Here is a 144,179-nt window from a genome sequence, read left to right on the forward strand (position 1 = left end):
AGAATGTCATATTTTAAAAATATTAATCTGGCTATGAAAAAATATTAAAGCTTATTTTTCAAAAGCTCTGCGTACTGATCATGGCCGTATTGTCCAAAGAAAAATTGGTCCGGAGACTGTCAGTTAGTAGTTGCTAAAGGTCAGGTCAGGTGCTAGCCTGCTACTGGTAACCATGTAACCCAGTACTACCTGTGCCACGGGTCGGGTCGCCGGCGACTAAACCGGCAACCCCTCCCTTTCTTTGAAGGGAGGATTTGGAGGGAACTAAAAACAACATCCACCCAACATTCGGGCTTGTACTATCCCGACAGCAAAAACACCAGTTGGAAAGGGCGAAAGAATCTCTTGCAGATCAACGGCCGCGTACTGCAACTTGTCATACTCTTAATTGTCTAGGTCTTCTTGCCATTGGATCAGAGTATGACTAGCCAAGTTAGTGGAACTCTGCAGTGCATCAGAAGAACCACTTAAATCCACTCACAGCTTTCTGCTTGCACCAAACCAACCAACCAAGCCCTGCGGCGATTGGAAGGTGGCAACGGGGACAGGGTAGTGAAACCTGGGAGTCCTCAGCTCCCAACCAGCACGCAGGCGGTGGAAGTTTATCAGTCGCTCGTCTCTTGAATGGAACAGGAGAGATGTTCGGTAGTTGCTTTCACGACTGAGCAGCCCTTTTTAGGGACCGCCCTGCTCACCTCAATTTGAGGAAGGGACTAGAAAAGGTGTCCTATACATGGTCTGTTCCTTTTCTCACCTGGCTGGATTACCACGTTCAGATGGTTCACCTTATTTGCGGTGGAAAACAACAGATTACACTAGCAACATGGAATGTACGCACGCTCATGGACAATCAGCGCAGTGATCGACCTGACCGTCGCACAGCTTTTGTGGCACGTGAGCTCAGAAGACATGATATCGATATTGCTGCAATACAAGAGACAAGACTTGCTGATGAGGGCCAGATGACAGAAGTGGGAGGTGGTTATACATTCTATTGGAAAGGGAGAGATGCTAAAGATCATAGGCTGTATGGGGTAGGTTTCGCTGTTAAAAATGAACTTGTTAAGCACATGGACCATCTTCCTGTCGGCATTTCAGATCGACTGATGACCTTACAACTAAACATCAGTAAGAACAGGAAAGCAACACTGATCAGTGCCTATGCTCCGACCCTGATGGCCGAGCAAGAGGATAAAGAGCTATTCTATTCAGCTCTTGATGACACTGTATCGCATATTCCTAGAGCCGACGAGGTTGTGCTTCTTGGAGACTTTAATGCAAGAGTTGGTACGGACAGCACGACATGAAGGACGTCATCGACAAAGAGGGAATTGACAGTATGAATGACAATGGTCTCATGCTTTTCACCAAATGTGCAGAACTTAACCTTGTGATTACAAACACCCTGCTGGACGGAGCACAGATTGGTGAAAACTCTGCTGAGTTTCACTCTACAGCCTAAACAGAGAAGAGCTAAACAAACAGCAAAGCCAAAGTACAACGTGAATCTATTCAATAAACTGGATGTGAAAAAAGACTTTCAAACAAAAATCAATGAGAGACTATCAGCTGAAACCTATGACCAAATGTCAACTCGACTTGGACAAATCTAAAGAGTGGTATCACTGAGATATGCGAGGAGGTATTAGGCAAAGCGAAAAGGCACCACCAAGACTGGTTTGATGAGAATGACCTAGAAATAGAACAACTTATAAATAAAAAACAATCTAAATTTGCAGCCTGGCAAAATGACCTTAGAAACAAGGAGAAACAGAAGGCATACCACAGCATACGAACAGATGTGCAGCGACGAGTTCGAAGGATGCAGAATGAATGGTGGACACAAAAGGCAGAGGAGCTTCAGAGCTTGGCGGATGAGAATAAGACAAGGGATTTCTTTGCAGAGACACGAAAACTGTACGGTCCTCAGTCACATGGCTCTGTACCTGTTCGAGACAAGAATGGTGTGCTCCATAAAGACAAAGATGCCATCAGAGATTGCTGGAAAGAACACTTTTCAAATCTTTTGAACCAAACATCCACTGTAGCTGATCCAGTCCTGCAGAAAGTCCCACAGCTGCCAACCCATCTGCAGCTAGGCGAAGAGCCAACACTAGTCGAGACGAAATCCGCCATTCGAGCAATGAAGAGTGGGAAGGCTGCTGGTGCTGATGGAATTCCTGCAGAAGTTGTCAAGCATGGTGGAACTAAACTTACCAAGAAACTGCACTGCCTTTTTACACTTGTGTGAACAACTGAGAAAATACCTGATGAATTACGTGATGCACTGATTGTTACCATCTTCAAAAAAGGAGATAGGACGATGTGTGGGAACTACAGGGAGATATCCCTCTTGTCAATAACGGGGAAGATTCTAGCTAGAATTCTGTCCTATAGACTCTCCAGTGTTGCGGAAAAAATTCTTCCAGAGACGCAGTGTGGTTTTAGGCCTGGCAAGGATACAGTAGATATGATATTTGCTGCTAGACAGATCCAGGAAAAATGCCGAGAACAGAACAAGGACCTTTACATGGCCTTCATAGACCTTACCAAGGCTTTCGACACTGTTGACAGACAATCTCTATACAAAGTACTTGAGAAAATCGGCTGCCCTTCCAAATTTGTGGCTATTGTGCAGCTTCTGCATGATGAGATGAACGCATCAGTTTTGGTGGATGGCCAACAAACGGATCCTTTTGGAGTAAAAACTGGGGTGAAACAAGGCTGCGTGATTGCGCCAATGCTGTTTTCTATCTACTTGTGTGCTGTACTGCACCTTGTGAAAAAAAAACTCTAGGAATGTATCACAATGAACTATCGAATAGGCGATCTGTTCAACCTGCAGAGACTTCGGGCTAAAACTCTAACTTCGAAACAAAGTGTTCTTGAGCTCCAATATGCTGATGACAATGCTCTCATGGCTCATACAGAAGAACATCTTCAAGAAGTCATGACAGCTTTTGAAAATGCTTACAGGGCACTTGGACTCAAGCTGAATGCAAAGAAAACTCAAGTATTGTACCAGCCGAAACCTGGAAAAAACATAGTCACTCCACGCATTGTTGCCGGAGGCGAACCACTTTGCCCTGTAAATGACTTTGTATACCTAGGTAGTAATCTCTCCTCCAAGGCCAACCTAGAGAAGGAAATAGAGAGAAGACTGCAAGGAGATAGCATAGCATACAGCAAACTGAGACAAAGAGTGTTTGAAAATCCAGTCTTGCAAGTCGACACCAAGCTAAAAGTGCACAAGGCAGTAATTGTCCCCACACTACTGTATGCCTCAGAAACGTGGGCTACTTACAGCACTGACGTCAAGGTTCTGGAGAACTATCACATGAGAAAAAATGAGAGAACTACTGATGATCAAATGGTCTGACAAACGCACTAACACTAGTGTGTATCAACAAGCTAAGATGTCCAGCCTCGAAAGTATGATCGTTAAGAACAGACTTCGTTGGGCTGGACACTTGGTTAGAATGCCAGACTGCAGACTACCAAACAGATTCTGTATGCCGAACTAGAAAATGGGAAGAGGTCACAGGGGGGACAAAGAAAGCGCTATAAAGACTGTCTCAAAGATAGCTTGAAGCGTTGTCACATCAGATGTGAAACCTGGGAATGGAATGCCACGAGAAGAACTGGATGGAGAACTCTAACTCATAAAAGGGTGAAGATACTTGAAAATGAAAAAATGCGTCACAGAGAAGAGCTCAGGGCAGCACGAAAAGTACGGCTTAGCTCATCTGATACTTTGATGAATGATTACTACCAATGTCCACATTGCAATCGTCAATGCAGAGCAATGATCGGACTACGGAGCCATCTTAAAACACACCAAACACATCAATAAAGCAAGCAGACATCTTACTCTAAAGAGAGGGATTGCATAGAGAGAGAGAGTTAGTAGTTGCTGAAGGCCGACTTGGCCATGCAGGGAGTGTCTGGGAGGAGAGCAGAAACACTTTCCCAAAGAAAGGGGTTCGGGGGCGCCCCCCTGAGAAAGTTTTGAGAATTAATAGCCAAATTAGAGCATTTTAAAGTGTATCTTGTATTATTTAACGGTTGACTTGCGACAAAATTCACGTTCCAGTTGAATGGTATCAAAAGATTCACCATGTCTTACTCACTTGTGTTGTAGGTTCCAAATATGTGAAAAAGTGATTAAAAGCTCTTAAAAGCTCAAAAATGAAAATTCGCCGAAGATTGGAATCTCTTTATTTCTCTGACGTAGTCACGAAAATTGGTTATTGTATTGTCACATGATCTTCTCAAGTGAATTGAAAGGGCAATAAAATTCTCAATATAAAACTTATGGTAGCGCTAGTTTATGACAAACACTTTGGGTTTTACCGAAGACCCTGTATCAAATATAGATGCTGGCTACTTTACACTTTTGTTTTGGTTTAGTCTAATTGGCAAGTCGTAATCTGATCATGTGACCCAATACTTCGCAAATAATTTCTGCAGCACATTTTGATTATCACAAGTGACCAACAGGCTCGTCATGATTATCAGACTATTATATGTACTCCTTCAAGCTTAGGCTTAAAAATTAAACCATTTTTTACGTTAAGTTATAAGATATCAGTGCTAAAAGTGATAGCATTACAATGACGACAAAACAAAGTCATAGTAACAATAGACATGGTTTTATTAATAGTGTGAAGTATAGTCTTGAAAATAATTTGACGAATAAGGTTGCATGAAAGTGTAAACAGAAACCATCTACCGCAAATACGTCACATTTGAGCCATTTTGGAAAAAGAACCCAAACTACGGCGGTCTCGTGTGGCTGCGATTAACTGTTCGTTTTGAGCTTTTATAAGCTTTTAATCACATTTCCACATATTTTGCACCTACAACACAACAGAGTAAGACATGGTGAATCTTTTCATATCAAATAACTGTAATGTGAATTTGGTTGCAAGTCAACCTTTAAGGTGGATATCAGGGTCCTCCCAAGTTGAGTCATTTCAAGTCTTGCAAAGAGAGCTAGCTACAGAATTACATGGTTTTGAGTTGTAACCATATATATATGTATATTTACATCTATATTTCTAAATATACATACATGTACGTGTGTACATAGAAGATTAACTGCTATAGCTTGACACTTGTCTTTTAAAATTTAAATTTAAGAGCACCTGTTTCCGTTACATAAATAAGTTTAAATAATAATTATATTACATACACCAGATAAAGACAAAAAATAAATTACTTGGCCTGCTTTAAACTTACTATGTTTAAATTATGGTCACCTAGGAATACAATTAGCAACAAACTTAGCCTGCAAAAACAAACATACATGTACATTTGTACATAGAAGATTAATTGTTGTAGCTTGACACCTGTCTTTTAAAAAGCTACTCTTCTGTCAATGTGTCCATAGTAGAAATATTTTACAACTGATTCTGTATCTATTTCATCATCTTTACATAAGTGTAACATTAGATGATTATTTTGACAGCCTGCCCCATGGTGTTCCTCATCATTCTTTGGATTCGCTTTAATGCAGAAAAGTATATCTCGCCTACTGCATTGGTGGCCGGCAAAACCAATACTAGATTACTGAGCCTCTCCACTTCATCGCCAGTTGCTAGAGCGCAACGTTGCGCCAGGTAATTAGTTGTTAGAAATTCCAAGTGAATGAGCTTAGACTGAAATTATCTTGGACACCAAGATAATGTGTGTCTTCCACATAGTCTAGAACTTGATCTCCAAGAGAGTATTTTGGTATTGCTCAACTGTTTGTGAAACCAATAACGTGACACTTAGTTGTATTGAATTTCATTTTTCATTTATTTGCCCACTGATGCATTGAATGAATGTCTTTTTAAAACCATTTTTTATCACTTGTGTTGTTGATCACTTTGCTAAGTCAGAGTTTCAGCTGCAAGTAGACTCACTGATCAGGGTCTATTTGCAGATGACATAGATGTACCATGAGCTAAACATGCCTCTGGACATATTTGTCTCTCTAACATTCACTGTGAACATAAAGATCAGATGTAATACCTCGCCATCCAAGGATGAGATTAAGCTGACTGAATCCAACAAACTTTTATGGTTTTAACAGGTCAGAGATGGTGAGAAGTGCTGCAGAATTGAAACACTCAGAAGTAAACTAAAGTTGAAGTAGGCTTTTCCCTCAACGTCAACGGGCCAAAGTCCATACTGGACCAGCTGTTGAGGCTCCCGCCAAGAAGGCCATGAACATGCTTCACAGACCATAACGTCTATTTTTGGCTGACCAACCCTGAAAAATTAGTTCAGTTTTTACAAACACAAAAAAAAACATTAGCCTATTCTAGGACAGCTAACCTAGAATAGCTTATGTTAGTACATGGAACCTAGGGTAGCCGATACTAATACTGGTAACCCAGTGCTAGTAGAGCTAACCTTTGCTAGTATAACTAATCAATTTAGTCGAAAAACACCGTCGAAAAAATAATTCTAACCATCTCATATCTACCAGGTAGACAGAACACGGTTCCATTGCAGTTCGGGCAAACCTGATGAATGGCAGACTGACGATCATCTGTAAAATTATATGAAAAAGGAAAAACATCATCACCTTTTATTATCTTCAGAATTTGTGATCTATTTATTCGACATATTCTTGATCATCTCAGATAACGGAATAACACAGCTATGCTCACCAACTCTCATTTTTTGCATTCTCATTCCATTTGCAAACAATCTTCCATTCTCTTCTCTGTATAGATCCCAATTCTCTTTCTGGGTCTGGATGTAAGTCTTTTTACAGTGTCTCAATGACTGCAGTGTGGTCAAAATAGTTTCATCTACAATAGCACATTAGGTAGTACAACTAGTGTGATAGTTAAACATGAATATTAATAAATTATAAGATGTATGAATAGACAAATATTCATTTTACAATCTCTCAGACTATGTAAAAGGAACAATCAGACTGCAGCAGGCTCATTATAGCGGCATATTCAAACTTGTTCAGTCAAATGACCTTACGTCTAAAATTATTGGCAATACAAACAGCCAGCCATGCACAAATGCCACCAAACCTAGCCAGCTTCATTGGCTATAAACCAAGACTGTACATACCAAGTCTTTTCTAGAGACAACATGTAGGTTTCAAGATATTCAATTTGAGCAGTAGACAGCACTTGATTTGATTGACCTTGACCAGTCTCATCATCATGTGAGTGCAATGATTCATTAGCACAGCCACTTAATGCCCATGGTAGGTGTGCTGGGTATTTATTACCTATGCAGCATGTGTTTGTTATGACATAATCTCCACTGCAATCGCCAATTTCCATATCACAAGCTGACGTATCTATAATATGAAAATCAATATTGGTAATTAAAACATACAAACAAGAATAGAAAGCACAAAACAGCACATAGATTTAATAATAGTATTTCCTTTGCTTCGGCTCTCACCTGTAAAAGTGGTTGCTGCTTTTCTACTGTTGTCAATTGTATTCTTCAATTTATGGAGACTCTCCTGGGTTTTTTTGTTCTTACTCTGCCTCTTCTCTTGAAACATACAATGCATGTTAAGAACTAAGCAAGAATCATGATACCCATAGCGACACTACACATGGCATATTAATGAAACTGCATCACTGTCAGACTTTTCGACAGTGTAATAGTTCATTATAAATGCTCGAAAAATATAAAACCAGCCCTGGGCCTTGCTGAACCAATGCGTAGTGTGTCATTCACCAAAGGTTACCGAATAAAACCCCATCCATTTTTATAAGTCAAGACTGAATAAACCAACTTTAACTACAAGAATATTTATTTATTATTTGGAATATATTAATTTTAGTAAATAATAACAGAAAATAATGGTTTATAGTCAAATATAACAAATGGTGCAGTACAGACCTTTTCTCATTCTGTTTCTCCTGACAGGACCAGACTCCACAAGTTCTTTGAGCGTTTCCATGAGCCAAACTCTATTGGACTTAGCAGATTAGTTGTCTCGCGTAGCGCTGTGTTCAAGTTATTAGTGCTGAAGAATTTTCAAGCAAGGTAATAATATTTATCCCTTTGTAAACGATGCTGTTCAAATATAACAGGGCACCTAACAAAAACAATCTACGGCTCAGCATAGACATAGAGATAAAACACAACTTTCCATAGGCTGCAGAATCATTAGGGACAATTAGACCGTATGCCTCGTAGAACGCCCGTCGACGAGATCAGGCGACCATGAAGCATGACCGATTTTGTGGATAAGCTACATGCGTCTATCGACCATTTTGAGCGTATGAACTGTGGTATGGGTTGAAACTAATGTATATATTATGGTGAGATACAGTGATTTGTGGTTTTCCTGTTCAGTTAGCATCTTTCATCATTTAGGTTGTCTGTGCTTTGTGGCTAAGATGAATAGGTCATGAAACTCCTTTCTGTGTGTATTGTTGTCATCATAGGTCATAGTAGTTTCTAGTTTCCTTAGCAAAATAGGTCTTCCTGTTTTCTTCCAGAACTTATCTGACAGATGCTCCTATCCATATTTAATACTGAGCTGAAAGCCACTAAGGCTATGCAGATAGCAAGATATTCATTATCTTAACATTTATATAATCAAACATTGTAAGAAATACAATGTATTTGTTATATACTTTTTGATTACTAGTTACTAATTGATTAATTAGTAAATAGTAAACTATTTGTGTTAACACCAAACTTGTCTGACAAATATCATTTGCAAATTTTTAAATGTGAATGTGGAACTTTTCTTTCAATCAAAGGCTCATTTACCATTTTTTCAAGTTCACAGAGATGCAGGTACTACTGTGCTTCGCAGTAGTATTTATGTATTTTAACATCTCTTATAAGATGCAACCAAACTTTTTACGTTAAGCCACATGTAGAATTTTTGATCATTATTCATGGTACATAAGTGAGACAAGACACTAAGATACTACCAGCATAGCTCCTTTATCTACTCACTGAAATGATACAAAATTGAGGTCAGCAAAGTGGCTTTTTGGATTTTCTAAAAGGTGACACAATATACATTAAAGATATACTCATGTATGCCTATAAAAATTTATGAATTTTTAAATGAGAACAACAAGCCTGGTTGAGGTAGGTCTATTGATTTTTAGTCTTTCAACGTGAGACCAATGCAAAAATACATAATTTTTATATACAATCATATGTACTGAGTTATTAGTTCTTACTATAGTAGCGCTGTGTCTAACTGCCCTTGTGTAGCCACGAGTGGTTGTTGGGGAAAAAAGTGTACTACATGAGATTCCACCTCAGACAAATTAGCAGAACAGTCAAGCATGCTATCATTTACAGCTCTCACTACTTTGTAGAATAATTAATCATTTATCCGTATCTTTAACCCTGCCTGCTAAAAGCTGATGGACAGACACTGCTCTTATGATAGAAAATGTATTTCTGTTCTACTTTAATGTATACAAATAGGCCTATAAGGTTTTTATTTTTTATCTGCAGCTCGATAAAAATGAAAATTTTAAATTTATTGTGATTTTGAAGCTTTGTGTTTCCCTCAACTCACGTAAACTTACCGTAATCAACAACCCCATTGAATAGAAGTATTCGCAAAAGCAGATAGCGTAATGGAGAAATGACTAGGCAAGATACATGCCCAATATTACAATGAACATGACATCTAATACATTAAAGGACGAGCAATAAAGACAATCAACAGAAACTCATATACAATCAGCTTGGAAACCTCTTGTGGAAGTAGCTCATGAGGGAAAGAACATTAATTGACATGCCAGAAAACCAATAAAAGATGGAGTTAGTCATCATTTCCAATCATTACACACCCATGAACTACGTGAAACAAGTTCACTCAATTCTTAACCCTTCACACCATAAAGAACCAAACCTGAGATCCTAAACACTTTCTCACAAGCTAACAGAGACATCTACAGTATAAAAGAGAACAGCTCCAATGACTCTCTCGATCATCTTCAGTTGATCTACCTATCTCTCTTTCCTGAAGGATCTGATGAGGTTTCTTCCGCCTGCTGAGGCACGTTCCTCTTCATCTCATACTTTTCTCTTTTCTCTGGAGCCTCTATCTCTTTCCCTACCTATGGAGCTTCCTTTTCCATCGCTCTCCATCCTTCTCCATCCTCTATTCATCCTTTTCTAACATAACCACTGAGCTTCTATATCGCAGGACTGCCTTCACTGTCAACTGACTATTGAAACTCACAGCCACATGGACTGAGCAAGCAAACATGGATGACCTTTCAAGTAACGGTGTAACTTTTATTAGCTCTTTTACCTTTAGTCATTAACATTATTGTATAGAATTTTGTTAAATTGTTGATTTTAATTCTTGAACTTACAGAAAAAATAATTAAATTGCACTGGTAAATATCAGTACTGCTTACAACAGCTTAACACCTTCACTAGTAGCTGAACTAGTAATCACCAAATCAGTTCCCACATGACAGAGCAAAAGTACGCAAACTGAAGATAGTCAAAAGTAGAATGCAATGACAAAGCAAATTCAACACTGATGTTGTGTGTGGGTTTGGATTAGCTATGCATATCATAATTTTTCCCTATCCACCCATAACCACCTTTGATTAGGTAAAAATGGTAAGAAATGTTGAAAAGTTGGTAATACCAACCAATAACACTACACTAGAAATTCCCCTGTCATACACTCCACGACCTGATATTGGAATAAATGATAACGGAAAAATAAATGGCAGTGCTGGTTGTTGAAAAAGTAGTTGTCAGCAGGAATTGGCAGAGTTTGGTGTAAATGAAAGTTGTTCGAGATCGCATGAAATAAAATTGAGGGAGCACGACTTTAAAAAGGTGCAAATAACAATTTCAACAAATATAGAAAAGTTAGATACGTTCAACGTTCTGTTAAAGGTCACGAAATCTAGTCTCCTCTCTTTTACGTTGTAGGATTTGGTCATTGATAGCTAATCGAGTGAAGCGCTCCTTAGCAAAGTTGTTAATTAATTAGAGCTGTAAGCCTAACCTACTGTAATGTATGCTATTTAACAACAATCAGGAAATATGTTTAACATAACTTTAAAAAATTTTAAAACTCAAATCTTAAATCTTTAAAATAAAACAAATGTTTTTGTCATAAAGGGGCATTGTAGTTCGGCCCTAGCTTGTACATAGGTTGTAAAGAATTTTGGCTAACGTTTTAAATAATTTAATGAAACCTTCGGTGATTGGACAAAAAAACATAGGCTGACCAACTGTGTACCACAATTTCGTACCTGTAAATTGGTTTACACCTCAAACGGTCTACGTTTCTTTCAGAAACCTTCGGATAAATTTGATTACCAGTAAACAATGCCATAGACTGGTGAAACGAGCGCGGTTTTCTCGTAAATTGCGCACTGCTAAATAGTTCTACTATCTGTCGCACGGCTTTATTGGCATATCATAAGCCGGTCCTAACTTTTATTAAACCAAGCTTTTCAAGCGTTTTGTGGCGATTTTTGGCCAAATTAATCTGTATATTTATGTATAATCCGATTGGATGGGTTCGTTTTAAGACACTGTCAACACTTTTCAAAGACTTGGTAGTATGTTTAAATAGGTTTATATGTCTTTTGTATCGTTATTATACTTAAACGACTTTACAAAACAATAGTTAAATTTGTTGATGAGATTTTGAAACAAGGGTTTGCAACGTTGTTGATGAATAATTTTCGTAAATTGTGTGCACATGCATTTATCATAAAAACTCTCAAACTTCACCCCGCTCATTTGGTCGTGGGATTACTGTGCACTGACTAAAACTTAGGTTTGGTCTTTTTTACTTGAAGGATGAAAAGGGTGAGTTTGAGACTACCTTGGAACAGATGAGACAATTCACCTGCAGTTTATCGTTTGTATAGCATGAAATCTCCATAACATAAACGTCCTTGTAATAGATGGTGCAGAATCATTCCAAATAGTTGCAAACAACATACAAGTCAGTTTGAAATACGGAGTGACTAAATAAAAGTTTTATATTAGCAAAGGTTTTGACGCCAGAAACTGAGTTAGAGATAATAATGCTGAGTAATTTTCCTCTTAACGGAACAAAGGAATTGCCAAGAAACCAAAACAGTTTGTTTTAGAACTCCAAGTCAGCACTGATTGGTTTCTTAAATGATAATTATAGCAAACATGCTACAAAATATGTACAAAACAAACAGTTATTATTCTTAAATAAACAGTTATCAAAAAAATAATAATTATTATTTACCAAAAACAACTTAAAATATATTAAACTTGGCAGGCTTGATATGCTATAATCATTCAAAAATACAAAAGAATAATTTATAGACAGAGTGAATATCAGCAACATGATAAAGACATAATACTTTTGATGGGAGTTGTCCTTTTCATATACATCTCTGCAAGTGCAAGAAGCTGAGCCATGGTATCACTTTTCCAAGTTTAAATGTTCACATTTAAAGGCTCAGACGTTTACAAGCAAAATATGGCTATCAGGCTATTCATTTTAGCCTTTTCATTGTTATGCAGTACATTTATTGCAAAAAAGAGCAGCCTGTTTTTAGCGTGGCTTCACTTTTATAAAATTACTTTTATTATTTCACAAAAAAGACTTGAACTTTTATGCTCCTAATTAAAATACTTCAGCTTTTAAAATTTCATACCATGGTACATAAACCTGAGTTTGTCTGCTAGAAAGACTTGGCAAACATGAGATAATCTAATCCCTCATGCACAAGTGGTGAGAATTAGCTGAATAAAAAATCTCATATAAAGGGAGTTGTCTGCTTTGTTTATCTTCGAGTTATCCTCTCTGCTAAAGATAAAAAAGAAAAATAAGCTCCGCCTTACTGTCGTAACGATCCAAACAATCACACATGCGATAATGTTGAAACTTGTAACCCGCGCTTTGAAACGCGTAATTGAGTTTAGAAGAATTTTTCTCGGTAACTTAAAGTAAGCTATTTCGCATAAATTGGAATATTAACTCATCAGTTCTTGTTTGACTATGTCAGAGAGCCTAACTATATTTTATTAGCATAAAGTACACGGAATTGTTTTTGCAATACTTTTTTGCACCCAGTGACGCTTTGTATATATATTACAAGGTAGTAGAACTTTTTCGTCGGAACCTCCAAAAAGGTTTATCTTTGCATTTTGGAAAACAATTGTTTGTTGGCAGTATAACGCTCTTTCTAATTTATATGCAGATTATGCGTAGGGCCTGTTAGCGTTTCATCCAATACATGACAATCTATGTATCATAAATCTGAAAATGTGGTCTAATGTCACGTTGTATTGCAGCAGTAATATTTCCCGCATGCACTGTTTTTGAATTTTAGGCAAATTTTTCAAGACATTTGTTTTGTGTGATTGTGGATAAGTTATTTTATGCATGGCTAATCCGAATTCACACACATCATTAGTGTTGAAATTTCTTGTGATATTATTTTATTTTGATTGTGTTTAGTTAACAAGTTGGCTTTTGCTTATCTTGTCGGAACTAATTTAATTATCACTGTCAAATTGATGCGTATATAGAAACTCAATGTATTATGTTTGAGTACAGTATATATTGAATGAATACAAGTAGACTGTTCTTGACAACACTGGGATATTAACTGAAGACACGTTTCACACAGGATGATAAAAACAACATGATGAAATAGGATGTGATACACCACAACTAATGACCATAGTTAACCCACCAAATGACCATAGCTAAACAATGTTAGCTGACATCATATTATGACATCTCCTTTTTTTCCAAAATAAGACTTGTGGTTGGTTGCGTTGTGAGAAAATTCAAAGCAATATTCATCCAATCCAAACAATATCTAAGCAGCGGTGTCTGTAAGCTAAAGATAAAATGAAGCTAAAATAAAACATGAACTTATTCATGCTGCTTGCGATTTACTACAGATATAATATATGATAGCAAACTCCATGCATAGTAGCAATAAGCCATATTAGCCATAAAATATGCTAAGCTAAAACATGAAATGATTCATGCTGCATGCATGCTACCACCACAAGTATAATATATATGACAGAAAACTTCATGCATATGTAGCTAGACAAGTAAGATCATATTTTGAAAATGTCACATGAAATTGTGCAGGATTTTTCATGATTCACTGCATTTTTCAGAGCAAGTACCAGCTATTTAAAGTAAACAATTGTATCCTTATATTTGGATGGCAGCCTATGTTCACGCTGCGGTCGCGGAGAACGAGGGGGATCTCGGGCAGCTATATTTTCTGGTGGTACAACTGCTGGCATCTCTTTAGCACTTACCTCCTCACCATCCATATTTACCTCACCTGCATCACTAAACACATCACTCTCACTTACCTTTCCAGCTTTACGAATATCTTTTCGATTCTTCCTATACTCTGTCCCACATGCCTTTCTGACCAGATATGAACGCTCGCTTACCTGACTACCTACTTTTCCTCTAACCCACGGTCCGTCCATTGGCCATTTTAAAATAGCAATCTTGCCCCTTGTTTAACTGCATCTTTTCATTTCCAGCCCGACTGTCAAAGTAAAACTTGTCTCGCTCTTTTTGCTCACCCAACTGCTCTCGTAGCTTCAGTAAGTCATATGGCTGCGCTGCATATTGTTTAGCAGCAACTGGTATTTTATCCCGTAGCACCCTACCTTGCAAATACTGAGCGGGTGATCGCAAGCCATTTGCTATGGGAGTGTTCCTAATAGCCAGCAACCCATCGACCCAATTGTCACCCGCACTCATGCACTTTTTCATCATTGCCTTGATTGTACCTATAGTGCGCTCAACTTGGCCATTACCAGATGCATGTAATGGAGGGCTGGTCCTGTGCATTACACAATATTGTGAGCAAAACTGTTGGAAATCTCAGCACATAAACTGACTGGCGTTATCACTTATCAATTTCTCTGGAGTACCCCAATCAGCGAAAATCTCTCTCAAAGCCTGTATCACACACCTACTAGATGTTGCCTGTCTCAGGGCCTTAACGATAGGCCATTTAGTCAAGTAGTCTACTGTCATAAGGTAACTATTTCCATTTACATGGAACAAATCAACACCAGCGCTTGGAATGGGTATTGTGGTATTTCCATTGGGATCAGTGGTTCTCTCTTACTTTCTCTAGCAGTGCTCAAACATGCATCACACGACATACACTTATCCTCCACATGTTTTCTCAAACCCCGCCAAAAAACACTACCCTGTGCCCTCTGCAACATCTTGGTTATCCCCTGATGAGACGCATACAATTTTTGCAACACTTCAGTTCTAAGGGATGCAGGAATGACAACTCTTGAACCATACATTACTAAGCCATTTACCTCTGACAGCTCATATCTATAATTGTAATACGGAAGCGCCAGACTGGAACAAGATTTACGAGCACTTGGCCACCCTTGTTTAATGTATTTGAGCACTACAGAAAGCTCATTGTCGCACTGAGTAGCCCCAGTGTATTTCCTCATTGCATCATCGCTGCTAATTATCACCTGGCACACTGGTAACAATGGGTCCGCACCTAAATCATCATATGCATCAATGCCTTGTGGGCACGTGAAATATAGCAAATCAGCTACTGTCATGTCTTTGCCTGGTGTGTACTTGAGCTCTAGTGTAACTGGATAGGTCAGTATTTCCAACCGCATTTGAGCTAACCTAGGAGACAGTTCACTGATAGGCTTAGCTAGCAATCTTAATAGAGGTTGATGATCAGTCTCAACAGTAACAGTGTCCCTACCCCATAAATAGTACTTGAATCGCTTGCATGCAAACACAATTGCTAAAAGTTCTTTCTCAATTTGAGAATATCTCTGTTGTGTCTCAGTGAGAGACTTGGCAGCATACTCAATAGGCCTACCCTCTTGCATCAGAACAGCCCCTAAGCTATGTGCGCTACTGTCGGCTGAAACCACAATTGGCTTGTTTGTGTCATAGTAGGATAGCATAGGTGCATGAGAAACAGCATTTTTTATTTGGTCAAATGCACCCTGCTGTGGCTTTTGCCACATGAATTGGACACCCTTTTTGCACAACTTTCTCAGAGGCATGGTCATTTCCGAAAGATTATTTATGAACTTAGCCAAATATCCCACAAAGCCAAGAAAAGATTGAACAGCCTGTTTGTTTTGTGGGACCATCATATTTTGTATAGTGTCTATTTTGTCCTTCTGTCCACAGATACCTTCCCCAGATAGTTCATAGCCCAGAAAAACAACCCTTTTTGACAAAAAACACTTTTTGCTTTGTTCAAAATAATGCCAGCTTCTGCAAGGCGCTCCAGAACAGCTTCCTACCTTGCATCGTGTTCATCTAAAGTTTTAACATGAATCAGCACATCATCAATGTACACTTCTACACCGGCAATACCTTTCAGCAAGTCCACCATCAGTTGGTGAAATATTTCAGGTGCATTAGTGATGCCCATTGGCAATCTCAGGTATTTAAATTTTCTAAATGGTGTTAAAAAACATGTCAGCTTAGATGACTTTTTATCAGGAACGAGCTGGTGAAAACCTCGTTTTCCATCTAGACATGAAAAGTACTTAGACCCATGTATGCGGGAAAATATTTCTGATTGAGTGGATAAGCAGCACTGCATTCTTACCAGTTGTGAGTTCAAGTACTGAGGGTCTAAGCACAGCCGGATGGAGCCATCAGGCTTGTTCACTATTACTGATGGACTAAGCCATTCTGATGCATTGTTGTCTCGAACTATAATTTGTTCTGTTTCCATCCGTTTGAGTTCAGCTTCTAATTTGCTACGTACCTTGTCTGGCACCATTCTCGGTGGTGATGCTTTAGGAACTGCGCCCACTTTGAGTTGAAGCATAATAGGTTAGGGTATCTACCTAGACCATTGAACGCATGCTCATGTTTATCAATCACACTCGCACCTGACTGAGCTTAAGTACCTACCTGGCCTATGTTGGCTATCAGCTGCATAGCATTTATTGCAGGCATTCCTAACAGTGTTTGGGAATTCAGCTCAACCACATAAAACACTTCCTTGCATTTTCTGAGTCTGCCAGCATGCACAACCAAAATGGCAATCTCTGCAGTGCCCAAAAGTGGAATTGATTTTCCAGCATAGCCTGTGACAACTGCAGTTGATTTTTTAACACGTGTTACGCCCAAACCCTTAGCAGTGGTACGAGACATCACCAAAACCTTTGCCCCGGTGTCAACCTTAGCCTCAAATGTCTGGTTATTTGCTCTGAGTTTAATCAACCACTTAGAATTACATTCAACAGCTTTTGTTTCATGTACAAAAATACATAATGTATCTAGATTCAAATATTGAGCATTTGACTCAAGCTCTTCGTGCTCATTAGAAACATCTACAGCATGCATTTTTCTTGGATCTGACTGACAAACAGAATAGAAATGATTGAATCTCTTACAGTTTTTACATCTCTTTCCGTATGCAGGACATCGTCTTATTGCATGAGACCCTCCACAGTATTTACAGTTTTTGATAAAGTCACTTTGCGTCGGCATCCTTGTGCGTTCAGACGCAGCACTGCTTCTGCTCTTGTCAGATTCACCCTTGCTGAGACCCCTACCCAGGGACTTTTGGGTAGTCGGTTTGCTTCGCCATTGGAGAGAAGCCACTGTTTTCTCTCCATTTAACTCCAATTGCTGATTTCGTAAAATAGTCTCTTTTGCTCTCATTTTTGCTTTAATTGTGTCCACAGTTACACCTGCATCAAGTTGTAATTCTCTCGAAAGAGCTTTATCCTCCATTCCAGCCAGTAATCTAATTTTTAGCATAATATTTTGTTGTTCTGGACTGAGTCCGCACTTACTGATTAACTCATACAATTCACGGATGAATTGTTCATTCGTTTGTCCCATAACTTGCACACAGCTGCCAAAAATAATCTGATAATGAAGCGTATTGCTGGTTGGATTGAAGTACTCGTTGAACGCTTCAACTGTATTGTCATACAACTTACTTGGGTTGGCTGTTGCTTGTTCTGTAGATGGTGTTAATAATGTCAGTTGCGCGAAAACCTTTTCTGCTTCGTCTCCCATTACATAGATTAAAGTCTCTACTTGTCTACTGGCACTTTTTTCATTTAGTCCACTGGCTTGTCTGAATCTTTGGAATTGTTTGATCCAATCGCTCCAGCTTTCCTGAGCATTGGTGAAATCCAGCGGGTCAGGATGTCTCACTCCAGTCGTGATACTTGACTTGAATATATCCTTGGTGATATTTTACTATTCTCTGAACAATGTTGTCTGTGGTACCCGTATCCTGCCTACGATGCCATGTCAAATTGATGCGTATATAGAAACTCAATGTATTATGCTTGAGTACGGTATATATTGAATGAATACAAGTAGACTCTTCTTGACAACACTGGGATATTAACTGAGGACACATTTCACACAGGGGGATAAAAACAACATGATGAAATAAGATGTGATACACCACAACTAATGACCATAGTTAACCCACCAAATGACCATAGCTAAACAATGTTAGCTGACATCATATTATGACAATCACTAGTTCGGGTACAAGTGGAGGTGTTGAGCTGTTTTAAGAAATACTGATATTTACCAGTAAAAGTTACTTCTTTATTCCGTGAGTCGAACAATTAAAATATCCAACTAACAAAATTCTAAAAGAATAATATTAATGACAAAATGTTGAAAGAGCTATTAAAAGTTACATCCTTACTCAAACGGTCGTCGGTGTTTTCTTAACACGGTCCATGCGCCTGCGAGTTTCGATAGTCAGATAAGAGTCATGGCAGTCCTTTCATGTAGAGGCTCAGTAGTTGAGATAGTAGTGTAGAAGAGGCTCAGCCGATGAAGTAGAATGAGGCTCCATAGGCAGCGCAGAGAGAGGTTCTTCAGCAGGCAGAGGGGAGAGCCTCCAATGAGGCCCTCAGGAAGGGAGAGGGATGAAGATAGAGATGCGGATATAGATGCTGAGTCATTGGAGCTGTTCTCTTTTATAGACGTCTTGCATGTGCGAAGGCTAGGCTATGGGTGTAGGTTGAATGTTAAGGTTCAATACTTTCTGTCAGGCGTGTGAAGATGTCTTGTTTGCGTAAGTCTTCAGCTGGTGTATGTGATGTGGGCGTGTAGGGTGGAGCTCATGACTTACTCCTGGTATCTAGGTCATATTTGCCAGGGGTTGCAGATCTGTATGTGACTCATTTGACTCGTCTCTAATGTTTTATGGTGGTATTTTGATTGATCTTGACGGTTTCCACAGGCGGTGTAGACAGTTTCCATGACTGATTTCTTCCAATTCTGAAGTTTCTATTTTTTTTTATTTGACGTTTCCAATTATTAGATCCTTTGATGTCTTTTAGGCATTTTACAGTTTGTAGGTATTATACGCTTATCCTGTGGTCTGGCTACATTCCCTGTTGGTATCTTGTTTCCGCAGTATCTCCATACAACAGTTACAAAATCGCATAGTATCTATTGTTTTAGTTTCTAAATGCCACAATAACTCAAAGTCAATGATTGGCAGCCGCTCATCATTGACTTGGTTTTTACAATGAGCATTAAAACTGTAGGTACATTGAGAATATTCACCATGTGTTGGTTGCAAATTAATATCGATGACAAAAGTTGGGCTATTTTTATCGAAATTCGACAAAATCACTAGATATAAAAATTGTGACGATTTACTGATGCTGTGAACAGAGTATCATTTTTCATAGATAGCTCAGCTTATAGTTACTTAAATATTTATATCGCTACATATATACATTTGTGTTTGAGCAGCACTAGTGTTTTTTCATGAGTATGACAAAAATGATTGAACTACATTGAATGAAAACAATTTTTTATGTTAATGTTTGTAAAAGAATTTTGTTGATTGCTATTACACTATATTTTTAGTTGAGTGTACAAGTAGCAGCAGTATAGCTCTTTCATGAGTATAGCAACATGTTAAACATGTTTAACATGTTTCAAAATTGGGGAGAAGATGCAGAGTATATGTGACCAGCCACCACTGAAGTCATTGATGCTAAAATTCAACTGATACCAAATCATGATGGAAAGAGTGGCCTGAACAAAATGGGGCAGATTTATCACACATGGGTGGGTTCAGCACTGGTGTGGGGCAGGTTGATCATATACAGGGCAGGTTGAGCAAAACTTGAGTTTGAGTGTTTTTAAAACACTCGCAACCAAATTTATGTTTTTGATGCATTTTAGTGAATGTTGGTCGCATAACTGCACATTTTCATGCGAATACACAATATCAAAGTAACATGAAAAGTTAGTAGCCGTGTAATCAGGGCTACACACTCAGTAACAAATAAAACTGAATGTAAAATAATGCAATTAAAAAGTCACCAAGAACTCCCTTGCCAGTGGTTTTCTGAACAGTGAAGAATTATCAGAACTATACTCTTCTTTCCATGTAACTAGTAGAATTTCCAACTAACAAAAGCACTTAATGCAACATCCATGTAATTATTGGTAACAGGGAACATAAAACATTGAGGTGTAGCATACAAGAACAAACAATTGGTTTGAGAACGTAAAATTGGTTCTTGGAGAACTCTCATACTTTCAGAGCCACCAGCCCCCATCTTCTTCTTCAGTTGTAGAATTTTTGCTGGGCGTTACTTTCTCTAGGAAAGTTACGAACAAATCTCCGTCACTCTCTATCATAGCCACTACCGATACATACTTCTTATATCGGTTTCGTGTTTTACTGTATACTTTGACGAGCACATAGTCGCCAATTCTTGCATTGAACTTTGGGATAATATATGCCTCCTCATATGAGAAGTTAGGGGACTTTATTTCTGGTTCTGTATTTGATGACTCAGGAGCTTATGATTACTTGCTTCACTTCCCTTTAATTTTTCCAATTTTGTTGCCTCAGCCTCTAGCTGTAGCTTCATTAGGGTGTCAGTCAATCAGAATGTTCGACCTCTTTTATGCTCCCATTTTTACGGGACTAGCTTTGGGCGCTCAAATAGATTTGAGGGAGAAACATTTATTGCTCCGGTATTCACCGGTTGATCTCTAGAGGGATCCGAAATAGGCTTCTGAAATAGATGTTGAGATTAGAATTAGAAAAAAATAGATGTTGAGACAACAGGCCCATCTGTAACAGCTACCTGATGTAATATAGCATTATCCAGCTCAGGTCTGTCTTTGATTTCTGCAGCTACGAAATCACACTCCTCAAAGATGCCAGAATTCATGTGGCTTAAAACTTTGACAGAATATTCTGAGGGGTCAAGGCGTTTGTGACGGCATACTTGTTGAACTCACTAACAGTAAAAATCTGTATGGTTTGGCCATGGTTATTGCGCATCAATCATCAGCTGCTTGGTTATAGTATGCTTTGAATGACCCATATATCAAAACGTCTACGGGTTAGATTCGAAGGCTTGTATGAGATGGTATTGTGAAGATTACTATCCCATTCTCTTTATCCTCTGAGATCGACTGAATGTTAACATGAGATGTGTGATTATTGAGAATTGAAAGCATTGACATATTGACCAAGTACTTAATTAATGATATAAATTGAGAATTATTTTGTAGCTAAGCAAGCTTTATGGTCACCACATAGGTAAAGAAGAGAGAGGCAAAGTGAATTTTCATTACTATAACATGTCAAGAGTCACTAACATATGATTGGCTAACAAGATGGCAAGCAACACTAACAAACAGCTGCATGAAAAAAGAGGTCAAAAGCTGAGCATCAGTAATTAAGAAAGAAGGCTGCTTCTAAATGCTAGACCGCCAAGTATGATTTATAAAATAACAACAAGTACAAACAAGAAACTCCAGTTCTACTGTCAGACATTCTATCCACTATGCACAGCTTACTTACCATACTATAGAATAATTGTTCATGTAATTGTTACACTTAACAATTGGTAGTAGCAGGTAGTTAAAATACTCATGCTTCAGCTAACACTTGATTAAACTTCTACAAGAACGATATGTGGCTATACTTAGCAAAAATGTTATAGGTTTAAGTATATGTCTATAACTAACCCTAATTAAACTTATAAAACACAGAAATTATAAGACCTTTATTTAAAATTAGAATAATAAAGATATGTCTGTTGTATATGAAGGTTGGAAATACACTTTTTTGTAAAAACATGTTTTATTACTGTACAATGCCGGAAATGCAACTAGGTTCATTATATATTGGATTATCCAACAAAATTAGATTACCTGCTTGGATAGCCAACAGTTTGATAAGAACAGAATTATCAATGCCTGTATAATAATAACAACACAAAAATGTAATATTATTAAACCTAAACTAAGAATGTTTTCACTGTGTTTCTATTATGATTACCTATTTGCCTACTTAACTTGAAAGTACTCTATAAGGTATTACTAACATTACTGGATTCATACATGCAAGTGACAGGCATGGAAACAACTATTCTGATGTAAACTGGTTATATGAACTAATGTACAATAGAGATTAGCATCTAAGGTCATCATTGTGATTTCTTGTACTACGTTTAAAGCATGCTTGTTCACAGCATTTAACATTTACACCAAGTTTGCGTTGATCTCGAGTCAGGCCGATCCTTTTGCAGTGACTGTGCTATGCCTGCTTACTATTAGGTCTAAAAGTTGTTCTTTCTGGTTGTGTTCATATTTCAAAACCTACAGTTCTGAATCAATCCGATTGGTTGTTGAGCCGCTTTATAGCTTACAATGAACGACCGGTAACTGTAATAATTTCTGGTAACTGTGATGCTAAAAGTATAAAACACTGAGGCCACCAAGGTATATCAAACATGGACAATTTACTTCGTCACAATGTTTGATAGGGCATTTAATTGGTTGACTTCAACCAATCACCCTCACCGATCCTCAAATCATTATATTGTAAAACCTCGAACTGAAAGCCATGGTGCACTATTTTTCAACCCTTCCTTTTTAGTGGCTGCCAATTAGAGGCGGCATTCAAGTAGAGGCTGGTGCTATATTTTCCAAATGGCTCATCAGAACTTTCGGAAGATATAATTTGCCCAATTACGAGCGAAGCAAATATTGCCCATATTTGCTGACCTTTTCTGGTGGAGCGATATTAAACCACTTGGATGCAATCAAATTACTAACTTACCTCTAACTTGTCAAAGATCTCTTAGAAAATTTGCATCGAGAAACCAATAATATTACTACCAGTTGATTTATATTGCTTGCAATTGACCTGCGATGATATTATAGTCTGCGTTCTTCTTTGGAAATTTGTTTGCATTCTCAATTTTTATTTCATTTTAAATTTGAAGACATTTTCTTATTTTACTTTTATGTTTAACATTGTTGAATAAAAGTTCATTGCACTCATAACTATGTTTGCTACAATGTACAGCCATAACTAGCTTTTTATGCACAATATAAGTGGAATTACTAGCATCGATCCATTGTAAGCCGTGTTAAGATAGCTGCAAGGATGCTATTAGATAACATGCCATAAATCTGCATATTTGTAAGTTTTATGATGATAATTTATCAAATGATACAAATATATATTCATAAACAAGTGACATAGACGAACCACGCTTATATTACATGCAAAAACAAAACCAACGTTTTTAAAGCAAAAATGATTCCATCGTTTGCCCGGATAGCTGCATTCTGATTGTTGCTTTTAATGGAACTAACATCGTGTAGTTGTCCAATGCCTTCCACAATATATTTTTGCGTCAACTTTTTTCCTGCACTGTTTAACTCTTTCGCTACCGCAAGCCGATGTCTCGGCTCAGGCTATCTTATCTTTGTGGCTGGAAGCCGTTACGTCAGCTTTTAGACAATGCGTTAGTTTATTTACAATTACTCAGATCTAACTTCATGTAAACCAATAAATTTTGGTCTCAATGGAAACAAGCTTGTTGCTAATGATATAGACTGATCAGCATTCCTCTCACTAGCAGCTCACTGATTATCTAACAGAAAGTTCACCGCAGAAAAATCACAGATAAAAACTACCTCTGATGGTGGTTTACAGCTGTAGAAGCTTGTATCATTCTTAGCTATTTGGTCTCCAGTAACAATATATCAAGTGATTCTGACTCTTTTGTTGCATGTACTTCATTTAAAATTACTTTAAAGATGTTGTTGCGTCAGATGATTGAGTTGATTTTAAAACAAAGAATTTTATTTTGTCTATTATTTTATATTGTTGTTTGTTGTGTTAGGGGATTTCATTGTCAAGATATTTCAAGATTAAAACCGAAAAAATTGGATTGCGGTTAAAACGCTTGGGCAAAAAACATGCCTAGACTTGCCCAAAATAATGGAACACGTGATATAACCGGTCTCTATATCTCGTATTCAACATTGGCTAATATGATAACAGTATAGTCCTACGCGGCTCTATTGGCATATATTTAATTTTGTATTTGCTGATGCTGGCTAGAATAAAATTTTAAATCCAGCTACTGATACATTATAATGTATGGTTCAAACACCTTGAATAGGGGAAATTTAAGAGTTGTCATATCTACTTCTTTTGAATGCTGTGTGATAATTTGAATACCGACTACCGATTCTACCGGTTTGCTGTAATTAGGTCGTTGAGTTAGCTTAATTCATCACGGCCTTTGTATCAGCTAAGTTCTCAGTTGCTACACACGCACTGGAAACTAGCTACTAAAAAAATAGGCACACAGCCATCTTTGGCAAAAATATGTTCGGCTATATGGCGGAACTAACTGCATCCCAAAAAGTCATGTATAGTCTACGTTATCTGGTCATTGTTAGTATCAATTTGTAGCAAATTTTACTGGTCCGTTCGATTAGTTAATTCCGGTACAAAACAAATTGTTTGATGAGTTGACCCAGTTTGTGAATGCAAAACAACGTCAAGTTTGTCGAAATCCATTAACCCACAGCCTGCTGTTTTCACTTTGTAGGATGGAGCATAAAATCTTTTAAACATAATATTTGGTCGGTTAGAATTGAGTCGAGCTATTCGAACGTACCTGTCAATACAGCTTTTATTACGCTTCATAAATCTATCTATCAGAGAATATTTCAGCAATTCTACTTCTTTTCAATGACCTGTTTTTTTAAAATTAAGTTGATATCTTCATCTTTTCTCAAGTTATCACAAAGTTGGTGACATTATGTCAACATTTGTGTAAATAGAAAAAGAATTCGGCAAAGCTAAAAATAAAGTCTGTAGCGAAAGAGTTAGCTAGTAGAAATTAGCGCCCAACCATTTTTTTAGTAGAGAAAAACTTTTACACCCTGCATTTAGCACAAATGCGATGCGAAAAAGTTTTGCTCAATAAACCTTTGCGCATTGCATTTAGCTTTGCCCCAAAACTTGCCAACTGTTTTTTTTGCATGTTATTCGAAGTATTAAAACTGCGTTAAACAAAAAACTACTATTAGCGTGAGACAGTAATTATTTCTACGGGTTTGCTTTGAATGTTAATCTATCATCATAAATTTATACCATTTTTTATATATGTAGGCTCTTTGTAAGTATAAAGACCACGTTGAACGAAGAACTACTATTAGCCTTAAACCGATAGTAATTATTGCTATGGTGTTGCTTTCAAAGTTTTATTAAGAAAGAAACGAAAAGCATCGGAGTTAGACGTCAAGAAAATGGATTGTTAAAAATGTAAATAATCCATTATACAATTTTTTTAGCTTTTTTTCTCTGATCATTTTATATTGTGGGTTCATAAAGATCCAAGATATGCAAAGTTGCACTCAAATGGAAGTGGCATTCAAATAGAGAATGATGCACTAATTTTCAACCCTTTTTTAGTAGTGGCTGTCAAATAGATGTGACATGCAATTATAGGTTTTACAGTAATTGTCAAGACTACCGACAAACCTTTAATTCAACCCCACCTTTATTTGAAGGTCACCCCTATTTGATCACCACAATAGGAAAAGTTTGAAAAATAGAGTGCCGCCCTTGAATTGAACACCACCTCCATTTGACCATCACTTTGACTCTCTTTGATCTATGTGATTTCATAGTAGCAAGTGATCATTAAAAAGTATCGGCAATGTTGTACTAATAATGACTTGGTTAGATCAATAACAATTAATGATTTCGTTTTATCTGTTCAGATCGAACTCCGTTTTTGGACTTGAAAGCTCTTCAGTTTTTTGTTAAAATTTGTAAGAAGCACCTTAGAAGTATTTAATAATGTTTAAAACTAATAACAGTTCCTTGTTTTATGCAGTCTTAATACTTCAGCTTTCGAGTAAAACGGATTACTTTTATAATGGTATAAAAACAATTAATATTAGGCTAAAAGTTGTCTTTAGCACCCATTCTGTCAAAAGTTTATCGTTATCCACGCGGATTGCAGCGTGTAAAGATTTCGCTTTGCTATTTTATGGCACTAATATCGACTAGTTGAGCAGTGCAGAAGAAGAGTAGAGGTCAAAAAATGTTGTGAAAAGTATTTAACAGCCAATAGCTGTTTGTTTCATCAGATGGAACAATCATAATGCAACTGCCCGAGCAAATAATGCAAATATTGTTGTTTCAACATGGTTAATTTTTGTCTGTGTATGTACTAAAAGTATTGCTTGTTTTTACTTGCTCCTAATACGATACTTATAGCATTTGATGATAATTATTATGTAACTTATTTAATTTGCAGATTTATAAAAGATGATTTGATAGGATGATTTCGCTAGCCTTAACTCGGTTTGCTATGAAATCACCTTTTTCTATTGCTCATAAAAACCAGCTTTGGCTCCAAGCTGTAGCAAACATATCGATGAGTGCAATGATATTTTCTGCACCGTTGTTGACTATAGTTATAAACAGGAAAATAAGCCACGCAAACTTGGTATGAAATCAAAAAAATTCCAGCTTTAACATTATGCAAAGCATCACACAGGCTATATCATTCAGTTCCTCCTGAACAAGAGTGCAAAATGTAGACAACATGTGCTATGCACTTAAAAGGGTTAATCTTACCTTGCATAATGCCAATGAACTTTTTTAAAATTACAAAAGCCAGTCTCTATTTAAATGCAATCTCCATTTGACAGCTTTTATCCGGAGAGAGTTGAAAAATAGAGCGCCATGGCATTAAAATATAGGTTTCACGGAATCTTTTTGTAATAATAAGTTTCTACCTCAATGTTTGCCATTATCTGCCCAACTACTGGGTGAATGTTTTTAGTTTAATTCATGAGTAGACTTCATGAATATAAAACTAATTCTCTGCATTGCTTGCTCGGAAACATGGATTTTACATAATCCAGTCTTACACTCTTTTCTTATTCAGATAAACTGATATATCCATATAATGTCTGCCATGAAAACTGTGCTAGTAAAATCAGACCCAGGAGCAGATGATTTGAGTGACAGTCTCTATCCAACAGGTTAGTCAGAGAGTTCTACTAAACTATGTAAAATATAAAGATTATTGTCCTTAAAGATGTAGTTGCGTCAAAAATGAAATTAGAACCCATAAAAGGCTAAAACATCAGCTACAATTTGATGCCATTTTTGTCTTTGTAGACCAACCCTGTCCAGAGATATATGCGTTTGAATGAGGCCCTCTTTTAAAAAGCTCACGTTCCAGCGGGTGCCAATTTCGTGACGTCACTAGCTTGTTTTCTGAAACGAAACCACAAGCGATAAATATGAGGTCGCTTCGTTAGCCAATCACGATCGCGAAATTTTTATATAGACCGTAATAAATGTTATCACTCGTAAAACGCGTTGTCTGTGATCTCGAAGATTCTCATCGCTAGAGAATTCATGCTCATCGTTACTGATTCAACGCGTTTCAACAATTACTAAGTAATACATAGTTTTAAAATGGCTTCAAGTTCGAGCGACCGCTACTCAGAGTTATCTGAGCAACGTTTAGTAAAAGATTAGAGTAGACAGCCTATGGCCAAAGCTGACAGGCGTCAGCAGCGTTTTGCTGCAGAAGAAGACAGAATGGAGGTAAATTAACTTAGAGTCTTCTATACTTTAGTAAATGTAATATTTTTTATAGTCATAAATACATATACTAATTAATAAAATGATAATTCTTTGCTATCTCCAATCATCGTTTCATAGCTTATCTGCCGTTTTACCTAGCTATAATATTTTTTTCGAATTTTCTTTGGTAAATTAGAGTCATGATTACAAATTATTTTCACACGTAGGAAGTGGGTAAAATCGATTGATCATTGTAAATCTTTAATTTCCAGAACCAAAGCTTCGAATCGTTGGCTTGGCGTACTTGTGCCATTATTAAATGTTTATTCGTTTTTAAAATTACACTCGCAATCTATTTAACTCCCAATTTGGAAGCTGTCAATAGATACGCTTTAGAATGACATATCTATGAATGACATATTTATTGCATCTACTTTGTTTACATTTACTTGTTTTACTGATTACAGAATGTTTATGTCGTCCCACCAGCCGAAGAAGCTTTGTCAGTGTGGAAACTGCTATAAAGGAGAAAGCAAGACTTGAATGCGTGCTGGATGATGTTTTGTTTGAGTTTGTTGCAGTAGATGAATTTGTCTTATTGTATCAGCTAATACTATGTGAGTGGCCACGACTTGATGAATATTTTTAATAAAAGCTTTATGCCGAGATGAAAATATTTTTGCTTGTAAAAATTATATAATAAAATAATATTGTTGAAGATAATGCAAAAAATGATTTGCAGAATATTGTAGTGAATCGGATATGGTATATGGGTGTCCGCAGAACTGGAGAATGTGAGTTCAAATCCAGTTTGCAGCAGACTTCTCATCCTTAAAACTCTATCCCTGTCTATATTCTTTTCAAAGAGGTGGCTTGCTAGTAGTAAGAAACTAGTACGTAGGCAATAGGTAATAGGCGACATAATGTGGGCGGGGCTTATGGGAGGCTGTATATCGTTTATATGGGTAGCTGCAGAACTGTGCTGATACAAAGACCGCGTTCTACATAAAGTGACTAGACAGAATTACCGTAGACCGGTAGAACTGGTAGTCGGTACCCAAATGTTTACACAACATTTGGAGAAAGTGAGTAGAACAAACTTTCAATTTTCGTTATTTGAGGCCTTTTAAACATTCATAATAATGCATCTGTAGCAGGATTTAAAATTTTATTCTAGCCAACACGAGCAAATACAAAATAAGATATATGCCAATAGAGCCGCGTAAGACTAGACTTTTATCGCAAATAGCCGATGTGAATACGAGAGGTAGAGAGAGGTTGCCAAACGCGTGACATCATTTTTGGCGAGGCTGGGCACGTTTTTGTGGCCTGAGCGTTTTTACGGTGATCAGATTTTTTCGGTTTTAATCTTCAAATATCTTGGCAATGCGATCGCGTAACACAACAAACAACATATCAACTGATAGAGAAAAAAAAATGCTTTCTTTTAAGATCAACTTAAATTTTGACGCAACTACATCTTTAAGATTATTTGCAATATCTATTCATGTTTTTCATACTCATTTCTTCTTTACTCATGTCGTCTATAGCCATTTTATCTGTACCCATTTCTATTCCTCCATGTCTTCTGTAGCCAAACTTAGTTTATCATTTTCTCTATTTCAATTTTAGAAATGTTTTCTATAAGCCTGTCTGTTATTTTCATTTCTTTTGTAGTCATTTTTAGTATAGCTGTTTTCCGTAGACATAACCGAACACTTCTAATTGAATGCTAACCTCTATTAGAACGCCGCCTTTATTAGCACAGCAAGTCCATTTGGCCGCCACTATAGAAGAGAAGTTGAAAAATCTAGCAACACCTTTACATTCACCGCCACCCCTATTTGACCACCACTTTGACATTATTTGATTTTAATGATTCCATAATAGCAAGTGATCAGTAGAAAAGTGTTTTCAAGACTGTACAAATAGCGACTCGGTACACCAATAACAATTATTTTGTTGTTTCTGTTCATAACGAAGTCCATTTTTTAATCCTTAAGGTTTCTGATGTTTTTTTTTCATTCAAACTTTAAAAACAACATTATAGAAATAATTACTATCTGATCAAGCTAATAGTGGTTGCTCGTTTAATGTGGTCCTGATACCTCAAATTATGAGAAAACTGGGTTACATTTATGATGGTATATGAATGACTAGTTTGAGGCTAAAAGTTGTGCTTTGTGATGCTGCTAAAAGTTTATCCCTTGTGTAAGATCCAACACGTAAATGTTTTGCTCCGTTCAAAAATTATTTGAACTCTCTTCAATTGTTGATGATTATGTACTATATTACATACCAGGGGCAAATAAAGCCCTGATGGCTCATGATTTGTGTGCAACATTTCATAGCTTTTATAGTTTTAATCTATGGTGGTTATCAGATATCATCACATAATTGCTTTAGTTTACTGGATTATGTATCCGAGAAGGTTTTTGTGTGAAAATAAATGTGATTTCTTCACCTTCTCCTCATTAGCTCCATTGTCAACAATAGTGCATTCAAGCATTATGTACAATTCAACGAGGTAACTTCATGATATTTAAGTCTGAGTAGGCAACCAACTGGAATAGCTATTATTGGCCAATCTAAGTTTATATATCTATGGTTGAAAAATAAAGTGTCATACCATTCAAATAGAGGTTTTGCGATATCTTATGTTCTGATGTCTGCGCAAGCCATAGTGTATTGTAACTACATATTATTGAATTTCTATGCTTTAACCAGCCAGTTTAAAGTTCTGTTTAGGTTTGTCGTTTTGTATAGCATCACTAAATCAATGTTTGTAGGTAGTAAATAATTGATGCATTATATTGTAGATATCGAGATTAAAGTAGAACCAGGTGATTCATCATTCAACGTGGATAGTAATGAAGGTAATTATAGGAAAATAATTTTTTTCATGAAATTTTAGTATATATGCACAAAAAGCTGCTCACTATCATTCTTTATAGATGACCTTTCATGAATATTGCAGTAGTTGCGGAAGTGAAAGCGGAGCCAGAATCTGATGATGGTCCTGATAACCTCTACCCAACTGGTAAGTTAAAGATTAATTAAATAATAGTGATAACTGCTGCTGATAAGGTTTGATATCAGGTGCTTTTGAATTGAACAGTGAAACTGGTTTGATTTAGTAAAGGTCATATACAGTCAACCTTTGACCTTTGTTTGCCGGGACTAACACAGATTAGTCATGACCATACATCGAATATTGAGTACTGTACATTAAACAGACATAGTTGTCTCATACATGCCACTAGGGCACAGTATGCCTACATTATGCAAATACTGTATACATGAGAAAGTACACAATGATTATACCTACAATAGGTTACACTATATTCATAGACATAGACATATTAACAATACTTGTAGTTAACATGATATAATATAGTTATTAAGGTCTATGAGTATGATATTGAACTTTTGAAGGGTGTAGCGTGATCCATGTCACCTATACTTCGCACTCTCCCGCAGCAAGATAGAAGCTGCTGTCGCAGGCTCAGCATTTATTATAATCATTTACCTGCCATATTTGTATTTCCACACAAATGGTTTCATGACCTTAGTGCCAATTTCTGTGAATCGGCAATGGCTCAGAATTGATGAAACTTAATGACTGATGAAGGAGCATAATATGCTTATAATATATATATACACACTGATATATATGTTGTGGAAATATATTTAGACTGTCTATAAATGTGTTTTACACAGTTAGGATGAGTATTTAATTAAAAGCGGTAAAAATGAATCACAGCAAAATAACATTCATTTAATAGCTATGCTGTAAATGCTTTTTAAATATTTATCATCACTTTCAAAACTCCATGGCAACTTCTTTAACTTGAGTACCAACCCACTATAAACTTCTATACATCTATGAAATAATAAAAAGAAATGCTATATTGCATTGAAATTGCTTCTCTCATCATTAGAAGAAATTAGGGCTTACCAAAGTAAATGTTCCAAAACCGTTTGTTTCTATAAACAAGACTATTGGTTTCGTATGGTGTTTTACATCTAACATTCCTACAATGCCTTTTAGGTTAAACTCCAAACTTTTTTTGGGGTAGCAGTCATTGTCTTTAATTTTAGGAATTTTCTGCTATTGATAATCATAATTTTAATGATACAAATTTATTTGTTAGTCAATCTTACGTTTTTCAGAGCTTAACTTTTTGTATACTTTATATTCATATTGTGTTATATAACTCTGCACTAATTATGTTAGATTTTTAAAGTACATCCATATAATCTTAACATCTGTAACACCAAATTAAAATGGCTAGAATTTATGCAATTCGAACTAGAGCCAAGAAAGTTGTATTTTGCATCAGCAAATCAGCTTGTTGTGTTCGACATCATCTGGTCTGCTATGAGGTCACCCAAGAAAGGTACTATTCGTCATATTATGTTGTTGTAAAGGTTTTAATGATACATTGATGAATTGGGTTAGATAGTCTGAGTAGTAACAGAGCAAGAGCTAAAACTAAATGCTGTGTTTTTTGACGGCATTGTCATTCTATTTTGCCATTCAAGCTCACAAAGTAACATAAGTCTGTCTAGCGCCTATGAGCAAAATAAATTGGTACATTATGTACAGTACACTAATATAGTGTACTGTACAGAATGTACCAATTTATTGTAGCTCATAGCTCATATTTGTTTTTTGCTAATAGTGTTCTTGCTTTCTGGACAGACGGTGGTAGCTAACGATGTGTGACAGAGATGTGACGGCAACATATTCAGTACACTACACATTACACTTTTGTGAAGCCACGTCAAATAACATAAGCTTTGAATTTATGTCTTACTGAAATTAACTTGGCTTACTATATACACATTTAGAAAAAGTTTAAATCTTATATGACACAAGGTTTAATTCTACCTTTTGCATTCATTTTCAGTTCTTTTATTTTTCTTTTTCCGACTTGGCGTGTTTTTCCCTCGACCTGTGACTTACATTTACTTTCACTTTTAGCCGGCCTTTTTAAAACTTTTACACACTGAGCTGATGAAAAAAACGAGTGATCCCGTTTTCGAAAGTGACCTAGCTTTTATACTCGGCCACGTAGCTGCTGCATCAGGAGTTATCTCATAGCTCAAAAGTGTATCATATCTCGAAGTAAAAATTTGCTTAAAGTGAGGATGAGAGGACAAGAGAAACTTCCAAAATAAGTTTGTGTTCCGAAGTAATAATAGCAGTAATAATACCAAAAAAGTATTGTAGTACAACACTCACTCCAGGGCATGTGGTTTTTGCCGAGTTTGCGTCGAGAACACATATCGCTCAAGGTTGTTATTCTTAGGACATACACAGACTATCTGGACAGTTGAAAGTTTGGGGAAAGGAAGTTCAAAAAATTGGAGATTTGTTGAGTAGTGATTGTACCTAGTCACAGAGTTAATCATAAGCCCAATGAAGAATTCTGAGCATAACAAGCTCGAGGATACCATGTGCTAAATGCAGATCTATGGGAGCTAAAAATGTATGAGTCATTTTTAATAAACTGTGACCTTGAACTGCAAAAGGCACACTGAGTTCATAGTCACATAGGATTTCTATAAAAAATGTACAAAATATGTTTTGTCCAAATCAGATCATTCAATGTATCTACTTATCTATGTTGTTTTTATTGTAGATATTGAGCTTAATTTAGAACCAGAGAGTCGTTCAGTCAGCACACACTGTAATAAAGGTAAATATGATAGTAGCCTTATGGATTTAATAATAGCCCAAGATTTTGTTTTCAACAGAGCGTCAAACACTCCTTTAGCAGAACACTATTGACCCTGAGACATATTAGGAACTTTGTTATCATCGTGTGGCTCTCAGGTTAGTCCCGGAATAGGTTTACTTTTTTACAGTTTGCGTAATGACAAAGGTCGTAAGATTTTCATCAATCGGCTCAATTATCTAGGTCAGAGTTTACTCACTTATATATTCTTAGATGCCGTGTAATCTTTATTCGAGTGCATTGGCTCAAATAAAGGTTTCAACCCTATTTTCAATAAGGGTTGGAAGGCACTGTATTTTTCAACCTTTTTTTTGTGGTGATGTTTTATTAGACAATGATGTTCAATTTTTTGACTAGTTGATCAGAATTTTGAAGAGATAAATTTAATCATTTTACTTGTGATGCTAATGTCGCCTATACTTTGCATTCTCTGTTCGGCAGACCAACATTAATGTTGTCGGGCTCAGCACTTTTTCTAAATGGTTTCCACATACTTCGAAGTATCAGATGGAGGTAAAGAAGGAACTATTTTTAGCAAAACATTTTGCATGAAAACAGTGGTTACTTATCTCGATGGCATTGATTTATAAGTTTTAAGAAAAAAATGCCAAAATGCTTTCTAGGGACAATGTGTAACTAAATATGCCAAATATTAAATATGCTGTAACAATGGCTGTCATTACATCATACAGTGTTTCTGTGAAAAATTTTCATTGGTCATCAATTATCATTCAGTCAGTCATTTAAAGTCTTCAGATCAGTTTATAAATCACCTCATGGGCGAATCTAAAGGATTGATTTGGACTAAAGACAAAGGATTGGATTTGGACTTTAGTGGCTATAAATCGAAGGGCAGATTTGATGTTTAGGATGATCGATCCTCTCAGGCACATCATCAAGAGCAAAATCTTTATGCGCTGCATTTAGCACAATAAAAATATGCTCCGTAAACGTAAACTTTAGTCCAAAACCTGCCAACCGGTTTTCATATGTGTTTCGTTCAAAGTATTAGGGCCATGTTAAACAATGAACTACTATTAGCTTGAGACTATTAGTGGTTATTACTATGGCTTTGCTTTCAGAGTTCCATTTACCTTTGTAAATTTAGCCGTTTTTCATATATGTGCGCGTACTTCGAAGTATCAGGACCGCCTTAAACAAGGAAACACTATAATTAGCCTGAGACATCAATTTTTATAGTGTTCCTTTGAAGGTTCATTTACCATCATACATTGAAGCCGTCTTTTGTGTTCGTAGGCTACTTTGAATCAGAAAGGGTGCATTAAACAGAAAATTACCATGAAAAAATTATCAAAAACAACAACAAGCTTTGAAGTTGAACGAATAAATTAATTATTATTGATATGAACGATTCATTATTAATACGATTTGATGGAAACTTGTTTACTGGACAGTTGATATTATTGGCTCTTAAGAATCAAGTCATATCAGTAGTGGTCAAATGGAGGTGGCGCTCAATTGGAGAGTGCTGCTGCATTTCTCAACCTTTCGCTCAGAGTGGCATTCATATAGGCGTGGCGTTCAAATAGATGTGCACTCAAATAGAGGTGGTTTTCAATTAGTATAGTAACTATAATTACTAAGGTTATCATATTACTTTGTTACTAATTTTTAATATATTCTGTACATTATGCATATAACATTTTTATGATTTCACCAAGGTTTGTTTGCATTAGATAGTTACTAAGGATTTTTATATTCCTCTTTACAAAGTTTTCGCCTTGCGATGTCAACAGTGGAATGGCTTAAAATTGTCTGGTGAGGGTCTGCTGTAGTAAAATCGTATGTTTAGAACCATATTATATAACAGCTGCTTGTTCAAAATCTTCATTCATGAAAGCACTTCACAAGATGTATGCACAAGCCATTTGGTGTACTCCTACAACCACCGCTCAAAACCTGATGTAGGATGTATAATAACAGCGCAAACCTTTTTTGAGACTTGTAGAATTTGTTTCGTTTTTGCATTATGTTTGTCTACCATGTTGGTAACAATAATGTTGTAGTGTGGCAACTAGATGGTGGAAAACTTTAAGAGTGGCAGCCAACAGACGTGCTGTTGTCTCAAGTTTACACATTGACTATCCGTCGGCATTGGCATCGTAGTTTACAAGTCTGCGTTTTGACGTCAAAATTTATTGCGTCATGTCACACCTATTGGAGTGGTTTTGTCTCAAACTGTGTTTTTGTTTTTCCAAAATCAATAACACTTATGCTCTAGCAGTCTAGTGTGTCTAGTATGTCAAGTGTGCCAGGAGATTTTGTCCAGTGTAATAACTATATGTACAAATATTCTGAAATGCATGAAGATAATTGACTGTACAGGTGTTACAGCGGTAATCTAGCAAGCTGCATGCTTTGAATTCAATTCCATTGCTGTGCAATTTTTTTTCAATATCCGACCATTGATTTAGATGTATGGAGACAATTGTTGTTATCAAAATATTGTAGAAAAATGAATACATTGTTAAATTAGTATAAATAGCTGTAATTTAAAAAAAATCAGTTCATCAATATGTTGTATGATGTTTCCCCAACATACCCATTTTGGGTCATTCACTCAACATGCACGAATAGACAGAAAGGAGATTATGAGCTTTACGTTTTACCAGTGTCAGCCAAAGCTAAACCTGCCATTATTTTTAGATCATGTAAAAACCTTATTTGAACACCCCATTTTATTTAAATGCAACCTCTAATAGAAAGCGATTGCAGGAAAATGGTTGAAAAATACAGTTACACCCTTTAATTGAACACAGCGTCATTTGACCACCACTTTGACATTCATTGTTCTTCATGAACTCATACGTAAAAAAAAAAAAAAAATAGACAGTGATCCGCAAACAAGTTTTCGCACATTGTTACAACAATGACTCAGTTATATCAATCAAAATTAATTTTGTTGTTGTTGCTGTAGTGGTTGCAGGTGCTTTAGAGAGGGTGTACCCGAGGAGAACAATCCTCGCAATCATTGGAACTACACTATGTTTTGAAGTCGCTAAGGTCCAACTCCTACACACTGTTTTCAGATTTATTCATAATGCGGTTTGCAATATTATCCAAAGACTGTAACATTTTGATGAACACTGGGAATACTCTTTAGGAACACAGCTCAACATAGTAGCAACAATTGTTATTGCGTATTTGATGATGTTTTTTATCGCCAAAGCTTTGTCATGTTTTTTTAAAAAGTTCGAAAGTGATACCATGGAAATAATTAATAACTGTATTTGGCTAATGTTGTTCACCCAAAGTATCTTTTTGTATAACTTGTCAGATACAACGAAAAAACGAAAAGGGATCGAGCAAAAATATCGAGGTCGACGGCATTGATGTCGCTCCACCCAAAGAAGATTGCAAAGCATAGGTGACATTTGCCTCACTCGTCACAGGGGTAAATTTGTTTTTTCAAAATTCCGATGAACTAGTCGAAAAATACAGCGCGAGGCTCTATTTAAGTGCCACCTCTCATAAAATGACATTATTGGGAATGGGTTGAAAAATGCATCACCATCACATTCAAATAGAGGTTTTATGGTATTTATACATAGATATATATACCTAGATTGGCCAAGAGAGAACAAGTCTGTCAGACTTAAATAGCATGACATAACGTCATTGTATTGTGCCTCATGCTTGACTGCACTGCTGGTAACAATGAAGCTTATGAGGAGAATTTGACAAAATCACATTTATTTTCGCATAAAAACTTTCTTGGATACATAATCCAGTAAAATAAAGCAATTATGTGATAATATCTGATAACCACCTTAGATTAAAACTATAAAAGTTATGAATTGTTGCGAACAAGTCATGAGCCATCAGGGCTTTATTTGCCACCCTCTCCTATCCCCATTCTCTCTTTTCCCCTTATCCAAAGAAGAAGTGAGAAGGGGAAAAGAGAGAAGGGAGAAAAGAGAGGGGGGGGGCAAATAGCCCACCCACTCAAAGATTCAGACCTTGGCTAGGTGAATAGACTAATATCATGTTGAACTAAACATGACGAAATATGATGAGCCTGTGAAGTTTTGATCTGATCAGGGAAATGGAACCAACGGCTTTCTTAGCTATAGCTGGAACGAGACCAAGGAATGCAGGGTCGGACCAGACTCGGCTATTCATTTAAGGTTAAGAGATAGTTCTATTACAGCCTAATGTTGTTACATCAATAAACTGAGATAGAAGAAACCCTTATCACACCAATCATTATATTTTGTGGCTTGGTTTATAGATGCAATCTACAATTTATGGCTAGACATTGGTGGATCAATGCTATTCAATGGGTGATAGATTAATGGCATGATTTGGCTAGTGTTTTTATTACAAATTTTATCTTCAACCGCTATTATAGTCAACAAAAGATTAGCTAAGAAATACTTTACAAATATAGAAATAGATAACCCAGCATAATGGAAAACAAAAATCCATCACTTCCCTAAAACTTCTGGTATTAGTGAAAGAAACTGAAAATAAAATAAGTTTGCTGGATTGAAGATTCTTAAACGCGCTTTTAAATTCCTCAGGATGCCCTCGTTGTAAATGCCTCAATAGTATTGAGATGGATCGTTCTTTGTAGCTTAAAGGTTGACTTGCAACAAAATTCACATTACAGCTATTTGGTATCAAACTATTCACCATGTTTTACTCTGTTGTGTTGTAGTTGCCAAATACATGGAAAGATGATTACAAGCATTTAAAAGCTCAAAAACCAAATGCCGCAGATGATTGGGATCTCTTTATTTTGATGACGTAGTCATTACAGTTTGGTTATCGTCTTGTCACGTGATGTTCTCACGTGAATTGAAAAGCCAATAGAAAGCTAAATATAAAACTTATCGTAGCACTAGTTTATGATGAACAATTCGGGTTTTACCGAATACCCGTATCAAATATAGATGCTCGCTACTTTACAGTTTTGTTTCGGCATTATTCAATCGTCAAGTCGTCATCTGATCGAGTGACCCAATATTTCGAAAATAATTTTTGCAGCATTTTTCGATTATCACAGGTGACCAACAGGCTCGTCATGATTATCAGACAATGATATGTACTCCTTTGAGCTGAGGTTAAAAAGTTTAACAATTTTTTACGGTAATTTATACGATATTAGTGCTAAAAGTGACAGCATTACAATGACAATAAAACAGACGCGTAAAAACAATACAAATGGTTTTATTGAATGCGTGAAGTATATTTATAAAAATATTTTGACGAATGAGGTTGCATGATAGTGTAAACAGAAACCATCCTGTAACAACTACGTCCTATTTGAACCATTTGGGAAAGCGAATCCAAACTATGGCGGTCTCGTGTGGCTGCGATTAACTGTTGGTTTTTTAACTTTTAAGAGCTTGTAATCACATTTCCACATATTTGGCACCTACAACACAACAGAGTAAGACATGGCGAATCTGTTGATACCAAATAACTGTAATGTAAATTTTATTGCAAGTAAACCTTTAAACAATCGCATGATGTTGAACCTCAGCAACTTCTCCATGGTAGCACTTGGTGCTAGCCTGGGAAGGTTTTTCACTAATCCAGCACTACTAAGCAACACTCTCGTCGCTTTCTCACTGTGGTTGCAACCCTCAATCACCACAGGCGAAGACAAAGTCAAGCTACCACAATTCTTAACTGTGATTAGGGAATTTGTTGCTTGGTTTACAACATAGTTGGTAACATCTACGATGCTAGTGATACAATCATTACATTTCAGCTTCGGTGACCTAGCCAGCTGTAAAATAAAAATGTTGTCTCATTTTTGACTTGAGACATACTTGCATACTCATATTTAGTCATGTTTAGTTCAGCATGATATTAGTCTATTTACCTAGCCAGGGTCTTGCTCTTTCAGTAGGTGGGCTATTTGCCCCCCCCCATTTCCTTTCTCCCTTCTCTCTTTTCCTCTTCTCACTTCTTCTTTGGAGAAGGGGAAAGGAGAGAATAGGGATAGGAGAGGGTGGCAAATAAAGCTCTGATTTGTGTGCAACAATTCATACCTTATATAGTTTTAATCTAAGGTGGCTATCAGATATTATCACATAATTGCTTTAGTTTTCTGGATTATGTATCCAAGAAGGTTTTTATGTGAAAATAAATGTGATTTTGTCAAGTTTTCTTCATAAGCTTCATTGTTACCAACAGTGCAGTCAAGCGTGAGGTACAGTACAATGACGTTGCGTCATGATATTTAAGTCTGACAAGGCAACCGATAGGAATAGCTATTATTGGCCAATCTAGGTTTATATATCTATGTATTTATATGATAAAGATTAACGATCACTTATATAGTATATATAGTACTTTATTGACAATAATTTCATTTCACAAATAGAAATGTTTTTCAAATTAGGCCATACAGCAATAGTAAAACAACAAAAAAGGGGAAAAAAGCAACAGTTAGCCATTAACATTGAATAAATAGTCTGACAAATAGTGTTTAAAATGCCTTGCTCTGCTAAGAGAACGAATATTTGGTGGAAAATTATTTGGTGAAATCACTTGTGGATTTTGTATTATGTTTCTCTATCTTCCGTACCCATGTTTTTTTCTGTACCTATCTCTTGTTTATTAATGTTCTTGGTAGCCATGTTTACTTTTGTCATTTCCTCTAACTCTAGTTCCTCTTTAGTCCATGTATCTATAAATTGGCCAGCTATTGTTGTTTTATAATCATATCAGCTGTTTCATGTAGATACATGTCTTGTATTCCCATTCCTGCTATAAATAGTTCCACTATTAACCATATAGTATCATAACTACACCATATGTTATCATCATGCTTTTACCAGCCAGTTTGGAGCAAACATTTTCTAGGTTGGTCATCATACTTTGTTGAACTATAACCCTGCTTGAAGTTAGTAATTTATTAATATTTTATATTGTAGATTCTGAAGTTACAGGAGAACCTGGCGATTCGTCAATCAACATTGACTGTGATGAAGGTAATTATGTTGCAATTATATTTCCTTGGAATTCGTCTCAACTTAGTAAATATACAAGACAATTATCATTATTATGTTCTCTAGATGACCTCTCATATTTATTGTAGGAGTTGCAGAAATGAGAACAGAGCCAGGATCTGATGGTGGTGCTGATCACCTCTCCCCAACTGGTTAGTTAAAAATTTATTAGATAATAGTAATAACTGCTGTTGATTATCTCAGATGTCCAGCGCCTCTTAGCTGAGTAAATATGATAATTACCTCCCTCTATTGTCTTACCAACTAGTTTTTAGTAAAACTAAATTACTAAATCTGACTATAATATATTGAGTCATTCTCTATTAAGTTACAGATCTTTTCATAGATGTTCTTTTCAGTACTAGTAGTCAGAGGATTTCAGTTTCTTGTTTTTGCTGGTTGCTATATCAACCTATGCAGCGGTCCACGCGAACCGCTGGTCACAACAGTCATATATTGGTACATCGTCTCAAGACTTTGTCGATGCAACATTTGCAATGGTCATAGTCATTTTAAATGTATTTTAATTGGGAAGATAGACAATAACATGTTTTGCTTTGTATTCATATGAAATAGTGTAACATTTTGGGAAATCGTTTGAAAAAGAAAAATGTAGTGACAGGCTTCTAATGATTTATATAAGCTGAGTTTGTGTATTGGATGCATTTAGCTCATGGTCTTCACAAAGGCATGACCAGAGTATAGATGGTTTTACTAAGCTTGTGGGTCAGAAACTATCAATTTATATTATAGGTAAAGATTGTGGACAGAAATCTTTTCAAAGAGATCAGAATGTTGTATCTGGAAGATTGTTATGCCCTAACGCTGTAAAGAGAAAAATAAAAGGTCTCACTGCAAGGAAACCTCTTCAGTGTGAGCTATGCAGTGCTAGCTTTGTTCGCCGCAGTCATCTAGCAACTCACATGAAGACACATACCGGAGAGAAGTCATTCCAATGTAAGATATGTGGGATTCAGTTTGCTCATTGCCATAATTTATCAGGGCATATGAGGATTCATACTGGAAAAAAAAAATTCCAATGCAATATGTGTAATAGAAGATTTTCTGAGACCGGCCATTTAACAAAACACATTAGGACTCACTCTGGAGAAAAACCATTCCAGTGCAAGATATGCAGCAGTAGCTTTGTTCATACTGCAAATCTAACAAGACATATGAGGACTCATACTGGAGAAAAACCATTTCAATGTAAGATATGCAGTAGTCGATTTGCTCGTCGTCATCACCTAACTAGTCATATGAGGACTCATACTGGAGAAAAAACATTCCAGTGCAAGATATGCGGCAGTAGCTTTGTTCATAATTCAAATCTAACAAGACACATGAAGACTCATACTGGAGAAAAACCATTCCAGTGCAAGATATGCACTAGTCAATTTGCTCTTCACCAACACCTAACAAGACACATGATGACTCACACTGGAAAAAAGTCATTCCAGTGTAAGATATGCAGCATTAGCTTTGTTCATAATGCAAATCTAACAAGACACATGAGGACTCATACTGGAGAACAACCATTCCAGTGCAAGATATGCAGCAGTAGCTTTGTTCATAATTCAAATCTAACAAGACACATGAGGACTCATACTGGAGAAAAACCATTCCAATGCAAGATATGCAGTAGTCGATTTGCTCTTCACCATCATCTAACAAGACACATGATGACTCACACTGGAGGAAAACCGTTCCCGTGCAAGATATGCAGCAGTAGCTTTGTTTATAATGCAAATCTAACAAGACACATGAGGACTCACACTGGAGAAAAACCATTCCAGTGCAAGATATGCAGCGGTAACTTTGCTCAACATGCAAATCTAACAAGACACACGAGGATTCACACTGGAGAAAAACCATTCCAGTGCAGTATATGCAGCAGTAGCTTTGTTCAACATGCAAATCTAACAGCTCACATGAAGGTTCATACTGGCGACAAGCCATTTCAGTGTGAGATATGCAGTAGTCGGTTTGCTCATCACCATACTCTAATAGGACACATGAGGACTCACACTGCAGAGAAACCATTCCAATGTAAGATATGCAGTAGTCGATTTGCTCATCGCCATCACCTAACAAGACATATGAGGACTCATACTGGAGAAAAACCATTCCAGTGCAAGATATGCACTAGTCAATTTGCTCTTCACCATCATCTAACAACACACGTGATGACTCATACCGGAGAGAAACCCTTTCAGTGTAAGATATGCAGTCATCGGTTTGCTCATCGCCATAGTCTAACACGTCATGTGAGGACTCACACTAGAGGGAAGCCATTTCAATGTTAGATGTGCAGTAGTAGCTCTACTCAACGTGATGAATTTAAAACTCACCTGAAAAGTCATACTTCATGGGAGACATTTCATTATAACACATACAAGTGTACATGTTCAAATTCATTTGGACACACCCATATATTCTGATTTGGTTTGTTGTGGTTTTTTTTGTGTGTAATCACCTATGTTATACATGAGTTAAAATTTAATTATCTCTTCGTGGTAAAATATACCTAGCTTTGGGGTCAAAAGTTACACATATGTTTTCTATTAATTGACAAGCCTCGGTTCATTTTGGTTGAACTGAATTGAACATGAATAACAACTGCAACATTTTGAACATGAGAACATTGGCTGATCCTCCTGACCAAACCCTCTGACGTTGAAAACATGGAATCAATTACTTTTGTAATTAAATATTTGTAGCAAAGCTTTAATTTTTATAGTGCATGAAATTTCTGACATACCTGCTGAGCAATAGTTCACAAAACGGCTAAGTTTTCTGTTAGATTTATAATTAGATTTTTAGTGAAAATCCAGCCTTATCTTGTAGTATTCTGGCTTGCTTGATGGTTAAAAACACATTTTTTGTGGTATTAACAGCTGCAGATAACATTAAAGATTCTGGCTTCAATGCTTGTTTAATAATGGAAAATATTGTGTATATGCTGCCAACATGTACAGGCTACCCTCTGTGCTTTAAAAGCTGTTTTTACGTTACAGTTATACAGAGTGTATAAGCCGCAACCACTGATTTTCCATTTGTTTAACACACAGTAAAACTTATATTTGAAGGCCACTTTTATTTGAGCGCCACCTCTATTTGACCGTCTATATGATATTCACTGGTCTTTACGAACTCATAATACCAAGTCATCAGTCGAAAAATCTCTACAACATTGTACTAATTAATAATGACTCAGTTATCTTAATAGCAATCAATTTGTTGTATCTGTTCATATGTATGTCTATTTTCCAACTCCAAATGTGTTTGTAATTTGTTAAAATGTTAAAATCAGCAATGTAGACATCCTTAATAACTGTATTAGGTTAATAGTAGTTATTTTTTGACACAAACTTGATACTCCGACATACACCGTACATGTATGTGATAAACAGTTTACATTTACGATGGTATATAAACTACTACTTTTAGGCTAAAAGTTGTGCTTAGCAATGCAGTTAAAATTCATCCTTAGTGCAAAATATTCAATGCGGAAAAGTTTTTGTCTGCCCAAAAAAATTGTTTGAATCCTAATATCAACTAGTTCAGCAGTGCGGAAGAAGATTTGAAGTCCAAAAACATTGTAAAAGGTATTGAAGCAATAGAAGCTATGATAGCCAGAATATGTTCGTTCCATCGGAAGCAACAATCAGAATGCGACTGGCCGAGCAAATGATGCAAAAACTTTTGTTTTCAAAATCTTCTATTGATTACTTTATATTATGAATTCGTAAAGATCAAACAAGATTAATTTCAAAGTTTTGGTCTAATAGAGGTAGCATTTTTCTAAAGGGTGCAACTGTATTTTTCTACTCTTTTCTTGTATTGGTGTTCTAATAGAGCTGGCGTTCAAGTCAAGGTGGCGCTCATATAGAGATTTTATGATGAGTATGCTCTTTTGAGATGCATAAGCAATAATCTTTTCTATGCTATTTAGAATGTTTTGGTCTCACATTATTTAATATAATGGTTACATTGAGCACTAATACTTGAGGTATTGGTTAAGTAACCTCAAGTTGTTTTGAATGGTATGCAAGCATATTACCAAGCTAAGTTCTATGTTGGATGATGAATTAGGACATTTGACAGTTATTTTAAGGGTGGAAGATCAATGTGATCAGTTATCATTGGCCAGTTGAAGTTATACACATAGTAGTAGAGCAAATGTCTGTAGTTCATCAGTTATTCTGAAGTGTGTTGTACTTTTCTACTACAATATGCAGCGCTTAAAATTGTGGCATTCTTGAGAACCCAATTTGCAAGCTGATTTTCAAATTATAGAGATGTCTATTCTGGATAGCTCTCATTATCTCTTTTTTCTCAAAGCACAATCAACAGATTACATTGAACTTTTATGACAACACCTTTTCTGAGTTTAAAACTTAGACATTCTAGCTATAGCATCTAATGTAGAAGTAGCGATTTTGCAGTGGACAGTGCTGATGTAGCATGTGGTGTTTCCCAAGAGCAACTTTTTTAGACAGTCTGGCCATGGTATATGGTGGTCCTTGCCCCTGTGATGGAATCGCTGGATAGTCTACACCAGGAGGAACCTTGTTGGGTGGTCTTGCCTTAGCAGTTGATTGCTTGTTAGCAGTTTTGCGACAGATTGTCCAGCTATAGCATATGCTGGTTCATTGTGTAGAAATAGAATTCCTTGATAGCCGTAATAAATGTTAATCTTGTAATAAGAAGCAATAAGCAAATGCAACATTGCAATTAGACAGCTTTATCAGCAGTTGAACCACAGTTAAAGGTACGAACAATAAAGGCACCATCGCTCTAATCATTGTTTACCTGAGCAATGAACTGCAACGATTAGCTGTTTTCACGGTGTACGCACTGTGAGCGATTAGCTGTGGGTGACCAACAACCAATTAAAAACTACTAAATTGCATTGTGGATATCTGCAGGTCATTTTGTTATCTTTTAATTGTCTGATTATGTAACTCACTTCAATTATGTAATTCAATTCAATTATGTAGTTCTTTGCCATGCTCGCAAAATTGACTTGACACCAATCTTCATAAATGCTGAAATTTAATCTGATTTGGTCAACAAGCAGCCAATCAAGACGCTAACAGTTCTGATCATAGGTGTCAAAGTTCAACATGTTGGAAGACTATCGCTTCATCGCTAGCAATGATTATGTTTGCCACTGATCACAAACTGATGTCATAGCAGTGCTTCGTTATGGTCAATCGCACAGCTAATCGTCGATTTGAGTGACAGCGTGTACGGTAGTGTTTGGCCGGTATTGGGTTATCCGCTCTTACCGATACGGAGGGATTCTCGGTATCCGAGGAAACCAATCATTTTCGGTGACAGCTAGTCATCTGCGGCCGGTTTGATATGATCGGTATTTATCCGTACAAGCCTATCGGTAAATGGTTATACGGATATCCGGATAGATTTTAAAACTCTTCGTTGACGAACATGCTAATTTTAGCACGTGTTAGCGAACAAATTCAACGAAAATTTCCATGCGATGGGAGGGTGTATAAAGACTCTAACGAGACTGGGCTCTAATTGGACTGCGTATAATTATGTGATTACATTACATGATTACAGTATGTGATAGTAAAATTTCTGTAAACAGTCTCAGTATATTTAACAAAGAGAGCCCCTTGCCATTATCTATCTGTTCTCTATTATCGTATACGTAACGTTTGGATCAATAACTATATTTTTAATAAAATAAACAATAAAAACATCTATCTTGAAATTTATATTTCTATCTTTTTCTTTTTGGCTTGCTAAAACAAGGAGTCTCCTTGCCATTACAATGTAGTGCTGACTAAAGAATGTTTTTTGTACAGGCTACTTTTTGCACAACAATAAAATTAGTTCGAGACAGTTATGGTTTAAAGTTTAAACCACTAAACTTTAAACCATTATAAACTTTAAACCATTTAAAGACACACACCGATAACCACATACCGAACAATAGTACCGACAATACCAAACTTTCTTAGTTGGCAATGGATACCGAAGATGGTAAATACCGAGGATACCGATACCGGGAAAACCGATGAAAAAATGCAAGGATTTCCGATCCAGCACTAAATCAGATACCGGCCCAACACTAGCGTACGGGCCTTCACACCAACTAGCTCAACACTGAACAAGGTCAGCTGACCAGCTGATAGGTAATTAAAAGATAGGAGATGACTCATCCTAAGCTATTTATAGAGCATTAGCTGCACATATCTAGGCAATAACAAAACTGAACTTTGGTGATAGTTTATACGTATCATTTTTTTCGCAGTAGTTTTAACTTTCACATACTCTTTGCTAAACATTTTTTACGAGCTTGTATAGAACTCAGGTTTGCGTCTACATGAAACCATGTTGAGGGTATCTACGAACTGTAGGCGATTTAGCAAGCGAGTCTTTCTGTTTTAGTGAATAGAAAAACAAAAAACTCTTTTAAAGTCGTTGCTTCGCTATAAAAGTGGAGGCATATCATTGGTAAATTTATTCTATTTCATGTCGCTATAATGCGTAGCCCGTGAATTTGCCAAGAATACACGCCCAATTTTATGGCAAAACAATCACTTCAAAAGTTGTTTTTTTTAATCACTAAAACAAAAAGACTCGAGGATTATTTTGCATGAAATCTTTGACTCGAGTAACTCAACGGCTCAAAGTGGCTTGTAAATAGAATATTTCATTATTTGAAGTCCGATTGAGTAAAAGTATCAGAAATAACTGCTAAGTTTGAATCACTATAGATAAAGCTACTTGATATTGCTGTTTACAACTATAACTAGTTTCATCATAGTCTACCACTTTTAAGCTTCCTTTTCATTTATAATTTGTATGGGAACAGCTCAAGAATGATACTTAAAGGTTGACTTGCAACAAAATTCACATTACAGTTATTTGATATGAAAAAATTTACCATGTCTTACTTTGTCATGTTGTAGGTGCAAACTATGTGGAAAGGTGATTGCAAGCTCTTAAAAGCTCAAAAATAAACAGAAAATCGCAGCCACGCGAAACCGCCGTAGTTTGGATTCCCTTTCCAAAACGGCTCAAATGTGACGTAGTTGTGTGAGATAGTATATGTTTACACTTTCTTGCAACCTTATTTGTCGAAATATTTTCACAAATATTCTTCACGCATTCAATAAAACTATGTCTATTGTTTTTACGTGTCTGTTTTATCGTCACCGTAATGCTGTCAGTTTTAGCACTGGTATCTCATAACTTACCGTAAAATGTCGTTTAATTTTTTAGCCTTAGCTTGAATGAGTACATATCATTGTCTGACAATCATGACGAGCCTGTTAGTCCCTCGTGATTATCGAAAAGTGCTGCAGAAGTTATTTGCGAAGTATTGGGTCACATGATCAGATTACTACTCGCCGATTAGAGCAGACTGAAACAAAACGCTAAAGTAGCGAGCATCTATATTTGATACGGGGTCTTTGGTAAAACCCAAAGTGTTTGTTTTAAAGAATAAAAAAAGCACAATATTTGTATGCTTTATTATTTATCTTGAGGTGTTGACTGATGTTCTAAAAAAAGAATCAAAGAGATTGACCAACCAGAAGCTGAGATATAGCCAGCCAAACACAGGTCTACCAAAAAACATAAGTGTTTTGGTAGTCATCAATATATGACGTATGAAATCGACTTGTGTGCCATTGGTCAATTAAGCCAACTAATGTGCTCTCCTATAACAATCACGGCGTTTTAATTGGTTTAATCCCTGGAAGTATAGAACAATCAAATTGGGCCTAACAATCATTGCTCTGAGAATTCCGAACCAGTCCCTCTGACGTGTAGATTAGTTTTAGAATAAAATAATTACACGCATCTATTATTTCGCAACATTCTGCTATCACTTTCTACAAATTATATTAGTTACATCATTTATTCTATACGCAGTTATATTATTATTTTGTATAATATGCATTATGATTATAATATTATTCATAAAAAATAATCATAGATAAGATAATAGATCAATAGAAAAATCAAATCAAAAGTTATCGTTTTCTTTTTTTACAGCAAGAGCAGCACGGTCAAGTTATTCTTTTTAAGATTATGGCTGTAGTGAACTTACAGTCTGTTAATAGTGACGATAATCATGAAAATCAACTAAATACTGCAGTAGATACACAATAGAAAAATGATGAATGAACAAAAATTCACATTCTCATTTCTTATTCTAAACGACTTGCAATCGCGGATGACGCATATAGACTATACACGCGCCGTTCGTTGAACAGAGGATCTTTGGAGCATATCCGTGGAGATCGAGTTAAAATTTGAAGCACAATAGTCAAAATATGCTCTTCTGCTTTGACAAATCACGGCAAGGGGTTGTGGGCAGATGCCTTTACCACACAATGTTTGCTTGATTTTCCTGAGAGACCAGACCTAGTCTGTAAATTATTTACTATCGCGAGAAGCTTTTCACATCTCGTAGCCAAAACAATCATTATACGTAACGGCGGTAAGGGTGCAAAACTCCGGCACATGAACATTAAGTCGATTTTATACGTCACAGTTTTCGAGATTTTTAAAGGGTTTTCCTCTAATTCTTTATTAGGTAGACCTGTGTTTGGCTGGCTATATCTCAGCTTCTAGCGGGTCAATCTCCTTGATTCTTTTCAGAACAACAGTCAACACCTCAAGATAACTAATAAAGCATAATAATATTATGCTTTCTCTATTCTTTAAGGTAGTACTACGATAAGCTTTATATTGAGCTTTGTATTGGCCTTTCAATTCACGTGAGAACATACATGACAAGACGATAACCAAATTTCGTGGTTATTTCATCGAAAAAAAGAGATTCCAATCTACGGCGACTTTTGGTTTTTGAGCTTTCAAAAGCTTGTAATCACATTTCCACATATTTGGCACTTACCACACAACAGGATAAGACGTGGTGAATATTTTGATACCAAATAACTTTGAAGTGCATTTTGTTGCAAGTCAACCTTTAAAAGAGGGATTAAACACATTGAAAGCTTCAACGTCAAAAAATGAGATATTCTTGTGGGGGCCAACTTATAAGTATTTGCAAATGGTTAAGGTAGAAAATATCGTATTTTGTTTTGTATTCAGTTAGAAAATGTAGCATTATGTGTAGCATTTTGGAAAATCATTTAAAAAAGAAAAAGATAATGACATGCTTTTAATGATTTTTATAAGCTGAGTTTGTGTATTGGATGCGTTTAGCTCATGGTCTTCACAAAGGCATGACCGGAGCATGATAGATGACCAGATCATGACTCAACCTGAAAGTTAACTATTGGTTTCATGAAAATATAAAATTGTTTCCCTGTCAGCTTGTCGCATGATGGCACTTGTCCTTCAAGTTAGCTTTTACTGCATTCATACTAAATTTGGATGAAACACTTTATGAGCTTCATTTTTTTATATGTTTGAACTTACTTTAGTAGCTTTTTCTAGTCTTTGTATTATAATTTATTTAGTACACGCTTACAAACCTTCTAGGTTCCCTTTATTACCAATATGTGCCAGCTGATTCCAAGTATGTACACTTCTGATGAAACTGTTGATTACCGTAAAACCTTTAATTGGACGCCACTTGATCCACCTCTATTAGGAATGCCACCTCTATTTAACCGCCACTATGAGAGAAATAATGCATAACAGACCGCCACCTTCTATTTTTAACGTCGCCTCCATTTCACCGCCACTTTGACAATCATTGATCTTCATGAATCCGTAATATCAAGTGATCAGTAGAAATATGTGCACAAAATAATATTAATAATGTATCATTTATGACAATAACAAGAAGTTTTGTTGTTGTGCAACTCGAAAGCTTTTCACTTTTTTAAAGGTTTGAAGGCAACTCTATAGAACTAATTAATAACCCTCTCAGGCTAATAGTAGTTCCTTGTCATTGTAAACACGGTATTGATACTTCGAAGCTCATTTAGCCTATACAAAAACTTTACATTTATGATGGTAGGTGAACGACTAGTTTTATAGGCCAGTGGTTATGTTAGCGAACAAAACCTTTCCACGTTGCATTTCTGGTAAAAGCAACACCAAAGTTTGCTCTGCTAAAAAATTGTTTGAACGCAAATTTTGATTAGTTCAGTAGTGCAGAAAAAGAGCTGAGATCAGAAGACATTGTGGAAGGTATTGAACAACCAGAAGATGTTTGTCCCATGAGTAGCAACAATCAGGACATTTAGCAATGCAAGCGACGATGCAAATGTTTTAGTTTAAAAGGTGTTAGTTTTTGTTTGTGCATGTAATATAAGTATGGTTCGTTTATGTCACTTGTTCATGAATATAACTTTGTAACATTTGGTAGATTGTAATTATACAACTTTTAACTTTGCAGGTTTATAGCATATTATTTAATAGCATCGTTGCTGTAAACTGATCTTATAATTGATCGATGTTTTTAACTCCTCTTCTATTGCGCATACAAAGCTAGTTTTTGCTGCAGGCTGTAGCAAACATATCAATGAGTGCAATCAGCTTTTATGAAATATCATTAAATAAAGATATAAAATAAACATGTCTTCAAATTTAGAATGAAATGAAAATTAGAAGCTGCAACAAATTGTCAAACGGGACACAAGCTATAATATCACCACAGGTTAATTGTCAGTGATATAATATTCATTGGTAGAGATATTTCTTTGTTGCTCAATTCTTACTTTTTAAGATATCTTTGACAAGTTGGGGTAAGTTAGCGAATTTAATGCATCCAAAAGGGTTAATGTCGCTCTACCCTAAGGAGAGTGCAAAATATAAGCGCTCTTAGCTTTCCCTGTAGTAGGGTTAACTTTATCTTCCCACAATTCTGACAAGCCGTTTGAAAATACAACACCAGCTTCTATTTGAACGCCACCACCAATCGACCACCACTAAAAAGGAAAGATTGAAAAATAGAGCGCCATGGCATTCAATTAGAGGCATTACTGTATATCAACTAGTTCAGAATGGATAGATAGACTTGAGTGTCACAAAAATTTATTTTACACCAAAATACATCTAAAGGTTGTTATTGTTATTTGTCCTTATCATGGATGTGGTTGTTGTAACATGCGGTAGGATGCACACATACATAGCAACATATTTAAATGTAGTAATCCACAAAATCATTTCATCCTTATTGTTTACATCTGATGGTTCATATTAGTATTTGTATTATACAAGTATATTAGGCATACTTGCGATGAACACTCTTAAAAATATATTATCTGCAGGGTTTAAATGACATTTTTATGGTAAAACAGTTCTGGAATGTGAACCATTTTGCTAAGCTTGTTGGCCAGAAACTATCAATTTATTGTATAGGTCAAGATTGTGGACAGAAATCTTTTCAAAGAGGTAAAAATGATATATCTGGAAGATTGTTATGTACTACCGCTGTAAAGACAAAAACAAAAGGTCTCACTGCAAGGACACCTCTTCACTGTGAGATATGCAGTGCTAGCTTTGCTCGCCGCAGTCAACTGTCAACTCACATGAGAACACACACCGGAGAGAAGCCATTCCAATGTAAAATATGCAGTAGTCAGTTTGCTCATCGTCATAATCTAACAGGTCACATGAGGATTCATACTGGAGAAAAACCATTCCAGTGCCATATGTGTAGTAGAAGATTTTCTGAGAACGTCCATTTAAAAAGACACATGAGGGCTCACACTGGAGAAAAACCATTCCAGTGCAAGATATGCAGCAGTAGCTTTGTTCATACTGCAAATCTAACAAGACATATGAGGACTCATACTGGAGAAAAACCATTTCAATGTAAGATATGCAGTAGTCGATTTGCTCATCGTCATCACCTAATTAGTCATATGAGGACTCATACTGGAGAAAAAACATTCCAGTGCAAGATATGCGGCAGTAGCTTTGTTCATAATTCAAATCTAACAAGACACATGAAGACTCATACTGGAGAAAAACCATTCCAGTGCAAGATATGCACTAGTCAATTTGCTCGTCACCATCATCTAACAGCACACATGAAGACTCATACTGGAAAGAAACCATTTCAGTGTAAGATATGCAGTAGTCGGTTTGCTCTTCGCCATAATCTAACACGTCATGTGAAGACTCACACTGGAGAGAAACCATTTCAGTGTAAGATATGCAGTAGTCGGTTTGCTCTTCGCCATCATCTAATAAGTCATATGAGGACTCACACTAGAGGGAAACCAATTCAATGTTAGATGTGCAGTAGTAGCTATACTCAATGTAATCAATATAAAACTCATTTGAAAATTCATACTTGATGGGAGCCATTTCATTATAAGACATACAACTGTACATGTTCAAATGCATTTGGACACACCGTATATTTAGATCTGGTTATATAAAAATTGTATAGCGAGTCATCTTTTTTGTTGTGTGATCACATCTGTTGTATATTGATTTGAAATTTAATTATCTATTCGTTGTAAAATATACGGAGCATTATTGTCAAAATTTACATTTATGTTTTCAAATAATTGATAAGCCTTGGTTCAGTTTGGTCGAACTGAATTGAACATGACTACCAACTGAAACTTTTTGGACATGAGAACATTGGCTGATCCTCCTGACCAAACCTTCTGGCATTGAAAACAAGGGATCGTTACTTTTGTAATTAAATGTTTGTAGCAAAACTTTAATCTTTATAGTGCATAAAATTTCTTACATACCAACTGAGCAATAGTTCACAGAGCAGCTAATTTTTCTGTTAGATTTATAATTCGATTTTTTAGTAGAAATCTAGCATCATTTTGTAGCATTCTGGCCTGCTTAAGGGTTAAAAACACATTTTTATGGTATTAACAGCTGCAGATAACATTAAAGATTCTGGTTTCAATGCTTGTTTAAGAATGGAAAACATTTTGTATATGCTGTCAACATGTACAGGCTACCCTCTGTGCTTTAAAGGTCATTTTTTACGTTGCAGTTATACAGAGTGTATAAGCCGCAACCACTGATTTTCCTTTGTTTAACACACAGTAAAACCTCTATTTGAAAGCCACTTTTATTTGAGCGCCACCTCTATTTGACTCTCTATTTAATATTCACTGGTCTTTACGAACCCATAATAGCAAGTTATCAGTCAAAAAATTAGATAGGGTTTAATGATCGAGCTCTGTTGCAATCGTGCTAGCCTGGGTTTCGGAGCTAACACAATTTTCGCGGGGCGGTCGCGTTGCCTTGTTAGGCTTTGGAAAACACGGCTCACTGTTGTCGTTTCATTAGCTCAGTCAGTAGACCCTGCGGTTCGCAATAGTAAGCTGACATTCTACAATGTATAATGTGTATTATGTGTTCTACTTCTACAATGTCGCTTCTACTTTGTGTCCTCTGTTCGGCAGAGTGGCATTAATGCCTCCTCGGGCTCATCACTTTTCCTAAATGGTTTTCACAATTGTCAAAGTATCAAATCGAGTTAAATAAAAAAATATTCTAATGAAACATCGTGTGTGGATGCATTTGTTACTTAATTCGATGGCGTTGCTTTCAAAGTTTAAAAAAGCCAACAAGCTATGAGTTACAATGCGGTCTTAAATATGCCGTAACAATGCCTGCTAATACATTGTAAGGTGTCTCTGAAAATAATTTTAATTTTTCAACAGAATGTTCATGTCTTCATATCAGTTTATAAACTACCTTGTGGGCAACTCTAAAACCAAAATGTTGGACTTGGACTTTAGCAACTTCAGATCGAAGTGCAGCTTTTATAATTATGATGATCGATCTTCTCAGGCACATCATCACTGAAGCCATGGCAACCACTGCGGCAACAATGAAATAATTCTCATTTGTTCAATATAATTATTATTTTACCATTGTATGGGTAATTTTCTATTGATTACTTTATATTATGGATTTGTAAAGATCAAAAGACTAATTTGATTTTCGAGATTAATTTCAAAGTTTCGGTTTAATAGAGGTAACATTCATCTAAAGGGTGCAACTGTATTTTTCAGCCCTCTTCTTGTATTGGTGTTCTGATAGAGCTGGCGTTCAAGTCAAGGTGGTGCTCAAATAGAGATTTTATGATGAGTATGCTCTTTTAAGATGCATAAGCAATAATTTTTCTTGTGCTATTTAGAATGTTTTGGTCTTACATTATCTAATATAATGGTTACCTTGAGCACTATGAGCACCTCTGAGGTATTGGTTAAGTAACCTCAAGTTGTTTTGAATGGTATCCAAGCTAAGTTCTATAGTTAATGATGAGTTAGGACATTTAACAGTCATTTTAAGGCTGGAAGATTGATGCGATCATTTGTCCTTGGCCAGGTGAAGTTATACACATGGTAGTAGAGCAAATGTCTGTAGTTCATCAGTTTCTCTAAAGTGTTCACTTTACTACTACAATATGTAGCGCTTAGAATGGTGGTATTCTTGAGAACCCAATTTGCAATCTGATTTTCAAATTAGAGAGATGTATATTTTGAATAGCTCTCATTCTCTCTTTTTTTCTTAAAGCACAATCAACAGATTACACTGTATTTTAATGACAACTCCTATTCTGAATTTAAAACTTAGACATTCTAGCTATAGCATCTAATGTAGAAGTAGTGATTGTGTAGGGGACCGTGCTGATGTAGCATCTGGTGTCTCCCACGGGCAACTTTCATAGACAGTCTGGTCATAGTATATGGTGGTACTTGCTCCGGTGATGGAATCGCTGAATAGTCCACACCAAGAGGCACCTTGTTGGGTGGTTTTGCTTTAGCAGTTGATGGCTTGTTAGCAGTTTTGCAACATTTTTTCCAGTTGAAGCATATGCTGGTTCATTGTGTAGAAATAGAATTGCTGGATAGCCACACTGTTACGTCTTGTAATAAAAAGCAATAAGCAAATTCAACATTGCAAGTAGACAGCTTCATTAGCAGTTGAACCACAGTTAAAGGTACGAACACACTATCTTTCTAATCAACGCTTACCCGAGCAATGAACTGCAACGATTAGCTGTTTTCACGGTGTACGCACTGCTGCGCCGAACTATTACCAATGCCAATATAGACTATGCTTTGCACATGTGTTAAAAGTCCATGCTCGATAAAATGCCAACTTGACAATTAGAGTATTTATTTAAGGATTTAGCCTGGCCAGGTTTTACCATTACGATTTTCATAGTCACACATACTGCATACACATTCTACATAACTCAAACAGGTAAGATTCTCTCTGCAACGCTTCATTGTTTCTCTGTGGGTCTATGCATATCCTCAGCTTGCAATTAAGCTTCTTTGCCACTACCATGTTGCTTTCCCAAGGAGTGGGTGATACACCCACAGCCTCAATTACCTTTTTCTTCACCATAACATCTAGCTCAGCTTTAACTTCTGTGTGTATAGCATGTGGCACGCGGCGCACTGGTGAGGCGTGTGGTCTGACTTCTTCTGCCACTTTCAAGTGTTGAACACCAGGTAGAGAACCGAACTCGTCGTCAAAAACACCTGGAAATACTTTAAAGATGTCAATCTGATTGCCCGTATTTATAGTATTGATATTTCCTTGGGTAATTGTTACCATGCCCATTGCCACCGAAGCTCTTAAGCCTAAAATGAGTGATCGTTCTTTGTCTACAATGTGAAACATCACTTTGTACTTTTAGTTGTTTTTAGAATTACGAACCATTATCCTAGCGGTACCCAAGACTGTCTGCACATCGTTGGTCCATTAAGTTAGTATTGTTTTGTCTGCTGTGATTGGTACCCCCTGTGGTAACATATCCTGTCTCAAGATATTGACAGTCGAGCCACTGTCTACCTGAAACTTGGCCTCTGCGCCTGAGTCTATCAAAACCAAGCGTGCAAAAACCTTGGAGAGCTGCTTTTCGTTGTGATCTGGTCTATTGATTTATGATCACTACTCTTCCCTGCTATTGTATGTGTCGATGCATGTGCACCAGCTTTCTTTTTAAGACAGACAGCTTCGAAATGATTTTCTGCTTTGCAAAAATTTCAAATCTTGCCAAAAGCTTTGCAAGGTTTCTTCCTGGTGGCATGCCGTTTGCCACAGTATTTTCAGTCCACCGACCTAATTGCCGATTTTGTGTCTTTAAAGGAACGATGACTTTTCTTTAAGCTTTCATTGACATTACCTGCTTCCTCTGCTTGTATCTTTTGAAGAGTAATAGTAGCACGTTTCTCACTCTTACATAGCTTAATTACAGACTCAAGCTTTGCTCAGTAGAAGCCAGCAGTATTCTTCATGTGTCATTGTTTTAAATGCCTAACACAAGTCTGTTGCGCAGCATGCTATCCTTCAACTCTTCAAAGTTGCACACTTTTTCCAGACTGCGCAGTCTTGCTAAGAAAGTGTCGAAATTCTCTCCCTCCTTCTCGTCAGCAGTACCAAACACAAATTCATGGTACAGTTCATTCTTTGTTCCAGCACAATGTGACTCAAGAATATCTAGTACTTGTGTAACAGTTGTGTGTTATTTTTCAATAGATTCTACTAGCTTTACTGCGGGTTCACCAACTGTGTATAGTAACAGCGCAGCACGGTAGTCCTCGCCTTCCTTGCTTAATTTACTTACTATAGCATATCTCTCCTATTGTTTCTTGAACACCCGAAATGCTTCTTCACGATGTTCATCTAACAACAGTGCATTAAGAGGGTCAAACCTGTGAGCCATGGCTTAGTATAAGTCTTTCAGATCTTCTGTAACTAGATTTTTTATTTATTTTCATTAGCTTAAATTAGCATCGTACTCGTTTGCATCAGGATGGTGGTAGTATATTCAGTAGTACTTAGTATATTTGTAGTATATTCATATACCCGTTCACTTCAGATACCAAAGGCCACGCTGAGAAGGGCTAGAGAGTGCCTCTACTAGCCTGGAATGACCGGTGAAATTGAGAATTTTATAGCCCAATGTGACATTTGTCAAAGATATAGTGCAAGACAACAGAACCAACCCATGATGAGGACAAACCTACCAGAGCGTCCATGGCAGATTGTGTCTAGTTATCTCTTCACATGTGATGAAAAAGAGTATATGGTCACTGTCAGCCACTAAAACAACTTTATTGAAGTGGATAGAGTTCAGTCAAAAGACGCTAGAACTATAGTAAATAAATTAAAAGGACACCTGGCTCGATATGGTCTTACTGAAACTCCTATAACTGACAATGGTCCTCAAAATTGTTTGAAATGGTTTTCATCAGAATTGTTTGAAAAGTTCACTCAAAAGTATGACATTCGACATCAAACCTCAAGTCCGCATCATCAACAGGGGGATGGCAAGGCGGAATCAGCAGTCAAGGCAGCAAAAAGACGAATAACTAAAGCTAATTAAGATGGGACTGATGCCTAATTAGCGCTACTAGCCCATAGAAACACACCTCAAGAAGGGCTTGAATACAGTCCAGCTCAGCGAATGTTAGGTCGTCGTTGCAGGACAAGATTGCCAACTAATGCATCATTACTAAGCCCATAAAATCCAAATACTGATAGTGTAAAATCTGCATTTAAACAAAAACAATCGATAGACAAGGCTGTTTATGACCAGCACAAAAGAACTGAAACCTCTGCAGGATGGGGATGCAGTTTGACTTAGATCAGTGACCTTGTGTCAGAAAGTTTGGCGACGTGCTCAAGTGGCACAACGTCTGGATGAACGATCTTATATGGTACAACCAGAGAGAGGAGCTCCTGTTCGCAGGGACAGAGTGGATATTAGAAAAGTCCCTCATCCAACAAAGTCTGAACCAAAATTACTCAGCACTCCTGAAACAACAACATCAGAACCAGTGATAGACAACTCAACATCTACCAACACTATGGAAGAACAATCAATCCTCCGCATCGCTACCTCGAGTAGCGGGCTGTCTTTTGGACAGCGCTGTACATACTATATTACTCGGCTACTTACCTTACATATTATTATATCAATACTCATATCTTACTCAACTTGCTAATTACTAGCGTCGATCATATGGACAATCAATGGGGAACACAACAATCAATATAAAAACAGTTCTCTACATAACAGATAGACTCAACACATTATTAAGAGAAGGGAGAATGTTGTGCCGAAGTGTTATCGACGCCAATATAGACTATGCTTTGCACATGCGTAAAAAGTCCATGCTCGATAAAATGCCAACTTGACAATTAGAGTGTTTATTCAGGGATTTAGCCTGGCCAGGTTTTATGATTACGATTTTCATAGTTACACATACCGCATACACATTCTACATAACTCAAACAGGTAAGACGCAACGCACACTATGGGCGATTAGCTGCGGGTGACCAACAACCAATTAGAAACTACAAAGTTGCCTTGGTGATATCGTGGGTCATTTTGTTCTCTTTTATTTTGTCTGATTATGCACTTCACTTCAATTTTGTAATTCATTTCAATTATGCAGTTCTTCAGTAAAATTGACTTGACACCAATCTTCATAACTGCTGAAATTTGACCTGATTTGGTCAACAAGCAGCCAATCAAGACGCTAATGGTTCCGATCATAGTTGCCAAACGTCAACATGTTGAAAGTCTATCGCATCGTCGCTAGCAACGATTTTGTTTGCCACTGATCACAAACTGACGTCGTAGCAGTCCATCGGTGTGGTCAACCACACAGCTTATCATCGATTTGAGTGATTTTACAAGTATTTTTATTTTGACAAGTATTTGATAATGGTTAAGGTCGAAAATAACATTTTTTTTTTGTATTCAGTTAGAAAATGTAGTGTTTTGTGTAGCATTTTGGAAAAGCGTTTAAAAAATAAAAAGATAATGACAGGCTTTTAATGATTTTTATGAACTGAGTTTGTGCATTGGATGCGTTCAGCTCATGGTCTTCACAAAGGCATGACCGAAGCATAAACGAACAGATCATGACTCAACCTGAAAGTTAACTATTGGTTTTATAAATATATAAAATTGTTTCCCTGTTGGATTGTCTCATGATGGCACTTGTCCTTCATGTTAGCTTTTACTGCATTCAAACTAAATTTGGATGAAACGCTTTATGAGCTTCCTTTTTTACATGTTTGAACTTACTTTAATAGCTTTCTTAGTCTTTTTATTAGAATTCATTGAGTACAAGCTTACAGACCTTTTAGGTTTGCTTTATTAACAAAACGTACCAGCTGATTTCAAGTAAGTACATTTCTGATGAAACTGCTGATTACCTTAAAACCTTTAATTGAACGCCACTTGGCCCACCTCTATTAGGAATGCCATCTCTATTTAACTGCTTCTATATGAGAGAAAGGTTGCAAAAACGATCGACACCTTCTGTTTTAACGTCGCCTCCATTACATCGCCATTTTGACAATTATTAATCTTCGTGAATCTGTAATATCAAGTGACCAGTAAAAAAGTGTCCACAAAATAATATTGATAATGTATTGTTTACGTCCATAACAAGAAGTTTTGTTGTTGTCCAAATCAAAAGCTTTTCACTTTTTTAAAACTTTGAAGGCAACTCTAACGAAATAATTAATAACGCTATCAGGCTAATAGCAGGAACTACGTGTTTGTCACAATTTCTATTTCTATAACAGTTCCATAACATTTCCATATTATTTCCATTTTCATAAAATTTCCACAATTTATTTCCATTTCCATAATTCATTTCCATATTATTTCCATTTTCATAACATTTCCATAATTCATTTCCATTATATTTCCATTTCAATAACATTTCCATAATTTTTTTCCATATTAATTCCATTTCCATAGCATTTCCATAGTTTTTTCCATTTCCATAACATTTCTATAATTTTTTTTCCATATTATTTCCATTTCCATTACATTTCTATAATTTTTTTCCATATTATTTTCATTTCCATAATATTTCCATAATTCATTTCCATATTTATTTCTTTTCCATAACTTTTCCATAATTCATTTCCATTTCCATAACTTCCATATTATTCCCATTTCCATAATTTATTTCCATATTTTCTTCCATTTCCATAACATTTCCATAATTCATTTCCATATTATTTCCATTTCCATAACATTTCCATAATTAATTTCCATATTCTTTCCATTTCCATAACATTTCAATAATTTATTTCCATATTATTTCCATTTCCATAACCTTTCCATATTTCTAAAATAAAATTTCCATGTCCATTTCCATAAAGTTTTGGAAATATTTATGTCTATGGAAATAGATATGGAAAAGTAAACATTTCCATAATATGTTTAGCGATCCTTGGCTAATGGTAGTTTCTTGTCATTGGAAACGTTGTCTTGATACTTCAAAGTTCATTTAGCCTTTAGAAAAACGATTAACATTTATGATGGTCGATGAACGACTTGTTTTAAATGGTTATGTTTAGTGAGCAAAACATTCCCGCATTGCATTTGTGCTAAAAGCAACAAATAAAAGTTTGCTCTGCTAAAAATGTGTTTGAAACACAAAGTTTGACTAGTTCAATAGACAGAAAAAGACTTGAGGTCAGAAGACATTGTCGAAGGTATTGGACAACCCAAAAATGTTCGTCCCATGAGTAGCAACAATCAGAACATATAGCTATGCAATCAACAAGGCAAATATTTTAGTTTAAAAAGTGTTAGTTTTTGTTTGTGCATGGAATATAAGTATGGTTAATTTATGTCACTTGTTCATAAATATAACTTTGTAGCAATTGATAGATTGTAATTTTATAACTGTAAACTTTGAAGATTTATAGCATATTGTTTGATAGCATCATTGCTATAAACTGATCTTACAATTGATCGATGCTTTTAACTCCTTTTCTATTGCGCATACCAAGCTAGTTTTTTTCTGCAGGCTGTTGAAAACATATCAATGAGTGCAATAAGCTTTTATGAAACATCATTGAGTAAACATATAGAATAAACATGTTTTCAAATTTAGGATGAAATGAAAATTGGAAGCGGCAACAAATTGTCAAACAGAACACAAGCTATAATACCTCCGCAGGTTAATTTCCAACGATACAATATAAATTGGTAGAAATATTTCTCTGTTGCTCCGTGCATACTTTTTAAAATATTTTTGACACTTTGTAGGTAAGTTGGCAAATTTATTGATTCCAAAAGGGTTAATATCGCTCTACCGGAAGGGGAGGGCAAAATATAGGCGGTGTTAGCTTTGCCCTTAGAAGGGCTAACTTTATCTTCCCACAATTCTGACAACCCATTTGAAAAATACAACACCAGCTTCTATATGAACGCCACCTCCAATTGACCACCACTAAAAAGGAAAGATTGAAAACTAGAGCGCAATGACATTCAATTAGAGGCTTTACTGTATATCAACTACTTCAGAACAGATAGATAGACTCGAGTGTCACACAAATTTTTTACACCAAAATGCATCTAAAGGTTGTTAATGTTATCTGTCCTTATCATTGATGTGGTTGTTGCAACATGAGCTAAGATGCATATATGCATAGCAACATATTCAAATGTAGTCACCCACAAAATCCTCTCATCTTTATTATTTACATCTGATGGTTCATATTATTATTTGTATTATAGAAGTATATTAGGCATATACTTGCAATGAAAACTCTTAAAAATATTATAATATTTACAGGGTTCAAGTGGCGTTTTTATGGTATAAAAATTCTGGAGTGTGAAACATTTTACTAAGCTTGTGGGTCAGAAACTATCAATTTATATTATATGTAAAGATTGTGGACAGAAATCTTTTCAAAGAGATAGAAATGATACATCTGGAAGATTGTTATGTACTACTGCTGTAAAGACAAAAATAAAAGGTCTCACTGCAAGGAAACCTCTTCAGTGTGAGCTATGCAATGCTAGCTTTGCTCGCCGTAGTTATCTAGCAACTCACATGAAAACACATACCGGAGAGAAGCCATTCCAATATAAGATATGTGGTAGTCGGTTTGCTCATCGCCATAATTTAACAGGGCATAGGAAGGTTCATACCGGAGAAAAACCGCTTCAATGCAATATATGTAGTAGAAGATTTTCTGAGAGCGGCAATTTAACAATTCACATGAGGACTCATACTGGAGAAAAACCATTCCAGTGCATGATATGCAGTAGTCAATTTGCTCTTCACCATCTTTCAACAAGACACATGAGGACTCACACCGGCGTAAAACCATTTCAGTGTAAGGTATGCAGTAGTCAGTTTGCTCTTCGCCATCATCTAACATGTCATGTGAGGACTCACACTAGAGGGGAGCCAATTCAATGTTAGAAGTGCAGTAGTAGCTTTACTCACCGTAATCAATTCAAAACGCACTTTAAAATTCATACTTTATGTGATCCATTTCATTATAAGACATACGACTGTACATGTTCAAATGCATTTGGACCCACCATATATTTTGATCTGGTTAAATAAAAACTGTATAATGAGTCATCTTTTTTGTTGCGTGATCACATCTGTTGTATATTGAGTTAAAATTTATTTATATATTTGTGGTAAAATATACGGAGCACTGTGGTCAAAATTTGCGTTTGCTTTTTGTTAATTGACAAGCCTTGGTTCAGTTTGGTGAGACCAAATTGAACACGACTAAGAACTGCACCTTTTTGGATATGAGTAAATTGGCTGATCCTCCTGACTCTATCTTCCAACGTTGAAAACATGAAATCAATTACTTTTGTAATTAAATACTTTTAGCAAAGCTTTAATTGTTATAGTGCATTAAATTTCTTACATTATTCTGAGCAATAGTTCACAAATTAGCTAAAGGTTCATGTTATACTTATTATTAATATTTTTATTGAAATCCAGCCTCATCTTGTATTTTTCTGCCCTGCTTAAAGGTTAAAAACACAATTGCTCATGGTATTAACAGCTGCAGATAACATTAATGATTCTGGTTTCAATGCTTGTATGCTAATTATGAAAAATATTTTGTATATGCTGCCAACATGTATATATACATGTTGGCAGCATATACAAAATATTTTTCATATAATTATAGATTACACCCCGACCTTTAAAGACAGATTTTTGTGTTACAGTTATACAGGGTGTATAAGCTGTAACCGCTTATTTTCCATCTGTTTAACAAACATTGAAACCTCTATTTGAATGCCACCTTTTAATTGAACGCCACCTCTATTTGACCGCCTCTTTTCCTATTCATTGATCTCCATGAACCAATAATAAACTTTATAACCAATAGCAAGTGATCAGTCAAAAAGTGTCTACATAGTTGTGCTAATAATGGTTCAGTGATATTAGTAGCAATTAATTATTTTGTTGTATCTGTTCATATCCAAGTCCATTTTCCAACTCTGAATGTGTTTGTTATTTGTTAAACTTTTGAAATCAACAATGTAGACATCATTAATAACTGTATTAGGCTGGTAGTAGTTCTCTTTTGACAAGTACTTGATACTCCGACATACAATGTACATGTATGTGATAAACAGTTTACATTTACGATGGTATAACTACTATAACTATCAGTATAACTATAACTACTTCTAGACTAAAAGCTGTGGTTAGCAATGCAGGTAGAAGTTTATCCTTTGTGTGAAATACAATGTCGAAAGTTTTTCTCTCCCCAAACAATTGTTTGGACCCTGATACTAACTATTTCAGCAGTGCGGAAGAAGAGTGGAGGTCAAAAGACATTGTAGAAGGTATTGAAGCTATTGAAGCCATGATAGCCAGAAGATGTTCGTTCCATCGGATGCAACAATCAGATTGCAACTTGCAGAGCAATCGATGTAAATAACTTTTGTTTCAAAATTATTAAATGTTGTTTCTGTTTGTATTATAGGAATGGTTTGTGTATGTAACTTGTTTTTTGAATATTTATCTGTAATACAGTCATACTTCGACTTAAGAGCTTAATGCGTTCCGAGACTGAGCTCGTATGTTAATTCGCTTGCATGTTGGTGCATATTATTTATATATATAACAGTTAAATATATATTGATTGGTTTCCATACTCTAAAAATGCAAATAAAACACTCAAAACTAGATATTGTAACAAAAAGCACATGTTGTTTATTGTCCTAACACACCGCATGCTTTCAAAAAGCAACAAATTAAAAATAATGCAAAGAAATGGGATTAATTAAAATGTAAAATTAAATACATACAATAGCAGCTAACGCTAGCATTTGCCAGGGAGGGAGATATAAGTTATCCTTCATTACGACAGTTGAAATTGATAAATCTGGATTTTATCAATGTCTTAAAAGACAAACTTAGAAGCAAACCTAAAAGCAAACTTTCATTTTTAACTTAACATAATTAAAAAGTTTTCGGCGTTCATAGTTTGAAGTTTTTCGCTGGTTAGGTAATTGTTTCTTTGTTTCGCTTCCACGACCAGCCAGCCGTTTTAAGATAAACCTATCTAATGACGTTTGCTTTTGTCGCCCTTTCAACATTTTGCAGTTAGGATGAACACAGGTGTCTTCACAAAGGGTTAATGCACGACCATTAGCCAACTTGTCCGAACGTCTATTTTTATAGTTTTGATAGATAGCACCGGAGTGCGAGAGGAAATTAGCACCCCAAAAACTCTTGTGAGAAAAGTGAAGAAAGCGGATTTGTGCCGCAACATATGACATCGCAACCAAAGTCGTATAGCTTCAGAGTCCTGCATCGAGAACCGGAAACAACAATGCTGTTTCCAAACAAACCCGATCGACATACTGATCTCTAATGGAATATTCTTACCTCGCTCTCAACATCTCATCTTGCATTTATTTTATTTCTTTACAAAAAAAGTTGTAGCTACTTGTAGGAAATTTTGTCCTCTTTTAAATGGTGTATACAACAATCAATTATAACGCAACGGCCAATGAGAGTAATATTTTTTGGTTAATGTTGCAGCCTCTCCATTATAACTTATATAAAAATAGAGCTCTCATAAACGCTTCCGCTGGCCACGAAACTCTGTGAAACTATACGGCTCTGATCTAAACAAGGAAGTAGCTTTGTTGATATTTGGTACTCTGTTTTCCAAGCTTCAGTTCATGATTGAGCAGTTGTTTATAGAAAAATGCATTCTCACTGGAGATTATGTAAATTTTGGGAACTGATCATCTTTTTTCTCAACGCCAAGAACAAAAGATAACTCGGTTTTTGTATGTTTTTGTGTGTACAATTGAATGTAGTGAACTTATTCTCTCACTTTGGGTGGTAAGCTATAAAAACCCCTTTGGCTTAGCTGATCTAATAAGGATTTATTTACAGTGATGAATAGCACTACTGGTATACAACTGGTACAGAATTTTTACAAGCCACAACTCACTTACACATCTACATTTCACCATGAGACTTGAAACAGATCAGTTGTAATAGTAAGTAACAATATCAAACTAATAATTCTTGATCAAATCAAGTTACCTGTGACCTACATAGACAATTCTTGGCACAAATGCAGGCATCAATTCATCAAGAGGCTCCGTTTTATCATTAAGCTGTATCAATAAATATAAATAGGACAATTGGCCAGGCTGTGCCTTTACATCCTTTTACAAATCCCAAAAGCGTCGTAATCCTTACTATTGCTACAGCATAAATTAGTAGAGTTTGACTAACAATGTCTGGTGTTAACCATTAAAAAGACTCATGTTTGTGCTTCATCCAGGAATCATGTCCGCTTTATGATGTGGCGGACTAGGTGATAAAATGTGAGATTAAGTTTGAAAACACTTACAATGTATATCCAGAACGTTCATTGTATTCTTTCAATAAGTTTTAATATATAAAAACCTTATTTGGAAATACTCAGTAAGATGCTATTCAGACTGTATGAGGATGAAGTCTCACACCTAACACGCCTGAAATAAAACAACAAAATAATGCAAAGGGGTGAGCTTCCATGTCATATATGGGAGATGCTGGAACATTTTCTGTTGTAGTAATGGTATCTTCTTGAGCCACTGGCAACTGATCACCATTCAGTGTGTCATAAGACTTACTACAATAATAACAAAAGAAAGTGTTACTAACAGAACGTATCCAAAAGTGTTAACTAACAAATGAGGCTTGAGATGTACTCACATGCATCTAATCAACAATAATGACAAGTAATTCCAAAAACTGATCAACAAAATTGATTGAATGATAAAAGATTTAAGGAGATGGTTTTTTAGATTTATAATATTTTACACCTATGTTCCATTCAAACATGTGGATCGGACAGCTGTGAATAAAATGCATGGCCTGCTGACATTCTCACAGAGCTTTGGACGTGTAAACAAAAAACCATTATCATTCATAAGACATCATCATTTATTAATTTTGGTGTGTACAGTTAAATAAAAGCGCAAGTCACAGCCATAGACTATACTTCTATACCTATAAACATACCGGTATCATTTCTTGGAGTGAGTTTTGCCTAACAAAATGGTTCTTTCCACACAGAATGGTAAATGATGTGGGGCAGGATGGTTCTTCTTGGTTTTTTTCCTATAGGCATGTTCAGCAGCCTTCCTACGGAAACCTCCACGTTAGCTCGTTGTTGTGCCGAGTAGCCTTTTTCTTCTGCCACTGCTGAAGGCTGCACTCCAATTTTAGTCCTGTAATTATTATGATATTTGTTCTTTTTTATGTGAAATATGCTTTGCGTTATGTCTTACATGGTGTTGTATTATGTACTTTAGAGTTATCTTCCCACTATTGTATCAATATTATATTCGCATACCTTGTCGGTCCCACTTTGTGTTTTCCTGTCAATAAACAGTTTCCTGTCACCTACCGCATGGACCGCATCACGCTTACTTTTACGTTATCTTTACGTTATCAGAAACACCTACCAACAATACCACATGGTGACCAGTACTAATATTACATCGTGAGAACATTTATGTTAATTCCTTGCTAGAAAGTTTTTGGTCTGATCTTCTTTTAATCGACGCTAAGTATGGCAAAGTTTAACCCACCGGCAGAATTTGACTTTGTACCGGAGAGGTGGGCTGAGTGGTCCACCAGGTGGGGCAGATTCCGTAGCCTGTCACAGCTAGATAAGCAAGAAAATCAGCTGCAGATCGATAGTTTGCTGTATACAATGGGATCAAAAAGTGAGACAATTTTTAATTGCCTGGGACTGTCTACAGAAGACAAACAAATTTACACAAAGGTGAAAGAAGGTTTCGACAAATACTTTTCTCCAAGGAAATACGTTATATTTGAAAGAGCAACATTCTTCAGACGTGACCAGCTTCCCGGTGAGTCTGTTGAAGAATTTATTCGTGCAATAAACCACATGGCGGATAGATGCGACTTCGGAGATCGTAGATCAGAGCAGATTAGAGATCGGATCGTAGTGGGAATTGCGGACAAAGATGTTAGCAGAGAAATGCAAAAAATGGAGCTGGACCAGCTTACTGAGGAAAAGGCAGTTGCCATGGCGAGGCAATCTGAGCAAGTTGAACGTCAGATGAAGTTGTTGAGTCGCGGTGAGGATAACACCTCTGTCGACACTATCCATAGCGATAATCATCAAAGACGTGAGCCAAATCGCAATAGCCATCGCCTACCCCCAGCCTCTGGCTATCAGCGCCAAGGGCAACATCAACCGTGTAAAAACTGTGGGTACTACCAGCATTCAAGAGGAAGCTGTCCTGCTCTGCGTGCTGTTTGCCGGAAATGTTCGAAAATAGGACATTTTTCGAAAGTATGCTTGATGTCAGCCGGTAAGCCTAAGTCAGATTCCAACAGCCGTACGTCTGTCGATGAGGTAGAGGCAGAGATAGAGAGGGTATTCCTAGGTGAAGTCCAGGATAACCAAAATCACAGTAACCCATGGATGAAAAGTATTGATGTGCACATGGGTGAGCCAGAGTCGAAAACTGTGTCCGTGAAGTTTAAACTTGACACTGGTGCTGACGTTTCTGTTATACCTAGTAGCTTGTGTTCTTGTCAAAGTTTAAAACCAAATGACAAGATTTTAGTAGGCCCTGGAAATAGTAGAGTACCTGTGCTAGGTTATTTTTCAGCTAGATTGAGCGTAAATAATGCTGAACACTATGAACGTCTATATGTAGTCAACCAGACAAAAGCGTTGCTCAGTAGAAATGCATGCATTGAGTTAGGTCTGGTAAAAGTCAGTTGTAATGTCGATCATGTGCATACTATTAACCATTTTAAATGTGAGTTTCCTAAGCTGTTTCAGGGTCTGGGCTGTATGAAGCAGGAGGCTGATATCACGCTGCGGGCAGGTTGTCAACCGTACGCCATAAACACGCCAAGAACTGTACCTTATCCGTTGCTCGACCACGTCAAGTCAGAACTCGATGCGATGGTTAAGGAAAATGTAATTTTCCCTGTCGATAAACCCAGTGACTGGTGCTCTCCGATGGTAGTTGTGCCGAAGCCAAACTCCCGTGTCCGTATTTGTGTTGACTATACTAAGCTAAACAGAGATGTCAAAAGGGAGATATATCCAATGGCCCATGTTGAATCAAGTCTGGCAAAGTTAGGCACTGGTAAACTTTTTACCAAGCTAGATGCGAATTCAGGATTCTACCAAATTCCGTTGACCCCTCAAGCCAGAATGCTGACAACATTCCTCACTCCATTTGGCCGTTTCGCTTTTAACCGGTTACCGTTTGGGTTGTCGTCTAGCCCTGAGATTTACTCAAAGATTATTTCAAGCGTACTGGATGGCCTTGAGGGAGTAATTTGCCACATGGATGATGTGTGTATATGGGGAAACGACCAACAAGAACATGATAATAGAGTCCGTGCGGTGTTAGATCGAATGGTACGCGCCGGTATGACACTAAATGAATCCAAATGTCAGTTTGCCTGTCGGAGCATCAAATTTTTAGGCCACGTAATAAGCTCCAATGGCATTAAACCTAACCCCGACGCCATCCAGGGCATCCGAGATTTTGCGACACCGAAAAATGTGAGTGACGTGCGAAGTTTTCTTGGCATGGCCAACCAGCTCAGTAAGTTCACTATGCGTCTAGGTGATCTCAGTACACCGCTCAGGGACTTGCTCTGCAAAAACTGTCCGTGGTACTGGGGAGACCGGCAAGCTAAAGCCTTCACCAACATCAAAGATGAGCTGTCCCAATCTGTAGAGTTGGCGGTTTACAACCCAACTCGCAAAACTATCATCCAGACAGATGCATGTAGGAATGGCATTGGTGCTGCATTACTACAAGTACAACCCGATGGTACGCTTCGTTTAGTTTACGCTGCGTCACGAGCACTCACCGACACTGAGCAACGATATGCCACGATTGAACAGGAAGCCCTCGCCATTGTATGGGCATGCGAAAAGTTCAGAAATTACATTATAGGCATGACTGTTAGTATTCAAACCGATCACAAACCGCTCGTCTCTTTATTTAATGACACAGAACTCAGCAAAATGCCTGCTCGCATTCAACGATTTGGCATGCGCATGTTACGCTTCCGGTACCGGATGGAACACATTCCTGGGAAGCAAAATATTGTTGCTGATGCACTTTCCCGTTCAAAGGCCGTTCCTACTGTGGAGGACATAGCATTCTTAGAGGAAGTAGAAAATCATGCTCGCAGTACTCTGCTTTACTCCGCCTCCAATGAGAAACTCAGCAAACTCATAGAGTCACAGAAAAATGATGAGGTATTGGCAAAAGTTCACCACTTTGTTAATACGTCGTGGCCTGCGTATATGACGTCTAATGACTCATTAGTACGTCCTTTCTTTGAGAATCGCTCTAGAATAACCATAATTTATGGAGTACTCGTTTTCGACGATCGTATAATCATTCCGCTCGCTGACCGTCTCGAAGTGCTACAGAAAGTTCACCAAGGCCACCTAGGCATTACTAAGTGCAGAGATCGAGCAAGGAAGTCAATTTGGTGGCCCGGGATGTCGCAACAAATTGCGGAAATGGTACGCTCATGTGAATCGTGTCGAAAATTAGCCCGAGTTCCTCCAGAGCCACTGATGAGATCAGAGTTCCCGTCTCGCCCATGGGAGCGTGTTGGTAGTGACCTATTTTATTTTAAAGACTGTTGGTATCTATTGCTAGTTGATTATTATTCTCGTTATGTCGAGGTCGCTATGCTGAAAGAGCTCAACAGCCTGGAGACCATTGGTCACATGAAAAGCATCTTTGCACGTCACGGAATTCCTGAGCTACTGGTTTCAGATAATGGGCCGCAGTACTCTTCGATAGAATTTCAAAAATTTGTCACCGGCTATGGTTTTAAACACATCACTAGTTCGCCAAAGCACCCGCAATCGAACGGCGCAGCCGAGAGAGCCGTTCAAACCATAAAGTCCATGCTGAAAAAAGAGACCGACCCTTATCTTGCATTGCTGGCATATCGTTCATCACCCATTGAGAATGGATTATCTCCTGCAGAGTTGCTTATGGGCCGACAACTCCGAACGACTGTCCCAGCACTTCCCGTCACGCTGGAGGCCTCTAAGCCTAACCTCCAAAGCATTCGTGCTCAGGAGGAGGACCAGAGAAAGAAAAGCAAGATCTCCTATGACAACCGACACCGCGCCAGAGAACTGCCACTGCTTGACCCTGGACAACAGGTCTTTGTTCCAGATTTAAACCGTGAAGCTGTAGTAGCAGCAGCTGTCCCAAATGCCCCTCGGTCCTATCTTCTCCGAAACTCAGGTGGAACTTCAATTCGTCGTAACCGCATTGACATACGACCGATCGAAAATATAGAGGACAATGTTAAACCGCCACCAAACAGTCCAAAGGGGCACTATATATCGAGGTCTGGTCGTACGGTTAGGCAGCCTGTGAAGCTCGACTTATGAATCCGACAGCGTGGTGTCAGCCCCCTGGTTCAGACTCTAGCTTTTCAAGGTTCTGTGACCTTTGTAGGTCACTGCACTATTGTTAATATTAATGTGACAATCATTTCTCAATCAATATGTCTTTAGGTAAATGCTACGCTTTCAATGTTCATGTTTGTCTGAGAAAGAGAGATGTTGTATTATGTACTTTAGAGTTATCTTCCCACTATTGTATCAATATTATATTCGCATACCTTGTCGGTCCCACTTTGTGTTTTCCTGTCAATAAACAGTTTCCTGTCACCTACCGCATGGACCGCATCACGCTTACTTTTACGTTATCTTTACGTTATCAGAAACACCTACCAACAATACCACACATGGTATAAATCTGATGATACCTCGATTAATCACAAAAATTTATCCAGAATATCTGATGAGGAGTGTCTGACACCAGCCAAACTATTAGTCCCAAAACCGCTAGAGTGTGGGCCTAATAGTTAGGCATGTATCAAACAGCTATCAATACTGAATACCATGTGAGGCATGCTTGTACATTAATGTATAACTGACTGACTCGTTACCTAAACTATGGTAATACTACACCCTGCCAATTCACCCTAAAATTCACCTCTTTTGCGTAAAACTATCCTTCTCCTAAAGACAATGGTGAGTTCAGGAGAGTGATTTTCTGACTCGCTGTACGGGCCTTCCACCGTTCAATGAAGGTCTCAAAGGCCGGACCATACATAGCCGCCTCATAGTAGTTTGAGTTTATCCGACATGTTCTTGTGGAATGCATCAATAGCTGCTCGCCTTAAAAAAAAACTCAATATGTACATGATGTGCATATTATAAACAGCAATATCTCCCAGTGTTATTTAATCTTGTCTTTTAACTATTGAATCATCATTGTTCAAACAGAGTATGTACTGCGGCATGAATCATAAAATGTACTATCATTTGAGAAGCAAAAATCATTACTGAATAAACTGAGCAGGAGAGTAAACACACCATTGGAGTAATGAAGCAAGAAGCAGAAGGTGGTATGTTTGTTGAACAGAGAACATAGGACAAGGGGCTTCTGACTTGATTTTATCAAATCAATCACCACAGTGGCAAATAATAACCATCAGGCATGTTATACCATGATGATTGCTGACATGTCATAACTAGCATGTGTGACAAAATAGCTTATAAATGAAAAACATGTATAAATATAATGATCATGTGCCTTGTCTCGGAACCTACCATTTCTGGGGCTGTATTTCAGAAACCTTTGGTATCACTTCCCCTTCTGAATAACTGTTCTCGCTAGAATGATAAAAACAAAACAATTGTTCACAAAATGTAACATATCAAACCACCTATAATGAATTTTAGTGTTCGAGTAATCATACCCACATATGACCAAACTGTATATTGTATAACACAAGTAGGTTCTAGTTTAAAAAAATTATTTATACTTTCGTACTGCAAGTGGTTCGAATGAATTCTTGGTCTAAAAAAATTCCAATCTTTAGTAATAGTAAGCTTTATGGCTGGCTTTTGTTAGTCATACATGACCACTCCATTTTACGAAGCATTGATGGTTAATACTAGGCCAGTACCTTTTAACAACCTCTTCATATTCAAAATGTTCTTCTACTTCTCCTTCTGTATTAATCATTTTATTATCTATAAAAGTATTGTGGTGAAGCGGCTGCAACCAGCCTTTCTGTGCTTTCTGACCTGTAAAATAGTTTAGGATGTTTTATGAGAGTTCACTGTGAATAGTCAAACTTTACATATAACAAGGCTAAGCAAACTAGTTGACTTCTTATCATTTTAAACAGTAATAAGTCCCATGGTATTACCTGTTGAAAGCCAAAACTAATCTTTCCATTAGTGCTGGAGCGGCTTGTAGTGGTGTTCATTTGTTCCACGTTCAAATGCACTCATCATCATAGCCCACAGGTGCTTACAGAGGTTTCCTGTCTTGCCATAAGTGTAGCTACACAAACTTAGGTAAACTTGGACGAGTTTTTTGGTCTTCCCTATGACAACCTCATACTGGTCACCCACCTTCTGCAAAGAACAAGTAAGTTATATATACATAAAACACCGTAAGGTCATTATTGCAGAACTTACTATACTTGAGGAACGCTTAATGGGAATATATGGACTTGAAAATTGCACTCAAGTTACCCTGAGAGACTTCAATTGTGATCTACTGCCCACTGCCTTAGACCAAAGCAGGAGAAAAAAATATGTTGGAACTTTTAGAATGACTAAATTTAAGACAAAATATCACAAGCCCCATGAGGATAACCCTCACTGGAAAAACTCTCTTGACACCATCATCACACGTAAGAACCTGTCCTCACTGAAGGCAGATGTTATCCCAAACAGCACCAGTATCACGACATGGTTTTCATAGAGATAAACTTATCCCTGCATTGTTAGCCTCACGAAGTTCAGTAACTTTCTGCTCCACGAAAAACTTCAACCAAGATAATTTCTTGAAATAATCTCTATCTAAACAATAGGACTGCATGCCTTCAAAAAATCCAACGCAAGAAATCTCCCATGTAACTCAACTTACCCTACTCTAAAATTACGTCCAATAACAGAAATTGAACTACTCCACCTCATGTACCACTTGCTACTCTTATGCTTTATTATTGCTGATGAAGTTGCAGGTCGTTTCCTTCTGTGTTCTGATTCAAGCTTGCTGAAAGAATCTCTTCTCCAAGATGGGGAAGGTGGAAGTTTAGTGTGCGAGTTAAGAACGTGTGGTTTAGAGCGCGATAACGAGCGTGCTTGGCAGGTAAACCCAACAACCCATTATTCCCACATTTCGCGCGCGTTCTCATTTGGGGTGCTAATTTCCTCAATCCTCTGGGGTGAAATTTATAAACAATAGACTTCGGCATCCAATCACAGGGCATTGTCAACTTCAATGTCATTTGTTAGCCTAACAACAAACGACCCGATTTCATGGGCTGTAGGGCAAAAAGTCTGACATCACTGTTACTACTGATAATCAATCATATGATAACATAATATATAATAATATGTGGATTAATCAGTAAACATGATCAAACATTTAATTTACGATATTGCATTTTAGTATAACTTGATACAAAAATCAACACCACTTTTCATTATTTCAGTTATATCATTCTTTCTGTCACTTTTTGTTTCACAACACCAAAGGAATGAAGAGTAATTAAATCACTTGCCACCAGTAACAAACTCAAAATATGACTGTTATCGGTTTAACAAAAAGCGGTTCAAACATCATTTATGCCAAAGTCTATTGTTTATAAATTTCACCTAGCACCGGCCTTTTTACATAGCATCGTTTCAGTACGCTGTCATCGGCCAATCGTTTATTTATCATCCATTCCCTGAGCAGTCTCTCCATTAGCAGTCGTGAAGATCGCTATGACGTTTATAAACTATGGTTCGTCCTTTTGCGAACTAAATGCCCTAAATATAATCCTTGTTTGATATTTGTGGATGTATGTATTTCTATCAGATTGCTGAGTTAGCTCAATCACGCATACATATTTCGCATATTTTTCATTAATTTTCCATTTAATATCATCTGTTATCATTCGCTGTTTCTTTGCATTATGTTTCATTTTAATGGCAAACTTTCGGTGAACGCACAGTACTTTTAATTCATATAATTCTGCACTGAATAGCGTGCACAAAAAAAGTGGTACAAAAGTATAACCTGAGCAGTTGAAAAATACAGAGTGATGCTGTTCTCATAAAACACCTCCAGCATACTTGACAACTAACTCACATGCTCGTATCTCAAACATGTTAAAGTCGTCAAAAGTGGTCAAACATGGTCAAAGTGTTAGTGCTAACACTTGCTTAAAAGCTGGCGCGTATCTCAAGTTTTTCGTATGTTGGAGCACTCGTAAGTTGAAGTATTACTGTGTATAACATATTATCATCATAAAACATTAATACTTGCAGATGAATAGCATATTATTTCATAGCATCTTTGCAGTTATCTTAACATTGCTTACTATTTATCGTCGCTCGTAATTCCTATTCTACCATATATGAAAAGCCAGTTTTTGTTGCAAACTGAGGCAAACATATTAATAAGTGCAATAAACATTTATGCAACATCGTTAGAAATAGCTATAAAATAGAAATATCCCTCAAATTAAAAATGAAATTAAAAAAAATTGAACACATTAACAAATTGCGAAGTGGGGCACTGGACCACAGGCTATAATATCATCGTGTGTTAATTGCAAGCAAGAGATATCCATTGGTAGAGATATTTCTCATCTTGCCAATGTATATTTATTTGAAGTTATTTGACAAGTTAACAGATTTATTGCATCAAAAAGGATTAACGTAGCTTCGACCGAAGGGAGTGCAAAAGTAGGCGACATTCACTTCACTCGTAAAAAGGTTAAATTAATCTTCTCAAAATTCTGACAAACTGTTTGAAAAAATACAGCCGTTTAAAAAAATACAACGCTAGATCTATTTGAGCGCCACCGCCATTTGACCCCTCCCTCATTTGACCGCCACCTCTGTTTGACTGCCACCTCAATTTGACCGCCATTAGGTTACTGGGTCTGAAGCTAATAACTTTGGCCAGTTGGTTATGACTCATGCTCTTAGTCGAGCTCAAGTTTTACATATATTAAAGTATACAATAGTAAGCTTTTTACAGTAGGAGAAAACATACTGGTCGCCGTGGCAAGACATCTACTGTAATAGTTGCAACATAACTCAACTGTGGTAAGGAATTAGCAGGTTTGCAAGAGAGTTATGTTATTATTTAAAAGGAGGTATGAGTCGTCCCCCATAAATAGTAATAATTTGGGATGATAGGTGATGAACTCGATATTGAACAGCAACAAACAATTTAAATTTTGATAAACATAATCAAGATCAAAAAAATTCCAAAAACAACTCGTCTGCAACAGTCTAGAAGTCTTTATTTAAATAAAAACAACATAAACATTGATAGGGCTTGTGAGTCTATGAATATCGGTAAATAGCTTATGTGTATAGTGAAAGTTACTTTGGCTTTTGTTTTAGTGCTTTTAATTTGCAAACATTTGGTGCACTGTGTGTATAATAGTTCAGTGAGGTTTTTGTTGTCGAGGTCTCTACAGCGCCAGCTTTCACTTCCATTTGTCGTTCTACCTCACTAACCCTAAAGGCTCTCAAATAAGATAACCGAGACTATCACTAGATGGACTTTGACTTCTCCAAACTTGGTCTTGTGAATAACTGAATCTTTTTGATGAAATAAATAAGCGAGTCAGACCAAAGTTAAACATCAAGAAGAATTGAAATTTAGTGATTTGGAGGTCTGATTGATGCTGATATTACTCACTTCTCATGATATTGATATTGCCCGTTCAATCTATGCATTTCTGACATTCCATTTATGGTTTGGCTTTAAAGAAGATAATTGCAGGACTTTTTGTTTTAGGAAAACCTTTGTGTTTCTCAATAGGTGATGGTGACAGTTTTGGCATATCATTGTAAGGATGATCAAAGTAAGCTTTATCACGTCCTGGAACAACATTTCAACTTATCCAGCCCATATTCTTATTGATTACTTTGTTATTTCAAAACCTGTCTGTTGAATGGCAATGGTGATCATGGCCATATCACTCGATTAAATTTTCTCCATGTCTTTGTGAGTCGAGTCAATCCTAGCTACACTTTTATTTGTTTTATGGTCTTATCAGGGTGTCAATGACTTTCACAATAAGAGAAACAGAATGATGTGTTCAAACCAACTTTTAGACAGAGTCTCCTTATTTCCCCAGCACTTTAGATTTTAAAGGTTCCCTTGTTTCTATACTCTTCACTCAAACTATGTTCTTTTTAGCCATGTCTTCAATAAACGTATTCTCCTTAGCCATGTTTTAAAAAGCACATTCTTTTTTTCTATATTCATGTTCTCTATATCCATATTCTCTAAAGCCGTTTACTCTACGACTTTACTATTGATAGCCATGTCTTCTAAGACATCTATAGCACTCTCATCTATTTCACTAATGTCACGACGATCCAAACATGGCTATCAGATCCGTTTTCTCTATAAAAAGGTTTTCAATATCCATGTTTTTGATATAAATATCTTTTTATTTTCTCTGTCACCATGATGTATAAAAAATTGGCTCTGTAAGCAATGTTTTAACCATGTTCACTATAACAGTGTTCTCTACAATCATGTTCACAGTAACCCCATAACCACAACCTTCATGTTTCTGTCCTTTATCCAACCAGTCCAAAAACAAGGTACGGTTGGGATTATTAGTCAGCTGATTCTACTGACAGTCTTTTTCCCACCAATTATTTTGATGGAATTATTAAACTTTAACAATTTGATTGACGCCCGTTATGTTTTTCATGTCTGCTCTTGGTGTCCACTGAAACCACGTCCTATAAGACCATGGTCTCTATATTGATAGAGCTATGTTTGCTGTGATCATCTTTTCAATAGCCGTGGCATGTATAGACATGTTTTCCATGTATAACCATGTTCAACGTGGTCATGTATTTTCATATCCGTTTTCTATATAAGCATGCCTTTAACCTTATTATCTACAAACATATTAAGTATAGCCAAGTTCTTTACAGCCAGTATTCTTATAATCATGGTCTATTTGGCAATAATTATTCATAATGCAGTTCACCATGAAGTTAGGTAACCTCCAATGTCTCACTAAATGAAGTCCGCTTTGTAAAAAATATCATATGAAGGGAGTTGTCTGCTTTGTTCAACTTTGAGTTGGCCCCTCTCCAAAAGTAAGCTCCACCTAACAGTCATAATAATCCAAACAATCACAAATGGCTATAATCCGTAGCTATCTATACAAACGATTATTCAACGCTATAGTATAAAATCATTTCTTCACTGACCCAACAAATCTGTATTGATTATGATTAGGGCTTAGTTACTGTATAAGCAATTGCATTACTCGCTGCATACCATCTACTATATACATATATAACTCTAGTAAATAGTTACATTTAAAAGCATGTAATAAAAAATTGACGGGCCATATACCTAAAAACTTCTGTCATGGTCGCAAGCTACAAGTCAGACTATTTCGGAACTCAGTGATACAACTTTACCAATTACTAGTTATTAACTCATCAGCTATGTAAAATTATCAGGCAGACAAACTCTGTAGATGAAAACAGTAAACTGTTTGAGCGAAGAGGGATCAGCATAAACTATAACAAATAAATCAACATTCATGTTTCAAACAAGATTTGTCTGCTCTTAATATACAAAATATGATAACTATATTAATTAGGCAAGTGGACTTTTAACTTTCAAAACCAGTGGATAGGACTTCCAAAGGGTAGTGGATAATCAAACCCAGAGATATCGCCTGTAGAATATTTATGTTGTTCAATTTAATATTATGTAACATATAGAGTAATATATAATAAGTATTGCTGTTTGTCAGCACTATACTTAGTTACATATTAGATGCTTTCTATAGATTTAATAAAAATGGATGTTGTTTCAGAGTCAGTGGTCCAAATAAGAATTATGTTATGCTTTAGACTTCTAAATAGAAGTAAAGTTTTTATTACGAATCGTTTACTGAAGCAGTTTAAATTTTTTTCTTTAAAGATTAACGATGTGTTACGTTAATTACTAAACTTTACATATTATCAACTGAATATGTGTTGATGAATGATCTGCCACATAAGAAAAATAAATGATAAAAAATATTATGATATACTATATCCAAAACATTATATTAAGAGTTATTTAAACCATAAAGTGATCTTTAAGAAATAATAAAATGTAACTTGAAAAATGCAATAGTTTTTTTGTACGGTTCTATATAATTTTGTCTAAGGTAGCACTCCTTACTGATTTTCTCATATAACCAATAAAGTTTTTGAACTGGCAAGTGGTTCTTTCTGCCAGGCAAAGGAAATACTATCTATATCAAATGCCAATCAACTGTCCAATCAGTTATTTGAACTTTTGTATGATCTGTTATATACACTATTCATAATTCTGACACCAGTTGTGTTCTCCTGCATGTTTGTATAATTATTTCTCAGTAGCTGTCTTGCTTTGCGTGAGCACCAATGTTGGTTCCTCTGTCGCATGGGTGTTAGCCACTGTTTTATTACCAGTATATAGCCACTTTCGGCATCAATTTTGAATGTTATATGCGAACTCCAATGTCGTTACCTTATTAATAATAGGTCGGCCCATCTCAGGCTAGGGCCTATAGTGTATTCACCATTAGGAATGCTTCCTTTGGCATAAAACGAAAGAAAAAGGATTTTCAAACAGTTCATAGTATAATAGATATACATATCATTTCAAAATGTGTGATAGAAATGTGTCCTCAGAAACGTGCAAGGACTAGCATAGTACTCTGCTAAATGGCCTTATCTCCTCGTGGTAGAATGGGTTGTACAAGTTCACCCATCTGGCCTCTCTGTTCTGCTTATAATTTAAACATATTCAGAAGCTCCTGATATACAAGTGATTAGAGAATAATAACTTCCAAATGGCTTCTTGTCAGCATTTTTCAAATTTTGTACAGTTGCTAACTGCATACACATATCGCAACCGATCAGCTGTGGAGGAGCGTCTCGGCTCATTTTTCTGGGAAGCCCATGATGTTTGAATAACTCGGCCAATTTTCTGACCATGGAAAATACAAACGTGTCTGTATATCTTTTGGTTTTAGTTTTAAATTTTTAGAGAAATTCTGGAGTATGTATTTTGCTCCATTCTTTCTGATTTTCAGAATTTCATATTTAAAAAATATTATTCTGGCTATGAAAAAATATTAAAGCTTATTTTTCAAAAGCTCTGCGTACTGATCATGGCCGTATTGTCCAAAGAAAAATTGGTCCGGAGACTGTCAGTTAGTAGTTGCTAAAGGTCAGGTCATGTGCTAGCCTGCTACTGGTAACCATGTAACCCAGTACTACCTGTGCCACGGGTCGGGTCGCCGGCGACTAAACCGGCAACCCCTCCCTTTCTTTGAAATGAGGATTTGGAGGGAACTGAAAACAACATCCACCCAACATTCCGGCATGTACTATCCCGACGGCAAAAACACCAGTTGGAAAGGGCGAAAGAATCTCTTGCAGATCAACGGCCGCGTACTGCAACTTGTCATACTCCTAATTGTCTAGGTCTTCTTGTCATTGGATCAGAGTATGACTAGCCAAGTTAGTGGATCTCTGCAGTGCATCAGAAGAACCACTTAAATTCACTCACGGCTTTCTGCTTGCACCAAACCAACCAACCAAGCCCTGCGACGATTGGAAGGTGGCAACGGGGACAGGGTAGTGAAACCTGGGAGTCCTCAGCTCCCAACCAGCACGCAGGCGGTGGAAGTTTATCAGTCGCTCGTCTCTTGAATGGAACAGGAGAGATGTTTGGTAGTTGCTTTCACGTCTGAGCAGCCCTTTTTTGGGACCGCCCCGCTCACCTCAATCCGAGGAAGGGACTAGAAAAGGTGTCCTATACATGGTCTGTTCCTTTTTTCACCTGGCTGGATTACCACGTCTAGATGGTTCACTCTATTTGCGGTAGAAAACAACAGATTACACCAGCAACATGAAATGTACGCATGCTCATGGACAATCAGCGCAGTGATCGACCTGACTGTCGCACAGTTTTTGTGGCACGTGAGCTCAGAAGACATGATATTGATATTGCTGCACTACAGGAGACAAGACTTGCTGATGAGGGCCAGATGACAGAAGTGGGAGGTGGTTATACATTCTATTGGAAAGGGAGATATGCTAAAGATCATAGGCTGTATGGGGTAGGTTTCGCCGTTAAAAATGAACTTGTTAAGCACATGGACCATCTACCTGTCGGCATTTCAGACCGACTGATGACCTTACAAATAAACATCAGTAAGAACAGGAAAGCAACACTGATCAGTGCCTATGCTCCGACCCTGATGGCCGAACAAGATGATAAAGAGCTATTCTATTCAGCTCTTGATGACACTGTATCGCATATTCCTAGAGCTGACAAGGTTGTGCTTCTTGGAGACTTTAATGCAAGAGTTGGTACGGACAGCACGACATGGAAGGACGTCATCGGCAAAGAGGGAATTGGCAGTATAAATGACAATGGTCTCATGCTTTTCACTAAATGTGCAGAACTTAACCTTGTGATTACAAACACCCTGTTCAGACAAAAGAATAGAAGGAAAACAACCTGGAGGCACCCTCGCTCCGATCACTGGCACTTGATAGACTATATAATCACCAAACAGCGGGACTTGGCAGATGTAAGAGTAACCAAAGCGATCAACTCAACAGATAGCTGCTGGACGGATCACAGATTGGTGAAAACTCTGCTGAGTTTCACTCTACAGCCTAAACAGAGAAGAGCTAAACGGACAGCAAGGCCAAAGTACAACGTGAATCTATTCAATAAACTGGATGTGAAAAAAGACTTTCAAACAAAAATCAATGCGAGACTATCAGCTGAAATCTATGACCAAAATGTCAACTCGACTTGGACAAATCTAAAGAGCGGTATCACTGAGATATGCGAGGAGGTATTAGGCAAAGCGAAAAGGCACCACCAAGACTGGTTTGATGAGAATGACCTAGAAATAGAACAACTTATAAATAAAAGACGATCTAAATTTGCAGCCTGGCAAAATGATCTTAGAAACAAGGAGAAACAGAAAGCATACTGCAGCATACGAACAGATGTGCAGCGACGAGTTTGAAGGATGCAGAATGATTGGTGGACACAAAAGGCAGAGGAGCTTCAGAGCTTGGCGGATCAGAATAAGACAAGGGATTTCTTTGCAGAGACACGAAAACTGTACAGTCCTCTGTCACATGGCTCTGTACCTGTTCGAGACAAGAATGGTGTGCTCCATTAAGACAAAGATGCCATCAGAGATTGCTGGAAAGAACACTTTTCAAATCTTTTGAACCAAACATCCACTGTAGCTGATCCAGTCCTGCAGAAAGTCCCACAGCTGCCAACCCATCTGCAGCTAGGAGAAGAGCCAACACTAGTCGAGACAAAAGCCGCCATTCGAGCAATGAAGAGTGGGAAGGCTGCTGGTGCTGATGGAATTCCTGCAGAAGTTGTCAAGCATGGTGGAACTAAACTTACCAAGAAACTGCCCTGCCTTTTTACACTTGTGTGGACAACTGAGAAAATACCTGACGAATTACGTGATGCACTGATTGTTACCATCTTCAAAAAAGGGGATAGGACGATGTGTGGGAACTACAGGGGGATATCCCTCTTGTCAATAACGGGGAAGATTCTAGCTAGAATTCTGTCCTATAGACTCTCCAGTGTTGCGGAAAAAATTCTTTCAGAGACGCAGTGTGGTTTTAGGCCTGGCAGGGGTACAGTAGATATGATATTTGCTGCTAGACAGATCCAGGAAAAATGCCAAGAACAGAACAAGGACCTTTACATGGCCTTCATAGACCTTACCAAGGCTTTCGACACTGTTGACAGACAATCTCTTTACAAAGTACTTAAGAAAATCGGTTGCCCTCCCAAATTTGTGGCTATTGTGCAGCTTCTGGGGTGAAACAAGGCTGTGTGATTGCGCCAACGCTGTTTTCTATCTACTTGTGTGCTGTACTGCACCTTGTGAAACAAGAACTCTCTGAATGTATCACATTGAACTATCAAATAGGCGATAAGTTCAACCTGCAGAGACTTGGGGCTAAAACTTTAACTTCGAAACAAAGTGTTCTTGAGCTCCAATATGCTGATGACAATGCTCTCGTGGCTCATACAGAAGAACGTCTTCAAGAAGTCATGACAGCTTTTGAAAATGCTTGCAGGGCTCTTGGACTCAAGCTGAATGCAAAGAAAACTCAAGTATCGTACCAGCTGAAACCTGGAAAAAACATAGTCACTCCACGCATTGTTGCCGGAGGCGAACCACTTTGCCCTGTAGATGCCTTTTATACCTAGGTAGTAATCTCTCCTCCAAGGCCAACCTAGGGAAGGAGATAGAGAGAAGACTGCAAGGAGCTAGCATAGCATACAGCAAACTGAGACAAAGAGTGTTTGAAAATCCAGTCTTGCAAGTCGACACCAAGCTAAAAGTGTACAAGGCAGTAATTGTCCCCACACTACTGTATGCCTCAGAAACGTGGGCTACTTACAGCACTGACGTCAAGGCTCTGGAGAACTATCACATGAAAAAAATGAGAGAACTACTGATGATCAAATGGTCTGACAAACGCACTAACACTAGTGTGTATCAACAAGCTAAGATGTCCAGCCTCGAAAGTATGATCGCTAAGAACAGACTTCGTTGGGTTGGACACTTGGTTAGAATGCCAGACTGCAGACTACCAAAACAGATTCTGTATGCCGAACTAGAAAATGAGAAGAGGTCACAGGGGGGACAAAGAAAGCGCTATAAACACTGTCTCAAAGATAGCTTGAAGCGTTGTCACATCAGATGTGAAACCTGGGAATGGAATGCCACGAGAAGAACTGGATGGAGAACTCTAACTCATAAAGGGGTGAAGATACTTGAAAATGAAAAAAATGCGTCACAGAGAAGAGCTCAGGGCAGCACGAAAAGTGCGGCTTAGCTCATCTGATACTTTGATGAATGATTACTACCAATGTCCACATTGCAATCGTCAATGCAGAGCAATGATCGGACTAAGGAGCCATCTTAAAACACACCAAACACATCAATAAAGCAAGCAGACAGAGAGAGAGAGAGAGAGAGTTAGTAGTTGCTGAAGACCGACTTGGCCATGCAGGGAGTGTCTGGGAGGAGAGCAGAAACACCTTCCCAAAGAAAGGGGTTCGGGGGCGCACCCCTGAGAAAGTTTTGAGAACTAATAGTCATATTAGACCATTTTAAAGTGTATCTTGTATTATTTAAAGGTTGACTTGCGACAACACTCACATTCCAGTTGATTGGTATCAAAAGATTCACCATGTCTTACTCACTTGTGTTGTAGGTTCCAAATATGTGAAAAAGTGAATAAAAGCTCTTAAAAGCTCAAAAATGAAAATTCGCCGAAGATTTGAATCTTTTTATTTCTCTGACGTAGTCACGAAAATTGGTAATTGTATTGTCACATGATCTTCTCAAGTGAATTGAAAACTATATATATATAATATAAAACTTATGGTAGCGCTAGTTTATGACAAACACTTTGGGTTTTACCGAAGACCCTGTATCGAATATAGATGCTGGCTACTTTACACTTTTGTTTTGGTTTAGTCTAATTGGCAAGTCGTAATCTGATCATGTGACCCAATACTTCGCAAATAATTTCTGCAGCACTTTTTGCTCATCACAAGTGACCAACAGGCTCGTCATGATTATCAGACTATTATATGTACTCCTTCAAGCTAAGGCTTAAAAATTAAACCATTTTTTACGGTAAGTTATAAGATATCAGTGCTAAAAGTGATAGCATTACAATGACGACAAAACATAGTAACAATAGACATGGTTTTATTGATAGTGTGAAGTATAGTCTTGAAAATAATTTGACGAATAAGGTTGCATGAAAGTGTAAACAGAAACCATCTACCACAAATACGTCACATTTGAGCCATTTTGGAAAAAGAATCCAAACCACGGCGGTCTCGTGTGGCTGCGATTAACTGTTCGTTTTGAGCTTTTATAAGCTTGTAATCACAATTCCACATATTTGCACCTACAACACAACGGAGTAAGACATGGTGAATCTTTTCATATCAAATAACTGTAATGTGAATTTTGTTGCAAGTCAACCTTTAAGGTGGATATCAGGGTCCTCCCAAGTTGAGTCATTTCAAGTATTGCAAAGAGAGCTAGCTACATAATTACATGGTTTTGAGTTGTAACCATATATATATGTATATTTACATTTATATTTCTAAATATACATACATGTACGTGTGTACACAGAAGATTAATTGCTATAGCTTGACACTTGTCTTTTAAAATTTAAATTTAAAAGCACCTGTTTCCGTTACATAAATAAGTTTAAATAATATATTACATACACCAGATGAAGACAAAAAATAAATTACTTGGCCTGCTTTATCCTTACTATGTTTAAATTATGGCTGGCCACCTAGGAATACAATTAGCAACAAACTTAGCCTGCAAAAACAAACATACATGTACATTAGTACATAGAAGATTAATTGTTGTAGCTTGACACCTGTCTTTTAAAAAGCTACTCTTCTGTCAATGTGTCCACAGTAGAAATATTTTACAACTGATTCTGTATCTATTTCATCATCTTTACATAAGTGTAACATTAGATGATTATTTAGACAGCCTGCCCCATGGTGTTCCTCATCATTCTTTAGATTCGCTTTAATGCAGAAAAGTATATCTCGCCTACTGCATTGGTGGCCGGCAAAACCAATACTAGATTACTGAGCCTCTCCACTTCATCGCCAGTTGCTAGAGCGCAACGTTCCGCTAGATAATTAGTTGTTAGAAATTCCAAGTTTATGAGCTTAGGCTGAAATTATCTTGGACACCAAGATAATGTGTGTCTTCCACATAGTCTAGAACTTGATCTCCAAGAGAGTATTTTGGTATTGCTCAACTGTTTGTGAAACCAATAACGTGACACTTAGTTGTATTGAATTTCATTTTTCATTTATTTGCCCACTGATGCATGGAATCAATGTCTTTTTAAAACCAATTTTTATCACTTGTGTTGTTGATCACTTTGCTAAGTCAGAGTTTCAGCTGCAAGTAGACTCACTGATCAGGGTCTATTTGCAGATGACATAGATGTACCATGAGCTAAACATGCCTCTCGACATAGTTGTCATTTCCATTTTCATTATATATTTTCATTTGCAAACAATTGCCCATTCTCCTCTCTGTATAGATCCCAATTCTCTTTCTGGGTCTGGATGTAAGTCTTTTTACAGTGTCTCAATGACTGCAGTGTGGTCAAAATAGTTTCATCTACAATAGCACATTAGATAGTACAACTAGTGTGATAGTTTAACATGAAAATTAATAAATTATAAGATGTATGAATAGACAAATATTCATTTTACAATCTCTTAGACTATGTAAAAGGAACAATCAGACTGCAGCAGGCTCATTATAGCGGCATATTCAAACTTGTTCAGTCAAATGACCTTACATCTAAGATTCTTGGCAATACAAACAGCCAGCCACGCACAAATGCCACCAAACCTAGCCAGCTTCATTGGCTATAAACCAAGACTGTCCATACCAAGTCTTTTCTAGAGACAACATGTAGGTTTCAAGATATTCTATTTGAGCAGTAGACAGCACTTGATTTGATTGACCTTGACCAGTCTCATCATCATGTGAGTGCAATGATTCATTAGCACAGCCACCTTGTATAGGTTTTGCTAAATGGGTACAAGGGTATAGTTAATTGAGCCTGCAAACAATCGATTCCCTTGAATCTGATAATTCCCATGGTAGGTGTGCTGGGTATTTATTACCTATGCAGCATGTGTTTGTTATGACATAACCTCCACTGCAATCGCCAATTTCCATGTCACAAGCTGCCGTATCTATAATATGAAAATCAATATTGGTAATTAAAAATACAAACAAGAATAGAAAGCACACAACAGTACATTGATTTAATAATGCTCGAAAAATATAAACCAGCCCTGGGCCTTGCTGAACCAATGCGTAGTGTATCATTCACCAAAGGTTACCGAATAAAACCTCATCCATTTTTATAAGTCAAGACTGAATAAACCAACTTTAACTACAAGAATATTTATTTATTATTTGGAATATATTAATTTTAGTAAATAATAACAGAAAAATAATGGTTTATAGTCAAATATAACAAATGGTGCAGTACAGACCTTTTCCCATTCTGTTTCTCCTGACAGGACCAGACTCCACAAGTTCTTTGAGCGTTTCCATGAGCCAAACTCTATGGGACTTAGTAGATTAGTTGTCTCGCGTAGCGCTGTGTTCAAGTTATTAGTGCTGAAGAATTTTTAAGCAAAGTAATAAATATTTATCCCTTTGTAAACGGTGCTGTTCAAATATAACAGGGCACCTAACAAAAACAATCTACGGCTCAGCATAGACATAGCGATAAAACGCAACATTCCATAGGCTGCAGAATCATTAGGGACAATTCGACCGTATGCCTCGTAGAAGGCCCGTCGACGAGATCAGGCGACCATGAAGCATGACCGATTTTGTGGATAAGCTACATGCGTCTATCGACCATTTTGAGTGTTTGAACTGCGGTATGGTTTGAAACTAATGTATATATTATGGTGAGATACAGTGATTTGTGGTTTTCCTGTCCAGTTAGCATCTTTCATCATTTAGGTTGTCTGTGCTTTGAGGCTAAGATGAGTAGGTCATGAAACTCCTTTCTGTGTGTATTGTTGTCATCATAGGTCATAGTAGTTTCTAGTTTCCTTAGCAAAATAGGTCCTCCTGTTTTCTTCCAGAACTTATCTGACAGATGCTCCTATCCACATTTAATACTGAGCTGAAAGCCACTAAGGCTATGTAGATAGCAAGATATTCATTATCTTAACATTTATATAATCAAACCTTGTAAGAAATACAATGTATTTGTTATATACTTTTTGATTACTAGTTACTATTTGATTAAATAGTAAATAGTAAACTATTTGTGTTAACGCCAAACTTGTCTGACAAATATCATTTGCAAATTTTTAAATGTGAATGTGGAACTTTTCTTTCAATTAAAGGCTCAATTACCATTTTTTCAAGTTCACAGAGATGCAAGTACTACTGTGCTTTGCAGTAGTATTTATGTATTTTAACATATATTATAAAATACAACCAAACCTTTCACATTAAGCCACATGTAGAATTTTTGATCATTATTCATGGTACATAAGTGAGACAAGACACTAAGATGCTACCAGCATATCTTCTTTATCTACTCACTGAAATGATACAAAATTGAGGTCAGCAAAGTGGTTTTTTGAATTTTCTAAAAGGTGACACAATATACATTAAAGATATACTCATGTATGCCTATAAAAATTTATGAATTTTTAAATGAGAACAACAAGCCTGGTTGAGGTAGGTCTATTGATTTTTACTCTTTCAACGTGAGACCAATGCAAAAATACATAATTTTTATATACAATCATATGTACTGAGTTATTAGTTCTTACTATAGTAGCGCTGTGTCCGACTGCCCTTGTGTAACCACGAGTGGTTGTTGGGGAAAAATTGTACTACATGAGATTCCACCTCAGAAAATTAGCAGAGCAGTCAAGCATGCTATCATTTACGGCTCTCACTACTTTGTAGAATAATCAATAATTTATCCGTACCTTTAACCCTGCCTGCTAAAATCTGATGGACAGACACTGCTCTTATGATAGAAAATGTATTTCTGTTCTACTTTAATGTATACATATAGGCCTACAAGGTTTTTATTTTTTATCTGCAGCTCGATAAAAATGAAATTTTAAATTTAATGTGACTTTGAAGCTTTGTGTTTCCCTCAACTCACGTAAACTTATCGTAATCAACAAACCCATTGAATAGAAGTCTTCGCAAAAGCAGATAGCGTAACGGAGAAATGACTAGGCAAGATACATGCCCAATATTTCAATGAACATAACATCTAATACATTAAAGGACGAGCAATAATGACAATCAACAGAAACTCATATATAATCAGCTTGGAAACCTCTTGTGAAAGTAGCTCATGAGGGAAAGAACATTAATTGACATGCCAGAAAACCAATAAAATATGGAGTTAGTCATCATTTCCAATCATTACACTCCCATGAACTACGTGAAACAATTTCACTCAATTCCTAACCCTTCACACAATAAAGAACCAAACCTGAGATCCTAAACACTTTCTCACAAGCTAACAGAGACATCTTCAGTATAAAAGAGAACAGCTCCAATGACTCTCTCGATCATCTTCAGTTGATCTACCTATCTCCCTTTCCTGAAGGATCTGATGAGGCTCCTTCCGCCTGCTGAGGCACGTTCCTCTTCATCTGAAACTTTTCTCTTTTCTCTAGAGCCTCTATCTCTTTCCCTACCTATGGAGCTTCCTTCTCCATCACTCTCCATCCTTCTCCATCCTCTATTCATCCTTTTCTAACATAACCACTGAGCTTCTATATCGCAGGACTGCCTTCACTGTCAACTGACTATTGAAACTCACAGCCACATGGACTGAACAAGCAAACATGGATGACCTTTCAAGTAACGGTGTAACTTTTATTAGCTCTTTTACCTTTAGTCATTAACATTATTGTATAGAATTTTGTTAAATTGTTGATTTTAATTCTTGAACTTACAGAAAAAATAATTAAATTGCACTGGTAAATATCAGTACTGCTTACAACAGCTTAACACCTTCACTAGTAGCTGAACTAGTAATCACCAAATCAGTTCCCACATGACAGAGCAAAAGTACGCAAACTGAAGATAGTCAAAAGTAGAATGCAATGACAAAGCAAATTCAACACTGATGTTGTGTGTGGGTTTGGATTAGCAATGCATATCATAATTTCTCTCTATCCACCCATAACCACCTTAGAACAGGTAAAAGTGGTAAGAAATGTTGAAAAGTTGGTAATACAAACCAATAACACTACACTAGAACTTTCCCTGTCATACACTCCAGGACCTGATATTGGAATAAGTGATAATGGAAAAAAGAAATGGCAGTGCTGGTTGTTGAAAAAGTAGTTGTCAGCAGGAAATGGCAGAGTTTGGTATAAATGAAAGTTGTTCGACATCGCATAAAATAAAATTGAGGGAGCACGACTTTAAAAAGGTGCAAATAACAATTTCAACAAATATAGAAAAGTTAAATAAGTTCAACGTTCTGTTAAAGGTCACGCAATCTAGTCTCCTCTCTTTTACGTTGTAGGATTTGGTCATTGATAGCTAATCGAGTGAAGCGCTCCTTAGCAAAGTTGTTAATTAATTAGAGCTGTAAGCCTAACCTACTGTAATGTATGCTATTTAACAACAATCAGGAAACATGTTTATTATAACTTTAAAAAATTTTAAAACTCAAATCTTAAATCTTTAAAATAAAACAAATGTTTTTGTCATAAAGGGGCATTGTAGTTCGGCCCGAGCTTGTACATAGGTTGCAAAGAATTTTGGCTAACGTTTTAAATAATTTAATGAAACCTTCGGTGATTGGACAAAAAAACATAGGCTGACCAACTGCGTACCACAATTTCGTACCTGTAAATTGGTTTACACCTCAAACGGTCTATGTTTCTTTCAGAAACCTTCGGATAAATTTGATTACCAGTAAACAATGCCATAGACTAGTGAAACGAGCGCGGTTTTCTCGTAAATTGCGCACTGCTAAATAGTTCTACTATCTGTCGCACGGCTTTATTGGCATATCATAAGCCGGTCCTAACTTTTATTAAACGAAGCTTTTCAAGCGTTTTGGGGCGATTTTAGGCCAAATTAATCTGTATATTTATGTATAATCCGATTGGATGGGTTCGTTTTAAGACACTGTCAACACTTTTCAAAGACTTGGTAGTATGTTCAAATAGGTTTATATGTGTTTTGTAATGTTATTATACTTGAACGACTTTACAAAACAATAGTTAAATTTGTTGATGAGATTTTGAAACAAGGGTTTGCAACGTTGTACGTTTGCACATGCATTTATCATAAAAACTCTCAAACTTCGCCCCGCTCATTTGGTCGTGGGATTACTGTGCACTGACTAAAACTTAGGTTTGGTCTTTTTTACTTGAAGGATGAAAAGGGTGAGTTTGAGACTACCTTGGAACAGATTAGACAATTCACCTGCAGTTTATCGTTTGTATAGCATGAAATCTCCATAACATAAACATCCTTGTAATAGATGGTGCAGAATCATTCCAAATAGTTGCAAACAACATACAAGTCAGTTTGAAATACGGAGTGACTAAATAAAAGTTTTATATTAGCAAAGGTTTTGACGCCAAAAACTGAGTTAGAGATAATAATGCTGAGTAATTTTCCTCTTAACGGAACAAAGGAATTGCCAAGAAACCAAAACAGTTTGTTTTAGAACTCCAAGTCAGCACTGATTGGTTTCTTAAATGATAATTATAGCAAACATGCTACAAAATATGTACGAAACAAACAGTTATTATTTTTAAATAAACAGTTACCAAAAAAATAATTATTATTATTTACTAAAAACAACTTAAAATATATTAAACTTGGCAGGCTTGATTTTCTATAATCAAATAAAAATACAAAAGAATAATTTATAGACAGAGTGAATATCAGCAACATGATAAAGACATAATACTTTTGATGGGAGTTGTCCTTTTCATATACATCTCTGCAAGTGCAAGAAGCTGAGCCATGGTATCACTTTTCCAAGTTTTAAATGTTCACATTTAAAGGCTCAGACGTTTACAAGCAAAATATGGCTATCAGGCTATTCATTTTAGCTTTTTCATTGTTGTGCAGTACATTTATTACAAAGAAGGAGCAGCCTGTTTTTAGCGTGGCTTTACTTTTATAAAACTACTTTTATTATTTCACAAAAAAGACTTGAACTTTTATGCACCTAATTAAATTACTTCAGCTTTTAAAATTTCATACCATGGTACATAAACCTGAGTTTGTCTACTCGAAAGACTTGGCAAACATGAAATAATCTAATCCCTCATGCACAAGTGATTAGAATTAGCTTAATAAAAAATTTCATATAAAGGGAGTTGTCTGCTTTGTTAATCTTCGAGTTATCCTCTCTGCTGAAGACAAAAAAGAAAATTAAGCTCCGCCTTACTGTCGTAACGATCCAAACAATCACACATGCGATAATGTTGAAACTTGTAACACGCGCTTTGAAACGCGTAATTGAGTTTAGAACAATTTTTCTCGGTAACTTAAAGTAAGCTATTTCGCATAAATTGGAATATTAACTCATCAGTTCTTGTTTGACTATGTCAGAGAGCCTAACTATATTTTATTAGCATAAAGTACACGGAATTGTTTTTGCAATACTTTTTTGCACCTAGTGACGCTTTGTATATATATTACAAGGTAGTAGAACTTTTTCGTCGGAACCTCCAAAAAGGTTTATCTTTGCATTTTGGAAAACAATTGTTTGTTGGCAGTATAACGCTTTTTCTAATTTATATGCAGATTATGCGTAGGGCCTGTTAGCGTTTCATCCAATACCTGACAATCTATGTACCATAAATCTGAAAATGTGGTCTAATGTCGCGTTGTATTGCAGCAGTAATATTTCCCGCATGCACTGTTTTTGAATTTTAGGCAAATTTTTCAAGACATTTGTTTTGTGTGATTGTGGAGAAATTATTTTATGCATGGCTAATCCGAATTCACACACATCATTAGTGTTGAAATTTCTTGTGATCTTATTTTATTTTGTATGTGTTTAGTTAACAAGTTGGCTTTTGCTTATCTTGTCGGAACTGATTTAATTATCACTGTCAAATTGATGCGTATATAGAAACTCAATGTATTATGCTTGAGTACAGTATATATTGAATGAATACAAGTAGACTGTTCTTGACAACACTGGGATATTAACTGAAGACACGTTTCACACAGGATGATAAAAACAACATGATGAAATAGGATGTGATACACCACAACTAATGACCATAGTTAACCCACCAAATGACCATAGCTAAACAATGTTAGCTGACATCATATTATGACATCTCCTTTTTTCCCAAAATAAGACTTGTGGTTGGTTGCGTTGTGAGAAAATTCAAAGCAATATTCATCCAATCCAAACAATATCTAAGCAACGGTGTCTGTAAGCTAAAGATAAAATGAAGCTATAATAAAACATGAACTTATTCATGCTGCTTGCGGTTTACTACAGATATAATATATGATAGCAAACTCCATGCATAGTAGCAATAAGCCATATTAGCCATAAAATATGCTAAGCTAAAACATGAAATGATTCATGCTGCATGCATACTACCACCACAAGTATAATATATATGACAGAAAACTTCATGCATATGTAGCTAGACAAGTAATATCATATTTTGAAAATGTCACATGAAATTGTGCAGGAATTTTCATGATTCACTGCATTTTTCAGAGCAAGTACCAGCTATTTAAAGTAAACAATTGTATCCTTATACAGTCAAACATGGATAACTCGAACTTCAAGGGACCGAGCAAAAGTGTTCGAATTATCAGAGCATTCAAGTTATCAGAGCACTGTCACAAGTCCATATATTTACTTGGACGTTTTAAACTACGTATACGTAGTTTAAAACGTTTTCATGAAAAAGTATAGAGATTTTTCTATCACTTGAGATTGGTTTGTTGTTTGAGGTGATGTTATTGTCAGAACATTTTTCAGATTGACATTGGCAAAACTTGATCGTTGTTGAAATGCTCAAAAGAAAAGACTTTTTTTTTTTGGGTTTTACCCACGATCAATTTTGCCGTTTTTTCTTGAAGTTTATGCAGATTACCTTACTTTACCTGGGATTCGTTGAGAGCAACACTCCGAGGCAGTTCAATTAGAAGTTTTACGAGGTTTTACGGTACATTCTATATCACTCACGCTTTTTTCAAAACTTGATCGTTGTTGAAATGCTCAAAAGAAAAGACTTTTTTTTTTGGGTTTTACCCACGATCAATTTTGCCGTTTTTTCTTGAAGTTTATGCAGATTACCTTACTTTACCTGGGATTCGTTGAGAGCAACACTCCGAGGCAGTTCAATTAGAAGTTTTACGAGGTTTTACGATACATTCTATATCACTCACGCTTTTTTAATAGATACTTATGGAATGTACACACGTATTCTGTGTTTAGGTCAAACGATGAATAGTTTTTTGTAGCTCAGACAACGTATACGTTTAATTACAACATTTTTTAAGACGTTTTAAACATTCAACATTCCGACGTTGATTCAACGCGGAATCAACGTAGGAAAACTATTCATCACGGGCTAGCCGAGTCACGCACTCAAGGATTTTTGCCAGGCACATACAAAACAACATGCGATTTTTGTTTTGTATGTGAGTGGCGACAATTCTTGCGCGCGTGACCCGGCTAGCCCGTGCTATTCATCGTATCGCAGTATAATTCAAATTTCACCAAACTTTTAGAAAAGTCGTTGACAAAAATATTTTGCCGATGGTGGTAATAACAACGCTTATGAATTACGAAAAGATGAAGTTTACCTCTATGGCTTTGAATAAAGTGATTTTCTAAAGCGAAAACAACCGTTTCTGTAGCTGTTGGGCAAAAAAACGGTTCGAATTAACAGTGTTGAGTTCGAGTTATCTATAGCAATTTATCATTACGTGGGAACGGACCAAAGGAAATGTTCGAATTAACCATGTGTTCGAGCTATCCGTGGACGAGTTATCCATGTTTGACTGTATTTGGATGGCAGCCTATGTTCACGCTGCGGTCGCGGAGAACGAGGGGGATCTCGGGTAGCTATATTTTCTGGTGGTACAGCTGCTGGCATCTTTTTAGCACCTACCTCCTCACCATCCATATTTACCTCACCTGCATCACTAAACACATCACTCTCACTTACCTTTCCAGCTTTACGAATATCTTTTCGATTCTTCCTATACTCTGTCCCACATGCCTTTCTGACCAGATATGAACGCTCGCTTACCTGACTACCTACTTTTCCTCTAACCCACGGTCCATTGGCCATTTTAAATTAGCAATCTTGCCCCTTGTTTAACTGCATCTTTTCGTTTCCAGCCCGACTGTCAAAGTAAAACTTGTCTCGCTCTTTTTGCTCACCCAACTGCTCTCGTAGCTTCAGTAAGTCATATGGCTGCACTGCATATTGTTTAGCAGCAACTGGTATTTTATCCCATAGCACCCTACCTTGGAAATACTGAGCGGGTGATCGCAAGCCATTTGCTATGGGAGTGTTCCTAATAGCCAGCAACCCATCGACCCAATTGTCACCTGCACTCAGGCACTTTTTCATCATTGTCTTGATTGTACCTATAGTGCGCTCAACTTGGCCATTACCAGATGCATGTAATGGAAAGCTGGTCCTGTGCATTACACAATATTGTGAGCAAAACTGTTGGAAATCTAAGCACATAAACTGACTGGCGTTATCACTTATCAATTTCTCTGGAGTACCCCAATCAGCGAAAATCTCTCTCAAAGCCTGTATCACACACCTACTAGATGTTGCCTGTCTCAGGGCCTTAACAATAGGCCATTTAGTCAAGTAGTCTACTGCCATAAGGTAACTATTTCCATTTACATGGAACAAATCAACACCCAGCGCTTGGAATGGGTATTGTGGTATTTCCATTGGGATCAGTGGTTCTTTCTTACTTTCTCTAGCAGTGCTCAAACATGCATCACACGACATACACTTATCCTCCACATGTTTTCTCAAACCTCGCCAAAAAACACTACCCTGTGCCCTCTGCAACATCTTGGTTATCCCCTGATGAGACGCATGCAATTTTTGCAACACTTCAGTTCCAAGGGATGCAGGAATGACAACTCTTGAACCATACATTACCAAGCCATTTACCTCTGACAGCTCATATCTATAATTGTAATACGGAAGCGCCAGACTGGAACAAGATTTACAAGCATTTGGCCACCCTTGTTTAATGTATTTGAGCACTACAGAAAGCTCATTGTCGCACTGAGTAGCCCCAGTGTATTTCCTCATTGCATCATCGCTGCTAATTATCACCTGGCACACTTGTAACAATGGGTCCGCACCTAAATCATCATATGAATCAATGCCTTGTGGGCACGTGCAAGATAGCAAATCAGCTACTGTCATGTCTGTGCCTGGTGTGTACTTGTACAGTAACAGTGTCCCTACCCCATAAATAGTACTTGAATCGCTTGCATGCAAACACAATTGCTAAAAGTTCTTTCTCAATTTGAGAATATCTCTGTTGTGTCTCAGTGAGAGACTTGGCAGCATACTCAATAGGCCTACCCTGTTGCATCAGAACAGCCCCTAAGCTATGTGCGCTACTGTCGGCTGAAACCACACTTGGCTTGTTTGTGTCATAGTAGGATAGCATAGGTGCATGAGAAACAGCATTTTTTATTTGGTCAAATGCACCCTGCTGTGGCTTTTGCCACATGAATTGGACACCCTTTTTGCACAACTGTCTCAGAGGCATGGTCATTTCCTTAAGATTCTTTATGAATTTAGCCAAATATCCCACAAAGCCAAGAAAAGTTTGAACAGCCCGTTTGTTTTGTGGGACCATCATATTTTGTACAGTGTCTATTTTGTCCTTGTGTGCACAGATACCTTCCCCAGATAGTTCATAGCCCAGAAAAACAACCCTTTTTGACAAAAAACACTTTTTGCTTTGTTCAAAATAATGCCAGCTTCTGCAAGGCGCTCCAGAACAGCTTCCTACCTTGCATCGTGTTCATCTAAAGTTATAGCGTGAATCAGCACATCATCAATGTACACTTCTACACCGGCAATACCTTTCAGCAAGTCCACCATCAGTTGGTGAAAAATTTCAGGTGCATCAGTGATGCCCATTGGCAATCTCAGGTATTTAAATTTTCCAAATGGTATTAAAAAACATGTCAGCTTAGATGACTTTTCATCAGGAACGAGCTGGTGAAAACCTTGTTTTCCATCTAGACATGAAAAGTACTTAGACCCATGTATGCGGGAAAATATTTCTGATTGAGTGGATAAGCAGCACTGCGTTCCTACCAGTTGTGAGTTCTAGTACTGAGGGTCTAAGCACAGCCGGATGAAGCTATCAGGCTTGTTCACTCTTACTGATGGACTAAGCCATTCTGATGCATTCTTGTCTCGAACTATAATTTGTTCTGTTTCCATCCGTTTGAGTTCAGCTTCTGATTTGCTACGTACCTTGTCTGGCACCATTATCGGTGGTGATGCTTTAGGAACTGCGCCCACTTTGAGTTGAAGCGTAATAGGTTAGGATATCTACCTAGACCATTGAACGCATTCTCATGTTTATCAATCACACTTGCACCTGACTGAGCTTGAGTACCTACCTGGCCTATGTTGGCTATCAGCTGCATAGCATTTATTGCAGGCATTCCTAACAGTGTTTGGGAATTCTGCACAACCACATAAAACACTTCCTTGCATTTTTTGAGTCTCCCAGCATGCACAACCAAAATGGCATTCTCTGCAGTGCCCAAAAGTGGAATTGATTTCCCAGCATAGCCTGTGACAACTGCAGTTGATTTTTTAACACGTGTTACGCTCAAACTCTTAGCAGTGGTACGAGACATCACCAAAACCTTTGCCCCGGTGTCAACCTTAGCCTCAAATGTCTGGTTATATGCTCTGAGTTTAATCGACCACTTAGAATTACATTCAACAGCTTTTGTTTCACGTACAAAAAGACATAATGTATCTAGATTCAAATATTGAGCATTTGACTCAAGCTCTTCGTGCTCATTAGAAACATCTACAGCACGCATTTTTCTTGGATTTGACTGACAAACAGAATAGAAATGATTGAATCTCTTACAGTTTTTACATCTCTTTCCGTATGCAGGACATCGTCTTATTGCATGAGACCCTCCACAGTATTTACAGTTTTTGATAAAGTCACTTTGCGTCGGCATCCTTGTGCGTTCAGGCTCAGCACTGCTTCTGCTCTTGTCAGATTCACCCTTGCTGCGACCCCTACCCAGGGACTTTTGGGTAGTCGTGTTGCTCCGCCATTGGAGAGAAGCCACTGTTTTCTCTCCATCTAACTCCAATTGCTGACTTTGTAAAATAGTCTCTTTTGCTCTCATTTTTGCTTTAATTGTGTCCACAGTTACATCTGCATCAAGTTGTAACTCTCTCGAAAGAGCTTTATCCTCCATTCCAGCCAGTAATCTAATTTTTAGCATAATATTTTGTTTTTCTGGACTGAGTCCGCACTTAATGATTAACTCATACAATTCACGGATGAATTGTTCATTCGTTTGTCCTATAACTTGCACACAGCTGCCAAAAATAATCTGATAATGAAGCGTATTGCTGGTTGGATTGAAGTACTCGTTGAACGCTTCAACTGTATTGTCATACAACTTACTTGGGTTGGCTGTTGCTTGTTCCGTAGATGGTGTTAATAATGTCAGTTGCGCAGAAACCTTTTCTGCTTCGTCTCCCATTACATAGATTAAAGTGTCTACTTGTCTACTGGCACTTTTTTCATGTAGTCCACTGGCTTGTCTGAATCTTTGGAATTGTTTGATCCAATCGCTCCAGCTTTCCTGAGCATTGGTGAAATCCAGCGGGTCAGGATGTCTCACTCCAGTCGTCATACTTGATACTTGACTTGAATATATCCTTGGGGATATTTTACTATTCTCTGAACAATGTTGTCCGTAGTACCCGTATCCTGCCTACGATGCCATGTCAAATTGATGCGTGTATAGAAACTCAATGTATTATGCTTGAGTGCGGTATATATTGAATGACTACAAGTAGACTCTTCTTGACAACACTGGGTTATTAACTGAGGACACATTTCACACAGGAGGATAAAAACAACATGATGAAATAAGATGTGATACACCACAACTAATGACCATAGTTAACCCACCAAATGACCATAGCTAAACAATGTTAGCTGACATATTATGACAATCACTAGTTCGGGTACAAGTGGAGGTGTTGAGCTGTTTTAAGAAATACTGATATTTACCAGTAAAAGTTACTTCTTTATTCCGTGAGTCGAACAATTAAAATATCCAACTAACAAAATTCTAAAAGAATAATATTAATGACAAAATGTTAAAAGAGCTATTAAAAGTTACATCCTTACTCAAATGGTCGTCGGTGTTTTCTTAACACGGTCCATGCGCCTGCGAGTTTCGATAGTCAGATAAGAGTCATGGCAGTCCTTTCATGTAGAGGCTCAGTAGTTTAGATAGTAGTGTAGAAGAGGCTCAGCCGATGAAGTAGAATGAGGCTCCATAGGCAGCGCAGAGAGAGGTTCTTCAGCAGGCAGAGGGGAGAGCCTCCAATGAGGCCCTCAGGAAGGGAGAGGGATGAAGATAGAGATGCGGATATAGACGCTGAGTCATTGGAGCTGTTCTCTTTTATAGACGTCTTGCATGTGCGAAGGCTAGGCTATGGGTGTAGGTTGAATGTTAAGGTTCAATACTTTCTGTCAGGCGTGTGAAGATGTCTTGTTTGCGTAAGTCTTCAGCTGGTGTATGTGATGTGGGCGTGTAGGGTGGAGCTCATGACTTACTCCTGGTATCTAGGTCATTTTTGCCACGGGTTGCAGATCTGTATGTGGCTCATTTGACTCGTCTCTAATGTTTTATGGTGGTATTTTGATTGATTTTGACGGTTTCCACAGGCGGTGTAGACAGTTTCCATGACTGATTTCTTCCAATTTTGAATTTTCTAATTTTTTTTATTTGACGTGTCCAATTATTAGATCCTTTGATGTCTTTTAGGCATTTTACAGTTTGTAGGTATTAGGCCCTATACGCTTATCCTGTGGTCTGGCTACATTCCCTGTTGGTATCTTGTTTTCGCAGTATCTCCATTCAACAGTTACATAATCGCATAGTATCTATTGTTTTAGTTTCTAAATGCAACAATAACTTAAAGTCAATGATTAGCAGCGACTCATCATTGACTTTGTTTTTACAATGAGCATTAAAACTGTAGGTACATTGAGAATATTCACCATGTGTTGGTTGCAAATTAATATCGATGACAAAAGTTGGGCTATTTTTATCGAAATTCGACAAAATCACTAGATATAAAAATTGTGAAAATTTACTGATGCTATGAACAGAGTATCATTTTCATAGATAGCTCAGCTTATAGTTACTTAAATATTTATAAGGCTACATATATACATTTGTGTTTGAGCAGCGCTAGTGTTTTTTCATGAGTATGACAAAAATGATTGAACTACATTGAATGAAAACAGTTTTTTATGTCAATGTTTGTAAAAGAATTTTGTTGATTGCTATTACACTATATTTTTAGTTGAGTGTACAAGTAGCAGCAGTATAGCTCTTTCATGAGTATAGCAACATGTTAAACATGTTTAAAATGTTTCAAAATTGGGGAGAAGATGCAGAGTATATGTGACCAGCCACCACTGAAGTCATTGATGCTAAAAATCAACTGATACCAAATCATGATGGAAAGAGTGGCCTGAAAAAAAATGGGGCAGATTTATCACACATGGGTGGGTTGAGCACTGGTGTGGGGCAGGTTGATCATATACGGGGCAGGTTGAGCAAAACTTGAGTTTGAGTGTTTTAAAACACTCACAACCAAATTTATGTTTTTGATGCATTTTAGTGAATTTTGGTCGCATAACTGCACATTTTCATGCGAATACACAATATCAAAGTAACATGAAAAGTTAGTAGCCGTGTAATCAGGGCTACACACTCAGTAACAAATAAAACTGAATGTAAAATAATGCAATTAAAAAGTCACCAAGAACTCCCTTGCCAGTGGTTTTCTGAACAGTGAAGAATTATCAGAACTAAACTCTTCTTTCCATGTAACTAGTAGAATTTCCAACTAACAAAAGGACTTAATGCAACATCCATGTAATTATTGGTAACAGGGAACATAAAACATTGAGGTGTAGCATACAAGAACAAACAATTGGTTTGAGAACATAAAATTGGTTCTTGGAGAACTCTCATACTTTCAGAGCCACCAGCCCCCATCTTCTTCTTCAATTGTAGAATTTTTGCTGGGCGTTACTTTCTCTAGGAAAGTTACGAACAAATCTCCGTCAATCTCTATCATAGCCACTATCTCTATCATACATACTTCTTATATCGGTTTCGTGTTTTACTGTATACTTTGATGAGCACATAGTCGCCAATTCTTGCATTGAACTTTATGATAATATATGCCTCCTCATATGAGAAGTTAGGGAACTTTATTTCTGGTTCTGTATTTGATGACTCAGGAGCTTATGATTACTTGCTTCACTTCCCTTTAATTTTTCCAATTTTGTTGCCTCAGCCTCTAGCTGTAGCTTCATTAGGGTGTCAGTCAATAAGAATGTTCGACCTCTTTTATGCTCTCATTTTTACGGGACTAGCTTTGGGCGCTCAAACAGACTTGAGGGAGAAACATTTATTGCTCCGGTATTCACCGGTTGATCTCTAGAGGGATCCGAAATAGGCTTCTGAAATAGATGTTGAGATTAGAATTAGAAAAAAATAGATGTTGAGACAACAGGCCCATCTGTAACAGCTACCTGATGTAATATACCCTAGGACACTTATATTTCGCTAGTATTTAGTTTCGTGAGTAGCACACAGAATAAAATTTCGCTGCAACTTAATTTCGCGGCTCTGATGAGTTCGAAAATATAGTGATGTGAAAATAAATGCAGTTGAAAAAACAGATTACATTCCTCAGGTCCAGTTTGCTAATAAGAAAAAAATTCAATTTGGGACTAGTTCGTATTTGTAAACCACAGGTTGAAATGTGTGGGTGAGATCGGCAATTCATATGGATCACTTGCTGCCATTTGTTTTTTAGACTATCAATGACGTGTAGGTTCCTACCGCTGTGACTTTCACATTCGAATCCCAAGAAAAAGAAAATAGATAGGTAGCAACCAACTTCACAACCAAAACTGTATAACCCTTACGCTGCCATAAACGCATTTATGCGTTTTCTAGGGGCCACTGCCATAAACGCATTTTGCGGACTTTCTCAGCAATTGTCTGGTAACCTGATTTTATTTTTTGTTGACCACATAACCCACGGTCTTTAAGTGTTTTATGAAATTGACTGTGTTGTCCGAAGATTTCTCTATAAAAGCAGCCTAAAACAAAGAAGCAGTTTTAAACTTTTGTTTGAGAATTGCTAATCTAAAAACGAACATTTTTCTGTTAGTTCATTAACTACCCCGCGCGAGTCATAAAACAGGTAATTAGTTGTTGATGACATAATAGCCAATTTAGATTTTCGTGATTATACCGATAATTAAAGTAGAACTTGAAAAAATACTGTATACATATCATGAAGCAATATCGACAATTTCGGTAAAATGGCTGGCACTAGGCCGGTAGCTAATTTGTACATGGTTGGCAGTGGAAGAGATAATGTGGTTAGACCTGATGAAGGTTGATATTGTTTTTGGTTGGTAATAAAATTCATCATTACAATAATTATTCTGCAATTTTATGACTTCACCTACCAGACTTTCATCCTCATCAGTTACAAATTCGGTGACTAAACTGATATAATCTTAATTTGCTTTGCCATGCTGCTCAGTCGGTGTATTAGCTATAATGAGTGTACCAGAAATTTCCCATTGATCCCAACCACAGACGAAAATTGCCTGCATTTCTAATATGACGATTTTATTGTGAATATCAATGAACAAAGCTATTTAACTTCGCGTTTTCGCTCGTTCGTTATGATAGTTTAGTTTCGCTCATTAAATTTTCGCGAGAGGATGACACCGCGAAAACGCGAAAGTTAGATGCCGCGAATACATAAGTGTCCTAAGGTAGCATTATCCAGCTCAGGTCTGTCTTTCATTTCTGCAGCTACGAAATCACACTCCTCAAAGATGCCAGAATTCATGTGGCTTAAAACTTTGACAGAATATTCTGAGGGGTCAAGGCGTTTGTGACGGCATCCTTGTTGAACTCACTAACAGTAAAAATCTGTATGGTTTGGCCATGGTTATTGCGCATCAATCATCAGCTGCTTGGTTATAGTATGCTTTGAATGACCCATATATCAAAACGTCTACGGGTTAGATTCGAAGGCTTGTATGAGATGGTATTGTGAAGATTACTATCACATTCTCTTTATCCTCTGAGATCGACTGAATGTTAACATGAGATGTGTGATTATTGAGAATTGAAAGCATTGACATATTGACCAAGTACTTAATTAATGATATAAATTGAGAATTATTTTGTAGCTAAGCAAGCTTTATGGTCACCACATAGGTAAAGAAGAGAGAGGCAAAGTGAATTTTTATTACTATAACATGTCAAGAGTCACTAACATATGATTGGCTAACAAGATGGCAAGCAACACTAACACTAACAAACAGCTGCATGAAAAAAGAGGTCAAAAACTGAGCATCAGTAATTAAGAAAGAAGGCTGCTTCTAAATGCTAGACCACCAAGTATGATTTATAAAATAACAAAAAAGTACAAACAAGAAACTCCAGTTCTACTGTCAGACATTCTATCCACTATGCACAGCTTACTTACCATACTATAGAATAATTGTTCATGTAATTGTTACACTTACCAATTGGTAGTAGCAGGTAGTTAAAATACTCATGCTTCAGCTAACACTTGATTAAACTTCTACAAGAACGAGATGTGGCTATACTTAGCAAAAGTGTTATAGGTTTAAGTATATGTCTATAACTAAACCTAATTAAACTTATAAAACACAGAAATTATAAAAGACCTTTATTTAAAATTAGAATAATAAAGATATGTCTGTTGTATATGAAGCTTGGAAATACACTTTTTTGTAAAAACATGTTTTATTACTGTACAATGCCGGAAATGCAACTAGGTTCATTATATATTGGATTATCCAACAAAATTAGATTTCCTGCTTGGATAACCAACAGTTTGATTATTATCAATTATCAGTACCTGGATAATAATAACAACACAAAAATGTAATATTATTAAACCTAAACTAGGAATGCTTACACTGTGTTTCTATTCTGATTACCTATTTGCCTACTTAACTTGAAAGTACTCTATAAGGTATTACTAACATTACTGGATTCATACATGCAAGTGACAGTCATGGAAACAACTGTTCTGATGTAAACTGGTTATATGAACTAATGTACAATAGAGATTAGCATCTAAGGTCATCATTGTGATTTCTTGTACTACGTTTAAAGCATGCTTGTTCACAGCATTTAACATTTACACCAAGTTTGCGTTGATCTCGAGTCTGGCCGATCTTTTTGCAGTGACTGTGCTAAGCCTGCTTACTATTAGGTCTAAAAGTGGTTCTTTCCGGTTGTGTTCATATTTCAAAACCTACAGTTCTGAATCAATGTGATTGGTTGTTGAGCCGCTTTATAGCTTACAATGAACGACCGGTAACTGTAATAATTTCTGGTAACTGTGTTGCTAAAAGTATAAAACACTGAGGCCACCAAGGTATATCAAACATGGACAATTTACTTCGTCACAATGTTTGATAGGATATTTAATTGGTTGACTTAAACCAATCACCCTCACCGATCCTCAAATCATTATATTGTAAAACCTCGAACTGAAAGCCATGGCGCACTATTTTTCAACCCTTCCTTTTTAGTGGCTGCCAATTAGAGGCGGCATTCAAGTAGAGGCTGGCGCTATATTTTCCAAATGGCTCATCAGAACTTTCGGAAGATAAATTTTGCCCAATTACGAGCGAAGCAAATATTGCCCATATTTGCTGACCTTTTCTGGTGGAGCGATATTAAACCACTTGGATGCAATCAAATTACTAACTTACCTCTAACTTGTCAAAGATCTCTTAGAAAATTTGCATCGAGAAACCAATAATATTACTACCAGTTGATTTATATTGCTTGCAATTGACCTGCGATGATATTATAGTCTGTGTCCTTCTTTGGAAATTTGTTTGCATTCTCAATTTTTATTTCATTTTAAATTTGAAGACATTTTCTTATTTTTATGTTTAACATTGTTGAATAAAAGTTCATTGCACTCATAACTATGTTTGCTACAATTTACAGCCATAACTAGCTTTTTATGCACAATATAAGTGGAATTACTAGCATCGATCCATTGTAAGCCGTGTTAAGATAGCTGCAAGGATGCTATTAGATAACATGCCATAAATCTGCATATTTGTAAGTTTTATGATGATAATTTATCATATGATACAAATATATATTCATAAACAAGTGACATAGACGAACCACGCTTATATTACATGCAAAAACAAAACCAATGTTTTTAAAGCAAAAATGATTCCATCGTTTGCCCGGATAGCTGCATTCTGATTGTTGCTTTTAATGGAACTAACATCGTGTAGTTGTCCAATGCATTCCACAATATCTTTTTGCGTCAACTTTTCTCCTGCACTGTTTAACTCTTTCGCTACCGCAAGCCAATGTCTCGGCTCAGGCTATCTTATCTTTGTGGCTGGAAGCCGTTACGTCAGCTTTTAGACAATGTGTTAGTTTATTTACAATTACTCAGATCTAACTTCATGTAAACCAATAAATTTTGGTCTCAATGGAAACAAGCTTGTTGCTAATGATATAGACTGATCAGCATCCTCTCACTAGCGGCTCACTGATTATCTAACAGAAAGTTCACCGCAGAAAAATCACAGACAAAAACTACCTCTGGTGGTGGTTTACAGCTGTAGAAGCTTGTATCATTCTTAGCTATTTGGTCTCCAGTAACAATATATCAAGTGATTCTGACTCTTTTGTTGCATGTACTTAATTTAAAATTACTTTAAAGATGTTGTTGCGTCAGATGATTGAGTTGATTTTAAAACAAAGAATTTTATTTTGTCTATTATTTTATATTGTTGTTTGATGTGTTAGGGAATTTCATTGTCAAGATATTTGAAGATTAAAACCGAAAAAATTGGATTGCGGTTAAAACGCTTGGGCAAAAACATGCCTAGACTTGCCCAAAATAATGGAACACGTGATATAACCTGTCTCTATATCTCGTATTCAACATCGGTTAATATGATAACAGTATAGTCCTACGCGGCTCTATTGGCATATATTTAATTTTGTATTTGCTGATGCTGGCTAGAATAAAATTTTAAATCCAGCTACTGATACATTATTATGAATGGTTCAAACGCCTTGAATAGGGGAAATTTAAGAGTTGTCATATCTACTTCTTTTGAATGCTGTGTGATAATTTGAATACCGACTACCGATTCTACCGGTTTGCTGTAATTAGGTCGTTGAGTTAGCTTATTTCATCACGGCCTTTGTATCAGCTAAGTTCTCAGTTGCTACACACACACTGGAAACTAGCTACTAAAAATAGGCACGCCGCCATCTTTGGCAAAGATATGTTCGACTATATGGCGGAACTAACTGCATCCCAAAAATTCATGTATAGTCTACGTTATCTAGTCATTATTAGTATCAATTTGTAGAAAATTTTAGTGGTCCATGCAATTAGTTAATTCCAGTACAAAACGAATTGTTTGAAGAGTTGACCCAATTTGTGAATGCAAAACAACGTCAAGTTTGTCGAAATCAATTAACCCACAGCCTGCTGTTTTCACTTTGTAGGATGGAGCATAAAATATTTTAAACATGATATTTGGTCTGTTAGAATTGAGTCGAGCTATTCAAACGTACCTGCCAATACAGCTTTTATTACGCTTCATAAATCCATCTATCAGAGAATATTTCAGCAATTCTAATTTTTTTCAACAACCTGTTCTCTTTAAATTAAGTGCATATCTTCATCTTTTCCCAAGTTATCACAAAATTGGTTACATGTCAACATTTGTGTGAATAGAAAAAAATTTGGCAAAGCTTAAAATAAAGTCTGTTGCGAAAAAGTTAGCTAGTTGATATTAGCTTCCAAACAATTTTTTGGCAGAGAAAAACTTTTACACCCCGCATTTAGCACAAATGCGATGTGAAAAAGTTTTGCTCAATTAACCTTTACTCATTGCATTTAGCTTTCTGCAAAACTTGCCAACTGTTTTTAGTGCATGTTATTCGAAGTATTAAAACTGTGTTAAACAAAAAACTATTATTACCGTGAGACAGTAATTATTTCTACAGGTTTGCTTTGAATGTTAATCTATTATCATAAATTTAACCCGTTTTTTATATATGTAGGCTCTTTGAAAGTATCAAGACCATGTTAAACAAAGAACTACTATTAGCCTTAGACCGATAGTAGTTATTGCTATGGTGTTGCTTTCAAAGTTTTAATGAGAAAGAAACAAAAAGCATTGGAGTTAGACGGCGAGAAAATGGATTGTTAAAAATGTAAATAATCCATTATTAATACGATTTTTTAGCTTTTTTTCTCTGATCATTTTATATTGTGGGTTCATAAAGGTCCAAGATAAGCAAAGCGGCACTCAAATGGAAGTGGCATTCAAATAGAGAATGGCACACTAATTTTCAACCCTTTTTTAGTAGTGGCAGTCAAATAGATGTGACATGCAATTTGAGGTTTTACAGTAATTGTCAAGACTACCGACAAACCTTTAACTCAACCCCATCTTTATTTGAAGGTCACCCCTATTTGACCACCACAATAGGAGAAGGTTGAAAAATAGGGTGCCGCCCTTGAATTGAACACCACCTCAATTTGACCATCACTTTGACTCTCTTTGATCTATGTGATCTCATAGTAGCAAGTGATCGGCAATATTGTAGTAATAATGACTTAGATCAATAACAATTAATGCTTTCGTTGTATCTGTTCAGATCGAACTCCGTTTTTGGACTTGAAAGCTCTTTGGTTTTTCGTTAAATTTTGTAAGAAGCACCATAGAAGCACCAACATTTAATAATGTTTCAAACTAATAGCAGTTGCTTGTTTTATGCAGTCTTAACACTTCAGCTTTCGAGTAAAACGATTTAAATTTATTATGGTATAAAAACAATTAATATTAGGCTAAAAGTTGTCTTTAGCACCCATTCAGTCAAAAGTTTATTGTTATCCAAGCGGATTGCACCGGGTACAGATTTCGCTTTGCTATTTTATGGCACTAATATCGACTAGTTGAGCAGTGCAGAAGAAGAGTAGAGGTCAGAAAATGTTGTGAAAAGTATTTAACAGCTAATAGCTGTTTGTTTCATCAATTGGAACAATCAGAACACAACTGCCTGAACAAATAATGCAAATATTGTTGTTTCAACATTTTTAATTTTTGTTTGTGTATGTACTATAAGTATTGCTTGTTTTTTACTTGCTCTTAATACTATACTTATAGAATTTGATGACAATTATTATGTAACTTATTTAATTTGCAGATTTATAGAAGATGATTTGATAGAATGATTTCGCTAGCCTCAACTCGGTTTGCTATGAAGTCGCTTTTTTCTATTGCTCATAAAAACCAGCTTTGGCTCCAAGCTGTAGCAAACATATCGATGAGTGCAATGATATTTTTTGCACCGTTGTTAATTATAGTTATAAAGAAGAAAATAAGCCAAACAAACTTAGAATGAAATAAAAAAATTCCATCTTTAACAATATGCAAAGCATCACACAGGCTATATCATTCAGTTCCTCCTGAACAAGAGTGCAAAATGTAGACAACGTGTGCTATGCACTTAAAAGGGTTAAAGATGTAGTTGCGTCAAAAATGAAATTAGGACCCATAAAAGGCTAAAACATCAGCTACAATTTGATGCCATTTTTGTCTTTGTAGACCAACCCTGTCCAGAGATATATGCGTTTGAATGAGGCCCTCTTTTAAAAAGCTCACGTTCCAGCGAGTGCCTATTTCGTGACGTCACAAGCAAGGTATCTGAAACGAAACCACGAGCAATAAATATGAGGTCGATTCGTTAGCCAATCATGCGTGCGAAATTTTTATATAGGCCGTAATAAATGTTATCACTCGTAAAACGCGTTGTCTGTGATCTCGAAGATTCTCATCGTTAGAGAATTCTTTCTCATCGTTACTGATTCAATTACTAAGTTATACATAGTTTTAAAATGGCTTCAAGTTCGAGCGACCGCTACTCAGAGTTATCTGAGCAACTTTTAGTAAAAGATTAGAGTAGACAGCCTATGGCCAAAGCTGACAGGCGTCAGCAGCGTTTTGCTGCAGAAGAAGACAGAATGGAGGTAAATTAACTTAGAGCCTTCTATACTTTAGTAAATGTAATATTTTTTATAGTCATAAATACATATACTAATTAATAAAATGATAATTCTTTGCTATCTCCAATCATCGTTTCATAGCTTATCTGCCGTTTTACCTAGCTATAATATTTTTTTCGAATTTTCTTTGGTAAATTAGAGTCATGATTACAAATTATTTTCACTCGATTGATCATTGCAAATCTTTAATTTCCAGAACCAAAGCTTCGAATCGTTGGCTTGGCGTACTTGTGCCTTTATTAAATGTTTATTCGTTTTTAAAATTACACTCGCAATCTATTTAACTCCCAATTCGGAAGCTGTCAATAGATACGCTTTAGAATGACATCAATGAATGACATATTTATTGCATCTACTTCGTTTACATTTACTTGTTTTACTGATTACAGAATGTTTATGTCGTCCCACCAGCCGAAGAAGCTTTGTCAGTGTGGAAACTGCCATAAAGGAGAAAGCGAGACTTGAATGCGTGCTGGATGATGTTTTGTTTGAGTTTGTTGCAGTAGATAAATTTGTCTTATTGTATCAGCTAATACTATGTGAGTGGCCACGACTTGATGAATATTTTTAATAAAAGCTTTATGCCGAGATGAAAATATTTTTGCTTGTAAAAATTATATAATAAAATAATATTGTTGAAGATAATGCAAAACATGATTTGCAGAATATTGTAGTGAATCGGATATGGTATATGGGTGTCCGCAGAACTGGAGAATGTGAGTTCAAATCCAGTTTGCAGCAGACTTCTCATCCTTAAAACTCTATCCCTGTCTATATTCTTTTCAAAGAGGTGGCTTGCTTATTTCAATTATTTAGCATTCGGTAAGAATACTAGTAAGAAACTAGTACGTAGGCAATAGGTAATAGGCGACATAATGTGGGCGGGGCTTATGGAAGGCTGTATATCGTTTATATGGGTAGCTGCAGAACTGTGCTGATACAAAGACCGCGTTCTACATAAAGTGACTTGACAGAATTACCGTAGACCGGTAGAATTGGTAGTCGGTACCCAAATGTTTACACAACATTTGGAGAAAGTGAGTAGAACAAATTTTCAATTTTCGTTATTTGAGGCCTTTTAAACATTCATAATAATGCATCTGTAGCAGGATTTAAAATTTTATTTTAGCCAACACGAGCAAATACAAAATAAGATATATGCCAATAGAGCCGCGTAAGACTAGACTTTTATCGCAAATAGCCGATGTGAATACGAGAGATAGAGACAGGTTGCCAAACGCGTGACATCATTTTTGGCGAGGCTGGGCACGTTTTTGTGGCCTGAGCGTTTTTTACGGCGATCAGATTTTTTCGGTTTTAATCTTCGAATATCTTGGCAATGCGATCGCGTAACCCAACAAACAACATATCAACTGATAGAGAAAAAGAAATGCTTTCTTTTAAGATCAACTTAAATTTTGACGCAACTACATCTTTAATCTTACCTTTCAAAATGCTAATGAACTTTTTAAAATTACAAAAGCCAGTCTCTATTTGAATGCAATCTCCATTTGACAGCTTTTATCCGGAGAGGGTTGAAAAATAGAGCGTCATGGCGTTAAATTTCAGGTTTCACTGTATCTTTTTGTAATAATAAGTTTCTACTTCAATGTTTGCCATTATCTGCCCAACTACAGGGTGAATGTTGTTAGTTTTATTTACGAGTATACTTCATTAATAAAAAGCTAGTTCTCCCCAATCGCTTGCACGGAAACATGGATGTCACCTAATCTAGTCTTACACTCTTTTTTTATTCAGATAAACTGATATCTCCATGTAATGTCTGCCATAAAAACTGTGTTAGTAAAGCCAGACCCAGAAGCAAATGACTTGAGTGACAGTCTCTATCCAACAGGTTAGTCAGAGAGTTCTACTAAACTATGTAAAATATAAAGATTATTGTCCTTAAAGAATAGAGAAAGCATAATATTATTATGCTTTATTATTCATCTTGAGGTGTTGACTGATGTTCTAAAAAAAGAATCAAGGAGATTGACCAACCAGAAGCTGAGATATAGCCAGCCAAACACAGGTCTACCAAAAAACAAAAGTGTTTTGGTAATCATCAATATATGACGTATGAAATCGACTTGTGTGCCATTGGTCAATTAAGCCAACTAATGCGCTCTCCTATAACAATCACGGCGTTTTAATTGGTTTAATCCCTGCAAGTATAGAACAATCAAGTTGGGCCTAACAATCATCGCTCCTAGAATTCCGAACCAGTCCCTCTGACGTGTAGATTAGTTTTAGCATAAAATAATTACACGCATCTATTATTTCGCAACATTTCTCTATCTTGCTAGTTCAGCTCAGTTTTGTTGTTCTCCTACTTAGCTTCCCTATTCAGACTCATCTTTAGCGTTGTTCAGATTTTTTAGCTATAGCTATAGCTAATAAATAGAATCAATCATCAATCTCGGTTATCATTTGGAATTTTCTACAAATTATATTAGTTACATCATTTATTCTATACGCAGTTATATTATTATTTCGTATAATATGCATTATGAATATTATATAAATCATAAAAAATAATCATAGATAAGATAATAGATCAATAGAAAAATCAAAGCAAAAGTTATCGTTTTCTTTTCTTATAGCAAGAGCAGCACGCACGGTCAAGTTAGTCTTTTTAAGATTATGGCTGTAGTGAACTTCCAGTCTGTTAATAGTGACGATAATCATGAAAATCAACTGAATGCTGCAGTAGATACACAGTAGAAAAATGATGAAGGAACAAAAAGTCCCATTCCTATTTCTTATTCTAAACAAACTGCAATCGCGGATATCACATATAGACTATACACGCGCCGTTCGTTGAACAGATGATCTTCGGAGCTTATCCGTGGAGATCGAGTTAAAATTTGAAGCACAATAGTCAAAATCTGCTCTTCTGCTTTAAAAAATCATGGCGAGGGGTTGTGGGCAAATGCCTTTACCACACAATGTTTGGATGATTTTCCTGAGAAACCAGAGCTAGTATGTAAATTATTTACTATCGCGAGAAGCGTTTCACATCTCGTAGCCAAAACAATCATTATACATAACGGCGGTAAGGGTGCGCTACTCCGGCACATGACCATTAAGTCGATTTTATACGTCACAGTTTTCGGGATTTTCGAAGGGTTTTCCTCTGATTCTTTATTAGGTAGACCTGTGTTTGGCTGTCTATATCTCAGCTTCTAGGGGGTCAATCTCCTTGATTCTTTTTTTAGAACATCAGTCAACACCTCAAGATAACTAATAAAGCATAATAATATTATGCTTTCTCTATTCTTTAAGAATATTTGCAATATCTATTCATGTTTTTCATACTCATTTCTTCTTTACTCATGTCGTCTATATCCATTTTATCTGTACCCATTTCTATTCATCCATATCTTCTGTAGCCAAACTTAATTTATCATTTTCTCTATTTCCATTTTAGAAATGTTTTCTATAAGCCTGTCTGTTATTTTCATTTTTTTATAGTCATTTCTAGTATAGCTGTTTTCCATAGACATAACTGAACACTTCTTATTGAATGTCAACCTCTATTAGAATGCCGCCTTTATTAGCACAGCGAGTCCATTTGGCCGTCACTATAGAAGAAAAGTTGAAAAATCAAGCAACACCTTTACATTCACCGCCACCCCTATTTGACCACCACTTTGACATTATTTGATTTTAATGATTCCATAATAGCAAGTGATCAGTAGAAAAGTGTTCTCAAGACCGTACAAATAGTGACTCGGTACACCAATAACAATTAATTATTTTGTTGTTTCTGTTCATAACGAAGTCCATTTTTTAATCCTTAAGGTTTCTGTTGTTTTTTTTTTCATTCAAACTAAAAACAACATTATAGAAATAATTACTATCTGTATCAAGCTAATAGTGGTTGCTCGTTTAATGTGGTCCTGATACTTCAAATTATGAGAAAACTGGGTTACATTTATGATGGTATATGAATGACTAGTTTTAGGCTGAAAGTTGTGCTTTGTGATGCTGCTAAAATTTTATCCCTTGTGTGAGCTCCAACACGTAAATGTTTTGCTCCGTTCAAAAGTTATTTGAACTCTCTTCAATTGTTGATGATTATGTACTGTATTACACAACAGGGGCAAATAAAGCCCTGATGGCTTATGATTTGGCTGCAACATTTCATAGCTTTTATAGTTTTAATCTATGGTGGTTATCAGATATCATCACATAATTGCTTTAGTTTACTGGATTATGTATCCGAGAAGGTTTTTATGTGAAAATAAATGTGATTTCTTCACCTTCTCCTCATTAGCTCCATTGTCAACAATGGTGCTGTCAAGCATTATGTACAATTCAACGAGGTAACTTCATGATATTTAAGTCTGAGAAGGCAACCAACTGGAATAGCTATTATTGGCCAATCTAAGTTTATATATCTATGGTTGAAAAATAAAGTGTCATACCATTCAATTAGAGGTTTTGCGATATCTTATGTTCCGATGTCTGCTCAAGCCATAGTGTATTAACTACATATTATTGTATTCCTATGCTTTAACCAGCCAGTTTAAAGTTCTGTTTAGGTTTGTCATTTTGTATAGCTTCACTAAATCAATGTCTGTAGGTAGTAAATGATTGATGTGTCATATTGTAGATATCGAGATTAAAGTAGAACCAGGTGATTCATCATTCAATACAGATAGTAATGAAGGTAATTATAGGAAAATAATTTTTTTCATGAAATTTTAATATATATGCACAAAAAGCTGCTCACTATCATTCTTTATTGATGACCTTTCATGAATATTGCAGTAGTTGCAGAAGTGAAAGCGGAGCCAAAATCTGATGATGGTCCTGATAACCTCTACCCAACTGGTAAGTTAGAGATTAATTAAATAATAGTGATAACTGCTGCTGATAAGGTTTGATATCAGGTGCTTTTGAATTGAACAGTGAAACTGGTTTGATTTAGTAAAGGTCATATACAGTCAACCTTTGACCTTTGTTTGTCGGGACTAACACAGATTAGTCATGACCATACATCGAATATTAAGTACTGTACTGTTATGTTTCTGCACAGAAGCAATTAAATAGAGTATTAAATTAGAGAAATGGTTTATTGCACACTCCAGAGACAACTGATTTGATAACAGAAAACCCAAGTATTTATGTGTTTGGTCATAGAAAAGCTTCGTAAAAAGCTACAAGCATTATTAATAGCTATAATGAGACAGTACTATATAATATTAGCTTGTATAAAGCTTTAGCTAAAAAGCATAATGTTTGTTGGCAAAGTACCAATAATACTTGGCACTTGCATGACACCTCCTCACTAAGCTAAAGGTTCTTTCTGGTTCTCTTAGACCTACGGGGTTTGTCTCTGCTATACTCATCTCCATCAGGTAGACGAGGGTTGCGTGGTCTTCTTCTAGACGGAGGTTGCTGTGTTACAGTTGTAGGGGCTGGTAGTTGCAGTTTTGTCTCCTCTGTTATATCAGGTTTATCTCCAGGGTCTTGATCTTCTGTTGAGTATCTTGGTCTGAGTTGTTCAACATGTCTTCTCCAAGTAGGTCCCTTTGGTACCACTTTGACATTGAGACTACGAGTTCCATATATCTTAGTAACAATGGCTGGAACCCATCTAGGTTGTCTGTTGCGTCTAGGTCCATGATACAAGGCATAGCATGGTGCTCCAAGATTGTAGCTGTGTATCTTGCTAACTGTCTTTTCTGCCGATCGGTTGACTACTCTGTTGCCATATAGAAGACAACCTTCAGTGATAGAAAGTGAATCTGAGATCTTGTGGAAGAGTGACAGCTGAGTCTCCTTCATCTCTTTGTTACCAGGCCATTCTTCTGCTGTGTAGCGCATTACTGTGGCTAGTGTTGGGTCTTTCTTTGTCTCCTTTGCTAGAACATTGTAGTCTGTAGAGTTGAGCTGTTGTCCAATAGTGTGAATAGTGCATACTGTATCAACATCATCCTCATCTTCTCGTGCATCAAACTCTTTATCAGGTCCAACTGGCAGTCTTGAGAGGACATCTGCATTTTGATGATGCTGGGTAGATCTGTATTCTATGGTGTAGTCATACTGATTTAGTACCAGTGCCCATCTTGCTAGTCTGTTGGCTGCTAGAGCTGGAACTCCTTTGGTAGGTCCTAGAAGTGTGAGAAGAGGTCTGTGGTCAGTTACCAAGATAAACCGTCGACCATACAGGTACTGGTGATACTTCTTTAGAGCAAATATGATTGAGAGAGCTTCTTTTTGTATTTGTCCATATTTCCTCTGTGTGCTGGTCAGTGTTTTTGAAACATTGGCTATTGGTCTCTCACTTCCATCAGGATAACGATGAAATAGTACAGCTCCCAGTCCAGTTTCTGAAGCATCACATGAGATTCCAATGTCAAGATCTGGGTTGAAGTGTGCTATGACACTATCAGTTGATAGCATATCTTTCAGTTTGTTGAAGCTCTTTTCTTGTTCAGTGCCCCACTTCCAGGTCTCTCCGTTGCGTGTCAGTTTGTGCAATGGTCCTGTGAGTTGTGACAGATTAGGTATGAACTTGCTGTAGAATTGTGTAGCTCCTAAGAAAGATCTTAGCTGAGTTAAGTCTGTTGGGACTGGCATCTGTTGTACTGCATCTGCCTTCTTTCCTTTAGTGATTCCCTTTGAAGTGAGTTTGTGTCCCAGATACTCTACTGTAGGTTGAGCAAAACAGCACTTGTCTTTTCTACATCTGAGCCCTCTTTCTTCTAATCTTTGAAGAAGTCGACGTAAGTTTTGTAGATGGCTCTCTGCATTGGCTCCACTCACTAGTATATCATCTAGGTATACTGCTACTCCTGGGAGGTCTTGTGTCAGTTGCTCCATGATTTCTTGAAAATACCCTGGTGCTGAGCTTATGCCAAAGGGCAACCTCTTCTGTAGTAGTACTCCTCGGTGTTTTGATAGTGCTAGTCGTCGTTGACTTTCTGGTGCCAACAATATTTGATTGTAGGCATCTGCTAAATCAATCTTTGTGTAGCAATAGCCTCCACCTAGTTTTTCGATTAGATCTTCTGGTAGTGGGATAGGTTTCCTATGTGTTTCTAGCTGATTATTGATAGTCTTGGAGTAGTCTCCACATACTCTGATCTTCCCTGCAGCTTGACCTGTTGTAGATTTGCGTACAGGTACAACTGGTGTTCCATACTGGTTGAATTGAGTTGGTTCCCATATGCCTTTAGCTACACCTGCTTCGTATGCTTGGTTGAGCTCTTCTGTCAAGGCAATAGGAACTGGTCTGGGTCGGCAGAAGACTGGCTTTGTTGAAGGTTTGAAGTTTATCTCTAGTTCAAAGTTCTTGAGACATCCTAGCTCGTCTTTGAATATTTCTGGAAATTCTTTGCACATCTCCTTACACTTGATTTGTAACCTCCCATCTGGCTGGTTCTCTGTGATTGTTGATACAAGGTTCTGTTGTAGCTTGTCATCAATAGAGATGCCTAGTTGCTGTATAGCAGTTCTTTCTAGTAGGTTGAGATCTTGTACAGCACTAATCACAAATGGTAGTCTGACTTCTTTCTGTGCATCCAATTGGGCAGTTAGCTCACATCTGCCAAGCGTCTCTATGAGATGTCCTGAGGCTGATTTGTAGTTAACTGTAGTAGGTTTTAGGTTTGGCTTTCCTAGCTTCTCCCATATTGATTTACAGATGGAGTTGTCACATGCTCCAGTGTCCAGTTCAAGTGTGAAGTTGTCTCCCTCCAGTTTGATGTTTTCAGCAAGTTTCACCATCTTGGTTGATGTGCATTCTATCATCTTTACTGGTTTTTCTGCTGCAGATGATTTCTTTTTCTTGCATGCTCTTTCTATGTGACCTTGTTTAGAACAAAAGTTGCAGGTGGCTGCTTTGAATCTGCATTCATCCGCTGTATGGTTAGTTCGGTCACATCTGTAGCATAGCTTTCCTTCCTTCTGCTTGTCAGGTGTAGAGTTGTTTTTCTGGATTGGTTTGTATCTTGATTTCTGTTGAGCAACCTTGTTGACTTTAGACGAGTTTCCATAAACTGTCTCTTTGGCAACTTTAGCTGCTTCTTCTGTTTCCTGTGCTACCTGTATAGCTTTAAGTTGAATTCATTGTCCTTGACCTTGAAGAGAGATTTGAGAACTGCTTCATTGTTTACAGAGCAGATAAATCTTGTTCTGAGAGCCTCATCTAATGGATCTGTAATGTCTATGAAGGCACATGTAGTTGCATCTTGACGAATTTTGGCAGCTAACTCTTGAATAGTTTCTCCAGGTTTCCTCTGCATGTCACTCCAATACTTGTAACGCTCTCTAACAATGAAGCGCTTAGGGTCATACTGGTCTTTGAGAAATTCCAGTATTTCATCCATGTTGAGGTCGTTGATCTGCTTGGGTGTTGAAAGCTGAGCTGCCATATTACTAAGCTGCTTGTAGAGTGTAGGCTGTTGGTTGGTGAGAAAAGTGCCAGCAATCTTGTCTTGATGAATAGAACTTGCTGCAATGAATGTGTTGAATCTGTCTATGTAATCTGTTAGTAGCTCTGCTGTTGGGTCAAAACCTGGGAAGGCTGGAACAGCGGTTGCAGCTGTTTCTTGTTTCCGTTGTAGGTTTTGTAGTAGTAGCTCCATCAGTTTCTTATTCTCCTCCATTCTTTCATCTTGCTGACGTCTGTATTCCTCTTGTTGCTGCTTGAACTCCTCATGCTGCTGTTGTCTATGCTCTTCTTGCTGCTTTCTCTGCTCCTCTTGCTGCTGTCTCTGGTCCTCCTGCTGCTTCTGCATTAGCTTGATCAGGTCTGCTACTTCTGTCATTGTAGTGGTGCAATTTTGAACAGTTACTCTTGTAATAAACTAGAACTCTTTGTATCGATTTTATCAATGATAAAATCTGAACAAAACTCTTTGTAACTGTTCAAGAGAGAAATCCTTGTCGCCAATTAGCTTCTGTTATGTTTCTGCACAGAAGCAATTAAATAGAGTATTAAATTAGAGAAATGGTTTATTGCACACTCCAGAGACAACTGATTTGATAACAGAAAACCCAAGTATTTATATGTTTGGTCATAGAAAAGCTTTGTAAAAAGCTGCAAGCATTATTAATAGCTATAATGAGACAGTACTATATAATATTAGCTTGTATAAAGCTTTAGCTAAAAAGCATAATGTTTGTTGGCAAAGTACCAATAATACTTGGCACTTGCATGACATGTACATTAAACAGACATGATTGTCTCATACATACTACTAGGGCACAATATGCCTACATTATGCAAATACCGTGTACATGAGAGAATACACAATGAATATACTTACAATAGGTTATACTATATTCATAGACATATTAACAATACTTGTAGTTAACATGATATAATATAGTTAATAGGTCTATGAGTATGATATTGAACTTTTGAAGGGTGCAGCGTGATCCATGTCACCTATATTTTGCACTCTCCCGCAGCAAGATAGAAGCTGCTGTCGCAGGCTCAGCATTTATTATAATCATTTACCTGCCATATTTGTATTTCCACACAAATGGTTTCATGACCTTAGTGCCAATTTCCGTGAATTTTCAATGGCTCAGAATTGATGAAACTTAATGACTGATGAAGGAGCATAACATGCTTATAATATATATACAAACTGATATATATGTTGTGGAAATATATTTAGACTGTCTATAAATGTGTTTTACACAGTTAGGATGAGTATGTAATTAAAAGCGGTAAAAATGAATCACAGCAAAATAACATGCATTTAATAGCTATGCTGTAAATGCTTTTTAAATATTTATCATCACTTTCAAAACTCCATGGCAACTTCTTTAACTTGAGTTCCAACCCACTATAAACCTCTATGCATCTATGAAATAATAAAAAGAAATGCTATATTGCTTTGAAATTGCTTCTCTCATCATTAGAAGAAATTAGGGCTTACCAAATTAAATTTTCCGAAACCGTTTGTTTCTATAAACAAGACTATTGGTTTCGTATGGTGTTTTACATCTAACATTCCTACAATGCTTTTTAGGTTAAACTCCAAACTTTTTTTGGGGTAGCAGTCATTGTCTTTAATTTTAGGAATTTTCTGCTATTGATAATCATAATTTGAATGATACAAAGTTATTTTTAGTCGATCGTACGTTTTTCAGAGCTTAACTTCTTGTATCTTTTATATTCATATTGTGTTATATAACTCTGCACTAATTATGTTAGATTTTTAAAGTACATCCATATAATCTTAACATCTGTAACACCAAATTAAAATGGCTAGAATTAATGCAATTCGAACTAGAGCCAAGAAAGTTGTATTTTGCATCAGCAAATCAGCTTATTGTGTTCGACATCATCTGGTCTGCCATGAGGTAACCCAAGAAAGGTACTATTCGTCATATTATGTTGTTGTAAAGGTTTTAATGAGACATTGATGAATTGGGTTAGATAGTCTGAGTAGTAATAGAGCAAGAGCTAAAACTAAATGCTGTGTTTTTTGACGGCATTGTCATTCTATTTTGCCATTCAAGCTCACAAAGTAACATAAGTCTGTCTAGCACCTATGAGCTAAAATAAATTGGTACATTATGTACAGTACACTAATATAGTGTACTGTACATAATGTACCAATTTATTGTAGCTCATAGCTCATATTTGTTTTTTGCTAATAGTGTTCTTGCCTTCTGGACAGACGGTAGTAGCTAACGATGTGTGACAGAGATGTGACGGCAACATATTCAGTACACTACACATTACACTTTTGTGAAGCCACGTCAAATAGCATAAGCTTTGAATTTAGGTCTTACTGAAATTAACTTGGCTTACTATATACACATTTAGAAAAAGTTTAAATCTTATATGACACAAAATTTAATTCTATCTTTTGCATTCATTTTCAGTTTTTTTATTTTTCTTTTTCCGACTTGGCGTGTTTTTCCCCCGACTTGTGACTTACATTTACTTTCACTTTTAGCCGACCTTTTTAAAACTTTTACACACTGAGCTGATGACAAAAACGAGCGATCCTGTTCTCGAAAGTGACCTAGCTTTTATACTCAGCCACTTAGCTGCTGCATCAGGAGTTATCTCATAGCTCAAAAATGTATCATATCTCGAAGTAAAAATTTGCTTGAAGGGAGGAGGAGAGGACAAGAGAAACTTCCAAAATAAGTTTGTGTTCCGAAGTAATAATAGCAGTAATAATACCAAAAAAGAATTGAAGTACAACACTCACTCCAGCGCATGCGGTTTTTGCCTAGTTTGCGTCAAGAACACATATCACTCAAGGTTGTTATTCTTAGGACATACACAGACTATTTCTGGACAGTTGAAAGTTTGGGAAAAGGAAGTCCAAAAAATTGGAGATTTGTTGAGTAGTGATTGTACCTAGTCACAGAGTTAATCATAAGCCCAATGAAGAATTCTGAGCTTAACAAGCTCGAGGATACCATGTGCTAAATACAGATCTATGAGAGCTAAAAAAGTATGATTCATTTTTAATAAACTGTGACCTTGAACTGCAAAAGGCACACTGAGTTCATAGTCACATAGGATTTCTATAAAAAATGTACAAAATATGTTTTGTCCAAATCAGATCATTCAATGTATCTACATATCTATGTTGTTTTTATTGTAGATATTGAGCTTAATTTAGAACCTGAGAGTCGTTCAGTCAGCACACACTGTAATAAAGGTAAATATGATATTAGCCTAATGGATTTAATAATAGCCCAAGATTTTGTTTTCAACAGAGCGTCAAACACTCCTTTAGCAGAACACTATTGACCCTGAAACATATTAGGAACTTTATTATCATCGTGTGGCTCTCAGGTCAGTCCCGGAATAGGTTTACTTTTTTCCAGTTTGCGTAATGACAAAGGTCGTAAGATTTTCATCAATCGGCTCAATTATCTAGGTCAGAGTTCACTCACTTATATATTCTTAGATGCCGTGTAATCTTTATTCGAGTGCATTGGCTCAAATAAAGGTTTCAACCCTATTTTCAATAAGTGTTGGAAGGCGCTGTATTTTTCAACCTTTCCTTTGTAGTGATGTTTTATTAGACAATGATGTTCAATTTTTTGACTAGTTGATCAGAATTTTGGAGAGATAAATTTAATCATTTTACTTGTGATGCTAATGTCGCCTATACTTTGCATTCTCTGTCCGGCAGACCAACATTAATGTTGTCGGGCTCAGCTCTTTTTCTAAATGGTTTACACGTACTTCTAAGCATCAAATGGAGGTAAAGAAGGAACTATTTTTAGCAAAACATATTGCATGAATACAGTGGTTACTTATATCGATGGCGTTGATTTATAAGTTTTAAGAAAAAAGGCCAAAATGCTCCCTAGAGACAATGTGTAACTAAATATGCCAAATATTAAATATGCTGTAACAATGGCTGTCATTACATCATACAGTGTTTCTGTGAAAAATTTTCATTGGTCATCAAAATGTTTTAGAGTTGTCAGATCAGTTTATAAATCACCTCATAGGCAAATCTAAAGACAAAGGATTGGATTTGGACTTTAGTGGTTATAAATCGAAGGGCAGATTTGATGATTATGATGATCAATCCTCTCAGGCACATCATCAAGAGCAAAATCTTTATGCGCTGCATTTAGCACAACAAAAATATGCTCTGTAAACGTAAACTTTAGTTCAAAACTTGCCAACCGGTTTTCATATGCATGTCCTTCAAAGTATTAGGGCCACGTTAAACAAGGAACTACTATTAGCCTGCGACCGTTAGTAGTTATTTATATGGCATTGATTTCAAAGTTTCATTTACTTTCGTAAATTTAGCCATTTTTCATATATGTGCATGTACTTCGAAGTATCAGGACCGCCTTAAACAATGAAACACTATAATTAGCCTGAGACAGCAATTTTTATAGTGTTTCTTTGAAGGTTCATCTACCATCATACATTTAAGCCGTCTTTTATGTATGTAGGCTACTTCGAATCAGAAAGGGCGCATTAAACAGAGAATTACAATGAAAAAACTATCAAAAACAACAATAAGCTTTCAAGTTGAACGAATAAATTAATTATTATTGATATAAATGATTCATTATTAATACGATTTGGTGGACACTTGTTTACTGGACAGTTGATATTATTGGCTCTTAAGAATCAAGTCATATCAGTTGGGGTCAAATGGAGGTGACGCTCAATTGGAGAGTGCTGCTGCATTTCTCAACCTTTTGCTCAGGCTTGCATTCATACAGGCGTGGCGTTCAAATAGATGTGCACTCAAATAGAGGTGGTTTTCAATTAGTATAGTAACTATAGTTACTAAGGTTATCATATTACTTTGTTACTAACTTTTGATATATTCTGTACATTATGCATATAACATTTTGATGATTTCACCAGAGTTGGTTGCATTAGATAGTTACTAAGGGTTTTTATATTCCTCTTTACAAAATTTTCGCCTTGCGATGTCAACATTGGAATGGCTTAAAATTGTCTGGTGAGGGTCTGCTGTAGTAAAATCGTATGTTTAGAACCAAATTATATAACAGCTGTTTGCTCAAAATCCTCATTCATTCACTATAGGTTTTACACAAAGGATGTTCGAGAAGTCCACTGTCGCACTTCACAAGATGTATGCACAAGCCATTTGGTGTACTCATACAACCACCGCTCAAAACCTGATGTAGGATGTATAATAACAGCGTAAACCTTTTTTGAGACTTGTAGAATTTGTTTCGTTTTTGCATTATGTTTATCTACCATGTTGGTAACAATAATGTTGAAATGTGGCAACTAGATGGTGAAAAATTTTAAGAGTGGCAGCCAACAGAAGTGCTGTTGTCTCGAGTTCACACATTGACTAACCGTCGGCATTGGCATCGTAGTTTACAAGTCTGTGTTTTGACGTCAACATTTATTGCGTCATGTCACACCTATTGGAGTGGTTTTGTCTCAAACTGTGTTTTTGTTCTTCCAAAATTAATATCACTTATGCTCTAGCAGTCTAGTGTGTCTAGTATGTCAAGTGTGCCAGGAGAATTTGTCTGGTGTGATAACTATATGTACAAATATTCTGAAATGCTTGAAGACAATTGACTGTACAGGTGTTACAGCGGCAATCTAGCAAGCTGCATGCTTTGAATTCAATTCCATTGCTGTGCAATTTTTTTCAATATCCTACCATTGATTTAGATGTATGGAGACAATTGTTGTTATCAAAATATTGTAGAAAAATGAATACATGGTTAAATTAGTATAAATAGCTGTAATTCAAAAAAAATCAGTTCATCAATATGTTGTATGATTTTACACCGTCATACTCATTTTGGGTCAAAATGGTTGAAAAATACAGTGACACCCTTTAATTGAACACAGCGTCATTTGACCACCAATTTGACATTCATTGGTCTTCATGAACCCACATGTAAAAAAACTAAAAATATACAGTGATCCGCAAACAAGTTTTCGCGCATTGGTACAACGATGACTCAGTTATATCAATCAAAATTAATTTTGTTGTTGCTGTAGGGATTGCAGGTGTTTCAGAAAGAGTGTACCTGAGGAGAACAATCGTCGCAATCATTTTAACTACACTCTGTTTTGAAGTCGCTAAGGTCCAACTTCTACACACTGTTTTCAGATTTGTTCATAATGTCATTTGGAATATTATCTAAAGACTGAAGCATTTTGATGAACCATGGGAATACTCTTCAGGAACACCAGTCAATATAGTAGCAACAATTGTTATTGCGCATTTGATGATGTTTTCTATCGCCAATGCTTTGTCATATTTTCTTAAAAAGTTCGAAAGCAGTACCATGGAAATAATTATTAACTGTATTTGGCTAATATTTTTCACCCAAAGTAGTTCTTTGTTTAACTTGTTAGATACAACGAAAAAGCGAAAAGGGGTCGAGCAAAAATGTCGAGGCTGATGGCATTGATGTTGCTCCACCCAAAGAAGATTGCAAAGCATAGGCAACATTTGCTTCGCTCGTCAAAGGGTTAAGTTTATCTTTTTAAAATGCCGACGAGCTAGTCGAAAACTACTGCGCGGCTCTCTATTTGATCGCCATCTCTAATAAAATGCCATTATTGGGAATGGGTTGAAAAATGCATCACAATGAAATTCAAATGGAGGTTTTATGGTATTTATATGATAAAGATTAACGATCACTTGTGGATTTTGTATTATGTTTTTCTATCTTTCGTACCCATGTTTTTCTCTCAGTCATGCAATATATGACCATGTTCTCTGTACCTATCTCTTGTTTATTGATGTTCTTGGTAGCCATGTTTACTTTTGTCAGTTTCTCCAAGTCTAATTCCTCGTTAGTCCATGTCTCTATAAACTTGCCAGCTATTGTTATTTTACAACCATATCTGCTGTTTTGTGTAGATACATGTATTTTATTCCCATTCCTGCTATAAATAGTTCCACTACAGCCATATTGTATCAAAACCACACAATATGTTATCATCATGCTTTTACCAGCCAGTTTGAAGCAAACATTTTCTAGGCTGGTCCTCATACTTAGTTGAACTATAATTCTGCATGCTTGTAGTTAGTAATTTCTTGATATTTTATATGTTAAGTACTGAGGTTAAAGTAGAACCTGGTGATTCATCAATCAACAATGACTGTGATGAAAGTAATTGTGTTGCAGTTATAATTTCTTGGAATTCGTCTCAACTTAGTAAATATACAAGACAATTATCATTGTTATGTTCTTTAAATGACCTCTCATATTTATTGTAGGAGTTGCAGAAGTGAGAACAGAACCAGGATCTGATGTTGGTGCTGATAACCTCAACCCAACTGGTTAGTTAAAATTTTTTAATAATAGTGATAACTGGTGCTGATCAGCTCTGATGCCTCTTAGCTGAGTAAATATGATAATTACCTTCCTCTATCGTCTTACCAACTAGTTTTAGTAAAACTAAATTTGATTATAATATATTGTGTCATTCTCTATTAGGTCACAGACCTTTTCATATATGTTCTTTTCAGTACTAGTTGTCAGAGGATTTCAGTTTTTTGTTTTTGCTGGTTGCTATATCAACCTATGCAGCGGTCCACGTGAACCGCTGGTCACAACAGTAATATATTGGTACAACGTCTCAAGACTTTGTCGATGCAACATTTGCAATGGTCATAGTCATTTTAAATGTATTTTTAATGAGAAAGATAGGCAATAACATGTTTTGCTTTGTATTCATATTAAAGAGTGTAGCATTTTGGAAAATCGTTTGAAAAAGAAAAATATAATGACAGGCTTCTAATGATTTATATAAGCTGAGTTTGTGTATTGGATGCATTTAGCTCATGGTCTTCACAAAGACATGACCAGAGCATAGATGACCAAATCAGGACTCAAACTGAAAGTTAACTATTGGTTTCACGAAAATATAAAATTGTATCTTTATTAGTTTGTCACATGACGGCACTTGTCCTTCATGTTAGCTTTTTACTGCATTCAAACTTGAGTGTGATGAAACACTTTATGAGCTTTAATTTTTTACTTTAAACTCACTTTACTAGCTTTTCTAGTTTTAATATCAGAATTCATTGAGTGCACGCTTACAAACCTTCTAGGTTTGCTTTATTACCAATATGTGCAAGCTGATTCCAAGTATGTACATTTATGATTAAACAGCTGATTATTGTGAAACCTCTAATTGAATGACACCTCCATTTGAACGTCACCTCAATTAACCGCCACTATGAAAGGATGGTTGGAAATTAGAGCGCCACCTTATATTTCAACGCCACCTCTATTTGACAGCCACTTTGATATTATTTGATCTTTATGAATCCGTAATATCAGGTGATCAGTAGAAAAGTATCCACAACATCGTATTAATGATGTATCGTTTATGTCAATAACAGAGGTTTTGTCGTTGTCTAACTCGAAATCTTTTCATCTTTTTAAAGCTTGGAGTGCAACACTATAGAAATAATTAATAAATGTATCAGGCTAATAGTAGTTTATTGTCGTCGTGAACACTGTCTCGATACTTCGGTGCACATGTATATAAAACGGTTTACATATATGATGGTATGTGAACAAATAGTTTTATAGGCCATTGGTTATGTTTAGCGTGCAAAACTTTAACGCGTTGAATTTGTGCTAAAAGCAACACGTTAAAGTTTCCTCTGCTAATAAATTGTTTTAACGCAAGTTTCGACTGGTTGAGTAGTGCAGAAAAGAGTTGAGGTCAGATGACATTGTCGAGGTATTCGATAATGCCATCAAAAGCAAGAATCAGATTTATAGCACATTTGATAGCACCGTTGATCTTACAGTTGATCGATGCTTTTAACTCTTCTTCTATTGCACATACCAAGCTAGTTTTTGCTGCAAGCTGTAGCAAACATATCAATGAGTGCAATTAACTTTTATGAAACATTAAATAAGGATATAAAATAAACATTTCTTCAAATTTAGAATGAAATGAAAATTGGAAGCTGCAACAAATTGTCAAACGGGACACAAGCTATATCATCACCGCAGGTTTATTGCCAGTGATAGATATCAATTGGTAGAGAAAGTTTTTGGTTGATTAATGCATATTTATTAAGAGATTTTTGACAAGTTGCAAGTAAGTTAGTGAATTTATCGCATTCAAAAGAGTTAAGGTCGCTCTACCGGAAGGAGAGGCCAAAATATAGGCGATATTCGCTTCGCACGTAAAAGGGCTAAATTTATCTCTCCACAATTCTGACAAGCCGTTTGAAAAATGTGACGCCAGATTCTATTTGAACGCCACCTCAACTCAACCACTACTATAAAAGGTTGGCAAAGTGGAGCACCATGGCGTTCAATTAGAGGTTGTATGGTATATAAACCAGTTCATGGAGGATAGATAGACCCGAGCGTCACACAAAAAGATTTTTGTGTGACATGTAAAGGCTGTTAATGTTATTTGTTATTATCATGTATGTGGTTGTTGCAGCATGCGGTAAGATGAACTCAGGCATACCAACATTTTTAAATTTAATCATCCACAAAGTCCTTTCATCCTAAATAGTACACCTGATGGTTCATATTAGTATTTGTATTATATAAGTATATTAGGCATACTTGCATTGAACACTCCTAGAAAATCTTACATCACAGGGTTTAAATGACACTTTTTTGATATAACAATTCTTGAGCGTGAACCATACTGCTAAGTTTGTCGGCCAGAAACTAGCAACTTGTATTATATGTATAGATTGAGGACAGAAATATTTTCAAAGAGATAAAAATGATATATCTGGAAGATTGTTATGCCCTAAAGCTGTAAAGACAAAAAACAAAAGGCCTCACTGCAAGGAAACCTCTACAGTGTGTGCTATGCAGTGCTAGCTTTGCTCGTCGCAGTCATCTAGCAACTCACATGAGAACACATACCGGACAGAAGCCATTCCAATGTAAGATATGTGGAATTCGGTTTGCTCATCGCCATAATTTAACAAGGCATATGAAGATTCATACTGGAGAAAAACCATTCCAATGCAATATGTGTAGTAGAAGATTTTCTGAGACCGGCCATTTACCAAAATACATTTGGACTCTGGAGAAAAACCATTCCAGTGCAAGATATGCAGCAGTAGCTTTTTTTATACTGCAAATCTAGCAAGACATATGAGGATTCACACTGGAGAAAAACTATTCCAGTGCAAGATATGCATTAGTCAATTTGCTCTTCACCATCATCTAACAAGACACATGATGACTCACGCCGGAGAAAAACCATTCCGGTGCAAGATATGCAGCAGTAGATTTGTTCATAATGCAAATCTAACAAGACACATGAGGACTCACACCGAAGAAAAACCATTCCAGTGCAAGATATGCAGCGGTAACTTTGCTCAGCATGCAAATCTAACAAGACACGTGAGGATTCACACTGGAGAGAAGCCTTTTCAGTGTGAGATATGCAGTAGTCGGTTTGCTCATCGCCATACTCTAACAGGACGCATGAGAACTCACACTGCAGAGAAACCATTCCAATGTAAGATATGCAGTAGTCTGTTTGCTCATTGCCAACACCTAACAAGTCATATTAGGACTCATACTGAAGAAAAACCATACCAGTGCAAGATATGCAGCAGTAGATTGGTTCATTATGCAAATCTAACAAGACACATGATGACTCACACCGAAGAAAAACCATTCCAGTGCAAGATATGCAGCGGTAACTTTGCTCAGCATGCAAATCTAACAACACACATAAGGACTCATACTGGAAAGAAACCATTTCTGTGTAAGATATGCAGTAGTCGGTTTGCTCATCACCATAATGTAACACGTCATGTGAGGACTCACACTGGATGGAAGCCATTTCAATGTTAGATGTGCAGTAGTAGCTTTACTCAGCGTAATCAATTTAAAACTCTCTTGAAAAGTCATACTTCATGGGAGCCATTTCATTATAAGGCATACAACTGTACATGCTCAAATGCATGTGGCCACACCCATACATTCTGATTTGGTTTATAAAATTGTATAGTGAGTCATCTTTTTTGTTGTGTGATCACATATGTTGTACACGAGTTAAAAATTAATTCTCTCTTTCTTGTAAAATATCCCTAGCTTCGTGATCAAAAGTTACATGTGTGTTTTCTATTAATTGACAAGCCTTGGTTCATTTTGGTTGAACTGAGTTGAACATGACTAACAACTGCAACTTTTTGAACATGAGAACATTGGCTGATCCTCCTGACCAAACCTTCTGATGTTGAAAACATGGAATCAATTACTTTTGTAATTAAATATTTGTAGCAAAGCTTTAATTTTTTAGTGCATGAAATTTCTTACATAATGCTGAGCAATAGTTCACAAAACAGTTATGGTTTCCTGTTAGATTTACAATTAGATCTTTTAGTGGAAATCCAGTTTCATCATGTAGCATTCTGGCCTGCTTAAGGGTTAAAAACACATTTTTTTTATGGTATTAACAGCTGCAGATAACATTAAAGATTTTGGTTTCAATGCTTGTTCAATTATGGAAAATATTTTGTATATGCTGCTAACATGTACAGGCTACCTTCCAAGCTTTAAAGGCTGTTTTTGACGTTACAGGTATGCAGAGTGTATAAGCCGCAACCGCTGATTTTCCATTTGATTAACACACAGTAAAACTTCTATTTGAAGGCGACCTTTATTTAAGCGCCACCTCTATTTGACCGTCTATTTAATATTCAGTGGCCTTTACGAACCCATATCTAAGTCCATCTTCGAACTCCGAATGTGTTCTTTATTTGTTAAAATTTTGAAATCAACCATGTGAACATCATTAATAACTGTATTAGGCTAATACTAGTTCTTTTTCGACATGAACTTGATACTCCGACATACACTGTACATGTATGTGATAAACTGTTTACATTTACAATGGTATGTAAATTATTACTTTTATGCTAAAAGTTGTGCATAGCAATGCAGTTAAAAGTTCATCTTTTGTGCGAAATACAATGCAGAAAAGTTTTTCGTTGCCCAGAAAATTGTTTGGACCCTAATATCAACTAGTTCAGCAGTGCGAAAGAAGAGTTGAGGACAAAAAACATTGTAGAAGGTTTTGAAGCCTAGAAGCCATCATAGCCAGAAGATTCTCGTTCCATCGGAGGCAATAATCAGAATGCGACTGGCCGAGCAAATGATGCAAAAATTTTTGTTTTCAAAATTATTAAATAATCACTAATGGTTTCTGTACAACCAATGATACACAGCCCCCAAGAATAGGCAACAGCTATCATATGGGTGGGGTTTAATGATCGAGCTCTGTTGCGATTGTGCTAGCCTGGGTTTCGGAGCTAACACAATTCTCATGGGGCGGTCGCGTTGCCTTGTTAGATTTTGGAAAACACGGCTCGCTGTTATTGTTTCATTAGCTCCTTCAGTCAGTAGACCCCACAGTTCGCAATAGTAAACTTTGAACTTTTACCATGTATTATGTGTATTATGTGTTCTACTTCTACAACTTCTACAATGTCGCTTCTACTTTGTGTCCTCTGTTTGACGGAGCAGCATTTATGCCCCCTCGGGCTCGGCACTTTTCCTAAATGGTTTTTCACAATTGTCAAAGTATCAGATCGAGTTAAATAAAGAACTATTCTAATGAAACATCGTGTGTGGATGCATTTGTTACATATTTCGATGGCGTTGCTTTCAAAGTTTAAAAAAGCCAACAAGCTATGAGTTACAATGCGGTCTTAAATATGCCGTAACAATGCCTGCTACATTGTACGATGTCTCTGAAAATAATTTTAATTTTTCAACAGAATGGTCATGTCTTCATATCAGTTTATAAACTACCTTGTGGGCAACCCTAAAACCAAAATGTTGGACTTGGACCTTAGCGACTTCGAATCGAAGTGCAGCTTTTATAATTATGATGATCGATCTTCTCAGGCACATCATCACTAAAGCCATGCCAACCACTGCGGCAATAATGAAAGAATTCTTATTTGTTCAATATTGTTATTATTTGTACCATTTTATGGGTAATTTTCTATTGAATACTTTATATTATGGATTCATAGAGATCAAACGAGATTAATTTCAAAGTTTCAGTCTAATAGAGGTAGCATTTATCTAAAGGGTGCAACTGTCTTTTCCAACCCTCTTCTTGTATTGGTGTTCTATTAGAGCTGACGTTCAAGTCAAGGTGGCGCTCAAATAGAGATTTTATGATGAGTATGCTCTTTTAAGATGCACAGGCAATAATTTTTCTTGTGCTATTTAGAATGTTTTGGTCTCACATTATCTAATACAATGGTTACCTTGAGCACTATGAGCACCTCTGAGGTATTGGTTAACTAACCTCAAGTTGTTTTGAATGGTATGCAAGCTTATTACCAAGCCAAGTTCTATGGTGGATGATGATTTAGGACATTTGACAGTCATTTTAAGGCTGGAAGATTGATGTGATCAGTTGTCCTTGGCCAGTTGAAGTTATACACATAGTAGTAGAGCAAATGTCTGTAGCTCATCAGTTTTTCTAAATTGTGTTGTACTTTACTACTACAATATGTAGCGCTTAGAATTGTGGTATTCTTGAGAACCCAATTTGCAATCTGATTTTCAAATTAGAGAGATGTCTATTTTGCATAGCTCTCATTATTTCCTTTTTTTCAAAGCACAATCAACAGATTACACTGGATTTTAATGACAACACGTTTTCTGAATCTAAAAGTTAGACATTCTAGCTATAGCATCTAATGTAAAAGTAGCGATTTTATAGTGGACCGTGCTGATGCAGCATCTGGTGTCTCCCACGGGCAACCTGCTTAGACAGTCTGGTCATAGTATATGGTGGTACTTGCTCCGGTGATGGAATCGCTGGTTAATCTACACCAGGAGGAACCTTGTTGGGTGGTCTTGCCTTAGCAGTTGATGGCTTGTTAGCAGTTTTGCGACAGATTTTCCAGCTATTGCATATGCTGGTTCATTGTGTAGAAATAGAATTCCTGGATAGTCACACTGTTAAGTCTTGTAGTAAAAAGCAATAAGGAAATGCAATCCACTTCAATTATGTAATTCAATTCAATTATGCAGCTCTTCGTCATGCTTGCAAAATTGACTTGACACCAGTCTTCATAATTGCTGAAATTTGATCTCATTTGGTCAACAAGCGGCCAATCAAGACGCTAATGGTTCCGATCGTAGTTGTCAAAGGTCAACATGTTGAAAGTCTATTGCATCGTCGCTAACAACGATTATGTTTGCCACTGATCACAAACTTATGTCGTAGCAGTCCATCGGTGTGGTCAACCGCACAGCTAATCATCGATTTAAGTGATTTTACAAGTGTTTTTATTTTTACAAGTATTTGCTAATGTTTAAGGTAGAAAATAATGTATTTTGTTTTGTATTCAGTTAGAAAATGTAGCGTTATGTGTAGCATTTTTGAAAAGCGTTTAAAAAAAGAAAAAAATAATCACAGGCTTTTAATGATTTTTATAAGCTGAGTTCTTGTATTGGATGCGTCCAGCTCATAGTCTTCACAAAGGCATGACCGAAGCATAAACGACCAGATTGTGACTCAACTTGAAAGTTAACTATTGGTTTTACTAAAATTTAACATTGTTTCCCTGTCAGTTTGTCACATGATGTCACTTGTCCTACATGTTAGTTTTTACTGCATTCAAACTTAATTTGGATGAAACACTTTATGAGCTTCATTTTTTATATGTTTGAACTTACTTTAGTAGCTTTCCTAGTCTATGTATTAGAATCCATTGAGTTTACGCTTACAGACCTTTTAGGTTTGCTTTATGAACAAAACCTACCAGCTGATTTCAAGTAAGTACATTTCTGATGAAACTGCTGATTACCGTAGAACCTCTAATTGAACGCCACTTGGCCCACCTCTATTAGGAATGCCATCTCTATTTAATCGCCACTATGGGAGAAAGGTTGCAAAAAAGAGTGGCACCTTTTAATTTAACGCCGCCTCCATTTCATCGCCACTTTGATAATCATTAATCTTCATGAATCTGTAATATCAAGTGATCAGTAGAAAAGTGTCGACAAAATAATATTGAAAATATATCGTTTACGTCAATAATAAGAAGTTTTGTTTTTGTCCAACTCAAAAGCTTTTTAATTTTTTAAAGCTTCGAAGGCAACTCGAAAGAAATAATTAATAACTCTCTCAGGCTAATAGCAAGGATTACGTGTTTGTCACAATTTCCATTTCCATAACATTTCCATAATTCATTTCCATATTATTTCCATTTCCATAACATTTTCATAATTTATTTCCATATTATTTCCATTGCCATAATTCAATTCCATATTATTTCCATAACATTTCCATAATTCATTTCTATATTATTTCCATAACATTTCCATAATTTATTTCCATATTATTTCCATAATATTTCCATACAATATTTCCTTAGTTTTTTTTCATAGCATTTGCATAAGTTATTTCCATATTATTTCAATTTCCATAACATTTTCATAATTTATTTTCATACATTTTCCATTTCCATAATATTTCCATAATTCATTTCCATATTTTTTCCATTTCCATAATTCATTTCCATATTCTTTCCATTTCCATAAATTTTTCATAATTCATTTCCATTTCCATAACTTCCATATTATTCCCATTTCCATAATTAATTTCCATATTGTTTCTATTTCCATAATTTATTTCCATATTATTTCCATTTCCATAATTTATTTCCATATTATTTCCATTTCCATAACATTTCCATAACTAATTTCTATATTATTTATATTTTCATAATATTTCCGTAATTCATTTCCATATTATTTCCATTTCCGTAACATTTCCATAATTCATTTCCATATTTTTTCTATTTCTATAAAATTTCCATAATTCATTTCCATATTATTTCCATTTTTATAACATTTCCATATTGCTAAAGTAACTTTTCCATATCCATTTCCGTAAAATTATGGAAATATTTATGTTTATGGAAATAAATATAAAAAAGTAAACATTTCCATAATATGTTTAGCGATCCCTGGCTAATAGTAGTTCCTTGTCATTGTAAACGCTGTCTTGATACTTCAAAGTTCATTTAGCCTTTACAAAAACGGTTTACATTTATGATGGTAGATGAACAACTAGTTTTATATGGTTATGTTTAGTGAGCAAAACTTTTTTGTGTTGCATTTGTGATAAAAGCAACACATGAAAGTTTGCCCTGCTAAAAAATTGTTTGCACGCAAATTTTGACTAGTTCAATAGACAGAAAAAGACTTGAGGTCAGAAGACATCGTCAAAGGTATTGGACAACCCGAAAATGTTCGTTCCATGAGTAGCAACAATCAGAACATATAGCTATGCAAGCAACGATGCAAATATTTTAGTTTAAAAGGTGTTAGTTTTTGTTTGTGCATGTAATATAAGTATGGCTCATTTATGTCACTTGTTCATGAATGTAACTTTGTAGCATTTGATAGATTGTAATTATATAAATTTAAACTTTGAAGATTTATGGCATATTGTTTGATACCATCATTGCTATAAACTGATCTTACAATTGATCGATGCTTTTAACTCCTCTTCTATTGCACATATATACCAAGCTAGTTTTTTTCTGCAGGCTGTTGTAAACGTATCAATGAGTGCAATAAGCTTTTATGAAACATCATTAAGTAAAGATTTAGAATAAACATGTTTTCAAATTTAGAATGAAATGAAAATTGGAAGCCGCAACAAATTGTCAAACAGAACACAAGCTATAATATCACTGCAGGTTAATTTCCAGCGATATAATATCAATTGGGACAAGTATTTCCCGGTTGCTCAATGCATACTTTTTAAGATATATTTGACAAGTTGGAGGTAAGTTAGTGAATTTATTGCATCCAAAAGAGTTAATGTCGCTCTACCGGAAGGAGAGGGCAAAATATAGGTGATCTTAGCTTCGCCCGAAGAAGGGTTAACTTTACCTTCCCACAATTCTGACAAGCCGTTTGGAAAATACAACACCAGCTTCTATTTGAACGCCACCTCCACTCGACCACCACTAAAAAGAAAAGATTGAAAAATAGAGCGCAATGGCGTTCAGTTAGAGGCTTTACTGTATATCAACTATTTCAGAATGGATAGATAGACTCGAGTGTCACAATTTTTTTTCACATCAAAATACATCTAAATGTTGTTAATGTTATTTGTCCTTATCATGTATGTGGTTGCTGCAACATGAGCTAAGATGCGCACATACATAGCAACATATTTAAATGTAACCATCCACAAAGTCCTCTCATCCTTATTGTTTACATCTGATAGTTCATATTAGTATTTGTATTATACAAGTATATTAGGCATACTTGCAATGAAAACTCTTATGAATATTATATTGTTTTCAGGGTTCAAATGGCATTTTTATGGTATAAAAATTCTCGAGTGTGAACCATTTTACTAAGCTTGTGGTTCAGAAACTATCAATTTATATTATAGGTCAAGATTGTGGACAGAAATATTTTCAAAGAGATCATAATGATATATCTGGAAGATTGTTATGTACTACCGCTGTAAAGACAAAAATAAAAGGTCTCACTGTAAGGAAACCTCTTCAGTGTGAGCTATGCAGTGCTAGCTTTGCTCTCCGTAGTTATCTAGCAACTCACATGAAAACACATAACGGAGAGAAGCCATTCCAATGTAAGATATGTGGTAGTCGGTTTGCTCATCGCCATAATCTAACAGTGCATATAAGGATTCATACTAGAGAAAAACCATTTCAATGCAATATGTGTAGTAGAAGATTTTCTGAGAGCGGCAATTTAACACATCACATGAGGACTCACACTGGAGAAAAACCATTCCAGTGCAAGATATGCAGCAGTAGCTTTGTTCAACGTGCAAATCTAACAGCTCACATGAAGGTTCATACTGGAGAAAAGTCATTTCGGTGTGAGATATGCAGTAGTCGGTTTGCTCGTCGCCATACTCTAACAATTCACATGAGGACTCACACTGGAGACAAACCATTCCAGTGCAAGATATGCAGCAGTAGCTTTGTTCAACGTGCAAATCTAACAGCTCACATGAAGGTTCATACTGGAGAGAAGCCATTCCAATGTAAGATATGTGGTAGTCGGTTTGCTCATCGCCATAATCTAACAGTGCATATGAGGATTCATACTAGAGAAAAACCATTTCAATGCAATATGTGTAGTAGAAGATTTTCTGAGAGCGGCAATTTAACACATCACATGAGGACTCACACTGGAGAAAAACCATTCCAGTGCAAGATATGCAGCAGTAGCTTTGTTCAACGTGCAAATCTAACAGCTCACATGAAGGTTCATACTGGAGAAAAGCCATTTCGGTGTGAGATATGCAGTAGTCGGTTTGCTCGTCGCCATACTCTAACAATTCACATGAGGACTCACACTGGAGAAAAACCATTCCAGTGCATGATATGCAGCAGTAGCTTCGCCCATCATGCAAATCGAACAGCTCACATGAAGGTTCATACTGGAGAAAAGCCATTTCGGTGTGAGATATGCACTAGTCGATTTGCTCTTCACAATCATCTAACAACACACATGAGGACTCATACTGGAGAGAAACCATTTCAGTGTAAGATATGCAGTCGTCGGTTTGCTCATCGCCATAATCTAACGCGTCATGTGAGGACTCACACTGGAGGGAAACCATTTCGATGTTAGTTGTGCAGTAGTAGCTTGACTCGATGCAATCAATTTCAAACACACTTGAAAAGTCATACTTGCTGGGAGCCATTTCATTATAAGACATACAACTGTACGTGTTGAAATGCATTTAGACACACCCATATGTTCTGATTTGGTTTGTTGTGGTTTTTTGTGTGATCACATATGTTGTACATGAGTTGAAATTTAATTATCTCTTTGTGGTGAAATATACCTAGCTTTGTGGTCAAAAGTTACATATATGTTTTTTATTAATTGACAAGCCTTGGTTCATTTTGGTTGAACTGAAGTGGACATGACTAACAACTGCAACTTTTTGAACATGAGAACATTGGCTGATCCTCCTAACCAACCCTTCTGACATTGAAAACATGGAATCAGTTATACTTTTGTAATTAAATATTTGTAGCAAAGCTTTAATTTTTATAGTACATGAAGTTTCTTACATACCTCCTGAGCAATAATTCACAAAACAGCAAAGTTGTCTGTTAGATTTATATTTAGATGTTTTAGTGGAAATCCAGCCTCATCTTGTAGCATTCTGGCCTGCTTAAAGGTTAAAAACACATTTTTTATAGTATTAACAGCTGCAGATAACATTAAAGATTTTGGCTTCATTGCTTGTTTTATTTTGGAACATATGTTGTATATGCTGCCAACATGTACAGGCTACCCTCCAAACTTTAAAGGCTGTTTTTTACGTTACAGGTATACAGAGTGTATAAGCCGCAACCACTTATTTTCCATTTGTTTAACACACAGTAAAAGTTCTATTTAAAGGCCACTGTTATTTGACCGCCACCTCTATTTGACTGTCTATTTGATATTTACCGCTCTTTACGAACCCATAATAGCAAGTTAACAGTTGAAAAATGTCTACAAAATTGTACTGATAATGACTCAGTTATTTTAATAGCATTTAATCATTTTGTTGTATCTGTTCATTTTTAAGTCCATTTCCAACTCTGAATGTGTTCGTTATTTGTTAAAATTTTGAAATCGACAATGTAGACATCATTAATAACTGTATTAGGCTAATACTAGTTCTTTTTTGACACGAACTTGATACTCTGACATACACTGTACATATATGTGATAAACAGTTTACATTTACAATGGTATATAAACTACTATTTTTAGGCTAAAAGTTGTGCATAGCAATGCAGTTAAAAGTTCATCCTTTGTGCGAAATACATTGCGGAAAAGTTTTTCTCTGCCCAAAAAACTCTTTGGACCCTAATATCAACTAGTTCAGCAGTGTGAAAGAAGAGTTGAGGTCCAAAAACATTGTAAAAGGTATTGAAGCTATAGAAGCCATCATAGCCAGAAGATTCTCGTTCCATCGGAAGCTATAATCAGAATGCGACTGGCCGAGCAAATGATGCAAAAATTTTGTTTTAAAATTATTAAATAATCACTACGGGTTTCTGTACAACCAATGATATACAGCCCCTCAAGAATAGGCAACAGCTATTATTATATGGGTGGGGTTTAATGATCGAGCTCTGTTGCGATTGTGCTAGCCTGGGTTTTGGAGTTAACAGAATTCTCGCGGGGCTGTCGCATTGCCTTGTTAAATATTGGAAAACATGGCTCGCTGTTATTGTTTCATTAGCTCATTCAGTCAGTAGACCCCGCAGTTCGCAATAGTAAACTGAACTTCTACAATGTATTATGTGTTTTACTTCTACAATGTCGCTTCTACTTTGTGTCCTTTGTTCGGCGGAGCAGCATTGATGCCCCTCGGGCTCAGCACTTTTCCTAAATGGTTTTTCACAATTGTCAAAGTATCAGATCGAGTTAAATAAAGAACTATTTTAATGAAACATTGTCCATGGATACAGTTGTCACTTATTTCAATGTCGTTGCTTTCTAAGTTTAAAAAAAGCCAACAAGCTATGAGTTACAATGCGGTCTTAAATATGCCGTAACAATGCCTGCTATTACATTGTACGGTGTCTCTGAATAAAATTTTAGTTGTTCAACAGAATGTTTTAAAGTCTCAATATCAGTTTATAAACTAGCTCATGGACCACCCTAAAACCAAAATGTTGGACTTGGACCTAACCGACTTCGAATCAAAGTGCAGCTTTTATGACTATGATGACCGATCTTCTCAGGCACATCATCACTGAAACCATGGCAACCACTGCAGCAACAATGAAAAAATTCTTATTTGTTCAATATAGTTATTATTTGGTACCATGTTATGGGTAATTTTCTATTGATTACTTTATATTATGGATACGTAATGATCAAACGAGATTAATTTCGAAGTTTTCTAATAGAGGTAGCATTTATCTAAAGAGTGCAACTGTATTTTTCAACCTTTTCCTTGTATTGGTGTTCTAATAGAGCTGGTGTTCAAGTCAAGGTGGCGCTCAAATATAGATTTATGATGAGCATGCTCTTTTGAGATGCCTAAGCAATAATTTTTTTCCAGAAAGTTATGGTCTCACATTATCTAGTATAATGGTTACCTTGAGCACTAATACTTGAGGTATTTGTGAAGTAACCTCAAGTTGTTTTGAATGGTATGCAAGCTTATTACCAAGCCAAGTCCTATGGTGGATGATGGATTAGGACAATTGAGAGTTATTTTAAGGCTGGAAGATTGATGTGATCAGTTATCCTTGGCCAGTTGAAGTTATACACATAGTAGTAGAGCAAATGTCTGTAGTTCATCAGTTTTTCTAAAGTGTGTTGTACTTTACTACTACAATATGTAGCGCTTAGAATTGTGGTATTCTTGAGAACATAATTTGCAAGCTGATTTTCAAGTTAGAGAGATGTCTATTCTGGACAGCTCTCATTATCTCTTTTTTCTTAAAGCACAATCAACAGACTACACTGTATTTTTATGGCAAGACCTTTTCTGAGTTTAAAACTTAGACGTTCTAACTATAGCATCTAATGTAGAAGTAGTAGCGATTGTGTAGTGGATAGTCCTGATGTAGCGTCTGGTGTCCCCCACGGGCAACTTTTTTAGACAGTCTGGTCATGGTATACGGTAGTACTTGCTCCAGTGATGGAAGCGCTGGATAGTCTACACCAGGAGGAACCTTGTTGGGTGGTTTTGCCTTAGCAGTTTATGGCTTTTTAGCAGTTTTGCGCCGAATGAGTAAAAGTATCAGAAATAAATGTTAAGTTTGAATCACTATAACAGCTACTTAAAGATGTAGTTGCGTCAAAAATGAAATTAGGACCCATAAAAGGCTAAAACATCAGCTACAATTTGATGCCATTTTTGTCTTTGTAGACCAACCCTGTCCAGAGATATATGCGTTTGAATGAGGCCCTCTGTTAAAAAGCTCACGTTCCAGCGGGTGCCAATTTCGTGACGTAACAAGCTTGTTATCTGAAACGAAACCACGAGCGATAAAAATGAGGTCGATTCGTTAGCCAATCATGCGTGCGAAATTTTTATATAGGCCGTAATAAAGGTTATCACTCGTAAAACGCGTTGTCTGTGGTCTCGAAGATTCTCATCGTTGTTTCTGATTCAACGCGTTTCAACAATTACTAAGTTATACATAGTTTTAAAATGGCTTCAAGTTCGAGCGACCGCTACTCAGAGTTTTCTGAGCAACTTTAAGTAAAATATTAGAGTAGACAGCCTATGGCCAAAGCTGACAGGCGTCAGCAGCGTTTTGCTGCAGAAGAAGACAGAATGGAGGTAAATTAACTTAGAGTCTTCTATACTTTAGTAAATGTAATATTTTTTATAGTCATAAATACATGTACTAATTAATAAAATGATAATTCTTTGCTATCTCCAATCATCGTTTCATAGCTTATCTGCCGTTTTACCTAGCTATAATATTTTTTTCGAATTTTCTTTGGTAAATTAGAGTCATGATTACAAATTATTTTCACTCGTAGGAAGTGGGTAAAATCGATTGATCATTGCAAATCTTTAATTTCCAGAACCAAAGCTTCGAATCGTTGGCTTGGCGTACTTGCGCCTTTATTAAATGTTTATTCGTTTTTAAAATTACACTCGCAATCTATTCAACTCCCAATTTGGAAGCTGTCAATAGATACGCTTTAGAATGACATATCTATGAATGACATATTTATTGCATCTACTTTGTTTACATTTACTTGTTTTACTGATTACAGAATGTTTATGTCGTCCTACCAGCCGAAGAAGCTTTGTCAGTGTGGAAACTGCCATAAAGGAGAAAGCGAGAATTGAATGCGTGCTGGATGATGTTTTGTTGAGTTTGTTGCAGTAGATGAATTTGTCTTATTGTATCAGCTAATACTATGTGAGTGGCCACGACTTGATGAATATCTTTAATAAAAGCTTTATGCCGAGATGAAAATATTTTTGCTTGTAAAAATTATATAATAAAATAATATTGTTAAAGATAATGCAAAACATGATTTGCAGAATATTGTAGTGAATCGGATATGGTATATGGGTGTCCGCAGAACTGAAGAATGTGAGTTCAAATCCAGTTTGCAGCAGACTTCTCATCCTTAAAATTCTATCCCTGTCTATATTCTTTTCAAAGAGGTGGCTTGCTTATTTCATTAATTTAGTATTCGGTAAGAATACTACTAGCAATGATATACAGCAATGTATATCATTGCTACTAGCAAGAAACTAGTACGTAGGCAATATGTAATAGGCGACATAATGTGGGCGGGGCTTATGGGAGGCTGTATAGGGTAGCTGCAAAACTGCTGATACAAAGACCGCGTCCTACATAAAGTGACTTGACAGAATTACCGTAGACCGGTAGAATTGGTAGTCGGTACCCAAATGTTTAAACAACATTTGGAGAAAGTGAGTAGAACAAATTTTCAATTTTCGTTATTTGAGGCCTTTGAAACATTCATAATAATGCATCTGTAGCAGGATTTAAAATTTTATTCTAGCTAACATGAGCAAATACAAAATAAGATATATGCCAATAGAGCCGCGTAAGACTAGACTTTTATCGCAAATAGCCGATGTGAATACGAGGGATAGAGACAGGTTGCCAAACGCGTGACATCATTTTTGGCGAGGCTGGGCACGTTTTTGTGGCCTGAGCGTTTTTACGGCGATCAGATTTTTTCGGTTTTAATCTTCAAATATCTTGGCAATGCGATTGCGTAACACAACAAACAACATATCAACTGATAGAGAAAAAAAAATGCTTTCTTTTAAGATCAACTTAAATTTTGACGCAACTACATCTTTAAGATTGCTGTTTATAACTATAATTATTTTCATCAAAGTCTACCCCTTTTAAGCATTTTTTGATGTATAATTTGTGTGGGAACTACTCAAGAATGATACTTAAAAGAGGGATTAAACACATTGGAAGCTGCAACGTCAAAAAATGGGATATTATTTTGGGGGCTGACTTATTTTTCACACAAATTTGCACCACTGGTCTTAATAATCATATATTAGTACAACGTCTCAACTCTTCGTGGATGCAACATTTACAGTTGTCCTACTTATTTTTACAAGTATTTGCAAATAGTATTGGTAGAAAATAACGTATTTTGTTTTGTATTCAGTTAGAAAATGTAGCATTATGTGTAGCATTTTTGGAAAATTGTTTAAAAAAGAAAAAGATAATGACACACTTTTAATGATTTTTATAAGCTGAGTTTGTGTATTGGATGCGTTTAGCTCATGGTCTTCACAAAGGCATGACAGGAGCATAAAGGACCAGATCATGACTCAACCTGAAAGTTATAGCCATTGGTTTCATGAAAATATAAAATTTTTCCCTGTTAGTTGGTCACATGATGGCACTTGTCATTCAAGTTAGCTTTTTACTTCATTCTGACTAAATTTGGATGAAGCACTATATGAGCTTTATTTTTTTTTACATGTTTGAACTTACTTCAGTAGCTTTTTCTAGTCTTTGTATTATATTTCATTTAGTACACGCTTACAAACCTTCTAGGTTCCCTTTATTACCAATATGTGCCAGCTGATTCCAAGTATGTACATTTCTGATGAAACTGCTGCTTACCGTAAAACCTTTAATTGGACGTCACGTGGCCCACCTTTATTAGGAATGCCACCTCTATTTAATCGCCACTATGAGAGAAAGGTTGCAAAACAGGGCGCCACCTTATATTTTTAATGCTGCCTCCATTTCACGTTCACTTTGACAATCATTGATCTTTATGAATCCATAATATCAAGTGATCAGTAGAAAAGTGTCTACAAAATAATATTGATAATGTATCGTTTATGTCAATAACAAGAAGTTTTGTTGTTGTCCAACTCGAAAGCTTTTCACTTTTTTAAAGCTTTGAAGGCAACTCTATAGAAATAATTAATAACTCTCTCAGGCTAATAGTAGTTCTTTGACATTGCAAACGCTGTCATAATACTTCGAAGTTCGTTTAGTCTATACAAAAACGGTTTACATTTATGATGGTCGATGAACGACTAGTTTTATATGGTTATGTTTAGTGAGCAAAACCTTTCCGCGTTGCATTTCTGGTAAAAGCAACACATAAAAGTTTGCTCTGCTAAAAAATTGTTTGAACGCAAATTTTAACTAGTTCAGTAGTGCAGAAAAAGAGTTGAGGTGAGAAGACATCGGGAAAGGTATTGGACAACCCAAAAATGTTTGTCCCATGAGTAGCAACAATCAGGATATATAGCTATGCAAGCAACGATGCAAATATTTTAGTTTTAAAAGTGTTAGTTTTTTTTTGTGCAGATAATATAAGTGTGGTTCATTTATGTCACTTGTTCATGAATATAAATTTGTAGCATTTGATAGATTGTATTTATATAACTTTAAACTTTGCAGGTTTATAGCATATTATTTGATAGCATCGTTGATCTTACAATTGATCGATGCTTTTAACTCCTCTTCTATTGCGCATACCAAGCTAGTTTTTGCTGCAAGCTGTAGCAAACATATCAATGAGTGCAATTAGCTTTTATGAAACATCATTAAATAAAGATATAAAATAAACATGTCTTCAAATTTAAAATGAAATAAAATTTGGAGGCTGCAACAAATTGCCAAACGTGACACAAGCTATAATATTACCGCAGGTTAATTCCTAGCGATATAATATCGCTTGGTAGAAATATCTCCTGGTTGCTCAATGCATACCTTTTAAGATATCTTTGACAATTTGGAGGTAAGTTAGCAAGTCTATTGCATCCAAAAGGGTTAATGTCGCTCTACCGGAAGGAGAGGGCAAAATATAGGCGATCCTAGCTTCGCCCATAGAAAGGCTACTCTTTGTCTTCCCACAATTCTGACAAGCCGTTTGGAAAATACAACACCAGCTTCCATTTGAACGCCACCTTCAATGGACCACCACTAAAAAGAAAAGATTGAAAAATAGAGCGCCATGGCATTCAATTAGAGGCTTTACTGTATATCAACTAGTTCAGAATGGATAGATAGACTCGAGTATCAGTGTATCACACAATTTTTTTACACCAAAATACATCTAAAGGTTGTTATTGTTATTTGTCCTTATCATGGATGTGGTTGTTGCAACATGAGCTAAGATGCACACATACATAGCAACATATTTAAATGTAATCAACCACAAAATCCTCTCATCCTTATTGTTTACATCTGATGGTTCATATTAGTATTTTATTATATACAAGTATATTAGGTATACTTGCAATGAAAACTCATAAAAAATATATTATCTACAGGGTTCAATTGACATTTTTATGGTATAATATCTTTTGAGTGTGAACCATATTACTAAGCTGGTGGGCCAGAAACTATCAATTTGTATTATAGGTAAAGATGGTGGCCAGAAATCTTTTGAAAGAGATAAAAATGATATATCTGGAAGATTGTTATGTACTACCGCTGTAAAGACAAAAATAAAAGGTCTCACTGCCAGGAAACCTTTTCACTGTGAGATTTGTAGTGCTATAGCTTTGCTCGCCGCAGTCAACTGGCATCTCAAATGAGAACACACACCGGGGAGAAGCCATTTCAATGTAAAATATGCAGTAGTCGGTTTTCTCATTGCCATAATCTAACAAGTCACATAAGGATTCATACTGGAGAAAAGCCATTCCAGTGCA

At 36.5% G+C, this 144,179-nt stretch overlaps 9 protein-coding genes and 1 pseudogene across 9 annotated transcripts in view; 9 read left to right on the forward strand and 1 right to left on the reverse strand.

The window, feature by feature from the left end:
- Window positions 1-2,251, forward strand: part of LOC137388035 (uncharacterized) — a 10,829-nt pseudogene extending 8,578 nt beyond the window's left edge.
- A 14,637-nt stretch (window positions 2,252-16,888) lies between these two features.
- Window positions 16,889-18,019, reverse strand: LOC137388036 (uncharacterized). The gene has a single exon (XM_068074553.1). It carries the CDS (start codon window positions 18,017-18,019, stop codon window positions 16,889-16,891), a length of 1,131 nt encoding a protein of 376 aa, XP_067930654.1.
- Window positions 18,020-27,249: 9,230 nt separating this feature from the next.
- Window positions 27,250-41,602, forward strand: LOC137388037 (uncharacterized). The gene is made up of 8 exons (XM_068074554.1): window positions 27,250-27,325; window positions 30,698-30,754; window positions 30,856-30,918; window positions 33,527-33,583; window positions 40,534-40,590; window positions 40,698-40,760; window positions 41,362-41,481; window positions 41,586-41,602. Exons 1-8 carry the CDS (start codon window positions 27,250-27,252, stop codon window positions 41,600-41,602), a joined length of 510 nt encoding a protein of 169 aa, XP_067930655.1.
- A 13-nt stretch (window positions 41,603-41,615) lies between these two features.
- Window positions 41,616-43,141, forward strand: LOC137387294 (zinc finger protein 420-like). The gene has a single exon (XM_068073668.1). The coding sequence runs from the start codon at window positions 41,616-41,618 to the stop codon at window positions 42,912-42,914; it is 1,299 nt and encodes a 432-aa protein (XP_067929769.1). The 3' UTR covers window positions 42,915-43,141.
- An 8,719-nt stretch (window positions 43,142-51,860) lies between these two features.
- On the forward strand, window positions 51,861-52,931 carry LOC137388038 (zinc finger protein 883-like). The gene has a single exon (XM_068074555.1). The coding sequence runs from the start codon at window positions 51,861-51,863 to the stop codon at window positions 52,812-52,814; it is 954 nt and encodes a 317-aa protein (XP_067930656.1). The 3' UTR covers window positions 52,815-52,931.
- Window positions 52,932-67,416: 14,485 nt separating this feature from the next.
- LOC137388039 (uncharacterized) lies at window positions 67,417-68,696 on the forward strand. The gene is made up of 2 exons (XM_068074556.1): window positions 67,417-68,398; window positions 68,668-68,696. Exons 1-2 carry the CDS (start codon window positions 67,417-67,419, stop codon window positions 68,694-68,696), a joined length of 1,011 nt encoding a protein of 336 aa, XP_067930657.1.
- Window positions 68,697-80,867: 12,171 nt separating this feature from the next.
- On the forward strand, window positions 80,868-81,992 carry LOC137388040 (craniofacial development protein 2-like). The gene has a single exon (XM_068074557.1). It carries the CDS (start codon window positions 80,868-80,870, stop codon window positions 81,990-81,992), a length of 1,125 nt encoding a protein of 374 aa, XP_067930658.1.
- A 28,810-nt stretch (window positions 81,993-110,802) lies between these two features.
- Window positions 110,803-128,329, forward strand: LOC137388041 (zinc finger protein OZF-like). The gene is made up of 7 exons (XM_068074558.1): window positions 110,803-110,900; window positions 113,664-113,720; window positions 113,822-113,884; window positions 120,643-120,699; window positions 124,747-124,809; window positions 127,363-127,497; window positions 127,611-128,329. Exons 1-7 carry the CDS (start codon window positions 110,825-110,827, stop codon window positions 128,327-128,329), a joined length of 1,170 nt encoding a protein of 389 aa, XP_067930659.1. The 5' UTR covers window positions 110,803-110,824.
- Window positions 128,330-135,008: 6,679 nt separating this feature from the next.
- LOC137387298 (zinc finger protein ZFP2-like) lies at window positions 135,009-136,233 on the forward strand. Its single transcript, XM_068073672.1, has one exon. It carries the CDS (start codon window positions 135,092-135,094, stop codon window positions 136,136-136,138), a length of 1,047 nt encoding a protein of 348 aa, XP_067929773.1. The 5' UTR covers window positions 135,009-135,091; the 3' UTR covers window positions 136,139-136,233.
- A 5,662-nt stretch (window positions 136,234-141,895) lies between these two features.
- LOC137388042 (gastrula zinc finger protein XlCGF57.1-like) overlaps window positions 141,896-144,179 on the forward strand; it is a 2,705-nt gene continuing 421 nt past the window's right edge. The window contains exons 1-2 of the mRNA XM_068074559.1: window positions 141,896-141,913; window positions 144,020-144,179. The exon at window positions 144,020-144,179 is cut by the window's right edge and continues 268 nt beyond it. Coding sequence (XP_067930660.1) covers window positions 141,896-141,913; window positions 144,020-144,179 — 178 coding nt within the window. The remainder of the gene's footprint in view (window positions 141,914-144,019) is intronic.

This window comes from Watersipora subatra, chromosome 2, assembly GCF_963576615.1.
Source record: "Watersipora subatra chromosome 2, tzWatSuba1.1, whole genome shotgun sequence".
In the NCBI taxonomy this organism is placed as follows: domain Eukaryota; kingdom Metazoa; phylum Bryozoa; class Gymnolaemata; order Cheilostomatida; family Watersiporidae; genus Watersipora; species Watersipora subatra.

What these genes read in the sequence shown, in the direction of transcription:
- LOC137388038 (XM_068074555.1), top strand. Translation starts at nt 51,861, where the DNA reads ATGGTAAAACAGTTCTGGAATGTGAACCATTTTGCTAAGCTTGTTGGC.
- LOC137388037 (XM_068074554.1), top strand. Translation starts at nt 27,250, where the DNA reads ATGTCTGCCATGAAAACTGTGCTAGTAAAATCAGACCCAGGAGCAGAT. An exon ending in CAACGTGGATAGTAATGAAG is followed by an intron (nt 30,755 to 30,855) that starts GTAATTATAGGA and finishes TGAATATTGCAG; the next exon opens with TAGTTGCGGAAGTGAAAGCG. An exon ending in TGATCACCTCTCCCCAACTG is followed by an intron (nt 40,761 to 41,361) that starts GTTAGTTAAAAA and finishes TTTATATTATAG; the next exon opens with GTAAAGATTGTGGACAGAAA.
- LOC137388041 (XM_068074558.1), top strand. Translation starts at nt 110,825, where the DNA reads ATGTCTGCCATAAAAACTGTGTTAGTAAAGCCAGACCCAGAAGCAAAT. An exon ending in CAGCACACACTGTAATAAAG is followed by an intron (nt 120,700 to 124,746) that starts GTAAATATGATA and finishes TATTTATTGTAG; the next exon opens with GAGTTGCAGAAGTGAGAACA. An exon ending in ACCATTCCAATGCAATATGT is followed by an intron (nt 127,498 to 127,610) that starts GTAGTAGAAGAT and finishes CTGCAAATCTAG; the next exon opens with CAAGACATATGAGGATTCAC.
- LOC137388036 (XM_068074553.1), bottom strand. Translation starts at nt 18,019, where the DNA reads ATGGGAGACGAAGCAGAAAAGGTTTTCGCGCAACTGACATTATTAACA.
- LOC137387298 (XM_068073672.1), top strand. Translation starts at nt 135,092, where the DNA reads ATGAAAACACATAACGGAGAGAAGCCATTCCAATGTAAGATATGTGGT.
- LOC137388039 (XM_068074556.1), top strand. Translation starts at nt 67,417, where the DNA reads ATGGCAAAGTTTAACCCACCGGCAGAATTTGACTTTGTACCGGAGAGG. An exon ending in TGACGTTTCTGTTATACCTA is followed by an intron (nt 68,399 to 68,667) that starts GTAGCTTGTGTT and finishes AAGCTGTTTCAG; the next exon opens with GGTCTGGGCTGTATGAAGCA.
- LOC137387294 (XM_068073668.1), top strand. Translation starts at nt 41,616, where the DNA reads ATGAGGATTCATACTGGAAAAAAAAAATTCCAATGCAATATGTGTAAT.
- LOC137388040 (XM_068074557.1), top strand. Translation starts at nt 80,868, where the DNA reads ATGCTCATGGACAATCAGCGCAGTGATCGACCTGACTGTCGCACAGTT.